Source organism: Euleptes europaea, chromosome 1, assembly GCF_029931775.1.
Source record: "Euleptes europaea isolate rEulEur1 chromosome 1, rEulEur1.hap1, whole genome shotgun sequence".
In the NCBI taxonomy this organism is placed as follows: domain Eukaryota; kingdom Metazoa; phylum Chordata; class Lepidosauria; order Squamata; family Sphaerodactylidae; genus Euleptes; species Euleptes europaea.
The window spans coordinates 31,598,955-31,705,119 of NC_079312.1; the positions used below are offsets into that span (position 1 = coordinate 31,598,955).

At 43.5% G+C, this 106,165-nt stretch overlaps 4 protein-coding genes across 4 annotated transcripts; all 4 read left to right on the forward strand.

The window, feature by feature from the left end:
• Positions 1-13,257: 13,257 nt before the first annotated feature.
• Positions 13,258-29,009, forward strand: LOC130488229 (monoacylglycerol lipase ABHD6-like). The gene is made up of 8 exons (XM_056861865.1): positions 13,258-13,367; positions 15,231-15,387; positions 17,826-17,939; positions 20,618-20,750; positions 22,246-22,403; positions 24,855-24,909; positions 27,538-27,638; positions 28,836-29,009. The coding sequence occupies exons 1-8, from the start codon at positions 13,258-13,260 to the stop codon at positions 29,007-29,009; spliced, it is 1,002 nt and encodes a 333-aa protein (XP_056717843.1).
• A 26,611-nt stretch (positions 29,010-55,620) lies between these two features.
• LOC130474957 (monoacylglycerol lipase ABHD6-like) lies at positions 55,621-77,753 on the forward strand. Its single transcript, XM_056846650.1, has 8 exons — positions 55,621-55,730; positions 61,125-61,281; positions 66,020-66,133; positions 68,912-69,044; positions 71,236-71,387; positions 74,004-74,058; positions 74,560-74,660; positions 77,550-77,753. The coding sequence occupies exons 1-8, from the start codon at positions 55,621-55,623 to the stop codon at positions 77,751-77,753; spliced, it is 1,026 nt and encodes a 341-aa protein (XP_056702628.1).
• A 10,339-nt stretch (positions 77,754-88,092) lies between these two features.
• RPP14 (ribonuclease P/MRP subunit p14) lies at positions 88,093-94,243 on the forward strand. The gene is made up of 5 exons (XM_056863754.1): positions 88,093-88,200; positions 88,323-88,407; positions 89,788-89,864; positions 90,967-91,045; positions 94,156-94,243. The coding sequence occupies exons 1-5, from the start codon at positions 88,103-88,105 to the stop codon at positions 94,210-94,212; spliced, it is 396 nt and encodes a 131-aa protein (XP_056719732.1). The 5' UTR covers positions 88,093-88,102; the 3' UTR covers positions 94,213-94,243.
• Positions 94,244-94,263: 20 nt separating this feature from the next.
• On the forward strand, positions 94,264-94,790 carry HTD2 (hydroxyacyl-thioester dehydratase type 2). Its single transcript, XM_056863765.1, has one exon. It carries the CDS (start codon positions 94,264-94,266, stop codon positions 94,786-94,788), a length of 525 nt encoding a protein of 174 aa, XP_056719743.1. The 3' UTR covers positions 94,789-94,790.
• The last annotated feature ends 11,375 nt before the right edge of the window (positions 94,791-106,165 follow it).

The window sequence follows — 106,165 nt, forward strand, 5'->3', positions numbered from 1 at the left end:
GAAATTTACTGGTATTCATATTCGACTTACTCTGGGTTTACGGGAAAAAAAAATTTGGGCCCAATAAACCAGAACCCGAAATTTACTATGGTTTTTTTTAAAATGATAAATGGATGTCTAAATAAAGAAACACATGCAACTATTTAAAAAATCATAAGGGGAGAGACATGACTAATTTAGATACAAGAGTTCAGATTCTAGTATATAATTTGGTTTTTACATCACAAAATTGGCTGGAAACCATCTTCCAGCAGGAAATCCCCCCCCCCCATGTTTAATGCAATCTAATTGTTCTGAACTGCTACTCACAAAAAGAATTCTTGGGTGGCTTGGGTAAAGATCATGAACAGCTTGGTTGACAAACGTCCAATCTCTTTGTTTAGTTGAACCCACTTGCTTTATGATTTTATTAGCATAGTACCCACATTCTCTTTTTCATTTATTGATTAATGAACAATTTATATACTGCCTTTCCTTGTGGCTCAAAGCTGCTTACCAATCATAATTAGGAACATCACAATGAAAAGCAACAGACTAAAACTCCAAAATAACCCCCTCCCCTGATTTCCCTTGGTAAAACGTTTATTTCCCATTTTAACATTTTAAAGTTTCTATAACTAGGGTTACTAACCTCCAGGTACTAGCTGGAGATCTCCTGCTGTTACAATCGATCTCCAGCCAAGAGAGATCCAGGATTCCCTCTGCTCCTCCTCACATATTTAAAGAAACACAAAATTAAGGAACGGGGAAAGGTGAAATAAGCCCCACTGACCGCAGAGGGACTTATTACTCTTTCTTTGTTCCCTTTTAGAATGGCAATCCAGGGGGAGGGGATATATACACATATATACCTAGAAAACCCCCCCTGTGGCCCTGTGTTTTTATCTGCCATGCTGAATTCTGCCAGTTGCAAAGAGTAACAGATGTACATTGTGCAGATAAAAACAGTATTGCAAGAAAGCATGACTCTATGCACCTTCCAGGCTGTCTTTTCCCCTTCACACCTTTGAGTGACTAGAAATGCTCATATGCGCTTAGTGGATAAGCACAGTTCCTACACATAGCCTCTCCTTCAATTTCTCTCTTCCGGCTAACATTCAGTCTTACCTGAGGTGGATGGTTCTGGAGCAGTCCCTGTGGTCACCTTAACCTGCTTTCAGATTTTTTGTTACCTGCATGCTGAAGTTGGGAGGAGGAGATTACAAACAAGTTATTCAAGTGCGAGGAGAAATAATAATGTGCCTCCCACACCTTGACGTCTTTTGAAATGAAGGACTGGTTTATTTTATTTTATTCAATTTATACCCCACCCTTTCCCAACCAGTTCAGGCTCAGGGCGGCATGATAGGTACTGACTTGATGGGTACTGACTTGTCTACTGCTGCTGCCCTGAAGCCACTAGGCTACAACCACTAGGCTACAACCAAACCCAAATATAAGCCGAACAAAATAGGCTGGTTTTTACTCTGTCATAAGAGTGTAAGATAAGTCTTGCTGGGTCAATCCAAAGCTTGTCTGCCCCAGCATCTTGTTTCCACACACCACTGAGACAGCAAGGTGGACTTCCTCTGAATGTGGAGGATCCACTTAAGTACTTTGATTTAATAGTTCTTGATAGCCTTTTCTCCTTCTCTGTGAATGTATTGAGACAGCAAGGGAAGAAGTCTGCTGCAGTACAAGACAGCTCTGTGTGTTGAGTCAGTGGGGGAAAAGTCATGGTGAATGATAAAGGGGACTGGATGGAACTGCTATGCTCTTGTGCTCCTGACTCTGTGAAACTACTAGATAAGCACCCCAGTACAATCGGGGCTCAGTCTTTTATGCTTGTTAAGGCGGCTGGGCCGCAGCTGTAATAAAATTGTTTTCTTGACTAACGGTCTCGGGTCTCTCTCCTCCATGAACCTCCGTTTTCCCCCAACACTACCAACCAGATGCCTCTGGAAAGCCAAAGATGCCTTCTATTGTTGGATTCTTGCAATTGGTGTTCATGGAGGTTCTGTTTCACCATCGTGCTTAATATCCATTTATGGGCTTTTCATCCAGGAATTTGTCCAGCCCTTTTTAAAGCCACCATCTGTGCAGGTGGCCATCACTACACCTTGTGTAATTATGCATTTTGTGAAGTAGTAATTGGAAGAAGAAGAAGAAGAAGAAGAAGAAGAAGAAGAAGAAGAAGAAGAAGAAGAAGAAGAAGAAGAGTTGGTTTTTATATGCCGACTTTCTCAAACCGGTTTACAATCACCTTCTTCTTCTTCTCTAACAACCAAGCTTAAATGGCCTGTGTGAAATGGCAAAATTTATTTGCAAACGATCATTAAAGTGCATTGAATGTGGATTGAAAGTGCATTATTCGGTATGTGTGAAAGTGACCTCAGTATCTTGCTTCCTGAAATTCCAAGTTGTATATTAAAGGCATTAAAGGTAAACAACCCAAAGGGACCTTGATAATAACCATGTCCCAGATATTTACCGGGGCTCGTCCTTTTAAATAACAGAGGCTATTCTTTCTTTGTTGTTCTGCCAAACCCAGGCAAACATAGGAGTGTTCACTCCCATGTGTTCTATTCCCTAATGTTGCTTATCATTTGTCAATCAATAGATGACCAATATTGATATTGCTGCTTGATTGTACCTTTCTACTTTGGAACTTCTTAAGCTTATTTTAAAATGCATTTATTTGCTTCATTTATAGCCTACCTTTCCCACTGAGACTTACAAAATATATTTTAAAAATTCTATCCAATAGTCTCTATATCAATAGCAAAGTAAGGGGAAGAAAAGGATAGAAACGCTGGCTGTATCTTCATACTTATCACTGCAGTTCTTCAAAACCAAGAGAGCTTAAATGGACTCCGCTTTGCCAGTTCTATTTCTTGGCTAGATGTTAAAAACAACTGATGTCTTTTGCAGACCAAGAACACCCAATGTTTGTGTCAAGATCAGAAGATGGATACAAGACATCTTTGCTAGAGGTCCTGGGAAGCAGCTGTCAATCATGGGAGAGGGAGCAGAGCTACCTGCACTAAGAGTTAATGGCCCTGGATCCTCATATCTGCGAGACTGTCTCTCTCCCTATGCTCCACCACGACAGCTTCATACAACTGAGCAAGGCCTTCTGCAGCTGCCAACCTGCAAATGGGCAAAATCAATAACTACCTGTACACGTGCCTGCCTTCTCTAGCCATTTATGCAGGGCTGTTTCCCTGCAGTCACCCCTGCTGACTGCTTCGGGGCTTCCTTTTGACTATGCACGCCTTTCCTGACCATCAAAGGTCGCCTCATGCTCCCTGCACATTACCGTGTGTTTTGCCCATGTTTTCGGCATTTTGTGGCTAAAACAGCATCCAGAAAACATGGGCAAAATGTGTGGAAATGTGCAGGGAGAACAAGGTGACCTCTGACGGTCGGGAAAGGCATGCATAATCAAAAGGAAGTCCTGAAGCAGTCGGTGGGGGTGACCGCGAGGGAAATATCCCTGCATAAATGGCTAGGGAAGGCACGTGTACAGGCAGTTGTTGATGTTGCCATTTGCAGGTTGGCTTCTGTTGTGGCCCCTGCCTTGTGGAATGGCCTGCCTGAGAAGGTCAGGAAGGCTCCTGCTCTCCTGACCTTCTGCAAACTATACAAAACTGAAGTATTCAAGAGGGATTTCTGCACAGGAAATGAGGTAAAGGTAAATGTCCCCTGTGCAAGCACCGGGTCATTCCTGACCCACGGGGTGATGTCACATCCCGACGTTTACTAGGCAGACTTTGTTTACGGGTGGTTTGCCAGTGCCTTCCCCAGTCATCTTCCCTTTACCCCCAACAAGCTGGGTACTCATTTTACCGACCTCGGAAGGATGGAAGGCTGAGTCAACCTTGAGCCGGCTACCTGAAACCGACTTCCGTCGGGATTGAACTCAGGTCGTGAGCAGAGCTTTGGACTGCAGTACTGAGCTTACCACTCTGCGCCACGGGGCTCCTGGCAATGGGGTAGCACTGTACAAAAAACTTCACAAAGTCACCAGGATAGATTTCTGGGGACTGTGATCTGTACTATTGTATAGTTTGCTGTGGGTTGGATCATGTTGTGTAATTTTGCATTATTTAATATGTCATGTTAACACTTATGGTTTGCTTTAATTCTTTTTTTAGACTTCTGGTTGGTTCTACAACCTAAATCCTATTTCATTGTTTGTTGAATAGCCAATCTTGTTGATCGTATTCACTCAGTCTATGTAATCCTCCTGGAGTCCCAGTGAGAAAGGTGGATTATAAATAAATAATGGAAACAAATCTATATATGACTTTCTTTTGGACATTCAAAGATGGATGTTTCAAGTCTTGTTTTACCTAAAGTTCATGGCTTACCTAAAATGCATAAAGATATTTTCTCTGTACCTGGAAGACTTATTATATCTCGCTGTGGATCAATTTTGGAGCCATTAGCTATGTATTTGGTTTACTTCTTGGTTTACTTCCCCTCTGTTGGGTTCTGCTGTCATGGTCAAACTACAGGACTTCAGCATGGTAGGGAGCCAGCACTAAAAGTTGTCGGGCCTCTCCCTGTCCTCGGGGATCTTTGGTCAGCCAGGTCCAGACCCCCTTGTTCTGTTCAATCTGGGGAAGATGCCAGGCTCAACGGGGTGTGTGTGTGTGTGTCCTGTATGTGCCCCTCACTTACCGCTGCTTAAAGACTGCCAGTGAGGGGGAGCTCACCACCTCCCTGGGAAGCTGATTTTACTGTTCAACCCTTACTGTAAACATTTTTTTCCTAGGCTGGGAAGACTCCAGACTCCTCTTATAGGGTTGCCAACCTCCAGATGGTGTCTGGAGATCTCCCGCTATTACAACTGACCTCCAGGTGATAGAAATCAGTTCTCCTGGAGAAAATGGCCACTTTGGCAATTGGACTCTATGGCATTGAAGACCCTCTCTCTTCAAACCCCATCCTTTTCATATTCTACCCCCAAAATCTCCAGGTATTTCCCAACCGAGAGCTGGCAACTCTTCTTGTGAAACATTTCCTGGCCTTGTAAAATTCAGATCACCAATTAAGTGAGACAAACAGTACTAGCTCTGACTATCTTCTAGCCCTGCCTTTATGCAAACTTAAGTACAACAAGGCTGAGCCAAACATTTACCTGTACCAGCTGTTGCGAAACCCATCAACCAAGCCAGCAATGGAGAAAGACCAGCCAGCACAGGTCATGAATGCCATGGCCATGCCCGTAGGGTTGCCAACCTCCAGGTACTAGCTGGAAATCTCCTGCTAATACAACTGGAAAAGATAGTCAAGCTAGGAGAAGTTGAGGGCAGCAGGAAGAGAGGAAGACCCAACAAGAGATGGATGGACTCAATAAAGGAAGCCACAGCCCTCAATTTGCAAGATCTGAGCAAGGCTGTCAAAGATAGGACATTTTGGAGGACATTGATTCATAGGGTTGCCATGGGGCATTTTTCACGGTAGATTTTGCTTCTGTTTTGCCACGGACTAAAAAAAACACGATTTAAATGTTTTTTTCATGGCCGCGATTTATCCTTGTCAATCTTGATGTAGTTTTGGTTTTTCATGGGAACAAAGCACACTGTATTTGACAACGGTTTGGTCTGTCCCTTTTGCAGGAGGCCTCCCCTTCCAACAGGCTCATTGTTTCTGCCTGCCCCCAGCTCCGCCCCAACTCCGCCCAGCAGATTACCTCGTGTGGTTCACCAGCCCCAGTGCAAAAAACAAGCACCAGTCCCTCTGGTCTCCTCCATTTTTCGTCCACCCTCGCTCTGTTCTGCTTTTGGAACAGTCAGATTCCAAATTGGGGGGGGGGGCAAGGCAGCGCTTTCTTCAAACCTTCCCTCTATTTTCTAGAGGTGTGGAACCCATTGGCCTTTAATGATAGACAGGATTGGGAGGGGGGCAGGGAATCCATGTGCCCAGAGAAGTGTTTAGCTGAAAGTGGGAATGGCGGGGGGGGGGGAGAGGAAAGAAGGCCCCTGGCTTGCGCGCCAGCCGTGATCCGGCCACATTGCATTGTGAGAGACAGGAGGGCTCCTAGCTTGCGCGCCAGCCCCGATCCAGCCAGTGTGCATGGCAGGGGGGGGGAAGAGGAAAGAAGGCCCCTGGTTTGCGCGCCAGCCATGATCCGGCCACATTGCATGGTGAGAGACAGGAGGGCTCCTAGCTTGCGCGCCAGCCCCAATCCAGCCAGTGTGCATGGTGGGGGAGGAGAGGAAAGAAGGCCCCTGGATTGCGCGCCGGCCATGATCTGGCCACAGTGCATCGAGAGAGAGGAGGGAGATAAGAGCAGGCTGGCCGCCCCTCTTCAGAAGAGTGATGGGAGGGAGTTTTGCCTTGGGTTTTCCGCTCTCAGGATGCACATTTTTCCCATCCGATTTCTCAAAAATCCCCCCTCCCCTCTGGGGCAGAGGGGCCAACGGCCCCTTCCCTTGAACATCCCCCCCACGGGTCCAGCTGCCCTAGACTGAGCTGCCACCACCACCACCACCAGCAGCGAGCGAGGAGCACATGGCGTGGCCCCGCCGGTCTCCCCCTGGAGCCGTCCGTCCAACATCCCCCTGGGCTTGGAGGTGTGGGCCCAGCTCCAAGGCCCATACCGGGAGAGGGGCGGGGAAGGCGTGCGGGGACGGAGGGAGAGAAGTGCCAGGATTCTAGGCAGACAGGCAGGCAGCAAAAGGGGCAGTATTCTTGTCCGAGCGCGAAACTCCCCCAGCCAATCACTGTTCTTGGGGGAGGAGAAAGGAGACATCCCGGGGAGCGAAGCAAACATTTTTTCATGGACATCCGAACAACAAAACACGCGTCCACAGGAAAGATCGTCTCAAAAGTGGTTTGGATTGCCTCTCTTTTAATGCGGCTTATTTTGCTCAGTGGGGGAAAACACGGATCTGCAGTGAATAACCAAAATTTGACTCTGACGCAAATCAGCGTCGAAACAGCAGCAAATCTCTGTGGGGTATTCTTCATGGATATTTGCTGCTGTTTCGACGCTGTTTTGCGTCGGAGGCAAATTTTGGTTATTCACTGCAGAGCCGTGTTTTCCCCCACTGAGCAAAATAAGCCAGTTTAAAAGAGAGGCAATCCAAACCACTTCTGAGCTGTACTTTCCAGTAAAAGAGCATTTTGTTGCTCGGATGCCCATGAAGAAATGTTTGCTTCGCTCCCCGGGACGTCTCCTTTCTCCTCCCACAAGAACGGTGATTGGCTGGGGGAGTTGCCACTCTAACAGCATCACACCGGCAGGAGGGAGACCCAAAGCAGACTGGCTGCCCCTTTTCAGAAGGGTGATGGGAGTTTTGGCTTGGATTTGCCGCTCTCATGGTCCCCCCCCCTCACACACACATAGGATCACACCAGCTGGAGGGAGACCCAGAGCAGACTGGCTGCCCCTCTTCAGAAGGGTGACGGGAGTTTTGGCTTGGATTTGCCGCTCTCAGGATGCCCCTCCCCAGCACACACACACATAGGATCGCACCAGCAGGAAGGAGACCCAAAGCAGACTGGCTGCCCCTCTTCAGAAGGGTGATGGGGGTTTTGGCTTGGATTTGCCGCTCTCAGGATGCCCCTCCCCAACACACACACACACATAGGATCGCACTGGCTGGAGGGAGACCCAGAGCAGACTGGCTGCCCCTCTTCAGAAGGGTGACGGGAGTTTTGGCTTGGATTTGCCGCTCTCAGGATGCCCCTCCCCAGCACACACACACATAGGATCGCACCAGCAGGAAGGAGACCCAAAGCAGACTGGCTGCCCCTCTTCAGAAGGGTGATGGGGGTTTTGGCTTGGATTTGCCGCTCTCAGGATGCCCCTCCCCAACACACACACACACATAGGATCGCACTGGCTGGAGGGAGACCCAGAGCAGACTGGCTGCCCCTCTTCAGAAGGGTGACGGGAGTTTTGGCTTGGATTTGCTGCTCTCAGGATGCCCCCCCCAAAACACACACACATAGGATCATGGGAAGAGTGGGCGGGATTAGGCGGATTTGGAGCGGTGAGTCATGAGCGGCAGCAGACGTAAGCAGCGCAGAGAAGTGCGCTGTTTCTCCCGTGAAAAATTGGGATGGGGGGAGAATCTGCACTGCCATGAAAAAGCTATTTAAATCAGTTTATTATTTGCTCCGATTCGAAACCGAAGCACAATCCACCGTGAAGAATACCCCCGTGAAAAATACCCCCATGAGTCGGAAGTGACTTGATAGCACTTAACACACACACACATTAAGCCCTGGTGGGTACATGGTTTTAAATTTGTTAATGAACAAAACAAAATTCAGCAATTTTACACTAGATTCTTTCTTTGGAGTTCCTTTGTAAGAGGACAGTAAGCGTACATCAGTAGATGAGAAGTCATTTAATCACAACAATCCTGGCCGGCAACTCCATGAGAGAACTTCTTCCTTTCATAAAAGGAAGAGATGCATTGTAATCATATTTTAAATGTCTAAAATGTTTCAGCCCTGTCCTAATTATACCTAATAATCACAATGTTGTGAAGTGTAATCAGCAGGTAGTAATTTTGCTTTGGTGGAGAAATTAGCTCCAGCCATAGAAATAGCAGTTGTTATTTCAATGATGCTAGGGCAGTTGATAAAGTTTGACCAGCCTTAGCAGATCTTTGGTACATATATAGGCTCACCAGTTGCTTGTATGAATGAAAGTAAGTGATACCACTCATAGAAGAGCAACAGGTACAGGTAAGCAGTTTTGAGTTCCTTTTAAACTGAGTGGAGAACTGATAATGTTTTAAAGCATCTGAAGTAGGTGCTAGTCCTTGAAAGTTTTTGTTAAAATAAAAATTAGTTATTCTAAGACATTATAAGACTCACAGCTCATTCCTGAGCTTTTGGAAGCCGGGGACGGGCTGCTGCTGCTGTATGAAGTGGAGATCTATCAAACTCATAAAGACTCTTGTGGAGATAAGGACAGATCTGTTTCCACCTGAGGGCAAACAACTAGACAACATGCCAAATTTTGTGAAATTATGAATGAAGGGAGGTGTCTTACATTTTTAAAACTATCAGAAAAAAAACCATTACAATACAGTGGTTTCAGTATTTCCAGCTGCAAAACATTATGAACTCTAAAATGGCTTTGAACCAGCTTCAGGGAAATCTAATGTATTGTGAGAGGTTATGAAAGGTTTGCTATCTGTGATCTATTTAAATCTAATGCAAGACATGTTTGCTCCTGACTTTGACTATTTTAACAATAAATGGCAAAAGATAGTTGGAAACGTAACTGTTAAGTAATTGTAAAACTTCTTTTTCTCAAAGTTTGCTTCTTCAATTTGTAACACTTTGAAAGATAACTACTATTAGGTCCTTTACCAGTGATACTTAACTCCCCAAAGACTGAATCAAATATATAATATGATTAAATTTTTATGCTGGAAATGTGACTTGCAAAAAGCTGATTTTATGCACACTTGGTGGAGTTGTATTGTGGTAAATAGTGTTTGGATTAAAGTTTTCAGAGGAATACATTGGATGTTTGGGATCTGGCTGATAGAAATCATAGAAATAATAGGAACATAGAGTTGGAAGTGACCTCTAGGATCATCTATTCCTGTGCAATGCAGGAAATTCACAACTACCTCCCCCCTCCCACACTCTCAGTGACCCCTACTCTATGCCCAGAAGATAGCAAAAAAATAACCCTCCAGGATCCCTAGCCAGTTTGGCCTGGAGGAAAATTGTTTCCTGACCCCAAAGTCAGCAATCCACAAGGGGGGGGCAGTGAATAGGAGCCGGCGTGACCCCTGCCCCGGCATTAGTGCCACTTGTGCTGGCTAAACTGGCACTAACACTGGTGCAGCATCACTTACGTTGGCTCCAGTGAGCAGCGTGGCAGCACGAGCCACAGGCGCCAGTGCAGCCTCGCCAGCAGTTTCCCCAGGGCAAGGGCTCACATTGGCGCCAAAGGAGGTATTCCTGGGGCAGGGCTGAATTTAGTCTGCTCCCTGAGCCCTTTTGCTCCAAAAACACCCCCTTTTGCTGGTGTGGACTTGCGCCTGCAAGAAGGGAGGTGCAGGCCTGTGGAACTGTATGGAGCAGTTCCACAGGGTTTTCACTAAAATTACATCTTCTGTTTGCTGTACCCAGCTGTGGAGGGACTGGGGAGGGACTGTGGCTCAGTGGTAGAACCTCTGCTTGGCAAGCAGAAGGTCTCAGGTTCAATCCCCAGCATCTCCAGTTAAAGGGACTGGGAAAGTAGGTGATGTGAAAGACCTCTGCCTGAGACGCTGGAGAGCCACTGCCGGTCTGAGTAGACAATACTGACTGTGATGGACCAAGGGTCTGATTCAGTATAAGGCAGCTTCATGTAATTCATGTCAAACTGATCAGGAGGTGGCCCGGCTGCACCGCCCCCAGGCACGCCTCTACTACCCCCCACTCAGGATTGCACTTGATGGACTGTTGGTCTGATTGAGTATAAGGCAGCTTCATGTCTGTTCATGTGTGTAGCTTGTTTCTCTCACCCAGCTGTTACTCCCTCCCTTTGCCATACTGATGGGAGTGGGCAGTCAATTAAGCAGGTAGGAGAGGGGAGAGCAGACCAAACAGATGGATAAGAGAAAGAAGACTGGATAAGAGTGTGGAAGGACAAAACCAAGGCTCAAAAGAGGAAACAGGAAGACCAAGCTAGTGGGTGAGTAAAAGCCAGAATGAGAGAGGGAAGTAGGCTTGCCAGCTCCAGGCTGGAAAAATACCTGGATATTGTGGGGTGGAGCCTGATGATGGGGGGTTTGGGGAGGGAAAGGACTTCAATGGATATAATGCCATATAGCCCACCTACCAAAGTGGCCATTTTCTCCAGGTGAACTGATTTCTGACACCTGGAGATCAGTTGTAATCCCAGGAGAGCTCCAGCCGCTAGGACTGTGCACCATTTTTTCAGGTATTTTTTGGGTTTGGGTTTATTAAAGCTAGAAATTTTTGAAAATCCAAAACAACTGAAAATAAAGGAATCAGCTTTTCTGAATAATCGAAAATTTCCGGGTTTAATAAATCTGAACCCCAAAAATACGCGGAGCAGAGCTGAACGTTGGGCTTGGTGGAGCCCGGCGGTCAGTTCTGCATCGCCCTGCAACCTCCAAAGTCCACGAGGCTGCCCAACGGTTAGATCATGGCAGGCAGCAGGGGACAGCGAACTGCACGCTGGGCTCCAGCCCAGTGCTTATGTTGCCGCCCGCTGCTGAATGAGAACATATGAGTTCTAAGTGTGGAAGAGAACCAGCCAGAGTGCGGTCGAATTCTTCACACTGTCCATCAATGTTCTTTGAAGAAGTAATATTGTCAAAACAGGTGAATACTGGATCCTTGTAGTGAGGAAATAAGATGGACTTGGTACTTTATGTGTACACAAAACAGTGAACCATGGACTCTACGTGAGCAACACGGAGAATCAAGTTACAACTGGAGTTCTAGAAGGACATTACTTGTATAGAGTCCTGCTTGATATTGTTATTGTTTATGTGTTTTGTGTTTGATTTAGTCTTGTGAATACAAGTTTTGGCATTTATTAGTGTGTTAGCCTGGACTGCTGTTCAATTTTGTATACCCTCGTATTATAGCTTCCCCCCTTCTTTGATGGGTATATAATTTGGCAATTGTGGCAACAGAAGACATGTCAATTAGGGTTTTCAGGTCCAGCCCAGCAATCAGCAGAAGATTGGGGGGATGGGGGCATGGGGACCAACCATCGGTGACAGTATGATATTGCTTCCCGGAAAATCTGGAAGTGACATTATGCCTCTTTTAGGAATTGCTGGAAACTCTATGGAAATCGAGTTTTCAATGATTCCTAGGTCGTTAAAGCATGGCTATGATGTCCTTGGCATCTCCCTCTCATGTCTCACACTTTTTAATTCCAAGATCAAAAAAAAGAATGCATGGTGAACTCTGCCCTGCATCAATCCCACAAATGATCAGGGAGGGATGTTCCCATGTGTAGCGCTGTGAGTTAGATGGGGAGTGGTCACCATTTTCATCACCACTTTTTAATTGGCTGAAGCTGGTTATGAGTTGACCTCGCTCCGAGTGTTGTTTTTTTTTCTATATATATTTTTATACCAGCATGCCGATATACCATTTCATCAAAAAAAAATCCCCTTTTTTCTGCAAGCATGGTTTCCTCCCCACACCCCCATTCAGATCTGTCTTTACCGGCTTTTGCAACAACAAAAAAGCTGCCTGGCATCATGACTCTCTTAGTGTGCAGCAAGGTGGCATGGTGGGCGCTGGTGCCGCTGGGCACTGAAAGAGCTCTGAGCGCATGGGGGGGGAGGCTTCCAGCAGGCTGCCACATTGTTATCAGTGGGGACGGTGGGGGGGAGCCCTACTCTCATTCCTTCCCGCATTGTGTGCCCCTTTCGCATTAGCAGCTGCTGCAGCAGAGGTGTGTGTGTGTATATAGGGGAGCAATGGCAAACCTCCAACTCGCAGCGCTCCACTTCTTGTTTCTGCAGTGTTTTCTCAAAACTGAAGTGCCGCCCGCCCACCACTTCGATTCGTTGCTATGCCGACATTCCAACATACCGTAAAAAAAAAAAAACTATTAAAAATATAGACCAAAGGCACACTTGGCGGATGTCCAGGCAATTCCAGCCCATGGTGGACATGCTCCCAAAGTCACCCAGGAGGGAAATTTGAGGAGGAGTGGGCGGGGGGAAGTCGAATGGAGGAGTGTTGATAAGCAGGGAAATCGACCCGCGTGCAGAGAAACATACGAGCAATCGCTAGCAATTGCCGCGAAACAGTAATTACTTTCGCTACAAAACTGGGATGGGAGAACCAGGGGAAGTTTCACTACCGAAGTAGGTTGGTCCCACAGGCGGGAGATGAACAGGCATTACAACAGAGATTCGCTACATTCGCAGGAGAATCGCAAGACAAAACAGCCATGCGTTAACGACCAGAGAGAACTCTGACATCACGTCTAGGTTTTCCTGGAAGTCCTCTCTAGGAATCATCCATTTCTGACAATTTCGAGAGAGGTGTGATGTTACTTCTGATGAGAAAGCAGGAGTCACTGACAAGAGTTTTCATTTTTCTCTCTCTCCGGTTGGCTGGCAATGTTTGCCAATCGGCATATGGCAACCCTACTTTGAGTTTGTAAACCTTTATAGTCCTGCATGCATCTTCTTCTTTGCAATCCTCAGAGTTCTCCTTCATCCAGTTCATCATGGCCTGATTTGTGCGTACGTTTTGTTTTTGCTTTTATGACTATAGGACAGCCAGGAAAGAACTTAAGGAGCAAGCATGGGCTGCCTTTTGCTTGAACTGCTGCTGACACTCACAGGCATTTCATTGATTATTTTCTTCACAATTTATTTTCTGTGGCCTTCAGCACTGGTTAGGTTTGCCATATGGTAAGTGATCATCTAGGATAGTATCTGGGAAATTTTTCAGGCCTTGTTGATGGGCTGAAAGCTCCTTCATAAAATAGTGCTACAAATATATGATTATTGTTCCATGGGCACAATTGTGGGCCAGGCTACCATTTTGATCTCTATAGCTATGAAGCCTTTGCTTCTAGTGATGCTAGTTCCTGGAGAACAATATGGCACCTGGGATTACAGAACAAATAACAAAGAATTTTGGAGGTAAATTATGACAAGGCTGAAGGCTGAAACTGAAAATGTGACGATGTTTGTTGGGAAGGCTGATGTCTTGGAATAGATTGATTTACCAACCTGGGATGGGGTTTGGTTCTCTTTAGCCTGTGATTCTAAGAGCTTAGGTGTGCATCTCTTTGTTATTAGTAAAGCAGGCTGGATCAGTTGCAAGGAGTGACTTTTTTAATCTTTTCCCAGTCAATAGCTTGTCCTTTCTCCTGGATCCAGCTTACCTGGTTGGTCACACTGATACATGCTTGAATAGCCTCTAGACTAGATATTCTAAATATGGCTTCTTGAAGGAAAACTTGGAAGCTTTTTTTAAAAAAATAATAAAGGTTTATTTTTAAACACGAAAAACAAACATATAAAAATAAATAAAAACAATCAAATTATTACATTATTATGGAGCTTACTTTGAAATTACATTTCAATTATGAACTTCTTTGAATTACACTTCTTTAAATTACACTTTGAATTACATACCTGATAATATATTTATTCTTACATGTATTGACTAAATCTTTATATTCTGTTTTTATTTAATTCTGTTCTTAATTTGCTATATCATTTTTTAAAAATTCAATTTTTCCTCAAATTCTGAAATGTATCTATTATATATAAGAGATGTTAGTTTTGTCATAGTTGTATATTCTGTTAGTTTATTCATCTATTCAGTCGGATCTTACGTGGAGGGTCAGGGCCACATTCGCCTTGGCTTTAAGTAGGGAGTGGTCAGACCATGGTGTAGGGCGAATCTCCAGCCCTGAAACCAAACCTTCCCTCAAAGGTTCAGTACAAAAGATTAAGTTCAGGGTGTTACCTCTTTCTTCTCACAATTTGAGAGAGACCCAAGGCAGTGAAAGAAGCTAAAAAATCTTGGGCTGCTCCTGATGAGGTATTGTTGGCATGAATGTTGAAGTCCCCCAGAAGGACCAGTCTAGGAATCTCCACCACCACATCCAACAATACCTCTGCCAACTTATAGAGGGTGCCCACTGGGAAAATAGGTGGCTGGTAGGCAAGCAGAATGCCTAATCTTTCTCTCTCTCTTCAGTGGTGCATGTGTGGAGGGGACTTTTCCACTTTTTATGCTGCTTTTTCACCCGATCAAGGTCCCCAAGGTGGCAAACATAAAAACATTAGAACAATTATAAACAACATTTAAACCTATAACCACTACATCAAGAGCTAGCTTGGTGTAGTGGTTAAGAGCGGTAGTTTGGAGCAGTGGAGTCTGATCTGGAGAACCGGGTTTGATTCCTCACTCCTCCACATGAGCAGCAGACACTAATCTGGTGAACTGGATGTGTTTCTCTACTCCTCCACATGAAGCCAGCTGGGTGACCCTGGGCCAGTCACACTCTCTCAGCCCCACCTACCTCAAAGGGAGTCTGTTGTGGGGAGGGGGAGGGAAGGTGATTGTAAGCCGGTTTGATTCTACCTGAAGTGGTAGATAATAAAAAACATAAAATAAGAACATATAAACAACACCAGAACCAGAGAGGAGAACCAATAAACCATTATTGGGGGTAGGTTATAAACACTAGAGAAGTACGGTAAGCAAAAAATGATGGCCCTGATGAAATCTTGTCCATCTATCTTGTCCCCTTTTAGGTATGGTCGAAAGATAAATGGGTTGCAAGTGAGATATGCTGAGCATAATGGCTATAGGTTCTGTTACTTGACCCATGGGAAGCCTGGCCTTCAGCCTTCCATACTGATGCTTCATGGGCTCACACTCAACAAAGACATGTGGTTATTCACCCTCATGGTATGTTTAAACTTTTTTGGGGGGAGGCAGATAATGCTGTTGTTACTGAGGAACATTGCTGAGGTGCCAATGGGCAAGGGAAGATTCACTGAGGCAGCTAGCCAGATCTCTTTTCTCCACTTGCTTTCTCTACTATGTTAAGGACCTGCATTCAGAGGTGTTCAGAGCTGAAAGCATTCTGCTTTGCTAAAGAAACACATTTTTAACCTTCATGATGCACATTAGAAATTGGAAATGTGTAGGTAGCTATATCTGATGATGCTTCAGCAACCAACATGTAGTACTTCTAGCAGCTGAAGGGGGCATCAGTTCCTGTGCTTACTTAGGTATTATTTCTTGACCTTTGCCTTGTTGCTCATCTGTAGAGTTAGCAACCTCCAGTTACTAGCTGGAGATCTCCTGCTATTACAACAGATCTGCAGCCGATAGAGATCAGTTCAACTGGAGAAAATGGCCGCTTTGGCAATTGAACTCTATGGCATTGAAGTCCCTCCCCTCCCCAAACCCCACCCTCCTCAGGCTCCATCCTAAAAACATCCCACCAGTGGTGAAGAGGGACCTAGCAACCCTACTCATCCGCTCCTATGGCTTTGCACTTCCCTTTTCTTCAGCAACTACATCATGAAAGGTTACCAGAAAGTACTCACAGACACAGGATTACATTAGAAGTGAAATGTAAACTTTGATTATATAATTACAGTGGAGAGAGGGGTGGGAGAGAGAGAGAGATCATAGGATTGCCAACCTCCAGGTTGTAGTGTAATATCCTAATTACTTATAGCATTCAATCAAGTAATTCAAGACAGAGGTTAACAATTAAGCAGGTCTTTTATTGATCAATAAAAGAGCAGAGCGCACGTGGAAGAAACTCTTCAAAAGTCAGAGCAAAGAACAAAGAAAACAGCAAGTTTTATAGGTAGTTAAACAGACAGCACTAATGATAATTACGTCTAAGACTTGAGCCACTGACCACATAGAACGTATAAGCAAGTATTTGCATATCCTATAAGAATCCTGTGAAGGTGTCACCTTAGCTGGTAATGAAGATCTGCATCCCTTTACATTCTAGGATGACATTAGTGGTCTCATCAATCACTAGCCTGTTAGCTTGTTAGCGAGGCTGCCTGTACCATCCAAGACACAGAGAAATAATGATCTCACTTGCAGCTGACTGCAAACAGTTGCAGGTCAAGCTGACCCATTTCCTTACAGTAGGAAATGTCTCTTGACCAAAGAATATATTTACCCATAATGCATAGTGATTCTAGACTTGTATCTAAGAATATATATGTATGTGTGTCTTATACTATGTGAATATGCATATACATAAAAGAATATATGTTTTCCCTTAAACTAAATTAATAAGGCACTACAGTAGCTGATGACCTCCCAGAAATACAACTGATATCCAGGCAAGGGAGATCAATTCCCCTGGATGAGATGGCAGATTTGGAGGGCAGACTCTATGGAATTATATCCCTGCTGACATCCTGCCCTCCCCAAATTCCACCTTTCCCAGGCTCCACCTCCAAATCTCCATGAGACAGAGTTGGCAATCCTAGATCATATTCTTAATAATATATGCTTCCTGATTATCTTCTCACAACAGGGTCTGAACCTTGAAAATGTCCTTCCAAATATGAACTTCATTTTTCTAAAATAACTTTAACGTTCTTTTGATTTTGAGAGGGAAATTATTATTTTGAGAGGGAAATTATTGGGTTTTTTTTAGTTGCATCAGATTTGCATGGGAACCAGTGCAGTGTAGTAGTTAGAATGTTGGATTAGGATCTAGGAAACCCAGGTTTGAATCCCCACTCTTCCATGGAAGATTGCTGGGTGGACTTAGGGTAGTCATGTACTCTCAGTCTAACCTACCTCACAGGATTGTTGTGAGGATAAAATGGAGGAGAGGAAAATGATGCGAGCAGCTTTCGGTTCTCATTGGGGAGAAAGGCAGGGTACAAATAAAGTAAATAAATAAAAAATAAACAGCCCCCGTGGAAATGTACCAGTTTATAGGTATGTTCAACCCCCCACCCAAAGTTAAGAAATCTTATTCGTGAAGATCACTAAGCCTGTAACAGCGCAAAAAATCACATTCAAAATTAATAAATGAAAAACCAAACTATAGGTAGAGGTAGGATTGCCAACCTCCAGGTAGTAGCTGGAGATCTCCTGCTATTACAACTGATCTCCAGCCGACAGAGATCAGTTCGCCTGGAGAAAATGGCCACTTTGGCAATTGGACTCTATGGTGTTGAAGTCCCTCCCCTCCCCAAACCCCACCCTCCTCAGGCTCCACCCCCAAAACCTCCTGCTGGTAGCGAAGAGGGACTTGGCAACCCTAGGTTCTAAAAAGGTCATGATAATGAGGTTATGTATAATCTGTGCTTTCACTTCTTAAAACGCTAATCTCTGGTGTTTTTTCCTTTAAGCTTTTTCCTAAGGACATCCATGTGATCGCTGTTGATATGCCTGGCCATGGGGATACCACTTGCTTGCCAGGAGATAGCTATACCATTGTTTATCAAGTTGAAAGGTTACACCAGGTAAGGCCTTTCTCTAGATCAGTCATCCCCAACATGGTGTTCATGGGGACTTTGGCGCCAACTGAAGGGTTTGTTGCTACCCATTCGCTCCCCCCCCCAAAGCATCTCTTCCCCACAACAAATAGCTATTTGTGACTTTCCTCCACCTCATTTTTAGGGTTGCCAGCCTCCAGGTACTAGCTGGAGATCTCCTGCTATTACAACTGATCTCCAGCCGATAGAGATCAGTTCACCTGAAGAAAATGGCCGCTTTGGCAATTGGACTCGATGGCATTGAATTCCCCCCATCCCCTCTGCAAACCCCGCCCTCCTCAGGCTCCACCCCAAAAAACCTCCCGCTGGTGGCGAAGAGGGACCTGGCAATTTTTCTTACTCATTGTAGAAGAAGGTGTTTCCGAAGAGTCCAAGAGGGCACATTGCCTTTGTGTCCGCAGAGAATGTGCATTCAGAAACAGCTGTCCCCATCAAAAGATGACGCTTGGCTGGGATCTCCCAACATTTTATGGTTGGTCCCGATATCCTGTGGAAGCCATTTTGTGATTGGGCCTGATCCCCACTGCTGCCATTTTCTGGTGGCACCTACTTCCCGTTCTCAAAGTTCCACAAGCGCCCACAGGCACAACAAAATTGGGGACTTCTGCTCTAGAGGTATTCAGATGTTTTCAAAGTAGATTCTAGTAAGAATGCTTGCTTTTTGGCCAGAGATTTTGGCAGGTCAGCTAAAGGTTGAAATTATTATAGCTGTCGTTGCATGAACCCACATAAATAGGCTGCTTAGGGGAACTCTGCTATCCATCACTGCAATTGCTTTTCAGCACCTGCTTTTATGGCAGCCACTATGGCAGAAGAAGCTGTTTGTAGACCCAAGTGAGGTTAATAACTATTTCCCAGTAGCAATTATTCCATGTAGGCCAGGTACTTGAATGAATGGTGGCTGGACATCTCCAGAGTATTTGGACCCAGCTGAATTTGGATTAATACCCAGTTTAAAAACAGAAGTTGCCTTGGCTACTTCATAAATAACTGGTGCTAGTGATATGCATAGGGTTGGAGTTACCCAAATTAGATTGTCTTCCCTTTTTGTTGGGGGAATGAGCTGGGAAGACTATATTTTGCAAGAGGCAGAGGTAACCAGGACATTTAACCCTTTGTATACAGAGATCAAATTCCAGTGGAAAACTCTTAATAAAGAGATTTGTTTTAACAATTAATTGGTTTTTATTGCAAAAATAACTTTTTAAATACACACACAGCAAAACACACACAAAACCTGATACATACAAGAACTAGGAAAATAAATGTATGAGGGGGTGGACACAAGGATTGGAAGTTCCCTGGGAGAAATTATATTTACCTGATCAGAGGAGCGAGGTCCAGAATGGCAGCTGCAAGAAGGGAAGGAGGAGGAGAACTGCACACAAGTGCAGGGCTCATGTTTTGGATCCAAAACACCAGCAATTTGCTATGGCAAATGGTGATATATTTATATCCATGAGGGGAGCTGGAGGTAAGGTCTCACTATGGTTGGCAATGACTGGTGATGGCTGGTCACTGCCAGTAACAAAGGCTTGATTGCTCTAGATTGGATTAGGAGTGGAAAGGAGAATAGAACTAGGAGGTATCAGAAACAATGTCTAGGTACTTCAGACCTAAGCATCTGAGCATTGGGCTATAGAATTGGAAATGAAGGGAGCTCTGGAAAGAGTATAGCAGGGTGAGTCAGAGGGCTTGGCTAGCAACTTGATGAGATTAGTGGTTTCCATCCTGTTTCTCTGAATGGAATTCTGTACCTGAGGAGATTTGAGGTGTGTCTTATCTGCTGCAGGAGAGCTAAAGAAATGCTAAAGAGGTTTGTCTTTTGTCCCTTTGTCTGCAAGGAACACCAGATGTTCTTCCAGGGGAAGCAGGGTAAAACAAGTCTGGACTTAGCCTAGTTGGCTTCTGGAGCATGGCACAAACAAGATGGATGCCAGGAGACCCCTGTTTGTCTCTGGCCATACAGCAGTATTCCATCCCTGCACACTAGCTCCAGTCCTGAACACCTTGTAGGGCATCCCAGGGTAGTCAAGGGCTATTAGCATACATCAACATTGGAGTCCCTTTTGATTCTCCTGGCCTGCTGAGCAGCTTGTAATATAATCAAACAAGGTATCCTTTTGGACTGATTAGCTGAGATTAATATTGTGGACATTGCACTCTGGTGGTTTATTTCTTATCTGGCTGATTTTTTCCTGTAGATGGTCCTGGGGGGTGCAGATGATTGGTTCCATGGATATTAATATTATTATAAGTAAAGAAAAAAGATAGCCTAAGGTTCAATCACCACATTAAAATTCTTTTCAGTGTCCCTCTTTGGGTGTTAAAATTGCAACATTTTGTCCAGGTGAGACCCATCCTGAGAAAATTCTAGTGTGAATAAGTCTCCGGTATGCCTCATTGCCCATTCACCTCCTCCTTACATGCCTATCTCAGGTATGCAGAGACAAGGTCTTTCCTTGTTTATTGTTTTCATGTAATGTTATAGCCCCACACTCTGAAGCAAGATGGTTTATGCCCTGCTTGTAGATGTTCTGGGAGCGTCTGACTGGCTATTTTTGAAGCAGGATGCCAGATAAGATGGACTTGTTGTCTGTTGCACAAGGTTCTTACGTTCCCTTTGTTCATGCTGCTTATTTCAGTTTGTCGAGTGCATTGGTTTGAACAGAAAGCCTTTTCACTTGGTTGGCATCTCCATGGGTGGACTGTTTGCTGGGGTTTATGCTGCCAACTATCCATCTGAAATCTTCTGCCTGTCTCTCCTTTGTCCAGTCGGTGAGTGTCCAAGTTCACTTAATTAAAGGGGAGACCTAAAGCCAGCCCCTGCCATTGCTGGTTTGGCACTTGAAAAGGCACAGTGGGTGAGGTGGACGAGAACTGCTGTGACTCTGGATTGGGACCTCGCAGCAATTTTTGAAAAACTACAACCGCTTCTAAATTGGCGTCGGTGGCCACCAGGTGGACCCATGGATACCGTCATGTTTAGTTGTGCCCTCATAAGAACATAAGAAAGGTCATGCTGGATCAGGATCCATCAAGTCCAGCAGTCTCTTCACACAGTGGCCAACCAGGTGCCTCCAGGAAGCCCACAAACAAGATGACTGCAGCAGCATTATCCTGCCTGTCTTCCACAGCACGTCATATAATGGGCTTGCTCATCTGATCCTGGAGAGAATAGGAATGCATCATGACTAGTATCCATTTTTACTAGTAGCCTCAGAATGTAGTGGCCAGGATATTTGGTCCAGTCTACAGACTACAGGAACAGAGGCATTCTGTTTATAATATATGAGAAAAGAGATTATTTTGATGAAGTCATCATTTTATTGAATTCACTGATGTATTACAATTCATATCTCATCTTCACAATTTCACTAATGAAAGAAGAGGAAGGAAGTCCCAAGGCATGCAACCCCCTTAGACAGAGCCAGGCATTCAGACATTATTTTATTTTATTTATGTCATTTATGAGAGCCCCGTTTCTTGCTGAGACTCAAGGTGGAACACACAATTGAAAAAATTGATTATAAAATTGGAGAACACTGCAGTAAAACTGCCTAAATCATTCACAGCCATGAAAACTACAACTCTATTCACACATCCATCATCCATCCAAAGTATAATCTCCATTTCATTAGCTATGGCTCTCCTTCCCCTTTTCTTGACATATTTCTGGTTATCAGCATTTTCGTAACAAGGTAAAGGTCCCCTGTGCAAGCACTGGGTCATTCCTGACCCTTGGGGTGACGTCACATCCCGACTAGGCAGACTTTGTTTGTGGGGAGGTTTGCCAGTGCCTTCCCCAGTCATCTTCCCTTTACCCCCAGCAAGCTGGGTACTCATTTTACCGACCTCGGAAAGATGGAAGGCTGAGTCAACCTTGAGCCAGCAATCTGAAACCAACTTCCGTCGGGATCGAACTCAGGTCGTGAGCAGAGCTTGGACTGCCATACTGCAGCTTACCACTCTGCGCCACGGGGCTCTTATCATAACAAGGTTGCTAAGCCTTAAAATCATGAGATAAACAGAAGTCAAGCCGGTGAGCTTTTCTGGAAAAAGTTAATGCTGTGTTGGCAAAAAGCTCCAACTACTCTGTGTTTGGGTTGTTACACAGCTGTTAAGTTAAAGGAAGCCTTTCAGGGATAATTTAGCAGCCATTAATAACTCTTCCCTTTTGCCACATCTAGTCTCTGACATCTGCAAAACTCTGCCCTGCTTTATAACTGCAGCGGTGCGCCTTCTCAACTGTGCATTTTCTCCTAATCCTTAGGCATAAGAAGTCCAAGAGAAACTGAGGTCATGAAGCGCCTGAAGAAGCAGTGTAAAAACCGTTCCACTGACAACATTTGTTTCATTCCTTTGAATGTTGAACAAGGAGAAGCCTTGCTCAGACATGGTCTGTATAATCACATCAAGCTACCAAAACAGGTGAAAAAGTGAAAAAGTGCCACTGAAAACTCAGATGGGGAAGAATGTAATGTTCTTGCCAAAGTAATTCTTGTGCTCAAATCGCATAGTAAAATCACAAGCATCAAATGGACATGAAGTTACTATGATCTCTTGTTTTGATATTGTATGTCAATATAGAAAGTGTTTACAGTTCTTCTCTGCGTTTACCTCTTGGATCTTCAAGATAATTTCCACTAACAGAAGGAGAGGTGATTGTTGCTGATTCTCCCCATCCCAAAGAACAAAATCTGTTAGCAGGCAACATATGAAACCACACTGTAGTCACATGAACACACATGAAGCTGCCTTATACTGAATCAGACCCTTGGTCCATCAAAGTCAATATTGTCTACTCAGATCAGCAGCGGCTCTCCAGGCTGAGGTCTTTCACATCACCTACTTGCCTAGTCCCTTTAACTGGAGATGCCGAGGACTGAACCTGGGACTTTCTGCATGCCAAGCAGATGCTCTACCACTGAGCCACGGCCCCTCCCCATCTTTTTTGAAGATGTTGTGATGGGTTTTTAACAGTATTGATATTGGTTGAGTTTTTATTTATTTTATTATTAAGGTGACTTGTGTGCCACCTACTTCAATGTTCACACAATACAGCAAAGAACTTCTATAAGAACAGCTTAATAGTTCTATAGCTCAGCCCTTAGGCTAGAGACAATCGGAACCATAAAAAGACATCTGAATTCTCAATTCAGGCTGCACTCGTCTTGCTTGTGCATTTTAACACCAAAAATCAGATTTTCACATATTTATCATAACAAGCCCCCTCTGATGACCTTTTGCCTCTCTATTAGAGAATGAACCAATACAACTGCCATAGAACAACCCCACTGAAGAAGATAACAGTGGTTACCCAGACCTCGTTGCTGGTGGGAAGGGGTTCACGATATGGCCCATTTTCAAGGACTCCACCCTACTACCCTGTTCTCTGCCATTTGAGCCTCGAGGTCCTTGCAAGGGCAGCAAGGCCCTCTGGACCTTGTTGGATTTTGCCCTATTGATACTGGTTGCAAAGGGGACCCATGACAGTTCAAGCTTCAGGGTCCCAAAAATGTAGGTCTGCCATTGGCTCTGCATATAGATGGAAAGAGACAGGGAGATAAAATACACCCTTGTCTGATACCTTTGCCATTTGGAAAGCATTCTGTTTCTCCATTTTCTGTTCTAGCAGTAGCCTCTTGTCCAGAGTACAGATTGTGCATCAATCAGATGTGGTGGCATACCCATTTCGTTTAAAACAATAGATTTTCATGGTCTACACAGTCAAAAGCTTTGCTGCAATCTATGAAACACACACTGACTTCTTTCTGAAATTTGCTTGTGTGCTCCAGTAACTATCGTACATTTGCAATATGATCTCTAGTGCCTCTTCCTTTTCTGAATCCAGCTTTAAAAGCTGGCATTTCTTATTCCATATATAGAAACAGTCTTTGTTGTAAGATTTTGAGCAGCACTTTACTCACATGAGAAATTAATGGAATGGTCCAATAGTTGCTGCAGTCTTTGACATATCTTTTTTTGGGAATTGGAATGTAATTGGAGCATTTCCAGTCTGTGGGCCATTGTTTAGTTTTCCATATTTGTTGGCAAATTCTTGTTAAGATTTTGATGAACTTTGTTTCTGCAGCTTAGAATAGCCCTATTGATATCCCATTTACTCCTGGTGATTGGTTTCTCCCAATTGTTCTCAGTATAGCTTTCACTTCACTTTGTAAAACTACAGGTTTTACTTACAAAGACTTTTCTTTTATAAGGAATCTGTCAACCTTTCTTCTGTGTATTGTCCCCACATTTTCTTTATTTTGTCCTGTTCAGTTAATGTATTTCCTTGTTGATCTTTCAGCAAGCCAAACTGTGCTTTAAATTTCCCTTTGATTTCTTGGATCTGGTGGAACACACACTCTTCTCAGGTTCCCTGAATGAAGGGAAAAGACTGCTTGCTCAGCTCTGAGAACAAACAGGAGTCTTGTGAAAGCTCAAAAGCCAATCAAGATTTTTATTCCAGCAAAACCTTTTGTAGACTAAAACCCACTTTTTCTGATACATTGAGTGGATCCTCACTATGCAGCTGTTTTATGTATTAAGTGACTGCATAGTAAAGATCCATTCAGTGGGCTCTAGTCTATGAATGTTTTAATAGGAATAATAATAATAATAATAATAATAATAATAATAATAATAATAATAATAATAATGGTTAGATTTTAAAGGGCCAGAAGACTCCTGCTTATTTTTGCTTTAACAGATTAAACATGGTTACCCTTCTAGAACTCTGAACAAACAAAAGAGACAGTGTACCACTCAAGCTCAATAGCATCCCATACCAGTTCCTGATTAGAAATGTTATGCATGCTATGACCACCTAACTATCTTGCAGTTTCTGTGACCTGAAACAGATTCTCCTTTTTCTCATAGGTCAAGAAGGGAATTCTGGATATGCGGCTGCCAAACAACAACTTTTTCTATAAATGTAAGTGCAACAGCAAGAATGATGAGCCCACAAAGCTCTTCACCCTAGGAGGAATTGCTGAGTGTATGAGTTTGGGTTTACCTGTTGTGGAGTGTGCCATCCTGTTACAATCCATCTCTGTAAGTCTCTTTGATTCCCTGCACCCACGCTCAAAATATCATAGGATTTTTTTCTACACTGAGCAATATACTCAAAAAATGGTCTTTTATGCATGGCTGTTTCACTCGCAGTCACCACTCCAACGACTTTGGGTCTTTGTTCTTATAATGCATGCTGTTTCCGGCCGTCAGAGGTCACCTCGCTCTCCCTCTGCCTTTTTCCGCATTTTGTCCATGTTTTCAAATTTGAGACAAAACAGGTCTCTGAAAACATGGGCAAATGCGGGGACGACGACGACGAGGCTACCTCTGACGGTTGGAAACAGCATGCATAATCAACAAAAAGATCCAAAGTCATCGGAGGGGTGATGGTGAGTGAAACAGCCATGCATAAAAGACCAACCTCTTTCTCTCTCTCTCTCTTTTTTTTAAAATGGAAGTGGTTACAAATGGAAAAGACCATTAAAAAACAACAACACTTTGTTGGTGCTGCTGCCGCCACCAGTCTGAACCTCGCTATGGCCCTTCTGTTAAACCCAGAAGAAAGCCTCCAAATTTCCCTTCCCTTTAAGGATCCTTTTACCTATTAGAAGGAGGCACCACTGCTTTCCTGACATCCTCATCAATTTCTCTATTCCTCGTCCCCTTCTCAGGCTTACCTGCCCATCTAATAGCAAACAGTACCCCTCACCCACTAGGAAAGAGGCAACTCCAACTAGTCTTAACAAGCTTGGAAGAAGAATGTGCGCACAGGCCAGACAGCAACAAACAGACAACCTATCTGAAAACACAACCGAGTAACAGGGTAGTTCTCAGGAAAGCACAGCTATTAAGCAGGATCTTAATATATGTTGATATACGTCAGCAGCGGCATCACCGTGGGGCTTCTGCGTGGTTGTGCGACCTGACAAGCCAGATGGATGTTTACAAAGTGACCCTCTGCCAAGGGCACAAAGACATGGCTATCTCGGCATGTATGGGGAGCCTATAAAAGTCTTGCACTTTTATTTATTTTATTTATTTATTCCTCATATTTATAGCCCGCCGTCATTCCCAGCAAGCCGGGCTCAGAGCGGGTTACAACAATGCATAATAAAACATGTAACTGATAAACAAGATGGCATCCAATACTAATAAATAGCTACCAATAGAAAAACCTGGCCAGGCGGTGAGCCCCCATAAACCAGTTGGGGGAAAGGTGGGGAGGCCGGCAAATGATGACAAGGGGGGGGGGATAAACTTGCGGCTCCCCTCAGTTGTAGGCCTGGCAGAACAGTTCCGTTTTACAGGCCCTGAGAAACTCATTTAGGTCCTTCAGGGCCCTAATGTCTCTAGGGAGACTGGTCCACCAGGCCGGGGCCAAGGCCAAAAAAGCCCTGGCCCTCGTAGAGGACAGCTGCACACTCCACAGGCTGGGAATCACTTAGAACAGGAAGAGGACTGGCAGACAGAACTATTTACATTTCACAATTATAAATTAATTTCAAAAAAACAAGTACAAAGTACAAAATACAGTACAAATCCATCAATTTGAGTTTTACTTTTCTCCCTAATTTAAAATTGAACATCTTCGCGGAAACCTTTGAAAGGCGGACTTTAAGAGCTATTGCACAAAACCCAGCCGTGGCTAATGCAATCTGTTCTCCCCCCGCCTTTTCCAAAAGTGTCTGCAGTATTGCTGATTCTGTGAGCTCCCTGGGGCCCTTTAGCGAGGGGAGGATGTGCTTGCAACGCGCTTCTTCGTACCAAGGACATCTTAATAACACATGAGCCACTGTTTCCATTTCTCCAGTTTCACACGGGCAAAGTCTTCCACTAGTCGGAATCCTTTTAAAACGCCCCTCTACCATTGCTGAGGGGAGAGCTTGAAAGCGGGTCAGTGTAAAGGCTCTCCTTAAACCTGGACGGTCTAACTGACACAGGTATGATGCTAGAGCCACTTTATACTTATTGTTAGCTGAGATCCTATATTCCGGGCATTTTCCCAGATCGTTCTGTCGTTCTTTATCCCAGATTCTTTGTTTTATGAACATTTTGGCTTGGTCATGGTCCATTTTCTGCACAGCGTTTGAGTCTATCCCCGGGCTATCCAATTTCCTATAAATCGCCTGGAGCCAGGAGGATCTAAAGTTACCTTGCAATATCAAAGGGGTCAGGCCCTGTGGATTGGTGGTCAACTTAAGCCACAGAATACAGGAAGAGGACTCAAGAAGTGCAAGATTCCCCCAGAGAGGTCACTTACAGCTGGAAAGGAAGGAGGGAGCTGAACCTGGGCACTCCTTGCCAGAAAATGCATTGATTTATGTATTACATGGGATGAGTCAGGATTGACTGTCCCCATAAGCCATGAAAGAGGAGGCAGGAGCCAAGTGATGGGCTGGGCTGAGTGTGGTTCTTGTTTCTCAGACAGAGTGGGACTCCGTGGGAGAAGGTGGGCTTTCCTATGGTGCCTTCTGGTTTTGAGCTTGATGGATATGAAAAGGAATGCCAGAATCAGCCATATGCCTGTTTTTTTCTCCTAACTGGAAAGACTTCTTTGACATGTTCAATGATGAGTCCCTGTATAGCCTTCAGGACAACATGAGCAAGATCAAAGCTCCAACGCAGATCATCTGGGGGGAAAATGACCAGGTAAGTACAGTTTGAATATCTATATTTCTATCTTTGGGGATGACCCAAATTGGGGAAGTATTTAGTTCCAGTAGCAGGTTTTGAAAAAGTTCTATTTAATTTATTCTAATATATGAATGTATGAGTGAGTGTGTTAGTTGCAGAACCAAGGGTAAATGCATAATATGCAAAACGCAAAGAATATCCACTTGTCCTAATGACATTTTGATCTAGGCATTTTTCACCAGAGGTTTTGCATTTAAATCCTTATTCTAGTTCTTGTAGGCTGGGATCTTAAGGGCTGCTAACGACTCATTCCTTTCAACCTTTAAACTCTGGACACGCTTTATGGACTTCTTCCACATGGTGACGTTGTCCATGAAGCAGTTGTTGCCCCTCTCAAATGCAGAGGCAATTGCAGTTGCAAGAGAATATCCACATGGCAATTCCCTCCATATTTTCTTTGCCTCAGCCTCCTGTGGCGGCCGCCCTTCCCCATTATCTAGTAATTGCTGATTTTTAAAAAGCCTGAACAAAATCTCTTTGATGGATTGGGGAGGGGGGTTGAAATGGGGAGAGCAAAAAGCCATGGGGAAAGCAAAAAGATGCCAGTGTGCATGTGTGTGGGTGAAACCTTCACAAATGTGCACCTTCAAGTCCAGAAAGCATACAAAGACTACGGTCTTTCAGAAAAGATCATAGGAAACCAGGATGGGGAAAAATAAAACCAAAGCAGGGGGAAACCCGGAAAGTGGGTGATAAGGAGACAACATAGGTCTTTTATGCATGGGTACTTTGACTCACGTTGGACTGACTCAGTTGATCTTTGGAGTTATGCGTGAGGTTTCCATCCCTCAGAGTTGACCTCGCGCCCACCCCGCACTCTCTCCAGGTCTTCTCATTGCTCTTTCAATGCGATTCTTAGTTCTTCTCCAAGATCAACCTGGGTCAAATTGTCGCCATTACTGTGCACAAGCCAAAGTGCAGTCTCTCTACCAATGCCCCCACACCCCCTGTTCTCGTGTTTCCTCCTCCCACTCCTCCTCCAGCCAGCCTACAGCCACCCCCTCCATGAAGCCCCAGGAAGCCATTGATACTGGAGAGAGTAAGTGTGAATGCTCCAAAAAATACCCACTCCGGCTTCAATGCCAAACTGAAGCAAAACCTCCATGTAGAAGCAATCATGGATATGGTATATTTTTATTCTTTTCTATACAGGTACTGGATCCATCTGGAGCAGAAGTTTTAGCTGCAGGCATTCCTCATGCCCAAGTACATATGCTGGAGAAATGTGGGCATGGCATAACGTTAGATTCCCCCAAGAAATCTGCAGCGCTCCTGCTGGACTTCCATGCTTCAGTTTCTTATGTCAAGAATAACAAGCTGGCATAAACTAAAAATTAAGCAGTAGATTATATTCCTCCATTTGATCTTGAAACTTTGGGTATAAAAGCACTCGCTTCTTTCTTTCTTTCTGACCATGAGAGCTGATGTTACAGGAGATATATTCATCTTCAGTCACACAGGACTCCTTTTTGAGATCAAAGGAAGTCATTATTTTTGGAACAATCTGACTTATTATACAAATCAATGATAGGTGAATATTTCATTTACTCTCTAAGAATATTTTCCTGAAGGCTTCCTGTTTTTAGTCCTGCAGGTTATCACAAGGCTTGTCAATATTTCTGAACAGCCCAGTTTCTAATGTGTACCCCACACCTGTGATTTTCAAATTGTATTCAGAAGTTTTGAGCCTGCTTGAAAACCACCTGCTTGAAAAGGTGGACATTGGGTTGCCAACGTCCAGGTGGGATAATAACAATAGAAAACCTGTGCCGTATATAACGTCGTTGTGGAAATTAGCAGCACGAAAGGCTCCAAATAAAATCCAACTGGAATTACATCACAAAACTTATATTGAAATAAAGCATTACATCATGCTAAATGAAACAAAATCAAGCATTACATCATGCAAAAATGAGAAAATTACAAACATGTGCGGCTCAGACAATAACCCACAGTGCAACAAGCTAATGAAGTGGGGCGGGGCAAATCCTCCTACTGTCTGGGATGGTCAAGTCGCAAGTCCAAGGAGACCAACAGTTAAGAAGGACGGTGAGAGTTCATGAAGAGGAGAGGAGAGGAGAACGCGTGGCTAGTCGCTGGTGCGCGTTTCAAAAGGCTTTCTTCAGCTCCAATAGAAAGGCAACGTCAGCTTTTAAGTCCATTTGGTAATAAGCTGGTTGTCAAAAAGACCGTCAACTGTGAAGTGCAAGGTATTACAATGTCACTTATAAAATACATACAATACTGAAGTCCATGTGGATGCTATAATTCAAAAGGAAACTTACCAAAATGCGTCTTAATGAAACTCAATAGCGCATTGTACAAGGATCCGCGGTGGGGAGCTGACAGGAAGGGAGTTCTTATATAGCTGCCAGTGTAGCTTCTTAAAGAGACATTACCCCGTATGCAACAAAGCAACCCCGGAATAAAAATGCATTTGAAACGCGCACCAGCGACTAGCCACGCGTTCTCCTCTCCTCTCCTCTTCATGAACTCTCACCGTCCTTCTTAACTGTTGGTCTCCTTGGACTTGCGACTTGACCATCCCAGACAGTAGGAGGATTTGCCCCGCCCCACTTCATTAGCTTGTTGCACTGTGGGTTATTGTCTGAGCCGCACATGTTTGTAATTTTCTCATTTTTGCATGATGTAATGCTTGATTTTGTTTCATTTAGCATGATGTAATGCTTTATTTCAATATAAGTTTTGTGATGTAATTCCAGTTGGATTTTATTTGGAGCCTTTCGTGCTGCTAACGTCCAGGTGGGGGCTGGAGATCTCCTGGAAATACAACTAGGGTTGCCAAACTCTAGGTAGTGGAAGGAAAGATAGACACCACTGTACTAGCATCAAGTAGATTAGGAATTCAGTACAGGAGCGAACAAAGAGGTAACAAAGTGCAAATTATTTAATGATGATGCTAACACACTAATCCAATCACACTTATGTATAAAGCTAACACACACTAGCAACAATAGGTGAAACCTACAACATAACAGGAAAAATCCCATTCAGGAAAGTTAAAAAAAAATTGTCTTGTAAAATCTCCAATGGAGTATATAGATGGTTGTCACGTTGTTATAAATATATTCTTGTGTAGAAGAAGCAGAGTTTCCAATACGGATACGGCCGTTTCAAATTCTTCTATGAAAATTCTTCCTCAGTCCTTCCTATATTTTAAAATTTACATTAATACAAAAATTATAAACCCTGCATATAAAATACAGTCATACAATTTCCATCGTTTACATGCCTAGACATACATGGAATTCTTCTTACATTTTTACACCAGGTAGGTTACATACTGCTTCCCACAAAGGGTAAGAGATCCAAAGTGTAGCCATACAAGTCTAATGCATTCACATTTGCTAAATAGCTAACCGGTGTGGGTATTCAGGATGCTAACCGTATACATCTGCAGCAACACGGCTGTAAGGACTATCTCTCTTAAAGGGACCTGCTACATAATTACAAAAATGGAGAAAAATCATTTTCTAAATTCAAGCCGTTAGTGGTGATGGTGTTCAGTAAATGAATAAAGAATGATTCTTTCTGTCTCAAAAGTTTTTCATTGTCTCGTCTGTCATATTTGTTGTTTTGATTTAGCTTCCAAATAACAAAGAAGCGTAAATTGTCTTCACTATTCCGAAATTGAAGGAAGTGTTCAGAAATGACACGTGTTCTTATTCTGGACCTATGTTCCAATATACGTGTTTTTATTGGTCTAATACTGGAACCAACATAAATTTTCCCGCATGGACATAATAAGCAATAAAAGCAAAATTTCGTTTCACAATTAGTGAAGGCCCGCAATGGAAAATTAAACTCTGAATCTGTTCTTTTGAATTCCTTAACCTCTAGAGAAAAATTGCATGCTAAGCATTTATGACATTTAAAATGTCCCTTTGTAGTTCATTTTTCCTTGTCCCTTAAAATATCCGAATGTACTAATTTATCTTTAATAGAAGCAGTTTTTCTGTACCCAATCTTGGGTAAATCTTTGCATGCTGGAATGTCCCCAAGTAAATGCCAATGTCTCTTTATAATTTGAGTAATCTGCCCCGAAAGATGCGTATGCTGAAGAGCAAAGGTTAGGGATTGATGATTTTGCTTAGTGGTCTTTTTATACAATAATTCCTGCCGGTCTTTGATATCTGCCCTCTCTTTGGCTGCAGAAATAACTCTAGTCGGGTAGATAGAGATAGAGATTAGTTCACCTGGAGAAAATGGCTGCTTTGGCAATTGGACTCTGTGGCATTGAAGTCCCTCCCCTTCCCAAACCCCGCCCTCCTCAGGCTCCAGCCCAAAAATCCCCAGGTATTTCCCAACCTAGAGCTGGCAACCCTAAATACAACTGATTTCCATATGACAGATATCTGTCCCCCTAGAGAAAATGGATGCTTTGGAGGGTGGACTCTATGGCATTATACCCAGGCTCCTCCCCAAAATCTCCAGGAATGTCCCAACCCAAAGATGACAGCCCAGTGGACAACCTTGGTCTAACTACTTGTTATACTTTCCCATGTCCTGTCCTTGGATCAAACTGACAGATGAGGTCTGGGCATTCAAACCCAACCCCAGGCATGTGGGTACTTGTTTGGATCAGGACTGTGGCATGTAGAGAAAGGGGTTTAAGCTTCTCCCTACACCCTTTTCCCAACCTGAAATGGGTCCAGGGGACTTTGCCCCACTAGGGGAAACTTAACATGTAGTGATGGGCTTCATATGTACTGTAGTAAGTTTCCTCAGTGAGGCAAGTAGTGGCTCCTGGGACCATTTCATGCTGGGAAAATGGTGTGTGGAGGAAGGCTGCAGCCCCCTTTCCATAGCCCCATATTCTCTGCGATGATGAAGAAGAGTTGGTTTTTATATGCCAACTCTCTACCACTTAAGGGAGAATCAAACCGGCTTACAATCACCTTCCCTTCCCCTCCCCACAACAGACACCCTGTGAGGTAGGTGGGGCTGAGAGAGCTCTCTTAGAGCTGCGACTAGCCCAAGGTCACCCAGATGGCTTCAGGTGTAGGAGTGGGGAAACAAATCCAGTTCACCAGGTTAGCCTCCGCTGCTCATGTGGAGGAGTCGGGAATCAAACCCGGTTCTCCGGATCAGAGTCCACCACTCCAAACCACCGCTTTTAACCACTACACCATGCTAGCTCTTAACCACTACACCACGCTGGTTGACTGGTGGTCCTGGAGCAGATGTTTGAGATTTATTCAAAAGCTCTGCTGTGGCTAATCTGCAGGGTGAGAGCTGAATGGCCTGTGTAGGAGGCTGAAGTTGATTCCTGGTTGTCTTTGCTGATTTATCCAATGCTCGTATGTAGGGCTGTTGGGAAAAAAATTCAGTATAGTTTGGATTCGGCCAAATTCGGCCTGTCTGGATTCAGGATATGCCGAAGTCCGAACTCCCCCACTTCGGGTCTGGGCAATTTGGCGCGAATTCAAAGTTCAGGGAAAAAATTCGGCCGAATAAAGCCATTAAAAACACAACCGCGCCTTTCTGCGGCTCCGGGGGGGATTTTTGGGGGTAGAGGTCCCAAACTTTCAGCGGAGCTTCAAAGGACCCTTCTTGCAAGACCCCCCAAGTTTTGTAAAGATTGGGTTAGGGGGGCTGAGATATGGGCCCCGAAAGCGGTCCCCCCACCCTTAATGTGCCTCTCTGAGCAGAGCTTGCCACCCACGCACAAAGCTCCCAGCCCCGACAAACAGCTGAGCTGCGGGGAGCAAGGGCGGGGCAGGTGCGAAGAAGTTTGCAAAGCAACACAACTGCAAAGCAACACAACTGCAAAGCAACACAACCATGCAAAGCAATACGTTTGCAACCATGCAAAGCAACACCTGACACCTGGGAGTTTGCAAACCATGGAAAGGGACAGAGGCAGCTAGCTATGCATAATGAGCAGGAGGGGGTGGAATTTCCCCTTTTGCATTGGACTCGAGTCGGGACCAGGAAAATGCATTCTTTAAGTCACCATTTGAAAACCAGTTTTGAGCAAGCATCAAAATAGAGACTCAAGGGGGCACACACACACCAGGCAGAACGGGTGAAAGCCCCCTTTGGCTTCCCCCCACCCACCCACCCACAGAAACTGCTCCCTCCCCACACACACACAGACTCTGCTTTCCCCCCACACACACACACACAGGAGAAAAATTATAGATTAAAGCCCCCAAAGGGGTCTTACTGTGGCTGTCTTCTGTTCCATCAGGAGGGGCTGGGAGGAATGGGTAATCCAATACGATTCTATTTAAGCACGGGAGGTTTTGCCTTGGATTTGCTGCTCTGGAGATGCATACAGGATTGGGTGATCCATTCATCCCAATAGGGAAAAGGGGAAAGCCCATATCTCGGGACCCCCTGACCCAATGTTTACAAAACTTGGGGGGTCTCTTAAGAAGCTAAAGCTCTGCTGAAAGTTTGGGGTCTCTACCCCCAAAATTGCACCCCCTGCAGCCACGGAAAGGAGCGAATGTGCACACTCACCCCCCACGAGGATTTCTTTCTTTCTCTCCCCGGCCGGGCAGTGCAGCAACTGATTCCTCCAGTACTCAATCCTGACTGATTGGCCAGAAGACCCAGCTTGGCCACCGATTGGCCGGGGGAGAATGCTGCTTACTGACGGTTATGCTGCTGCGCCCTGAATTTGCCAAATTTATTCGTGAACTCCCAAACTCGCTGAATTCGGCTCCCCCGTTTTCCCGCCATTTTTTAGTTTGGTTCGTCATGAACTAAAAACCGCCGAATCAGGGGAAATTCAGCTGTTTTTCAGTTCGGGCCGAACCGAATTGACAGCCCTACTCATATGCATAAACAGCCTGAAGAAGGAAATAAAGTTGGCACACCTGGCACCCAAAATATGCTTAGGGTTACTTCAAATCTGTACCTGAGTTCTAGGGCAGTGGTCGGCAAACCACAGCTCGAGAGCCGCATGAGGCTCTTTGGCACCTTGAGTGCGGCTCTTGAGTGCAGGCTCCCGAGCCACTCCGCTCCTGCCCCGGTGCAGGGCAGTTTCTCACCTCTCCGCCCGGCTGGGCGCCTCACCGTGCCTGGGCTCCTCCCGCTCCCGGGCTGCATGTGGTGGGAGGCTCTGGAGCCCTCTCGCCTGCTCCCCGTGTGTTCCAGCGGAGTGCGGGTCTGGCGGAAGGCCGCAGCGCTCGCCCATCGACTGGGCCTCGTCCCGAGCTCCACCAGATCTTCAGCGCCGCATGGCGGAGGCGGGCGGCGGGGCTTCCCTTGTGTGTGCGCGCTGTCCCAGCTGCGGCCCCCACCCCCTCCCTCCCGTGAAGCTGCTAGGCACGTTTGCCCGGCAGGAAGCGCCGTCCGTGTGCTCGGGGACTCAGGGTACTTCCCCAGGCGCCCCCGCCCTGGGGGCGGGGGCGCGGAGCGGCGATCACCCACTCCCCTTTGCTGAGCTCCCGGCTGGACGAGACCGAGGCCCCCTCCCTGCCCTTCTCGCCCGTCTCTCTCTCTCCCCCCCTCCTCCAGCCCCCGCCCCTCCTCCAGCCCCTCTGCCTCATTCAGGGCCGGGCAAAGCTCGCGGCGGCGAAAGGAGAGTCCGGGGAAGGGAGCCGTGAGCGTGCCTCTCTCTCTCTGCCCGAGCTGGCCCTGCTGCCTCCCTCTCACCCTCCTTCCTTCCCTCCCTCCCCGGCAGTGGCTGCAGAAGTAGCGGCTGCGCCGGGGAGCGTCGCCAAAGAGCTGCCCAGGCTAGGCAGGCGAGGAGCCGGGGCCAAAGGGGGCAGCCGAGCAGTGGCTGGGCGAAGAAGGGGGCAAAGGAGAGAGGAACATGCGCGGGCGGGGGGCAGTGGCGCGAGAGAGCCGAAAGGGGGACTTGCGGTGGCAGGATGTGCACAGCCCGTCCGCTGCCAAAGGCTGGGCAGAGGTCTCCCCTCTGCTCGCGGTGTCAATGCATTGCATTGACTCAAGAATTGTGAGAACCAGAAAGCCGCTATCTGGTTCTCACAATTCTTGAGTCAATACTTGTGTGTTAAAAAGGAAGCAGGACATAATGAGAACCATTTCAAAGGTACCATACCTTTTTATTTTTCCATGTTCTGAACAAGGTTACTGCCATGCAGTTTGCATAGCTTGAACTTGCCGTTCAATGGCTATGAGGTGTGGGGACACTGAAGGAAACAAGAGGTTAGCCAGGGTCAGATTAAGACATGCTGGATTAAGATATCCATGACATGTCAAAGTTAAAATGCTCCATAGCGTTATCCCCCCAAATGGTAATTTTGTCTTTTTAGTCATTTTTTTTTGTATTTAGAGGCCCTCAAAATCTGCCATCCCAAACTATAGCTCACTTAATTTACATGTAAATCTGATGAAATCAAAAAATGGAGCCCAAGGGTACTACACAAAGCCTTCTGTGGATTATATGTGTATGTTTACTGCATGCATGTATTCCAGGTTCAGATCAAAATAGGTGCATAAACACTCTGTACATACACACCGTGTAGCACAAAGCTGCTTCTAAAAATGGCACCCTCACGTTGACTCCAATGCCTCTGCCCCATAACAAGTAGGACTGTTTCCCCTTTATTTTCCATGTTTCCCTAACCCCTGAATCGCGGGGGCATGTTGCACCAGAATAAAAGACTCAGGCGCTTATGGATACCTTACTTACAATTTAATTTTTATCGATAAATAAGATCATTATTAAGTATGATATCAAGTTTTATTCAGTGTACCTATAGTTTTATTAAGACTTAAAACTTTAATTAAAGTTTATTAAGTTAATAAACAGTGTACCTACCTATATAGTTTAAGTTTAAGAAATTTGGCCTCAAAAGAAATCTCAGTTGTACTGTTGATTTTTGGCTCTGTTGACTAATGAGTTTGCCGACCACTGTTCTAGGGAGACTGTCCCCTGGACAACAGCCTGGCATTATCTCTAGTCTAAAGCTTTTTTTGTTGTTGGAAACTTTAATGTATGAAATCCCAGGCAGCACACAGGCATGAGAAACTATGGCTTTTTATACACAGCCATGTCTAATGTTTTCCTGTGTGTTGTTCTTGTACACTGAGGGTTTACAGAAGGGGGATTAGAGAATTTCTTCTGATGCATTTGCTCCAAAGAGGAAAAGGTGTATTGCTTTTCAGGTACAAAGTGATAAGAATGGCTGAAGTGTGGTGCATTTCTTCAAGCTTGGAAAAAGAACAAGTTATTGTAGCTACTGTAATTTCTTTAACTGTACTAGAAAAGTACAAATGGCAGGATGTGGCAATAGGAGATGTTCCAAGAGTTCTTTAACAACAAACCTTTATGAAATCTTTTTTACCTTAACTGGGTGTTCCATGAAGTAGATGGACTATTAAACTGAAACCATAAGCTATACATCATTGTAATTGCTACTAAAATTCATTGTGATCTTTGCAATGCTAGTTCTCTTCCCATCTAGCCCCAGTGATGATAAGAACTTCTATATGTTAATTGAAACAAACCATTCTTCAAAGGCTTTGGGTTGCTTGCTATGCATACCCAGTGCTGGCAGACTCATCCATCCTTATTTGAAAATAATAGCTGTATTTTGGGAAGCAACTCTTTTCCTTTTGGCCCTCTCTCCTAATTTCCTACCTATGCTCTGCCATTTTCAGTGCACTCCTGAGGCTGGGGACTGAATCGCCTTAGGAGGTGACGTGACCCCTACACTGGCATCTGTGCCACTTGCGCCAGCCCCTTTGGATGGCTGCGGCGGCACGGCCCTTGGATGCCGGCTCGACCTCCCGCTGGTGTCCTGCCAGAGCAAGTCCTCATGCCAGCGTCCCGGGAAGCGTTTCAAGGGACGGAGCTGCCAGTAGGCAACTTCCTAAACTCTTTCAGTCCAAGAACACCCCCTTAAACAACAGCAGTGTCGTCGTTTGTGGGCTTCCTAGAGGCACCTGGCTGGTCACTGTGTGAACAGACTGCTGGACTTGATGGGCCTTGGTCTAATCCAGCAGCGCTTTTCTTATGTTCTTATGTTCAGTGCTGCACCAGCATCGCTGTGTTCAATGGGGCTTCCCCCCTTTTCACTTTCCCCCCCTCTGCTGCAGTGGCCAAACTTCTTTGGAGGCGCCACGGTCACGCCATCCCCGGCTGCTGCAGCTCTCAGGAATGGGCTGTTAGTGAACCTTTACTTTTTAATATTCCAGGGCTGCAGTCTTAACACCTACTTGGGAGTAACCCCATTGAATTAAATTGGACTGACATCTGAGCAGACCAGCTTATTTATATATATATAATGTTGTATTACAATAATACAACATTAAAAAAACAACCTTCTTAACAAACAAACATTGACCAATACTTATGAAACCTATAAAACATATAACTTTCTAAATAAACACTGTCTTTATGAACCACCACCAACACAATCTAAACTTTTAAGCATGTTCTCCATCCTGGATATAGTGGGATTCCATATTCTATCCAATTCCTCTATGTTTTTGTTATTTTGATAGTAAGTTAATTCAATCAACACATAGATCTCTCTTACTTTGTCAAACCACCTATTTAAGCTTGGAGAGTTTGCTCCTTTCCAGTATCTGGCAAAATTTATCCTTGCTAATGTTACCATATGGAAAAATACATCAAGAAGTTTCTTATTCATAGTTGGTAAACAGTTTAACAAGATTATTTCTGGATTTGTGGATACTTCTATTTCCAGATCTTTAGATATTATGTTTATCATATTTTCCCAATAAACTGTAGCTCTAGTACATACCTACCACATATGGTAAAAATCTGCCTTATCCCTCTTACAAAACCAACATTTATTTGCGGCTTCCTTTAAGTTTGACATTTTCTGTATACTGATAGGGGAGAGATGCCACATATATACAATTTTATATAGATTCTCTCTGCTAGATAAACTTATTGTGAAATTTAAACCTTTCGTGTATATAAATTCCCATTTGTCATCATCCAACACGTAGCCGACATGTATATTCACCACTGAATATAGAAATAAAGGTTCCTGAGTACTGAATAAAGAGCTATTGATTAATCGTACTGTCAAGGAAAAGTTAGAAGAAGATTTAAAATAGTATTTTATGATAAATAATTAATTGGAGTGTTCTGCATTAAGTATATGGGATGCAGCTAAAGCACATTTTAGAGGGCTGGCGATAAGTACATCAGCATATTTAAAGAAAATAAAATGTGGTACGGAGAAGTTGTATACAAAAAATTGAGGAGTTACAAAACCAACATAAAAAAACCAAAATAATGAAACTTTATCAGAAATAAAAAAGAGAGATTGAAATTAATACAAATGGATACAAATGCTAAGCAATTAATAAGCAATTGCTTTTTACAAAACAAAAATATTTTGAGAATGGCGATAAAGCCGGAAAGTTATTAGCCAACAAGGTAAGGAAAGTCAAAGCTAAACAAACACGAACCAACATCAAATTAAGTGATGGTAGTATGTGTTATGACACTAAAAAGATTATAAGGATTATCAAGATCTGTACAAATCTGAACAGCCCAACAAAGAAGATATAGGTGATTTTTTAAAAATATTTAAATTCTCAAATTATCAAATGAAGATAGTTAATAGATAAAGATATAAGTTTTGAAAAACTTGAGGATGCAATCAAAAAGTTAAAAATCAATAAAACTCCTGGCCCAGATGGTTTTATTTCATAATTTTATAAAGAGTTTTGCTAGATAATTAATCCCCCCTTGCTAAATGCAATAAATGATATTTTCAAGAAAGGAAGATTCCCTGAATCATGGTCTGAGAGCACTATGTTGTAGGCACAAAGGATTATAGATATATATGGTTTGAATATATGGATAATGGTTGCTATGAAATATATATATGTTAAATGCTATGCATAATAGTCAAAAGGATTTTACTATGATTAGGTCATACTGCTTAAGAAACAGATTACATTCATTATAATAATGCTATAGCTAATTTAAGACTGGGAGAAATGCCATGTCCTTCAAGGAAAATAAACACCCACTACTTCCTGGAACGTTGCCTATACGGAAGTAATGAATCATCACTACCTAAAATAGAATAGAGCAGCCTTGCTGAACATCATTGACCTGTCATCTTATTGTTAAATAATATGAATAATACAGAATATAATCTTATGTTTATAGTTAAACATCTTTAGAGATATGTTCAAAGTTTATAAAATTATAGCTGAAGAATAGGAAGGGTCTTGATTTCAGATATGATGCCTGGGGGCTAAAATAAACATAGATTAAAGTTCCCTTAAAAATAGTATTTAAGGGGGCTGTAAGAAAGGCTCATTGGAAGTTTAGTAAGTAGACTTCCCAGTGGTAGGTTGGGTGTGATGGAAATCTTATGATCTGTGTTCTGTGTAAATATCTAAAAGCTAGCACTGTTTGAGTTTGAATACTTTTTGCACAATATGAAATTGCCTGCTTATGTGATGTGCTTTTGATGAAAATGTTTGCTTCACATTGCTGTACATAAGCTTGCTATCAAATGCAAATGTTATACTATGCATTTCACTGATTGTATTCTGTCATTGCCTATCACTCTCTATATACTTTGAAATATTACATTGAATTGCATTGCTTTAATATTTCTGTTATACTCAATTCTCCACACCGTACCCCAAGCCCAAAACTGCCCCTGTTGTCCCTCTGACTGGTCTCCCCATCCCTATGCAGGGCCTCATGGCTGCTGTTAATGAAATTCTCTCCATCCTTGATCTCATGAAGGGTAGCAATCCAATCCTCCAAGTTCTGAACCTTTCCCTCTATGAGCCCTATCAGCTTACACCTTTGACATACTGGGTATGTGGTCCTTCCTCAACCCCAAACTGGGGGATACGGTGATGGTAACCTTCCTCCGTCCACAGAGTCCCAGTGTAGACAATGGCCAGATGTGTTCATGTGTTCAACTTCATAATAAATAACAAGAATGCTTTGCTTATCTAGGCTGCCAGGCTGACATGAGAAACACGAGACTGACCTAAGGCTTTCCCCTGCACTGTCATTAAATCAGCTGAATTACATCATGTGCAACTATTTAGAGTGGTTTGGAATCCATTCGTGCTAAGTCAGGCTTCCTGGCTGAAAGTAACTTGGGAGATATCTGTGATGATTAGCAGATACAATTAAATCGGTGCCTTTAACCCTGTGGTTCATGCTCCAATGTCTTCCCTGGGATAGAGGTCAGGCTGACTGGCCTGTAGTTTTGGATTGATCTCTATGGTACAAACTTTTGTTATGAAGGCCACCCCTAAAAATTAGATCCCTGCCTGCCTGGCTAGATAAATCATGCCAGGATAAACTGGGAACTTCTCTTGACAAGACTGTAAATTCTCCCTTGATGGAGTTTTGGCAAAAGGTTTGGCCATTTTTCTTTCTTTCTTTCTTTCTTTCTTTCTTTCTTTCTTTCATTCATTCATTCATTCATTCATTCATTTTATTTATTTTCTATAAGGGAATACAGGAAAAAAGGAGGGAAACCAAAAAAGGTAAATTTGACATTTTATTGGTTAGTTCCATGCCCCCCCCAAATCAATTCTCATCCCACAATAAAATCTCTTATGTAAATTTCAAACTCAGCTACAGAATTCATTACTCAAATATATGGTGACCTGAAATTATAACATTATTAAGATAACATTATTAGTGCATCTAAATCTATTTAATAAAAATACTGTGATCAAATCTATAGAGCTGTCTTTCAAATCTTATTTATTCCCACTCCTAATCTCACATTTCATACTTGGTTATCTCCTACATATCTGTCAAACAATAATTGCCATCTCTGCTTATAGACATCAATAGGCTTTCTACGAAGAAAATGTGTTAATCTCGACATAGTTGCGAACTCATGCTGTTTTGTAACCCATTCTATCAGTTGTGGAGTATTCTTGGTTTTCCAGTGCTTTCCAAGCAGGATTCTCGCCACTGAAGTCGCATATTGAAAAAGTTCTTTATTGATGGCTTTTATCTGAGTAGGAACCATCCCAAGCAGCATATATTTGGCATTCAGTTCAAATTTTACTGGAAGCATGCCTTGTATTTCTTTATGTATCAAGTTCCAATATTTCTGGGCCTTTTTACAAGTCTGCCATTGATGAAGAAAAGTTTCTTCTTTTTCTGAACACTTCCAACAATTAGCTTGGCTAGATTTATACATCCTTTGTAAGTCCTTTGGTGTGAAGTACCATCTGTAAAATATCTTGTACCAATTTTCTCCTATAGCCTGTGACGATGAAAATTTTATGTCTGTTGCCCACATTTTCTCCGAAGTTTGCATAGGAATCTCCAAAATTCTGCATCCATTTGATCATGCATGTCTTCACTTGTTCTGTAGCCGTTTCAGAAGATAATAGTAATTGATAATTTTTTGATAACATATGCATTGTCAAGAGACACTAGCATATCCTCAGCTCTATTCCAGGCTGCCAAAAAAACCCCCAAGATTTGGATTAAAAAGAACCACTTCTGTGAGGGATAGGTTAATAAAATCTGATTATTCCAATCCCACAGGACAGAGTGGTACATTACTTAAGGGGCATTTTAGATGCGAGCATTGTTCAGCATGCAAATTCTGTCTACCAGTCAAAAGTTTTACCAACCCCCACACTGGCTTCAAGTTTACTTTAGAGCAGTACAGTACTTGTAGTTCTAAAAATGTTGTAAATGTTATCATGTGTTCCTGCCAGAAGCTGTATATTAGCAGCACCTTTGCTAAAACACCTTTTGGAGAAGGGACACACTGAGGAAGATGTATTGTTCTTTGCTATTTGGCAAAATAAGCAACATCCCTTTCACAGAATTGATGTACAAAAATTACTTCTACAACAGGAAGCCAGGTACATACATTTGTTTCAGACTTTACAACCCTTGGGGTTGAATATGGATTTGGACCTGAGTTGTTTTCTATAGCTATAGGGTAGTACCAAACTATATTGGTGGTTATTTTAATGCTGACTTAATGTTACTACTATTACACACTAAACCCCTTTAATTGGCTACACCTGCCAATGCAGGTTAATAAACTGTGCACTATGACTCTTTGATAGGAAGCCTACGCCGAGAACGATGCAGTAGAAATGGACTCCTGAGGAGTAAGAAATAACACATTGGATATATTGTATGTATTCTCTGTATTCTTCATTGTTTCTAATTTCTTTATTGTATGGGTTGGCACATTAATAATTAGGATAGAAGTAACTGTACAGGAATTCTATTTAGGTGACTTTTTGGATCCAAGTAACTGAAGAAGCTGGAAGTGCAAACGGAACCTAATTATTATCTGGAAAGCCCATCTTCTTGATCCACTTTGAGCCGTTGATCTCTAGAGATACTTGGATTATCATACTTACCTGGCCCACTTGGCACTTTGAACCTAATATATCACTTGGTTCTTTAAAGATACAGACTTTTTTATTTACCTGTTGAACCTTGTTAACTTACCTGTTGAACACTCGGGTTTGCCTTTACCTCTGTTGGAAGGTAGGGTTCTGTGCAATTGCTTATAAAATATTGTATGAATACTTTAGTTTCTATACATTACTGTCATGTTTGATAGAAATTCGTAGTGAACATAGCATATAATATTACAATAGCCGAGTGTTGTATTTTTTGGTTATAGTTACAGTTTGAACAACACTGATTTTGCTTGTTTTGGAGACAAATACAATAGCATCTTTTACTCACCAACCCAGGCCCAGTACTTCTTCCGGCTTCATTGTTCCGGTATCTGTATTACCTGTAGTTGCAACATCTGAACATGTAGCTTCAACTAGTTACAGTGAATCAGATATACCTTCAGGGATAAATGACTTGGTTTCTGAAGCACATCCTATAAATGAACCTACACAAGAAAATGAAAGATCAACTGCTGGAATCTTCCAATATCCATTACGAGCAAATCTCAAACAGTTTTTTTGCTGAACATCCATTTTAGCCACTTGATGATCTGCCGTTTGATGCTCGCTTGTATGAGAGGAAAATTATGAATGACTCAGTCCCAAGAAAATGGCTAACATATAAGAAAGAAAATAGGTGCTTATATTGTTCATAATGCTTGGCCTTTGAGGCTCCCAACACTTGTAATCCATCACCCTTTATACATGGCTTTAGTGACTACAGGTGTATTAGCCAGATCTTGGCTTTACACGAATCAACAACATGTCAAAAATGTTCAGCAATTTATCAGTGTGGTTAATGATGGTATCTTATATAATTTTTTTTGCATCTTCACTAATTAAAAAGAAAGTAGAAGTGTTGAAGCAGAGGAGTATTGTCATGAGGATTATGGACATCATAAAGATGTTAGGCAAGCAAGCACTTCCTTTTCGAGGTCCAGAGAAATAAATTGGCCTAATGATAATGGATAATGAGGTTCTGAATCATGGCAAATTATTAGCCATAGTGCAGTTGATGGCAAAATATGACCCTATTATGGCAGCTCACGTTTCTGCAGTACAAAACAAGTCTACCCAAAGAATCAAATGATTAGAGCAAAAAGGAAAGGCTCAAAGTAATGGCTGTGGTGGACTTGTTACATACCTGAGTAAAACAACTATTAACAAGTTAATCCAAATTATGAAGAATATGATACAAGAAAGAATTAGTCATGAAGTTTCTCAAGCAAAATATTATTCTGTTAAAGTTGATTCAATGCAAGATAATTCATCCATCAATCAGTTTAGAATTATTATTCGGTATGTGCTTAAAGGTGTTATCTGTGGGTGACTACTTTCAGTTGTGCCAAGTAATGATGGTACAGGACAGGGACTTTTTGTTCTATTGACTGAAACATTACAGCATCTTAAAATTGATCCCCAAAATGTTTATCTGATAGTACAGATAGAGCTGCAAGCTACCGTGGCCAGTATAATGGTTTGCAAAGTAAAATTACTGATGTGGCTGATCAACATGTTCATATATGGTGCTATGCCCATGTCTTGAATTTGGTGATAACTGAAAAAACAAAATGTTTTGTGCCTGCAGTTTCTTTTTTCAATTTGCTCCAGAATTTAGCAAATGTTGTGAAAACGTCATACAAGAGAATGGCTGTATGGATAGAAGCTGCTGGAAAACATCTAGGACAAGAAAAAATAAAATGATAAAATGATATGAAAGTGTGAGACAAGAGAGGGATCAACCAGGGACATACTTAAAGGTAAATGTGCAAGCACCAGGTCATTACTGACCCACTACCCAAAATTCAGCCCGTTTTGATTCGGGAAATGCTGAAGTCCAAACTCCCCCAATTCGGATCCGTGGAATTCGGCACGCAATTCGAAGTTCGGGGAAAAATCCGGCCATTTAAAGCCATTAAAAACACATTTGTGCCTTTCTGCGGCTTCGGGGGGCATTTTTGGAGGTAGAGGTCCCCAAATTTCAGTGTAGCCTGAGGGGACCCTTCTTAAGAACCCCCAAGTTTTGTAAAGATTGGGTCAGGGGGTCCCGAGATATGGGGCCCAGAAGGGGTTCCCCCCCCCCAATCGCCAATTGGAATAAAGGCATTAAAAACACATTTGCACCTTTCTGCGGCTCTGGGAGGGATGTTTGGAGGTAGAGGTCCCAAAATTTCACTGTAGCTTCAGGGGACCCTTCTTGCAAGAACCCCCAAGTTTTGTGAAGACTGGGTCAGGGCCCCCCGGGTTATGGGGCTCAGAAGGGGTCCCCCATCTGCCCATTGGAATAAAGCCATTAAAAGGGATGTACTAAAACGAATGACAAGTCAGCCCATTGGAAGCAATGGGGGAGGCTGCCCAGCCCATTGAAAATAATGGGAGAGGGGAATGTCAGTTGACTTGCATTGACTCCACTGAAATACATTACAGGGGATGTACTAAAATGAATGACAGGCTAGCCCATTCGAAACAACAGGAGTGGCTGCACAGCCCATTGGAAACAGTAGGAACCAGCCAGAGAGAGACTCACTGACCCACAGTTAACTCCACATGAAGTTGGCAACCGGTGAAAACAGTAGAAAGCACAGTCCCACACAGAGGCAATCAAGCCCACCCCCCAGCAGAACAGGTAAACACCCCCCTTTGGCTTCCCCCCTCACACACACACACACACACACACACACACACACACACACACACAGAATCTCCCCCCCCCCACATACACACACAGAGGAAAAAAATTATAGAGAATTACAGAGAAAAGCCCCCAAATGGGTCTTACTGTGGATGTCTTCTTCTCTTCTATCAGGAGCAGGGAATGGAAGTCAGGACTCAGGAGTAATCCAATACGATTCTAGCAGACTCACACACACATACTCTCTGGCACAGGAGGTTTTGCCTTGGATTTGCCACTCTGTAGATGCACATTAAGGATTGCCTGCTCCCATTCATTCCAATGGGTGGATGGGGGGACCTCATAACTCAGGATTAATTGCCTTGTAGTCAGACCCCCGGGCCGGGGTAATGGTATGGCCCAACTGCCGAGGCAACCAGACCCCCAGGCCGGGGTAATGGTACGGTCCAACTGCCGAGGCAACCAGACCCCCAGGCCGGGGTAATGGTATGGCCCAACGTGAATGTGTTTTTAAAGGCTGTAATGGGCAGATGAGTGGGGGGACCCCTTCCAGGCCCCATAACTCGGGACCCCCTGCCCCAATCATCACCAAACTTGGGGGTTCTTGCAAGAAGGGTCACCTCAAGCTACGCTGAAAGTTTGGGGCCTCTACTTCCAAAAATGCCCCCCTGAAGTTGTGGGAAAGGTGTGAATGTGTTTTTAATGCCTTTATTCCAATTGGCGATTATTTGGGGGGACCCCTTCTGGGCCCCATATCTCAGGACCCCCTGACCCAATCCTTACAAAACTAGGGGGTTCTTGCAAGAAGGGTCCTCTCAAGCTACGCTGAAATTTTGGGACCTCTACCTCCAAACATGCCCCCCCGGAGCCTCAGAAAGGCGCAAATGTGTTTTTAATGGCTGCTAGTTGCTAGCCGAATGCTGCTAGTTGCTTAGTAACTGAAGGTTATGCTGATGATTCGGAGCTCCCGAATTTGCTGAATTTACTCAGCGATTGCCCCGAACTCGCCGAATTCGGCTCGTTGTTTTCCTGCCTTTTTAAAATTCGGTTCCATCCGAACTAGAAACCACCAAATCGGGGGAAATTTGGCTGTATTTCGGTTCGGGACGAACCGAATCAACAGCCCTACTACCCATGCATAAAATGCCTTTTACCAATTGTTTAAGATATCTGCCGAGGCAGTCATTCTCAGGAGGTCACAATGTACTGCATGTACTAACTTATGTCAGGATAATCAACACTGTCATTTCTAATGGCCAGACTTGCCTGTTTGGTAAGGACAACAGTTCCCATGAAGGTTAAGGTCTGTGCTCTCAGTTCATGATACCCAGCACTGACAGCTCCCATCTTTTGTCTGAGGACACTTACAGTCTACTTACTGATAGGACCTTGAGTAATACACAATAGTCAAGTAACTCTGCAGCAAGTAACTGATAAAAGTATTGATGGATGTAATTTGAGTTTACTTTTTTGGCATTATATATTACCGCTTACTTCAGACGTTTGTTAAATAGTATACTTATTTTATTACTTACCAGGACGAGAACATTTTAAAAAAATAGATATGTATGTTAATGATATTTTTCCAGAGGTAAATTATCATTAAATTATTAGAATTGATTTATCGGAAGGGGACTTGTTTCAGGCTTATTATGATCTAGGAGACTTCATCAGCAATTTGTTTAAAGTAATTTTTGATCTAATTTCCTAAAAATGAAATGACAATGTTGCAGTGCTGCCGTCCTGAAAATCATAAGCTGCGGTCTAGAGAGGCTTGCACATGTATTCCATGTGTGGTCATATTTCATAACCTGGCAAATTGTCCTGACAGGTTACTAGATTTGTTACTGTAGATATGGTGCTGCAATCATTGTTCAGCTACTCAACAAAAACAGATGTGCAGGTGGTATGAAACCTTTGTTGGCTTTGGAAATTACTGAAGGCCTCTGGAATGAACAGATAACACTTCCAATCAAGAATAGAGGTACAATTATCACTTCGTAGGAACAGCAATTAGATTATTAATTGGAGAGCACAAGCTCAGTCAATGATCAATATAAACCACTCATTAAAGTGGTTTACCAAGTCATATATATAGTCAAACCAGTTGCCTATGTGCAGGACTGTAAGTGGCACCACTCAAAGAAGAACAAATACAGGTAAGTAATTTTCAAGTTCTTTTAAAAATACAAATTCAATGTATTATTAATTTTATTTCATTTCATCCTTGCTTTTCTTTCCAACGGGGACCCTAAGAGGCTTACATCGTTCTCCTCTTCTCCATTTTATCTTCAAAATAACCTTGTGAGGAAGGTGTAATGGACATCTTAGGTTCCACCTTTCCCTAACAGTGACCAATGGGAGCTGACGGTATGTTAAGCCTTTTATGCATGGGTTGGATCTCCCTGGTTGGACCTGGGTTCATTGCACATTAATGTAACCTGATTTGGAGGAAACTGTATGCATTGGCTTGAATGATCAGGGATGAAACTATGTGCTAATCGAGCCACGAATACAGAAAAGCAGTCTCCCAAGCTCAAATCAAGTCCCACCCTTTTAAATGCTGCTCTGTAATTGGCTTACTTCACAGTACTTACCTTGAGAAAAGATTTCCTTCCCCCCAAACCCAGTTGCTGCATAAAAAAGCATTTAAGAACAAAAAACAAAAAAGGAGCAATCTGAAAGAAGGGGGGGGGAATCCAAGCCTCGTTTTTAAAAAGTCTTTCTTTTGCTCAGAAAGAGCTCTGAGGTAGCAGGAATCACTTGAATCCCTGCCTCTTTACACATTGCTTCATGATTGGCTGTGAGAGAAGCCAATCATTTGTGTTTCCCCCTAACGGAGTATGCACACTCTGTGACTGGAATGAGCCAGGATCAATGGTTTAATTTGGGCCAGAAGAGGAATGGGAAAAGTCAGGTTTGTTTTGCGTCAAAGCAGCATTGAGCTTCCAAGGAATGAGATAGCGTGCATACTGAAAAGTTTGATCCTGGCTGAAACAGGGAATAAAGGAGGTTAAAGGCTGATTATGCATGGTCGCTTTAACCTCCTTTATTACCTGTTTCAGCCAGGATCAAATTCTTCAGCATGCTCGCTATCCCATTCCTTGGAAGCTCAACGCTGTTTCAACGCAAAACGAACCTGGCTTTTTCCATTCCTCTTCTGGCCCGAATTAAACTGTTCATCCTGGCTCATTCTGGAGTCACAAAGCGTGCATACTGTGTTCTCGAGTTGAGCTTCTCCCCGCCATCACGCCCCACCCTTTTCCAAACCCCCTCTTCAAAGCAGCATGAAGGGGAAACACAAGATTTGCCTCTCTCACAGCCAATCATGAAGCAGTGTATAAAGAGGCAGGGATTCAAGTGCTTCCTGCTCTTTCTGAGCAAAATAAAGGCTTTTTTAAAACAAGGCTTGGATTTCTCCCCCCCCCACTTCCTTCAGATTGCTTGTTTTTTTGTTCTTCAAATGCTTTTTTATGCGGCAGTTGGGTTTGGGGGGAAGGAGAACTTCTCTCACAATGTAAGCCAATTACAGAGCAGCATTTAAAGGAGTGGGACTTGATTTGAACTTGGGAGACTGCTTTTCTGTATTCATGGTTCGATTAGCACACAGTTTCGTCCCTGATCATTCAAGCGAATGCATAGAGTTTCCCCCAACCCGGGTTACTTTAATGTGCAATGAACCCAGGTCCAAGCAGGGAGATCCAGCCCAGGCATAAAAGACCAAACTGACCATGCATAAATGACCTTAGTGAGTGACAGCTGGAACACAGGAGTTAGCGGCAGTTAAGGGAGTTAAGACGGCAGTTGAGAAGTGAGAGAAAAGAGCCTAAGTGCAGCCTAAGTGCAGCTGAGGCGAAAAGCAGTTTAAAGCTAAATGAAAAGAAAATTCAATTTGTAACAAAATATCCCAAAGGCTGGAATAGGGAAATAGTTAAAAAGTTCTAGGGGAAAGAAGCATTGTAACGTTTACCTTACTTTCTTTAGTGTTATGTTCAAACCATGAAAAAAAAGTTAACTCCTTGTTTGTTTAACACACACACACACACACACACACACACACACAAGTTAATATCTCGGTCTATATGCATTATAGGATATGAATAAATGGTGGCATCGTGTGAATGGAATAGCGTTTGAGCCCCAACCCCAACAACTCTGCGGAGTATTTGAGTGAGGGCCTTGTTATTAAGGAAGGGCTGGGCTACCCTGTCTGCTGATGTCTCTGTGAGTGAGAGACAACCTGAGAGGTGAAATGGCTCTCTAGAGATTTTGAAAGAGTCGAGAAGGGTAGTGACTGTGACAGCCTGTAACACTGAACCTGAGAGAGAGAGAGAGAGAGAGAGAGAGAGAGAGAGAGAAGTGTAGAGGGCCGTAGACACTCTGGGTGCTTTCATATATGCCGAATAATGCACTTTCAATCCACTTTCAATGCACTTTGCAGCTGGATTTTACTGTACGAACCAGCAAAATCCACTTGCAAACGATCGTTAAAGTGCTTTGAAAGTGAATTGAAAGTGGTTTATTCAATATGTGTGAAAGCACCCTGAGTGGAGAAGGGTCTCCTAGGCCCTACTCTGACACACTAACCACTACACCATGATACTCTATACTACAATATCTTAATGACATTCAAAGACACAAATAGAACAAATCAGGTAACTATCGAAGTTAGCAGGTACAAAACAAATATTAAAAGAATCAATTGTGAAACCAATATAAAATATCACTAGAATTATGATTTTTTAATGAGACCCGTGCCCTTCAAAGGGAGCTTCACAATACACTTGTTAATGGGTTGGATCCAAAGATGCCTGTTGACTCAAAGAGGAAGGAGTCTTTCCATGAACAGAAGACTCTTAAGTCAAAGACTCCTTCCACAAGTACCTTTCAATGCAACCTATGTTCCTTTTCAACTGGCTTTAGACCTGGCTTTGTGACAGAGACTGCATCAAGTGGATAATATCTTCTTAGAGTGAGATAAGGTCAATATATCTCAGTTGATTTTGCCTGACTTCTCCAGTCCATTCCCGCTGACATGGTAGACCACTCAGTTTCATTGGAAATCTATACTGTGGGTTTTAGAGGTATTGTGTCAAAGTGGTGCCAGATGTCTTTATCTGGGTGAACCCAGAGAGTCATTGGTCCTTTATGCATGGGTACTTTCACTCATGTTCACTCCTGGTCTGACTGGGTTGTTCTTCGGAGTTACGCATGAGTTTTCCGCCCATTAGAAATGATCTCACACCCAGCCCTTGCAAATCCCAGGTCTTCCCGTTGCTCTTAAATCCCGATTCTTCGATCTGTCCTGAGATCAGCCCAGATGAAATCTCAGTGCATAATCCAAAGCATGGGACACGGAAGCTTGGGGGGGGTGACGTTTCTCTCACAGCACCACAGCCAATTACACAGCGGCATTTCAAGTGGCTTTCTGCTTTCTCGGAGCAGACTCACACAAGTCTTAAGGATTTCTTAAGGATTTTAAAAGAACACTTGGGTTTCTCCCCCACCCCCATTCCTTTTAGAGAGCTCCATTTTTTTCTTCCCAAAATGCTTTTAAACATGGCACTTGGGTTTCCGCTGGGGTGGGGGAATGGGACGTTTCTCTCACAGTAACCACTACAGCCAATTACAAAGCAGCGTGTTCAGGAGCAAAGAGACGTTTCCAGATTTAAGCTTGGTGACTTTGCTGGTGCACAGCAATTTTTGGATTCACTACAGAAATGTTTGGGTGGAGCGAGCATCGAACCCCAGGTAAAACTCCCATACATTGTGAAAAGGTCAGTGATGTGTGTTATGTATGCATGTGTGTGTGTGATTGAATCAAGGAGAAAGCTCCGTGTAATTGTTGGAAATACAATGTCTAGTGCACAAAGATTGATTAAAGAAAGGAAGATCAGCAGGGGGCAGCAAGTGTGAGAGTTGGATAGATAGAAAGGTTGTGATCCTTCTCCCTTCTCTTCCTGTGTTCTTGTTTGTTCCCATAATGCACCCCTACTCTTCCTTCTAGTTACAGTGAAAGAGAGGAGCAACAGGCCGCATGTTGCCCTGTTAGTTATGGACCCTAGTTAGAAATAAGCCTGTCTCTCAGTCGTTTACCAAGTTTGTGATTTCTGAATAAACTCACTTTGTTTAGTCCTTAATCAGACTTAGGATCATTCTTAAGAAAAACTCCATTTCCTTCATGGTAGCAGAGGATGGTTGTGGATTGATCTCTGAGTAAAGGAAAGGGCTCACGAGAGGCAAGATGGCCGCCTACAATAATCAGCATGCTGCTGTGATAGAAAGACTGAATGAACAGAACTACTTAATCTGGAAAGCCCGTATGCAGACTCACCTCGTGGAGCTGGGAAACTGGAGTGCGATAAAGGATCCAAGACCAGCAGATGCCGAGGTATAAAAGCAACGCAAGTGGGACGAGCATAATGACAAAGCAAAAGGAGTCCTGTTCAAAGGTTTGGAAGACAGGGACATTTTGAGGGTGATTCATTTTGATAAAGCTAAAGAAATCTGGGAAGAAGTTCAGAAACTTTATACAGATACCTCTCTGAAAAGTAGAATATTTTTGCAAAGAAAGTTATTCTCCATCAGAATGAGAAATGATCAGAGCTTGAGTGCACATTTGGACAATTTTCTGAATTTAGTGCAGCAGCTCCGCTCAGCTGGAAAAGACTTTCTTGATGAGGATTTGATAATACTGTTGTTGATAAGTCTGCGCCCAGAGTATGAAAATTTTATAAACCAAGTTGAAACTAAGAAAGACTTAACCTTGAATCAAGCAATAAGTATGCTGGAAGAGTATAATAGATATAAGGAGTTTAAGAACTCAGACATGGGGTGTGAACTGAAGGATTGTGAAAATGCAATGAGTGCTGTAAAATTTAAAAAGAAAACTGAAATCATATGCCATCAGTGTGGAAAGTGTGGACATATTAAAAGAAATTGTCCTTTCTTTAAACAAGGAAATCATTTCTCCAAGAAAGAAGAAAAGGGGAATTTCTCATATGAGAAATCAAAACCTCCAAAGAAATGTTTTGTGCTGGCAGAGAAAGAATCCAGTAATCAAGTATGGCATATAGATTCTGCATGTACTGCACACATGACAGGAAACAAAAACTTCTTTGAAATATTAAAGGAAGAAAAAAGGGAGGTACTGCATGTTGCTGATGGCAGGACTGTAGAAATAGCAGGTATTGGGTCAGGGACTTTGAGATGCAAACTTCCAAATGAAGAAATTCAAGAAATCCTAATAACAAAGTGTTTTTATGCGCCAGCCCTAAAGTCTAACCTGATTTCTGTGAGTGTTCTTACTGAAAAAGGCATGAATGTGTCTTTTGGAAAAGAATGTGTTATTGAAAAGGACAAAGAAATAATTGCAATAGCTAAGAAAAGAGATGGACTATATGTACTGGAAACATGCGAGCAAGTAGCAAGCTTTGCCAATGGAAAGTTGCAAGCACAGAGATTGTTCATTAATTTGGCATCGACGTTTTGATCATCGTGATGCAAACGCAATAAACCAGCTGCAAAGCAATGACTTAACAAAAGGGATGAAACTTACAAAATGTGCTTTTGAAGAAAAATGTGTACTCTTCATTAAAAACAAGGCAACACGACCAAGTTTCAAGGGCAAAAGAACTGAGAAAAATGAAGCAAGAAAACCACTAGACTTGGTTCATAGTGACATGTGGCCCAATGAAAATTGCGACACCTAGTGGCAACAGATATATTCTCACCTTCATGGATGAATACTCCAATTACTTGATCAGAGAGAAAAGTCAAGTGTTTGAAAAGTTTAAAATGTATGTGGCACTGGTTAGTAAAAGATACCAGAGAAAACCACTAGTACTACGCACTGACAATGGAGGTGAATACGTAGGACATGAAATGAAGAACTACATGTCTGAGCAGGGGATCCAGCATCAAGTCACAGTGCCTTTCACTCCAGAGATGAATGCTGTGGCAGAGAGAAAGAATCGCTCTCTCACTGAAATGAGCAGATGCATGCTTTTTGAAGCAAGACTACCTGAGAAATTTTGGGGAGAAGCAATAAATACTGCTACCTATTTGCAAAATAGACTGCCTACCAAAGGTGCAAGCAGTACCCCTTTTGAACTATGGTTCGGATACAAACCCAATGTCAATCACATTAAGGTTTTTGGATCAAATGCCTACAGCTATGCTCCTAAAGAAAAGAGGTCCAAAATGGATCTGAGAGCAGAAGAAGGAATTGTTGTGGGATATGCACAAGGAAATAGAGGATACCGGGTCCTCAATCCAAAGACTGAAACAATAAAAACTTGCCATGCTGTTTATGTTGATGAAAGAAAGAAAGAAAGAAAGAAAGAAAGAAAGAAAGAAAGAAAGAAAGAAAGAAAGAAAGATGTGAGTCACCAAGCACTGACAAAGGAAGATGAAGAACAGCACCTACAAACAACAAAATTCTACATTATGGACCACGAACCTGACACAAATGAAGAACCAGAAGGGGCCACAGAGCCCGAAGGGGCTACAGAAGCCGAAGAGTCAAGCATCAGGCAGGCAGGCAGAACAACCAAAGGGATTCCACCAAACAGACTTTCCTATTTGGCTAGAACAGAGACTGTATCTGAGCCTTCCACATGGGAAGACATAATAAGAAATATGCAAGAGGAAGGGCTTGTCGAGTTGAAATATTGCTGCACAGAGAAAATGATTGCAGATATACTTACAAAGCCTCTCCCAAAAGACAAGTTTAAAGGTCTATGCCAGAACCTCAATCTTGTAGACTTTGTACGCTAGACCTTGAGAAGGGGTGTTGGAAATACAATGTCTAGTGCACAAAGATTGATTAAAGAAAGGAAGATCAGCGGGGGGCAGCAAGTGTGAGAGTTGGATAGATAGAAAGGTTGTGATCCTTCTCCCTTCTCTTCCTGTGTTCTTGTTTGTTCCCATAATGCACCCCTACTCTTCCTTCTAGTTACAGTGAAATAGAGGAGCAACAGGCCGCATGTTGCCCTGTTAGTTATGGACCCTAGTTAGAAATAAGCCTGACTCTCAGTCGTTTACCAAGTCGTTTATGTAAACAAGGCACTTAGCCCTTGCCCTGTGCTGCCATTTTGAACTCATTTTTATAGGAGGAAATATTATGCCAAAATTTTCTTAGATCAAGTGTATAATTGAGAGTTAATGATATGATGCTGATTCCTAGAGTATAATCACAGATTGAGAAGTGTCTGCAATTTGGAATTTCTGTAGCACTGTGAATTTCCAGTGGGTTATGGGAACACTTTTGGCAGGTCCCTGGAATTGCTCCATATTTTAATAAAGTATTAGTCATGCGTCCATCTGAAGAGCAACTCAGAAAAGTTATACAGAGAAGGGATCGTTCAGGTATAGGAATCAAGGAAGAGAAATGTCAGCATGGAGCACCTGCATCATTTCCCTGGGATATCAGACCGATGCATCTGGCATCCACCTAAAGTGAAGTCGAAGCAAGGGCAGTACATAATGCTCCGCTATCAAAATGCAGATGAGATTACCGAGTGTTTCTAGAAAAACTGTCCCCCCTCCACATCTTCTTGAATGATAAAGGAACAACAACACACAACCCATTCATTACTGGCTGAATAAAGGTGTCCAGCGACAGTGGACGTACCAGCATGTGCCCCTGCCATTGTTCATTATAAGTATAAGCCAGTGGCTATGTGTGATGCCTTGGTGTTTGGTAGTGATGCTGTCATTAGTTATACTCTGATGACACCAGTGCATCTATTTTTTATAAGAGAAAAATGCCCAGACTGATAAAGAAGAATTGGCTTTCACTGAAGAAATTTATCAATAGTTTGTAAACCTGTTATATTACATGCATCTTCTTTTCTTTAATACTGCGTGTCCCCCTCGCTCCAATTCACCATTGTCTGTGTTTTTACTATACATAGGCGGGAAAGAACTTAACAAGCAAACATGGACTCCATGCTGCTCAACATACCTCTGACATTCATAGGCATCTTATTGATTACTTTTCTCATAATCTACTTCCTGTGGCCTGAAGCACTGATTAGGTTTGGGCTGTGGTAAGTTGTATATATCTAGGAATATATCTGGGAAGGTTTCTGAGCCATATGGTTAACAGGCATGTTTATAAACAAGAATTATGTATATGTTGTGAATACATGCTTTTTATCCTATCTGTAATCCTGGGCTGTACTAGAACGATGGAATTTGGTTATTCTATCACTATGAACTCTTGGTGATGCCAGCTTCTGGAGAGCACCATGGTTCCTGGGGATGCAGAACAAAGTAATCATAAACTCTTGATTGTAAATTATAAGTCCTAAGTCATCATATTTAGCAAACATCATCTAGATATAAATAATCTAGGCAGGGACAAGATATTTAACAAATTTTAAACACATGGAAGTCATGTTCAATAAACAAGCATTGCAGATGTTCCATTTGATGAGAAAAGACAGAGGTTGTTTATGTATGGGTACTTTCACTCACATTTGCCCCCCGGTCAGTCTCAGTTGTTCCTTGTAGTTATGCATGAGTTTTTCATCCATTAGAGATGACCTTGCTGCCAGCCCTCACATATCCCAGGACTTCCCATTCCTCTATTAACCCAATTCTTCCATCTCCCCTGAACTCAGCCCAGGTGAAATCCCCATGCATAAGGCAAAGTGTGGACACAAGCTTGGTTTCTCTCACAGAAAGAACTACAGCCAATTACAAAGCAGCTTGTCAAGAGGTGGGGATTCAAATGCTTCCTGTTTCCTGGGAGTTCTTTCTGAGCAGAAGAAAGAACTCCCAGGAAGCAGGAAGCATTTTAAAAGCAGAAGAAAGGCTTTTAAAAACAAGGCTTGGATTCCCCCCCCCCTTCCTTTCAGGTAGCTTTGTTTTTTGTGTTTGTTCTTAAAATGCTTGTTCTTAAAAGTTTGTTCTTTTTATGTGGCAATTGGGTTGGGGGGGTGCTTTTCTCTCATAGTAAGCACTACAAAATAAGCCAATTAAAAAGCTGCATTTCAAGGGGAGGGGACTTGATTTGAGCTTGGAGACTGCTGGTGCATAGATTCCCAACAGGAAAGTGAGCAATGAACCTCAGGTAAAACTCCCATGCATAAACAACCAGAGTTTCAGTGATTTGAACTCTCGAGAAGTTGCCCATTTTTGGTTCTTCAAACACATCCTTGGGCCTTCTTGCTGCAACGCTTCCTACTAAATCCAGCACTGCTTCCATACTGAGCCTGTCATTTGGTGGGTATCAATTTCACCTCATTTGCCTGTCATTTGTAATTAGGTTGTGAATGTGGAAACTTTTTAAATTATCATTTACCCTTGGAAGTTCTTGCAACATTTGACATGAGGCTCAGAAGCGGATTGTTAAGGACAAGGGGAACCCGCAAGGACTGATGTCAGATGGGAAATCCATGCTTCTTCCTCTCTTGTTCTCCGTTTGCCAGGAGGACAGCTGGTGGAGCCAGGCTTGGAATTGAAAATGTACAGGACACCCTTTCAGGTCCAAGCCTCCTCTGATTGCTATCTAACTATGGCTTGTGGCAGGGAGACTTAGGTCTGAAATCCCATCATACCTTCTTCTCTGTATCTTCCACACTGGTCCACACTTTCAATGCCACTCTTCATCCTCCATCACATCATCACCAACATTACCATCATTGCATCCCCTCCCATTACCTCCTCCTCCCATCACCACCACTTGCCCCTTTCCATCATCAACGTGGCCACCGACTTAGGCCTGTTTAGCTTGGAAAGAAGGTGGTTAAGGGGAGACATGATAGAGGTCTATAAAATTACGCATGGTTTCGAGAGAGTGGATATAATACTAGAACATGGGGTCATCTGTCGAAGCTGGAGGGTGACAGATTCAAAACTGATAAAAGGAAGTATTTTTTCACACAACACATACTGGTAGTTAAATTGTGGAACTCCCTGCCCCAGGATGTGGTGATGGCTGCCAACTTGGAAGGCTTTAAGAGGGGAGTGGACATATTTATGGAGGGAAAGGGTATTCATGGCTATTAGTTTAAATGGATACTAGTCATGCTGCATACCTATTCTGTCTAATATCAGAGGAGCATGCCTATTATATTAGGTGCTGTGGGACACAGGCAGGATGGTGCTGCTGCAGTTGTCTTGTTTGGGGGCTTCCTAGAGGCACCTGGTTGGCCACTGTGTGAACAGACTGCTGGACTTGATGGGCCTTGGCCTGATCCAGCAGGGCCTTTCTTATTTTCTTATGACTCTGCCTCCCATTGCTACTGCCTCTTATCATCACCATCTTTACAACCCCTCTTCCTCCCGCCCCACCACGTCTTCTTCTCTTGATATTGCCTTGCTCTCTCCTCCCAGCCCCATGCCCTTCTCCTTGGCTGCTCCTTCGTTTTTGTTTTTTCTTAAGTGCTTGGTTATGCCATTCATGATTTCATGAGATGTTGGCTGGCATTTATTTTTAAGTCACAATGTATGCATCCATGTATATACTGGTTCTCCAGTTTTTGGAGTTCGTAACGCCTCCCATTTTTATTTACTTTTTGGATTTTCCTGCAAACCTGGGGTTTTCCTAGGATTTTAGAAGCATCCCCCTTTCTGTCCTTGGCCTCATTATTTGGATTTTATGATAGGCACTCTAAAGCCAGGTTTAGCATTCAATATATTATTTTGTTTGCAATCATAAGAACATATTCCTGAGAGTAAGCTCTAGGCTAGCTCCAGGCTAGCCTGATATCGTCAGATCTCAAAAGTTAAGCAGGGTTGGCCCTGGTTAGAATTTGGATGGGAGATCACCAAGGAATACCAGGGTTGCTGTGCAGAGGAAGGCACTGGCAAACCACCTCTGAATGTCTCTTGCCTTGAAAACTTTACAGGGTCGCCATAAGTCAGCTGTGACTTGATGGCTCACACATACACACACATTAGTATGGTGGCTCATTATCTTATTTTGTGCTAATCTGGATGCCCCAGGCTGGCCCGATCTTGTCAGATCTCAGAAGCTAAGCAGGATCAGCCCTGGTTAGTACTTGGATGGGAGACCACCAAGGAATACCAGGGTTGCTCTGCAGAGGAAGGTAATGGCAAACTACCTGTGTTAAAATATTGTCGAAGGCTTTCACGGTCAGAGTTCATTGGTTCTTGTAGGTTATCCGGGCTGTGTAACCGTGGGCTTGGAATTTTCTTTCCTGACGTTTCGCCAGCAACTGTGGCAGGCATCTTCAGAGTAGTAACACTGAAGGACAGTGTCTCTCAGTGTCAAGGGTGTAGGAAGAGTAATATATAGTCAGAAAGGGTTGGGTTTGAGCTGAGTATTGTCCTGCAAAAGTATTGTCCGGTAAGTATCAAGATAATGTGCTAATGAGGGTATGGTATGTTAATATGGAACCATTTCATCAGCAAAATCAGTCCGTTAAGACTCAATCCAAAGGATATATTAATCAGTTTTGATGTTGTATCCCTCTTTACCAAGGTTCCAGTAAAAGACACAATCTCATTGATTAACCAGATTTTTCCAGAAGATATAACAGCCTTATTTCACCATTGTTTGACAACAAGTTATTTCCTATGGGATCAAGAATTTTATGAACAGATTGATGGAGTAGCTATGGGAAGTCCACTCAGTCCAGTAATAGCAAACTTTTACATGGAATATTTTGAAAAGACAGCATTAGAATCAGCACCTTACAAACCTACAGTCTGGTTCAGGTTCGTAGATGATACATTTACCATTTGGAGCCATGGTGAAGAAAAATTAATGGACTTTCTAAACCATCTTAATAATATCCATCCAAACATTCAGTTTACCATGGAAAAGGAAATTGAGGGTAAACTCCCATTTCTTGATACCCTTGTCATCCGTAAATCAAACCTTCAGTTAGGTCACAAGGTCTACCGGAAACCAACTCACACAGATCGCTACTTACACAAAAACTCCAACCACCACCCCCGACAGAAAAGAGGAATAATCAAAACATTAATGGACCGTGCAAGACGGATCTGTGAACCACAGTTTCTCAAGGAAGAAACTAATCATCTAAATCACGCACTGCTAGCAAACGGCTACTCCAAGAATGAAATCAGAAGGGCCATTAAACCAAACAAAAATCAGAAAACTCAAGAAAAACAGTCTCCCATAGGAAAGGTATTCTTGCCATTTATTAAAGGAGTCACTGATAGGATGGAGAAACTTTTGAAAAAACATAACCTACAAACAGTGTTTAAACCCACCAAGAAAATACAACAAATGCTACGATCAGCAAAAGACAAAAGAGACCCCCTCACCTCTGCAGGAGTATATCGTATACCTTGCAGCTGTGGAGAAGTTTACATCGGGACCACAAAACGCAGCATACAAACAAGGATAAAAGAACATGAAAGATACTGCAGACTTGGCCAACCTGAGAAATCAGCAGTGGCTGAACATGGACTGACACAAACAGGACACAGGGTCTTATTCCAAGACACTGAAAGACTGGACAATTCTACCAACTATTTTGTCAGATTGCACAGAGAAGCCATTGAAATTCATAAACATCAGCACAACTTTAACAGAAAAGAGGAGAATTTAAGAATGAATAAGGCTTGGCTTCCTGCCCTGAAAAACCTCCAGACAAAGACAACATTCAACAATAGCCATACAGATTAGTTGTGGATAACACACATTAACAGATCACTTCAGGATACATGGTTCCATATTAACATACCATACCCTCATTAGCACATTATCTTGATACTTACCGGACAATACTTTTGCAGGACAATACTCAGCTCAAACCCAACCCTTTCTGACTATATATTACTCTTCCTACACCCTTGACACTGAGAGACACTGTCCTTCAGTGTTACTACTCTGAAGATGCCTGCCACAGTTGCTGGCGAAACGTCAGGAAAGAAAATTCCAAGCCCACGGTTACACAGCCCGGATAACCTACAAGAACCTACCTGTGTTAGTCTGTTGCCTTGAAAACCCTGCTGGGTTGCCATTAGGTTGGCTGTGACTTGATGGCACTTTACACACACACACACACACACCTGCTTAGGAAAGAATGTTCAATTTAACTTAGAAATTAGGTCTAACTCTTAGTTTTTTCTGTGATGCCATAACCATTCCCAAGAGAATATGTACCAAGTTTTAATCCCATTCTCTAAGATTGGCTTTTATGAGATTATGTTTCCATACTCTACCATCTGTGTTTCTTGATGATAAATGCTTACCCTCCTAAAACAACATTTGCATATAAGTGGGAAGGGAGTATGTTGTACATTATTTATTATACCAACCATTGTTCGATGGCCCAGGAACTAGATAAAATTAGGCCTGAGCTGTAGTTCTACAGGTGGGAGCTGACATGATTACCTAGAAGAGTGCTAAGGTCAAGGTAGCAGTTTATAAATGCTAGAAAAGTAACATAATGATGGTAAAGAATTCTTGTCGGTTTATCTTGTCCTCTTTGTGTTAGGTATTTTCAACAGATAAATGGCTTGCAACTGAGATACGCTGAGCATAATGGCTACAGGTTCTGTTACTACTCCCGAGGGAAGCCTGGCCTTCAGCCCTCCATCCTGATGCTTCATGGGTTTTTATTCAACAAATACTCTTGGTTTTTCATGCTCTACGTAAGTTTCCACGTTTTCAGATGACACCGTTGTTACCAGGCAATGTTGTTGATGTTAGGGTTGCCAACCTCCAGGTGAATTTGTACTTTTTTGTATGTGCCTTGTGGCTGTTTGGTATTTTACTCATCCACGGATCTCTGTCCTGTTTTGTATTGTCTTCATTGTTTAGAATATAGATGGTACTTGCATTCATTCCTTGAGCCTGGTATTGTTCGTTTTTGCCCAACCTCCAGGTGGCGGCTGGAGATCTCCTGCTATTACAAGTGATCTCCAGCTGATCGAGATCAGTTCACCAGGAGAAAATGTCCGCTTTGGCAATTGGACTCTGGCACTGAAGTCCCTCCACTCCCCAAACCATCAGGCTCTGCCCCAAAAACCTCCCGCCGGTGGCGAAGAGGGACTTGGCAACCCTAGTTGATGTGCTAGTGAGTACAGACGGATTCACCTAGGCCTGCTACCTTTACTTGCCCCTCCTTATTACTTTAAGAAGCTCCTCTTCAGTTTCAGCAATAAGCTGCTTCATGAAATAGGGTTGCCAACCTCCAGGTACTAGCTGGAGATCTCCTGCTGTTGCAACTGATCTCCTTTATTTAATATTTTCTCTAACTCAGATTTGTTTTTATTAAATCCAAGCAGATTATCTTTGTTAAATATGTCTCTTAACCTATAACACACAAACCAATCCTTTATATCTAATTCTTCGCTACTTTTTAAAACCCATTTCCCTTCTTTCCAGTCAATAATATTTCTATACATATCTATATCTAAGTTCAACTGTAGTCCCCTTCTCATATAAGCTTCTGTTGGGTTAACCCATCCCAGAGTCCTTTTTTCTAAAATCCTTTTATATTTTTTCCAAATTTGAAATAACCCGGCTCTAATAATATGAATATTAAAATCCCTATTTATCTTTTCCTTCTCATACCACAAATATGCATGCCAGCCGAAGCGGAGATTATAACCTTCTAATTCTAATAATTTAGAATTCTCTAGCATAATCCAAGTCTTTAACCAAACAAAACAGGATGCCTCATAATACATTTTTAAATCTGGCAACCCTAACCCTCCTGTTTCTCTTAATTGAATCAAATTATTGTATGCTATTCTATGTTTTCCTTTACCCCACAAAAAAATTAAAATATCTAGCTGATACAGATCAGTTCCCCTGGAGAAAATGGCCACTTTGGTATTGAAGTCCCTCCCCTCCCCAAACCCCGCCCTCCTCAGGCTCCACCCCAAAAACCTCCCGCCGGTGGCAAAAAGACCTGGCAACCCTATTCATGAAAGGTTATCTGAAATGATTGATAGAGACAAAAGTACTTTAGAAATGAAATTATCATTGTCATTTGAAGTGTGTGAATGTGGAGGTGGGGGGGATCACATTCTTAGTTCTTAACATATTTTGGTTGGTTGTCTTCTTGCCATCAAGTCACTTCTCTGAGTTACAGTGATGCAATGAATTAATGACCTCCAAACTGTCCTATCATTAACAGCCTTGCTCAGGTCTTGCAAAACTGAAGGCCATGGCTTCATTGAGTCAATCCATCTCATGTTGGGTCTTCCACTTTTCCTACCGTTATTGCCTTTTTTCAGTGGATCTTGGGCTTCTGTGACACTTCCTTACACTTGAGGATCTTTTCTAGTTCCTTCATGGCAGCTCTTCTAAGTCTCAGTCCCCTTCTGATTTCTTGGTTGGAGTCTCCCTCTTGGTTGATGAATGAGCCAAAAAACAAAATCTTAAACGATTTCAATTTCTTCATTGTCAGCCTTAGTCATTACTTCTGTTTGCTTGGTACTCAGCTGTAACCCTGCTGTGGCACTTTCTCCTTTAATCTTAATCAGTAGTTGTTTCATGTCTTCACTATTTTCTGCCACTATTGTGGTGTCATCTGCATATCTCAAATTGTTCCTTCCACCAATTTTCACTCCATCTTCATCTAAATCAGCTTTCCTTGTGATGTGTTCTGCATATAGATTTTAACAGGTAGATAATATACATCCTTGTAAGTCTGCCAAAATGAAACCATTCTGTTTCACCATATTCTGTCCTAACAGTAACCTCTTGTCCAGGTTGCACATCAAAAAATCAGATGTGGTACATCCGTTTCTTTCAAAACTATCCATAGCTTTCCATGATTCACACAGTTGAAAGCTTTGCTGTAATCTATAAAACACAAACTGATTTTCTTCTGAAATTCTCTGGTGTGCTCCAGTAACTATCGTAAATTTGCAATATGATCTCTAGTGCTTCTTCCTTTTCTGAACCCAACATGAACATCTGGTATTTCTTGATCAATATATGGTAAGAGTCTTTGACAGTGTGGTGTAGTGGTTAAAAGCGTTGGATTCTAATCTGGAGAACTGGGTTTAATTCCCCACTCCTCCACATGAACAATGGACTCTAATCTGGTGAACCGGGTTGGTTTCCCCACTCCTCCACATGAAGCCTGTTGGGTGACCTTGGGCTAGTCACAGTTCTCTCCAAACTCTCTCTGCCCCACCTATCTCACATGGTGTCTGTTGTGGGGAGGGGAAGGGAAGGCGATTGTAAGCCGCTTTGACATTCCTTAAAGGTAGAGAAAAAGCAGGGTATAAAAACCAACTCTTCTTCTTTGCTGTAAGATTTTGAGTGCCATAATCTTTGACTTTTTTTTCGGAGTTAGAATATAGATCTAGCGTTTTCAGTCTGTGGGCCATTGTTTCATTTCCCATATTTATTGGCATATTCTTGTCAATATTTGTATGGACTTTGTAGCTTGAAATGGTTCTACTGATATCCTGTCTATTCCTGGTGATTTGTTTCTTGCAATTGCTTTGAGTTCAGCTTTTGCTTCACTTTGTAAAATTGCAGGTAGTTCATTAAAATATTTGTCATGGGGCCCTGACAATATTCTTCTTTGAAGGAATCTGTCATCCTTTCATCTCTTCTGTATAGTTTTTCAGTGTATTGTTTCCATCTTTTTCTTTATTTTATCCTGATGAGATAATATATTTCCGTGTTGATTTCTCAGCATCCCTAGCCATGGTTTGAAGTTCCTTTTGATTTCTTGGATCTTGTGGAATAGATCTCTTGTTCTTTCTTTTTTGTCCTGTGCTATTTCTTTGCACTGATTATTATAATAGTTCTCTTTTTCTCTGTGTAAAAGTCACTGAAAAGCTGCATTTAGAATTCTGTTTCTATTTTGGTCACCTTTTCCTTTGGCTGCTCTTCTATCCTTAGCAATTTTTTAAGAGATTCCTCAATCATCCATCAAGGCTTTTACTTTCATTGACTACATGAATAGTCTTCATGCATTCATCCTTAATCATGTCTCTGGTTCTTTTGGTTCACATTCAATTGAACTTAGTAATACAAATCTGTTCTTTGAATTTTCATTAAAAATTATGAATGTTATTTAGATTATACTTTGGCAATATGATAGTTTTTGAGTTTTTCTTCAGCTTCAGTCTAGTTTTTAATATTAACAATTTGTGGTCTGTTTTACAGTCAATTCCTGGTCTTATATTAGCAAGGAGAATAGAGCTTCTCCATCTTCTGCTTCCAATTATGTAATTATTTGATTTCTGTATTGGCCATCAAGTGACATCTATGTATACAGTCATCTATTTGGTTGCCTGAAGCATCTGTTTGCAATGAACAAATTGTTGGTTTCACAAAATTCTCTCTCCTGCTTCATTTCATAATCTTAGTCCAAGTTTTCCAACAATATATGATTCTGCTTTGTTTCAAGAAGGTGCCCTCTTTTCATATGCTTCCTTTTTTCCTGTAATATCTTTGGCACCCTTTAGATTTAGAGTGAGAGCTTAATGCTCCTTTTTATTCCACCAGATTTGCACATATGTAGCCACTCAGCAAAGATCACTATACATGGTTATAGAAAAGGGCAAGAGTCCAGTAGCACCTTAAAGACTAACAAAAATATTTTCTGGTAGGGTATGAGATTCTGGTATCTGAAGAAGTGAGCTGTGGCTCACGAAAGTTCATGCCCTACCAGAAAATATTTTTGTTAGTCTTTAAGGTGCTACTGGACTCTTGCCCTTTTCTACTACTGCCGACAGTCTAACACGGCTACCCACTGTGAATTATATATGGTTATGTGCTCATTATCATGTTAAATAATTCAAATATTTTAAAACAGAGGTGGAGACAGTGGCATGGGTCATAAATTGTACTCAAAGGCCAAAAACGCATGGTCCCTTAATCCACTTTATTCCCCGTTTCAGCCAGGATCAAATTGACCCGGGCTGAGGGAAAACTGTACACATTACCTTGAAAAGCAGGGACGAAACTGTGTGCAAATCCATCCATGTAAACAGAAAATGCGGGAGACTTTCCTGTTTCTGTTTAGCTTGCAACACCCCCGCCTCCGGTGATTGGTCATTTCCTGGGGCAGAAAAGGCCCTCATTGGTCAGTTTGAAATGACCAATCACCATGGGGGCATGGGGGGTGCCAAACTAAGCAGGAACTGTGCATGTCTCCTGCATTTTCTGTTTACATGGATTGATTGGCACAGTTTCATCCCTGCTTTTCAAGGTAATGCATACAGTTCCCCCCCAGCCCGGGTAAATTTGATCCTGGCTGAAACAGGGAATAAAGTGGGTTAAGGGACCATGCGTTTTTGGCCAAAGAGACTTGGCAGTGAGATTGGTATATAAAATCTGAGCTTTCACTTCTTGAATGTAAAAACTTTGCTTGCAGAGAACCTCAAAACCAGCTGTTTTTCCCCCCACTCTAAGTTCCTTCCTAAGGATATCCATGTGATCTGTGTTGACATGCCTGGTCATGGAGGAACCACTTGTTTGCCAGGAGATAGCTACGCTACATATGATCAGGTGAACAGGATACACCAGGTAAGTGCTCTTTCTACATGTACTTGGATGTTTTCCAACCTGAAGACTGGCAAATGAGAGGTTCTTCTAAAAACACACCTTTTGGGGCCAGAGATTTATACAGATCAGCTATGACATGTTTGTAACTTCATAAATGGGGCTGTTAAGAGGAATCCAACTATTAATTTCTGCAGTCACTTGTTGGCCCTTTCCCTTATGGTTGCCCTGGCAGCTCAGGGAAGATTTCAGGCTACCGCTGGAACCAAGTAGATGTAAGTGTTTCAGTTTACCTCTGAGTCCAATGCCCTAATAGTGAAGAAAACCTAATAGTGAAGAAAAAATAGTGGGTGTATTGAATAGCCTTACAACAAGGGATAGGGGGCCCCCAAAATCAAAAAGTTCCTAAAGTAATTTTATGAAAATTGTCTTCTATTTAAAATTGGGCTTCAAAGCCTGAACACGTTTTGAGAAACCCATTTTACTTGTAGAATGCAAAAATAGAAACATAGAACAGTTGAAAACTTATATGACCAACAAACAGAGCCAGAAAAGCTATAAAAAAAATCAGTGGGGGCACAGGGCCTGGGAGCAAAGAGATACATTTTTAAACCCTGGATGGATTCACCAGACCCTTAGGTGATGTAAAACTGCAAACTTTTATCAGCTGTGCATTCAGATAAAATGCAGTAATCCGATTACTCGGGTTGAAATACTTTCTGAACTGCCCTGCTAGCAATCAGTTGCAGATATGTGAATACCTACTACCCCAGGAAGCTGAATTAACATTTTTTTCTGCCAAATTAAACAACCAAAAATGATTAAAGACCAAGCTTTTTTTAAAAAAATGGTGTATCTGACTCATATATACCAGCAGACTGGTATATGGCTCAGGGGTAGAGCATCTCCTTGGCATGAAGAAGGCCCCAGGGTCAATCCTTGGCATCTCCAGTTAAAGGGACTAGGCAAGTAGGTGATGTGAAAGACCTCTGCCTGAGACCCTGGAGAGCCTCTGCCGGTCTGAGTAGACAGTATTGGCTTTGATGGACCAGGGGTCTGATTCAGTAGAAGGCAGCTTCATGTGTTCTTGTGACTGACAAATCAATGCAGAACAGCTTTCCTGGGGGTAAAAGTTCTCATTGTCAAGATCCAATATAATTCCCTTTTAAATATATGAATCTAATTCTTAACCACTTGCTTTTCAAGACACTAAAATCAAACTATTGGGATTGGTGAGTTAATTGTAAAAAATGAAGGGGTTTCCTCATCTTTTCCCTCCAAATAATAGCTCTTCATGAATAACCACTCTATCAAAGCAATTAGAAAATGAGAATGGGGAACCAGTGTCAGTGGATTCATGCTAGAGGAAGGTAACTTTCCTGCCTTCCCCCTCTCGCTGCGACTTCCTTTGCCCCTTGAAGGGGGAATTAACAACAATCACCCTTCTCCACAGAAGGAAAATCTGTTCTGTCAGATCTGCTGCACCAACAGAATAGCCTCATAGGATCCAAGCGAAAAAGTTAACATTGACAAAAAGATCCTGTTCTCCTATTTTAGTCATTGTTTGTGAGGGGGAAGTCTGCAGAGTCCCATATATATGTGTATGCCTCTGAGAAGAATAAAATGTTTTTAAAATAACCTGCAAATTGTGGAATGGGCTCCAATAAATAATTATTCTCTGATATATGGGCTGACCTGAGGAAGGTATGGTTTATTTATCGATTTGAGATAAAATTGAGATACTGTAGTCCTCATCATCATGAACTGAAGAATCCCAGTCACAACTAAGAAAAAGATTCCTCTTTGAAAAACTTCTTCAGGTGTTCCCTGGAAAAACTGTATTATCCCAATCCATAGAAGAAGACACACCAAAACAGCCATAATAAAAAAATAGTGGTGGAACCACCAAAAATACAACAATAAATAGAAATACTCAATTGATCAAATAGGTGTTGGAGTCCCACATGATTTATTCTCATCTGGCTGACTACTACCAGAAGGCTGTGCTAGAGGAGAGCTGATTCACTCTCTGGATATACATTTTATAAATAAATAAATGAGATAACCTAAGGCTAAACCACCACATAAATCTCTTTACATAATTTGGAGTGGATCCAACCATCCTCCAAGGAACTCTTCTCCAGTTTAAGTGGCTCTTCCTTCACCAGATGATCCAGTTAAACTGATAAAAGTTTTCTTAGACTGGAGGAAGCCTTCAGACTTTGCTCAGTGGAGCGGTAGCTTAGGGGTAGAATCCACCCCAACATATTTTGCTGTCTCAGACACTGCAACATTTTCACCAGATGGTATCCAGGACAACTTATCTGGGAACACACACAAATTATTTAGAAAATATATCTGGGTAATCCAGAAAGACATTGTGTTTGATGATAGTAGACGTTTTTGAGGTGTCTAGGAGAATCAACAGGGACATACCCTACTGCCTCTCTTTGGAGAACATTGTCTATCAAAGCAACTAAGGCAGTTTCCGTTCCCAAGCTGGCACTGAAGCTGCATTGAGATGGGTATAGATAACTTGGGAGGCCTGGAATTATCTGGCTACCCCACAAATACCATTCTCAAATATGGAATATTTATAACTAGATGATGGTTGTTAAACTCATTAGGTTCCAGGGACTGCTTTTTCAATCTGAGCAGCAGTTACAGCGATTGCCCACTCATGATCTTTCATACCCCTTCAGACGCCGCATACATCCAAGATCATCCTTTAGGAATAAGCCCAAGTGAGTACTGTAACACGTAGCACACTCTCTCTCACTTCCTTTACGCATCTTATTCTAGTTTGTCGAGTGCACTGGAATGAACAGGCAGCCTTTCCACCTGGTTGGCATCTCCATGGGCGGAATGGTTGCCGGGGTTTACGCTGCTCATTATCCATCTGAGGTCTGCTGTCTGTCCCTCTGTTGTCCAATTGGTGAGTGTTAAAATGCAGTCTTGTCACGGGGAGCTTTGAAATGACTGGTGTTAGAATGAAGAGGCTGGGATTTCTGCTCCAGAATATGGGGGGAAAACATAAGAAGATATCATAAACAGCGGCTACTAGCCAAGATGATTAAGGAGAATCTCCATGTCCAGAGGAGTTGTGTTTAAAGTTGTAACACAAGCACACTCTGACTGCAGGGCTAAGTAACAACATCAGGAGAAAGCCGTCACCTCTATGTCCTGTTTATCAGCCTTCCAGGGCAAAGTGTATAAAACAAGATACTGGGCTGATCTGATCATGCAGGGCACCTCTTATTTATTAACTAATTTCACCACATTTTTATCCATTATTTCCCACGAGTACATCGTTCATTGTTCTCTGTCCATTTTATCCCCTCAAGACCAGCCTCTGTGAGGGGCCATCTGAGAGCATGTGTAGAGCTGCCAACTCTGGGTTGGGAATTTCCTGGAGATTTGTGGGTGGAGCCTGGGGCAGGTGGGGCTTGAGGAGGGAAAGGGCCTCCATGGGTTATAATGCCATAGGATCCCCCCTCCAAAGCAGCCATTTTCTCCAGGGAAATGGATCGCTGTAGCCTGGAGATCAACTGTAATTCCTGGAGATTGGCAACCCTAAATTTGTAGCTGGCTCAAAACCACCCATTAAGCTTCATGGCCAAGTAGGGATTTGAACCTGGGTCTCCCCACATCCTGATCGGATGCTCTGACCACTACACTTCTCATGTTCCTATGCTTGGAATGAGCCGGAAAAAAGATTATTACAAGGAAGCGGCATTTTATTGCACTCATCAGTGCCTTGGAACTTATTGGTCATCTTTACAGTCTCCCCAGTAAGGAATGCAAATTAATGAGGAAAAAGAGTAGTCTAAGGCATGTACTTCCCCTAGACAAAGCCCACTCTTTCTACACTACACATACACACATCTATCCAAGGCATAGTCTCTCATCCACCAGATATACAGGGGTGGACAGAGAAGCTGGGGAAGGGCCATCACAGCCAGCAGCCAGCAATCATCTGTAGGGAGGTCAAAGGGTGGCTCCCACTTGTTCTACAGCAGACAGCATTTTGCTGGCCACTGCTGGAGTCTTGGCCAGCAATCAGCTGGAGGGCAGTGGGGGTCCTGACCACCCTGCCAGCAGCTGCCTGATTCTCAGAAATAACTAGTCAGGAGTCAGCTGTTGGGTGGTGGGGCCCGAAGCCACCACAACTCCAAAGGCAATGGCAGCAAGAGGACACTCCCTCCCTCACCATCGTAACTTGTGGAGTTGTGGTAGCAATAGGAATTTGCTGTGGGGAGGAGGAAGTTTCCCCCATATAGCTCAGCTTCCTGAGTCTGGGGTGATGGCTGGGGGCAACCACCTGTAGGGTGAGGAGCCCTTCTGATTGCCCTACAGCTGACTGACATGGGGCTCTGCTCTGAAGCTGCTGTGGCCATGTCTCCAGAGGCAATGACAGCGAGGGATGGACCCTCAGGCTATGGCCATCAGCTGTAGTGGTAGGGACCCCCTCCCACTCACCCTACAGCTGATTGCTGGCAACTGCCCTGAAGCTGCCCCACCCCATAATTCTGTGAGCCCATCCTTCACTTTTGCTCAGGGTCCCAGAATCACTAAAATTACCCCTACAGCTTTCTCTTTTTTTGGATCTATAATTCAGGTTATCACTTTTCTAGTGTGTTTCCTGAGTTTTTAACATCCCCGCCACGGAGATCACTTTCACACCTGCCAAATAATGCACTTTCAATCCACTTTCAATGCACTTTTCAGCTGGATTTTACTGTGTGAAATGGCAGAATCCATTTGCAAACGATCGTTAAAGTGCATCTAAAGTGGATTGAAAGTGCATTATTCGGCAGGTGTGAAAGCACCCAGAGTCAAGAAAGTGAAGCTTTTTCTAGGAAAAGTTGATCATGTGATGGCACAGTTTTCAACAGTTCTGTTACGTAGTTTGCCATGATGCAATAGAAATGGCTGGAGGCCTTCCAGGGAAAAGTCCATAACCATAAATACTTCTCATCTCCTCCCTGTCGCTGATCTAGTTTCTGTCTCCTTCTGGCATGTCTACAGAGCTCTCGTCTCCTATAACCAAGCGCAGATCTGAATCCTGTCTTCAGCTTTCCTCTGAATCCTTCTAAACTGTGCATTCTGTTCTTTCTAATCCTTAGGCTTGAGGTACCCAAAAGACACTGACATCATGAAGCGTGTGAAAGAGGAAAGAAAAAACCGTGACAACATTTCTCTTGTTCCTTCAAATACACAGGAGGGAACAGAGATGTTCAACGTTTGTTCGTACCACACTCACATGATTCCAAAACAGGTGAAAAAGTGGCATTGTAAACATGGGAAGACTGTGATGCTCTTAAGTTAATACTTGTGTACATGTACATGGGAAGACTGTGATGCTCTTAAGTTAATACTTGTGTTCCTGTTACACTGTAAAGACATAAGGGACACAGACGTAAAGACAATCTTGCTATTATGATAGCCCTTTTCAGACATGACGTTTGACGATGCATATGGTAAGGACATGCTACGCATGTCCCTCATAATATGCACAGATACTGTTTTGTCTGAAAGAGGCAATGCACATATATTCCAGCTTCGGAGCATATGTTCTGGTATTGTGACCTGTGGCTTAAAATAACACGTGTTGCCCCTTTGAGAAAAAATGGTGATCCCATGCATCAGGAGAACTACGTGTACCACATTCTCCTTGTAACACCTGAAATGGGCTGATCACAAACTCTCATTTCCTTTCCATAGCACCAGTCAGTGTGGAAAATGTTCTACACTTCTTTAGTTTTGTGTAATTTTTGAGCTGAACTGAGAGAATCTTGTTGATGTTTGTGCAAAAAATGCTGTGACGGATCATGGATTTAAACCTTGGTTTCTCTCTGCTCTCTTACTAGTGAATCACATCCAGATTTTGGGACACTCCTCTACTCAGTCATTCACATCACATGATTATTAATTTAATTAACCAATCCAGATTAAGAATAATTTACACACAACATCTTTTGTCTCCCCTATGGCCTGTCTCCTGTTTCAGATTTGACGAGTCAAGGAAACTAGCAAGAGAATTTCTGTCTGTTCCAAGGATTGTCCCAGGCACAGTTGAATAATCACAAAATTATTTTGTGGAAAAGCAATGGTTCTTCTCATGAAGAGCCATCCTGTTGGCCATGAAATAGTGTGATGCCCCCACCTCAAGCCTCAAATTGGAAGGGGTGACAAATTGAGGAGGAAATCTTGGCAGCAACTCTGAAAACTAAGTGGAGAGGTTGCCTCTCTTCTATTGGCGGTCAATTCCAGGGAGCAGGTGGCCCTACCAAAAAACTTTCTGTTCCTTCCTGTTATAGTTTTAAACCAATGGCAGGAGGGAACCACCAACAGAAGCTGTGGGTTGGATCTCAACAGGTGGGTGGGTTCTTATGGAGTGGGATAGTCCTTTAAATGTATGGAATCTCAGGCCATGAAAGGTTGTTTCTTAAAGAAATATAAAGTTGGGTGTCATCAGCTTATTGATGATACCCCAATCTGCTTATTGATGATACCCTAATCTGTAGGTACATATGATCTTGTTCAGGAACCACATCTACATAATACATTATTACCTGTGAAAGGTAATGTCAGCCTTTGAGAGGGACAGACTCCATAAACAGATCTCCCATACTCCCATATGCATGATGGCTTCCCTCCTCAAAGAAATTCCAGGAGTACTCAGTGAATCACGGGGCTTCTGAGTCTCTCTCCCTGAAAACGCAGCCTTGTTGCAGTTAATTTGGAGGGGATGGGTCAGCTCTTAAAGGGACTGCTCCCTGTCTGTGCGTGTTCTTTTGCAAAGCTGGGTATTCCTCCCCCCTTTTCTTCAACAGCTCCCTGCCAGGAGCTGCCTTCCAGCCTCTCTTCGGTTGGTGTCTTCCTGCACAATTCATGAAGGTTTCACTCCCTCTTTTGTGCTTCGCTTTGAGGGAAGGGCTGGATGGGAAGGATAGACACATGGGAGGGAGAAGCCAGAATGAGCATGGGGAGAGAAACCCGAAATTAGGGCTACACATGGAAATGGCGGGGATTTGCAGCACACTTGCCTCAAAGCAGAGTTTAAATTCGTTATAAAACAGCATCCTAGGACTGCGGGGAAAGAACAAGGCGGGAGCGAAGTCACTTCTGAAGGTCGGTAAAATCATGAATAATGCAAAGGAAGCGAAGCAGTCCTGCAGGGATTGCGACTAAATACCCCTGCATAAATTGGCTGAGTGAACTGAAGGGAGAGGATTGCTTGCTCAGTCTCTGTGAACAGGCATTAGTGGCCAAAAACGCATGGTCCCTTAACCCACTTTATTCCCCGTTTCAGCCAGGATCAAATTGACCCAGGCTGGGAGAAAACTGTACGCATTACCTTGAAAAGCAGGGACGAAACTCTATGCCAATCCATCCATGTAAACAGAAAATGCAGGAGACATGCACAGTTCCTGTTTAGCTTGCAACACCCCCGCCCCCGGTGACTGGTCATTTCCCGAGGCATGGGAGGCACTCATTGGTCTTTATTCCCTGCCTGAAACGGGGAATAAAGTGGGATAAGGGACCATGCATTTTTGGCCATAGTTAGGTTTGCCGGCTCTGGGTTTGGAAATACCTGAAGATTTTTGGGGCAGAGCCAGAGGAGGGTGGGGTTTGGGTTGGGGAGGGACTTCAATGCTGTAGAGTCCAAGTGCCAAAGTGGCCATTTTCTCCAGGTGAACTGATCTCTATCAGCTGGAGATCAGTTGTAATAGCAGGAGATCTCCAGCTAGTACCTGGAGGTTGGCAACCCTAATTATACTACAATCACAGAGTAGCACCTCATACAGGTTACAGATAAGTAATCTTGTTTTATGCATTCCGTGATCCTGCCTTGCACTTCCTGTGATTAGATTCTTGTTTTTCCTCGTAGATCAAAAAGGGAATTGTTGTTGATTTGCTGCCAGACAACAATTTTTTCAGAAAATGTAAGTACAGTTGCAAGAATGGCATGCGCCTGTATGCAAAGTTGAGAGGGGCTTGTGGACGTTGTGAGGGGTTGCTGAGGTTCTGAGTTCAGGTTCACCCACTTCAGTGAATTCCAGGTTGTCTCATCTCCAGAAACTCGGTCCATTCTTATAATCACTTTCCACAATACCTCTCTGGCGCGCTTCACACATCATCCTGGCATCATAGGAAGTGCTTCAGCGTTGTACATTACAGCACTGCAGATGTGCACATGTGAATAATATAACCACATTGGGAGGGCATATAGTATGTTTGTTTCCCAAATATGTAGCACCAGGAAGGAGGGAGGATCCATACCAGAAGAAAAACTGTATTATTTATTATCTCTCTCAGAAAATCTGCTCAAAGCCATTTACCATGAGAAAACAATACAATAAATCCTAAAAATGACCATCATAAAAGCATATGATTGGCCTTACCCACATAACTGTGTTACTCATACACATTTCTTTATTTTAAAGGCTTCTTAGACATCTTCAATGATGAGTCTTTGTATAGCCTGCAGGAGAACATGAGCAAGATCAGGGCACCAACACAGGTCATCTGGGGAAAGGACGACAAAGTAAGTATACATTTATGTGCCACTGGGGTTGCCAACCTCCAGGTGGTAGCTGGAGATCTCCTGCTATAACAACTGATCTCCAGCCGATAGAGATGTTCCCCTGGAGAAAATTGGACTCTATGGCATAGAAGTCCTTCCCCTCTCCAAACCTCACCCTCCTCAGGCTCCACCCCAAAAACCTCCCGCTGGTGGCAAAGAGAGACCTGGCAACCCTATCCTTCACCTATCTATAGGGATGCAAGGCTTTGCTGTTAGTCCATAGCTCAAGGTCTAAGAAGTACAAATGGGAAAAAAGGTGAAGGTCCCCTGAGCAAGCACCGGGTCATTCCTGACCCATGGGGTGACGTCACATCCTGACGTTTCCAAGGCAGACTTTGTTTGCGGGGTGGTTTGCCAATGCCTTCCCCAGTCATCTTCCCTTTACCCCCAGCAAGCTGGGTACTCATTTGACTGACCTCGGAAGGACGGAAGGCTGAGTCAACCTTGAGCCGGCTACCTGAAACCAACTTCCGTTGGGATCGAACTCAGGTCGTGAGCAGAGCTTTTGACTGCAGTACTGCAGCTTAACACACTGGGCCACGGGGCTCCTCATAAATGGGAACAGTAATATAAAGACTAATGTGTTTTGGGTGGCCTGTCAACTGGGTCCATTCCAGGGTCAGTCAGATGTAGTCACAGTGATCAATGCCTTAGATACATCTAGACTGGACTATTGCAATGCGCTCTACTTGGGGCTACCCTTGAAGAGTGTTTGGTGGCTGCAGCTAGTGCAGAACACTGCGGCTAGACTGCTTGTTGGGGCCAGCAATTATAATTATGGCAATTATACTGGCTACTGATCCACTCCTAAGCCCAGTTCAAGTTGTTGGATTTGAACTTTAAAGCCCAACATGGCTTGGGACCAGGGGTATCTGAAGGACCATCCTGTCTCAGACTTTCCTTCCCAGGAAATAAGATCACAGGGAGAGGTCCTCCTGACTGTCCACCAATGAACGAAGCTTGTCTGGTGGGCACATGAGAGAAGGGCCTTGTTGTGGTGCTTTATCCTCACAACAACCTTGTGAAGTAGGTTAGGCTGAGAGGGTGTAATTGGCCCAAGGTCACCCAACGAGCTTCCATGGCAGAGTGAGGATTCAAACCTGATTTTCCCAGAGCTTAGCCCAATGCTTTAACCACTGTGCCATGCTGGGTCTAGGTCTGCCTGGAAAAATTTGATAAGATTGGAGTTATGTAGAGAGACCGAATGTCCCTATTGGTGGCAGACCCATTATTCTGGAACAACCTCACCCCAGAGATGTGCCTAGCCTCCTCACTAGGGTTGCCAGGTTCTTCTTCACCACCGGCGGGAGGTTTTTGGGGTAGAGGCTGTGGAAAGTGGGGTTTGGTTTGGGGATTTCAATGCTGTAGAGTCCAATTGCCAAAGCGGCCCTTTTCTCCAGGTGAACTGATCTCTCTATCAGCTGGAGATCAGTTGTAATAGCAGGAGATCTCGAGCCACCACCTGGAGGTTGGCAACCCTACTCCTTACTATCAACCTTTAGGAGGCAGTTGCAGACAGTTTTATTTATAATTGCATTTGGTTAAGTCTACTAGCCCTGACCTGGATGGCCCAGTCTAGCATGATCTCATCAGATCTCAGAAGCTAAGCAGGGTCAGCCCTGGTTAGTATTTGGATGGGAGACCACCAAGGAATACCAGGGTTGCTGTGCAGAGGAAGGCACTGGCAAACCACCTCTGTAAGTCTCTTGCCATGAAAACCCCAAAAAGGGGTCGTCATAAGGCGGCTGCGACTTGAAGGTACTTTACACACACACACAAGTCTACTAGCAGTCCTGAGTTGGGATTTTAAATTTTGGTTTGTATGTTTTACTGTATTTTATTTTATGTGTTTTATCTGTTGTAAGCTGCCTTGAGCTCCATAAGGAAGAAAGGCGGCTAATAAATGTTTAAAATAAATAAATAAGTTAGAATGGCAGGCACATTTCCAATGAAACATAATCGACAACTTTATCATAAAAAGTGGTAGAAATTATTTCTCAGTAGTAATTTCTTATGAATCTATATGTTATGGATCAGAATGGGAGGGGGGAACTGTTTTTTCTAAGTGTCTTGGATTGTTTATGTGGAATTTTAAACATACCACACTTGACAAACTATGGGACCCACCTGACTTAGGAAACATGAGCTTTCCCCCCATGTTAACTGTACAGTGTAGTAATATACTACTTTCCCATTGAAAGTCAAGCATTTACATTATGGCTAAATTCACAGAGTGATGGTTTTCTTTTTTAAAAATTAATTAAAATTTTATTAAACTATAACAACAGAAAGAGAGAGAATGAGCAAAAATAAACCAAGTAAGTACAGTGTCAAAAATGTACCCTCGGGTTACTATGCACATAAACATAAAAACACAAGTACGTGCATTGAGTGATCACGATTCCGCTTCTTGGGCGACAGTTTTTCTGTTTTGCTTTCACGCAGCCAAGAAAGCAAAATATGGTTTCTAAGCAAACTGAAAGGGGAAAAGGGTGAGGTTAAAAAAGAAAAGGTAGACCCAAAGGGGAGGGGCCAAATGGAAGAGGGTGTGGTTAGAGGAGAAAGGGGTTGTACCAAAGGGGAAAGGGAGCTGGTTATACTCCATCAACCAGGGCCCTCCAAAACCTGGAACTGGTCTTGATTCGATGTGTTCGTAACACAAAGGATAGGTGTAAAATACACAAACTGCAATGTATTTTGTGAGACTCCTCTTGTCCTGATGAAACTCTGATGTAGGCATGTCTTGATTTCCACACTTTACATCCTTGTAAACAAGTGAGCCCAATGCAGCTGAAACAAAACACAGACATCATACATGGCTATGTTATATTTCAATTCTTTGTTCTACAGATAGTGGATGTATCTGGGGCAGACGTTTTGGCCAAAGGTATTCCTCATACGCAGGTGCATCTGCTGGAGAAATGTGGACACTTCCAACCAACTGATTCCCCCAGGGAATGCACTCAGTTCCTCTTGGACTTCCACACTTTTCATACGAATAATGAAAAACTGGCAAAAATCAAGAACGAAAAAAAGCTAGGCTATTTAATGTGACTTCGAGAAAAAGATTTTTTAAACAATGTAATGGCTTTGTAGATGTCTATAACGATTTGTCAAGGTGGTTGGTTACTTTTGCAAAGTGAGATATTTACGTCCAAGCTGAATTTCTTCTTTCTGTACGCTGCAACCTGTAATTCAGCCAGGTAGATTAATGGAGAATTGTTCCCACAATGCATTATCTAATGATTCGGATACAAGTTCCTACAGACCCATAATTGACACACATTAACAGAGGTTTTATGTACTGAATCCAGTGATCTGCCAGCTGGAAGTGATTGTGGTCACAGATCACTCCCACATTCCTCTATTCCCAGCTAGGCTCTCTGTTGACCCCGGATACAAACAAGATGGTTTTCCCCACGACAAAATGGAGTTTTTGTGACCTCCGTTCCCCCCCCCCCCGTTTGCACCCAGTCTCCTGCCCGAGATCTGCACCTCTATGGAGACCCGCCCGAGTAATCGCTGATCTGATACCAGGTCCCACAAAACAAAGCCGGGAGCTCGGGAAGATCAGCCAGTTAATTCACGCGTTTATTTCCTGTATGCGTTGTCTTAAGTCTTTACCGGTAGTTAACTTCTGTATTGTTTCTTTGTTTCTAAAACCTAATCAACCCCATTGTATTTACCCTATATATGTACCGATATTTCCCCATGCCTGTATTCTAGCCTTAAGTTTCTATGACAGCTGAACTCGCTGTCTTTCTGAATAAAACTTTTAACTCGCTGCAACGTCTGGAGTGAAGTCCCTTTGCAAGAAACACAACGTGTTGCTGAGGCCTGACACTGACCTAAGGAAAATTTATCCCCAGTGTTCTGCTCTGGGATCTGCATCGATAAATAGCCGCAAGGGTCAGGAGGTTGCGGTGGGGAGGGAAAGGGTCAAAACTATTCCCTTCTTCCTCTACCATCAATGCATCATCCTTTCCTTTGTACCACTGAAGAAATTAATTTTGGGACCAATGTCCCTATAGAGAGTTTAGAGGTAAAGAAAGATTATTTTTAGAACAATCTCATTGTTAAAAACAGAATTGTCTAACTATAAGAAGGATGTCCCCCCTCTTTCTATTTCTGGGCCTTTCCATAACCCTGAGGAAGCAGGTAGACCTGCCAAAATATCTAGAACTCCTGTGTTCGGTATATTGGCTTTCAGACTGTTCAACCACAGAGACACTGGGGTTCTTTGAGGTAGGGTTGTGGGGAACAGCGTCACAGGGAGTGGATATTGGGCTAAAAGGGTTGCAAACTCCAGTTTGAGAAATTGCTGGAGATTTGGGGGCAGTGCCCGGGAAGAGTGTAGATTGGGGAAGGGATGTGATGTCACTCTAGGACTTCTGCTTCTCTAGAATCGGCCCTCCAATGCTGCCCTTTCCTCCAGGGGAACTGATCTCTCTAGTCTTGATATCAGTTGTAATTCCTGGAGAACTCCAGGCCCAACCTTGAACTGGTAACTATATCTGGCTATTGCTGGTGAAATGCTTCTACTTTTCATAGAATAAAATCCCTTCAGGTCACTATACCTTTGAGGGAATTAATAAAGATCTGGTTTATATAAACAGATCTGGTATATATAAATAGACATGAGGAAGATGTTAATTGGAGATTAACTGCCATCCTAAGATTAGTTACACCCTTCTGAGTCCACTGAAATTAATGGGCTAGAAGGGTGCAACTCTATTTAGTAAATACTGGAAGGTCCAATGAACTAGTAGATCAGCTATCTGTAGGATTGCCAGCTCCAGGTTGTGAAATACCTGGAGATTTTGGGGACAGAGCCTAAGGAGGGCGGGGTTTGGAGAGGGGAGGACTTTAATGCCATAGAGTCCAATTGCCAAAGCTGCCATTTAGCAACTCCATTTTTCATTTTGCTTGCAATGCCATTTTCTGCCATTAGATAGCTGCAATATATCTCCTTCCCAAACCTTAACGACTCTGACTTTCACCAAAAATCTAGCATTCCACTCTTTCTTAATCCAGTTTTCCAGACTGGGTTTTAGGTTTAAACGAAGCTTTTTCTCCCTGTTTACCAATAACCTGTAATAAAAAAGCTGCAATTTGTCTGAAACTTTATTCCTTGAATGGTGCAAAACACAAAAGAATTGCTACAGACCTCCACTTTTATATGATTGTTTTCTCTCCATTTGATCCAGTGCACTAGGATATAACAATTATATTTCTTTCTTTCACCACGTAATCCTGAAGAGGGCCCCCAAAGTGCCTCAGGAGACACCGTGACCCCTTCAGCAGCATAAGTGCCACTTGTGCCATCCAGATGGACACCTAAACCACTGCAGAGACAAATATGCTGCTGTTGGGGAGCCACGCAACAGCGCAAGCCATGGGCACTGGAGCAGCATCACCGGCAGCATTTTTCCAGCACAAGTGCTGGTGCCAAAGGGGGCATTCCCAGGGCGTTCCTGGGGGCAGAGCTGACTTTAGGCAACTTCTAAAACCCTTTTTGCCCCAGGAATGGCCCCTTTAGCCGGTGTGGACTTGCACCAGTAAAGAGGCAAATATAGTCCCGTGAAATTCTCTGGAGGAGTTTCACGTGGAGTTATAGAGATTACCTTTTTGACTTGTATTTTAGGCCCTGCAAGCCACTCAGGAGGACTTGCATTCATAGGGTCGCCATGAGTCGGAAGCGACTTGACGGCACTTAACACACACACACAGAAGCCGCTCAGGAGGCAGAGCAGTGCCACCACCCCTGGGTGCCCTCCAACTAGGGCTGCTGAAAAAAAAAATTCGGTACAATTCGGATCCGGCAAAATTTGGCCCGATTTGATCCGGGAAATGCCGAAGTCCGAACTCCCCCTCTTCGGTTCCGTGGAATCCGGCGCGATATTTGAGTACAGGGAAAAAATTCGGCCGAATAACCCACCCCCTTCCCTGGGCTCCCGGGAAAGTGGGCGGCTGGCTCTTTGAACTGCTCCACGCTGCCATGGCTGGCAAAGCCCCCCCGCCCGCCCGCTTTCCCAGGAGCCTCACAAACTAACATCCTGTGTATTAATTGCTAAGCTGTACAGCAGATGATTTGGAACACTTTGCACTAGTAGGTTCTAAATCTTAGAATCATAGAGTTGTAAGGGATCACCAGGGTCATCTAGTCCAACCTCCTGCACAATGCAGAAAATTCACAACTACTTCCCCCCACACCCCCAGTAACTCCTACTCCATGTCCAGAAGATGGCCAAGATGCCCTCCCTCTCATCATTTGCCCTGGCAGTGCAGAGCAATTTAAAGACCCACCGCCCGGTTTCCTGGTAGTCCCTGGAAGGGGGGGTCTGTAAACTGCTCCGTGTTGCCTGCCCAGGCAGCGCAGAGCAGTTTAAAGACACCCCCCGCCCGGTTTCCCGAGAGTCCCTGGAAGGGGGCGGGGGTCCTTTAAACTGCTCCGTGCTGCCAGCTCAGGCAGTGTGGAGCAGTTTGAAGACACACCGCCCGCTTTCCCAGGACTCTCGAGAAAGTGGGCGGTGGGTCTTTAAAGCCGAGAAAAGGCAGGTTCGGGGAACACCGAACCTGCCGAATTTATTCGGCGATCGCCCGAACTCACTGAATTCGGCTCGTCGTTTTCCCACCTTTTTTTGAATTCAGTTCGTCCCGAACTGAAAACTGCCGAATCGGGGGAAATTCGGCTGTTTTTTGGTTCAGGACGAACCGAATCGACAGCCCTACCTCCAACTACCCCCGTACAGTAGAAAAGAGCAAGAATCCAGTAGCACCTTAAAGACTAACAAAATTTCAGCTCACAAAAGCTGCCAGAAATTTTCAACTCACGAAAGCTGCCAGACATTTTGTTAGTCTTTAAGGTGCTACTGGACTCTTGCTCTTTTCTATGGCTGCAGGCAGACTAACATGGCTACCCATGGTGATCTACCCCCCTTCAGGATTGCCCTGCCGATCTATTTAGCACATAGGATTTAAAAAACCAAAACACCAACAAAAAATGATTTAAAACAAAAAAGAGAGCTACCAGACTTAACATTAAGAATACATATTACATAGTTTGATGTTTGTATGTATAAATTTTGGAATACTTTTAGTTTCTAAAAATAGTCTAAAATTGGATTGATCCCGAAGGGGAACAACTACAATCTGGTATCACTGCTAAGAAAGGGAAAGAACAGAACTACCCGATAATGTCCTCAAATGTTAACTGATCAAATTAGCATGGGCTTCGCTTGCTGCTGAGATGAATTTGGCAAAAGCCAAAGTAGTCCACCTGACATTTCCAGAGAAAAGATTTAAAAAGGTGAAACACCAGAATGAGCAGGAGGTGTTACAAGGAACAGAGTGATCAGATAAACTCTCAGTCTGCAGTAAAGTTTGCATGAAAAAGAAATGCAATGAATTTTAGGAGACCTGCAGTCCACAAGTTTTGTCCTATGGGGTGAAAAGAACATTTACCAAATAGATCGACAATTGGTAGGGAATTGAAATAGGCCAAGAACACAAAAGCAGTGAAACTGTAAGAAAATATGAGTACTTATTGCCAGAAAAGGTGATGATGGCAGGAGACCCAGGTGAAATGGAAAGCAAATACATTTTAACATTTAACATCAGACGTAAGGTGTGGCCAATCCAATACTTGCGCCAGCTTTTCACCAGGGGTGCAGGCTCTATTAAGTCGTAAAGCAGCAATGCTTGCCCAACAATTTTGGCATCCACTAACTTGCTCTAGGCACCAATAAAAGAATCAGAATGAAGTAGGTCTAATAGGAGAGGATGAAGAATTTATAAAAGTAAAAATAATCTAAAATCCATGGCAGTAAACTAGGCTAGCTGCTTCATACATGAAGAGGCCACAAATCTGGGGTTTCTGAACAAAGCACAAAGAAATTAAAGATTTTATAACTTCCATGTAGGGGCCAAAAGTTTGAATCCATAAACAAACTCCATATAAAAGATAGACTGCAGTTTTCGTTTTGAATATGTGCAAGGCTGAGGGAATATATTGTCTACCGCCTACAACCTATAACTCATCTTCACAATATCCCTCAATAAGGATCTAAATGAAACGGGAGGATGGGAAGCCTAAGAGAAATGTTTCTTCAGTCACTTGATAGCCATCATTAACCTGGGGTGGTCTGTGCCTTCCAGGAGCCTCTCTGTCTACTCCCTTGTATTAGGATCCCTCTTTGCCATCGGCGGGAGGTTTTTGGGGTGGAACCTTAGGAGGGCGGGGTTTGGAGAGGGGAGGGACTTCAATGCCATAGTGTCCAATGGCCAAAGCGGCCATTTTCTCCAGGTGAAGCGATCTCTATCAGCTGGAGATCACTTGTAATAGCAGGAGATCTCCAGAAAGTACCTGGAGGTTGGCAACCTTACCTTGTATGCATGCTCCTGCGAGACAAAAGCTGATGGAGAAAAAGCTTTTGGCAGCATGCCACTGCCCTGTCCCCAGTTTACCGCAGCAAGTTTTGTCTCACAGGAGTAAGCATTGGAAGGAGAGGACAGAGAGATTCCAGGAAGGCACCACCCCAAGCTAACACTGGGCAGGAAGCCTCTGGGGGAAATGTTTCCCTCTTCCTATTGTAAAATGGTAGTAGTGGTGGGATTTGGCTTGCTTCCCAAACTGTCTCTAAATTCTGTGAACAAACTGTTGGATCATCACAAGGATCAGACATGCACCTGGGAGCAGCTTCAGACTCCCTTCCTCCCCAGACCATGTCTGCACAAAGGCCAGTCACTCAGCCAATTGCTGAAAGCATGAGCAGCAAAACACACCCCTCCAAGACACAGTCTTGGTCCCACCAGCTATGACCCACTTTCCTATTTCAAGTTGCCAACTTAAAACTGAGTGGTATTTATTTCCACGTAAACATAGCAGCAGACTGCGGGCCTTGTTTGCTATCCTTCTCCAGGGCAAGATTTAAAAGTTGCCTGATGCGCTACAGCCTTCCTTCCTACACTCTAAGCTGCTGTGGAACTATCCAGCATCTTCAACCCGGCTGCAATGACCAGGCAAAGGGGGGGGGGAGGGAAACTCAGGCAGTAGATTTGAGCCTGAGCCCATTGGCTGGCCCGCACTGACATCCACCCGTGGGCTCTCATAGAATCATAGAGTTGGAAGGGACCACCAGGGTCATCTAGTCCAACCCCCTGCACAATGCAGGAAATTCACAACTACCTCCCCCCCACACCCCCAATGACCCACTACTCCATGCCCAGAAGATGCCTTCCCTCTCATCATCTGCCTAAAGTCATAGAATCAGCATTGCTGACAGATGGCCATCTAACCTCTGCTTAAAAACCTCCTGGGAAGGAGAGTTCACCACCTCCCGAGGAAGCCTGTTCCACTGAGGAACCTCTCTAACTGTTAGAAAGTTCTTCCTAATGTTTAAAATGAAACTCTTTTGATTTAATTTCAACCCGTTGGTTTTGGGGCAACAGAAAACGACTCGGCACCACCCTCTTTATGACAGCCCTTCAAGTACTTGAAGATGGTTATCATATCACCCCTCAGTCTTCTCCTCTCCAGGCTAAACATACCCAGCCAGTGGCGGACCTACATTTTTGGGGCCCTGAAGCTTGAACTGTTATGGGGTCCCCTTCGTAACCAGCAACAACAGGGCAACATCCAGCAAGGTCCAAAGGGCCTTGCTGCCCTTGCAAGGACCTTGAGGCCCAAATGGTGGAGACCACAGTGGTGGGATGGAGTCCTTGAAAATGGGCCATACAGTGATAGAATAAAACTACAGAACTATTAAGCCGTGCATCAACAAAGGATTCAAGGATCCAGCTGCCAAAATGTAGGCTATGAATAGATTCTGGTGAGCTCAATGAGCCCATTCAGCTGGGGGTTCGGGCGCTGCAAGCCCCTGAGAAAATTTTGAAATTTGACCAATTACAGGGGCATTTTCAGGCCATATGAAATGGGTATTAGAGCATATTCTAAAGTCAGTATTAAGTACTTCAACCCATTGGCTTATGATTCTATCGCTAAAAAACTTCGATTTTGTTGAGAAATCCACTCATTAAAAAAAGTTGCTTCAGGGCCCCCCTCTGGGATTAGGGGCCCTGAAGATTAAGCTTCATTAGCTTCACAGTAGATCCGCCTCTGTACCCAGCTCCTTCAACCTTTCCTCATAGGACTTGGTCTCCAGACCCCTCCCCATCTCTAGCTGCCAGTCAGGCACTCCATTACTACTCTTATTACCTCTGCAATGCAGTTTGGGGATGGAAGGGTCCGCGGCATATGAAAAGCTTGTCATACAGGGGATGCACTAAAACGACTGTCCATTGGCTTTAGTTCATCCCCTGCAAGAACCTTGCAAGTTCAGCTGGTGTTGTGTATTTAGGAACATCTGGTGCACAGCAGCATCCTTTTGCATTTTCCTCCTTTTCTGTTGGCTGTTCAAGATCTCCAGCAGGCAAGAAAACACTCACACACACGCTGCAGAAATGGGAGTCCTGCTTAAATTACCCCTCCCGCCCCAATGAACGCGCCTTCTAATTCATTCTGCAAACTCTCTGGCCGTTTGTGCACGGGAGGTTTGGCCTGGGGTTTGCCGCTCTCGAGATGCACATTTCCCCCCATCCAAATTCTCCAAAAATCAAAAACAAGCCCCCCATTGAGAGTTCTGAGAACTCGGATGGGGAAATTGTGCATCTCGAGAGCGGCAAACCCCAGGCCAAACCTCCCGTGCATATGTAACCCTGCCAATGTTGCGGGCTTTAGGACCCAGGGGGGCTCACTGAGCACGGGCAGTTAGGCAGGTTACTGACTGCAACCGCAGCGGCCTCTGCGTCGCTTTTCCATCCAGCTTGGAAAGTCCAAGTTTTACTTGCCGCTAGAGGGCGCTGCCTCTGAGCAGCCCTTGTGGCGGACTCGGGAACTGCCATTGGACAGGAGAGGAACAAGCGCGTTGATTGGCTGGCGTGGTCTGCGGAAGTTCCGCCCGGCCGTTGCCTTTGGCGTGGGGCGGCTTCAGTGCGCACGCGCGGTCCGGGTGTCGTTGCGGCGGTCAAAGTGTTGTGTGTACGTGCGAGTAGGACGCGTGTTATCGCCGGGACGTGTTTTCGTCTCCCTCTTGAAGTTTGGTTGCCAGAGGCAGATTCTGAGCTTGCATGTGGGAAGAATCTCGATTTGGGTGGGTGGGTCCATCGCCTCCCATCGCCTCCCATCCTCACCTTTGGGTTAGTTAATGCGTGTGCCTTAAAACCAAACCAACGCTCATTCAGAAGAAACGAGAGAGAAAGAGGAGGCCGCTCTTGTTTGGAAAAGAAGTAAAATAACGACTCCTCTCTTTCTCTCTCTTCCCCCCCCCCCCAGGTTGCCTAGCAGTGGCATTCTTCGTTTCAGAGGTCTCCAGTAAGGAGGTGTCGATTGCCAGGTTTGTCATTGTTTTTTCTTGCTTTGTTTCCCACCACCCTTAGGGCGGCAGAAATGTGCTTCAACTCTTAGCCGAGCTGTTAATTCACAGTGGGTCGCCGTGTTAGTCTGTCTGCAGTAGTAGAAAAGGGCCAGAGCCCACTAGCCCCTTCAAGACTAACAAAAATATTTTCTGGCAGGGTAGGAGCTTTCCTGAGCCGTGGCTCACGAAAGCTCCTACCCTGCCAGAAAATATTTTTCTACTTTTCTACTGCTGAGCTATTAACATACTGGATGGACTTTGGCAAGCCATTTTAGCCCCTTTAAGACACTGGAATTAAACATACCATGAACCTGCCCCCTCTCCCCCCCCCACACACACTCTAGATATACTCAGTTGGCGTATTGTGTGGAGAAGTGTAGCATGTCTATTTCCCCTGCATGTGTAGCTTTCAGTGTGTGTAAACTGACCAGCTGCTTTTTTTTCAGGTCCTGGTGTACTGAGGTTCATGTGTACTGAGGTGGTATGCACATGGTAACATTGCCTTTCTTGGCACAACATGGAGAGTGGTGATCCAGTTTGGTCTAGTAGTTAATGTTTCTGATTTGGACTGGGGATACAGGTTCCTATCCCCACTCAGCCATGAAGCATCCTGTGTAACTTTGGGCCAGTCCTCTCAGTCTGATGTACTTCGCAGAGTTGTGAGAATAAAATAGAGGAGGATAAAGGTTAGATAAGCTGGATCAGCTACTCTGCATTCACTGGAGGAGAGGTGGGTTAAAATGTGATATGCAGATAGATCCAAAGTTTCTTTGGATTACACAGCGATCTTTCCACTTTCTTCACAACAGGGGACAAAAGTAAAGAGACAACAGGATCTCCCCCAAAAGAAAATTCAGGGAGAAGTGTGACAGTAGAGCAGGAGTTGCTGGGGTGGGGTATTGTATATAAACATCCAGATGAGTTATCCTTTACTGCAATTAAAAGCCTTTTATGTGGGAGTCAGTTTCAGAGGGTACATGAAAGGAGGGAGAGGGAAGGAGGGAGGATCTGGAAGAAGAGCCGCTTAAAAAAGAAAAGGCAAGCTAGGGGGCAAGAGAAAAGGAAACGGGGGCGGGGGGGGGATGAAAAGCCCAAGTCTTAGAAAAAGTCTTCCTTCTAAATGAAAACAGAAATGAAGTGGCACCTTTAAAGCTGACCAAGTTTATTCTAGCATGAACTTCTATGAGCTAGAGGGTGGGGTGGGGGGAACAGAAGTACCTATTGTTCTCGTCATCGTTCTGTTTTCTGTATATGAGGTCACAGTCTCTACCTTTAAGGAGTCTCAAAGTGGCTTACAATCGCCTCCCCCTCCCCACAACAAACACCTTGTTAGGTAGGTGGGGCTGAGAGAGTTCTAAGAGCACTGTGACTAGCCCAAGGTCACCCCACAGGCATCATGTGGAGGAGTGGGGAATTGAACCCGGTTCTCCAGATTAGAATCTGCTGTTCTTAACCATTACACAACCCACACACAGAAACATATATATCTATAGCTAGATATAGATATACATCTGCCTGGCCAATATGTCTGGATAGTTGTGCCATCTTTGGATTTTGTTTTAATTGGGTTTTATTATAAGTTTTAATATTGTTGGTATAATTTTAAATAATGTAACTCGCCATGAGCCGGCTTTGGCCAGGGCGGGCTAGAAATAACAAAAATAAACAAATATATTCACATTTATTCATTTTCAAGGTTACTTTTTAAATAAGTTTATTTTAAACATTTGTGTGATTTTTTTGTACTGTATGAATTATAGACATTTTGGCCTCACTGAGAGAGCCTACTGTTTCCCCCCTCTATATCTATCTGTGTGTAAGTAATCTGGCAGCTGAGGATATACTTAATGTATCTGGATTTCAAAGTGCCACAAGGTGCTTGTTTCATACAATCGGACTGATAGTTCACTGTAACAAGAATTTATGATTATGAATGCAGGCGATGAGTCATAATGGGCCATTTACCTTTTTTAGGTTTTCCTTGCTAGTATGATTGAATCTGGAGATGGCGAGGGCTCCAAGCCTCCTTCCTACGAAAGAATAGTACTTAAGAATGCTTCCGAATACTACTATCTGAAGATCCATTTGTAAGTTCAGACTCCCTGTCTTTCTTATTTCCCTTCCACCTTTGAATAAATTTTTGTCCAGCATGTTTCTTGTATGGCAGCTGGGATATTCTAACAAGGCTTGATACAAAAATAATTTTCAGGGAATTCCAAGAAGTGGGCCTTAGCCTGAATGCTGTCGAATTCAAACAACTTATTATCTCCGCTCTGAAACGGCTGCATGGCGAGGTATGTTGTTAATTGACTTTTGACGACATTTTGACTGTCCTTTGCATTTCTTAAATTATTTACACAAACTGGGCATCTGTGAGGAATTCTCCCCCCCCCCCGGAGGGGTGATATTTCAGGATTCTCTTCCCTATATACCCAGAACCCCCTGTCCAGGATTCCATAAGCTTCCCAGAGCGTGGGCAGGATAATTTCCCTTCCCATCTCCCCACCTTCACTTCCTGTCAACATTAAGCCATTGTAAAACTGTAGGCTTTTATTCTTCTGTTGTATTGAATCATTCTTTTAAATCTGGAACTTTTGTTAAATCTTGTTGTAACTTTTGTTATACTGGTAAAAGACCGCAATAAATGTTATGAACACTTCCTGTCAACATTCTGTGCCTCCTGAAGCATTATTAGCCCTTGTCTGGCTGTTTCTGGGATTGTCCCTACTGCCCCCCCCCCCCCGCTAGTCAATGTATAAAGTTGGCTTTTTCTATGTACCTGGGGAGTCTGCCAAGTGGCCTGTTTTTAAAAATTATTTTCATAATCCGCATGAGCCACCCAGATGTAGCAGTGCTCAGTTAGGCAGTGGGGTGAAGAGTCCCTCGTTTATGTTTAATTGGATCTTCCACACAGGAGATTGGCAGCAGTCCTGCAAAGTTCCATTATTGCTTGCCTCCCTACCCCCATCCCACTCTTTCGTTTTTGTATTATCTGTTAAGTGAGGGATGTGGAGTGTTGGCTGTCCGCAAGTCTTGCAATGGCCCCTTATACTTCAAAATGAGCACCATCTGCTGAATTTACAAATTCTGTGGATGTTTTATAGGGCTGGAAATTATTGATTTATTTTATTGCTGATTTTATTGTATTTATTGTATCCAGTGCGTGGTATGTCATGTTGTGAGCTGCCCTGAACCCCGGCTGCAGCCGGGGAGTGAGGGCAGAGTATAAAACGAAATAAATGCATGTGCCATTACTTCTGGCCCTTTAAGCCTCAGGGGGAGGAGGAGAGAGAGTGAGAACAGAGTGTGAGCATATATTTGCATCTGGCATAGTCTGGTAATGCTCTTTGCCTCAGCTTGGCATTCCTAGTTGTACCTGCCATGTTAAAGGGCTGGGCCTGTGCAGCGATGGCAAGAGAAACACCTGGAGAGATGCAAGGGAGGCTAGCGCATGCCATTTAGGCACACGGGCAGTCCACCTCCCATGAAATAACCCTATCCAGTAAGCTTAAGCTAAACAACAGCCTGGTAATGAAAATGCTGATCTCTCTCCATTCTTATAGAAGACCTTTTAGAAAAGAGAAGACAATTGAACTTGCCAGGCGGGTTTTCTCTTTACTCTTGTGTTGCATGAGTTAAAGCAGTTGCTTACAGGAAATGTCATTGTTGTTTAGGTTGGTGCAGCCCTGCCCGTGGATGTGCTGTCGTATGAAGAAAAAAACTTATTTGCCATACTTCGAGTCCCTATCACGTAAGATGCTCAAAATATATACTCTGACAGGTGCCGAAATAGATTTTTTTCCTTATTGGACTAGAGAAGAAGAGGAGTTGGTTTTTATATGCTGAGTTTCTCTACCTATTTAAGGAGAATCAAACAGGCTTACAATCTCTTTCCCTCCCCCTCCCCACAACAGACACCCTGTGAGGTAGGTGGGGCTGAGTAAGCTCAGAGAACTGTGACTAGCCCAGCTGGCTTCATGTGTAGGAGCAGGGAAACCAACCTGGTTCACCGGATTAGAGTGCTGCTTATGTGGAGGAGTGGGGAGTCAAACCCAGTTCTCCAGATTAGAGTCCACCGCTCTTCAAGATGCCATATACTTGGTTGATGTGGACTATTGTTCTCACTTGGGTGTGTAAGGCCACCTTGTGGTGGTTTAGTGCATGGCTACTCTTTTGGACCTTGTTGGCATGCTGGTCCTAGGAAGGGAGAACTGGGAAAAAAACACCTGGTGTTATTAACTATGTTAACAAACAAGCGCAATTCCTGAGGCAGCTTTCAGACTTCCAACAATCAAACCCTTGGATGGTTCTAGACCTCTTAAAAAGATGGTTGGAAAATAAATTATATCAGGTCAGGATTAACTTCAGCCCCCACAACTAGGCTTGTTGAATTGGTTCTGGCCCTTTGTGTATTGGACTTTTCCTAAACATGAGGCTTTGTATCTTGCCTTTCAGGGACCTCAGGTGTTTCCTGTATGATCACACAATCTTATGTGACCAGACCCTTAGTTTGCCTTCTTTTAAACTTATTTACTTTATTTATACCCTGCTGTTCTCTCCAGTGGGTACCAAAAGCATCCTTCGTTGTTCTCCTTTCCTCCATTTTATCCTCACAACAACCCCGTGAGGTAGGTTAGGCTGAGAGTGATTGGTCCAAGGTCACCCAGTAAGCTTCCATGGCAGAGTGGGGATTCAAACTTGGGTCCCCCAGATCCTAGACTGATACTCTTGACTACTGCACTCTGCTGGCTCTTCATATACTTTGTCTACTTCATACAGTAACCTTCTTTGTTTTTCATGAGAACTTTTGGGTAGAGTTTTCACTTATGTATGCAATTCTGTTGTTTGCTCAGTGGCCTGGTAAAGCTGTGGAGTGCATTGACCCTGCTCGATTCCTACCAGAACAGAAAGTGTGCTTTCAGAGTCACACAGGTAAGACTTAAACTATGCAGTGACATTACTCCAGATCCTGGGGCCACTTAAAAACATAGGTGCCGTACATGGTCCCTACAGTGAATGAGTGTTATTTGCTTGTGGGCAGCTAAGTCTACCCAATTAATGCTGCTTCCATTAAGAAATGGCTAAAATTCACTTTGACCCTTACATTTGTGATTTTGTTATGTTGTTGAAGTCTCAAACCCCTGAATCCTGGTGGGTCATTTGGATATTTTTATTTACGTAATTTGAGTCCGCCTTTCTCACAGGGATTAAAGGCAGATTGCACATGAATGCATGAAACTGCCTTATACTGAATCAGACCCTTGGTCCATCAAAGTCAGTATTGTCTACTCAGACAGCATTTCTCCAAGGTCTCAGGTAGGGGTCTTTCACATCACCTACTTGCCTAGTCCTTTTAACTGGAGATGCCGGGGATTGAACTTGGGACCTTCTGCATGCCAAGCAGATGCTTTACCACTGAGCATCTGTTTGGCATGCAGAAGGTCCCAGGTTCAATCCCCGGCTTCTCCAGTTAAAGGGTCTAGGCAAGTAGGTAATGTGAAAGACCCCTTCCTGAGACCCTGGAGAGGTGCTGCCGGTTTGAGTAGGCAATACTGACTTGGATGGACCAACGGTCTGATTCAGTATAAGGCAGCTTCATGTGTTTATTACACATAGTGAGTCAGTACAACCAACAGAATGGGACGTTCACTAACCAATGCCGTTAGCATATTAGAAGTCTGGAGCCAGCAGAAAGAAACCGAAACATAGCATAAGTATTAACATTAAGTGGTGCAGAAGTAATAGGATCCAACCCACATAATAGGATCCTACTATACACAGCATTATAGCCCACAAGTCCCTATAATTTAATCAAGTAAGTTCGTGAGCCATTTTGTACGGGGCAGCCTTTTTACCTGCGCAGAAAAGCCCTCTTGAAGAGTTCAGTTTTGCATAGTTTGCAAAAGGCCAGGAGAGTGGAAGCTTTCCTTCCCTCCTCAGGCAGGTCGTTCCACAAGGCGGGATAGTGTGTGAATAATTATTAATCAGAATTTTTTTCATGCTGCATGTTTAGTGATGGTTTTGTGTCTCCAGTACACTTGACCTGTGTTAAATATCCTTTTTTTAAGAGGCGATGGTAGTTTCCCTGAGCTCTTTTAAATGGTAGCAATTGGCAGAGACATGTTGGTCTTCCTAAATGTTTATTTATTACATTTTTATCTGCCCCTTTCTCTAAGGAGCTCTGGGCAGCATACATCGGCCTCCCCTCCTTTTACCCTCATGATATCCCTGTAAGGTAACTTAGGCCACAAGAGAGTGGCCCAAGTTCACCCAGTGAGTTTTCATGGCACAGTGGAGGTTTGAGCCTGGGCTTCCCGCATCCTAGCTCAACACTGTACACCAAGCTGATGGTTGGAAAAACAGCACCTCTGTATGTTTGGCAGAGGTGTCCTTTGCTCTTGGATGATGCAACCTTGTTACTTCTGTTCTGGTCACTCATAAATGTCGAGCTCGGTGTGGACTACTTTGCTGCTTGTGGGGCTCAATTCAGATCACGCAAACGAAACCAGAGTGTGACATAACACAAATATGGTTAAATGTCAGACTTGTGTGCTTCTTCCCTCCCATGCTTTATACTGAGATTGAAAAGAGAACACTTGCCCGAACAAAAGATGCCCTTTACTAAGTCGGTTTGGGGAGCACATAGACCCCAAAGTAAGTTAAATCAATTAAAAAAAAAAAAACTTTGGAAGTTTCATTGAGTATTGACACCAGCTGCAAAGAAGAAGAGAGAATTGTATTCTCCTTTGTCAGTGAACGAATAGAATAGCAGTGAGGGCACCAGGGGAAACTTTTTTTAATGGAGTCTTTCCCCCCAGTTCCTCTCTCTCTCTATTCCTTTCTGTTTCTTCTTCAGGGCACTTGAGTTAAAGTGACCCCAGCAATTGTCTGTCTGTGCTACAACTGAAAAAAAAAAAAGTGGAGGGGGCACGAAACACCAATTGGCAGAATTATAGTTGAGGAATACATGGAATATGAAATTGTAGAAGACTGACAACCAAGTCTTATCAACAGTCGTCCGTCCGTCCCCTCTTCTTAGGGTCACTTTGACTTCACTGTCTGGTAAAGGGCCTGCATTGGAACATTATGACCAAGTCGATTTATTGAATGCTTCCATTTTCAATCTTGTGGCGTCTTGCAAGGGATGAAAGGATGGAATGCGTGAGAATGCGTAAACCATTAGCCAGGTTTGTGCTCATCACAAATAAACTCTGATTTGAGCGTGACGTGGATTGAGCCTGGATACATATGTACAAACTGTTCCCCCCCCTTGTATATTCTTGGTTTTGCTCTGCATACAAATTACTATGTCAGCAGGTCACCAGTAACTGATTTTAGTTGAAACCTTCCGCTTCACCAGTGAGCAAAAAAAGGGTCTGTCTTTCTCCTTTCCCCATCACAGTTATTGAAATGCTTCCTTCAGCTTGGCTTTTGAGGCACTAGCTCAAGGGTCCCCCAGCGTGGTGTCCATGGGCGCCATAGTGCCTGCCAACACCTTTTCTGGTACCCACCAAATGTTTTTAGGACGTGGGTGGGGCCAGATAGGGCTTTTGCCTAGCAAAGCTTCTGCTTGACTATTGGAGATTTGATTGGCTGTGCAGATTTTTTTAAAATGTTGCTTTGGCAGCAGCTGCCACCACAGTACAAGGATCTGCGCTGTGTTACTGAGTTCAGCTGTGGCAATCATTTTGTGGCTGGCTCCGCCTCCTGTGGCAGCCATTTTGTTACTGCACCTACCATGCTATGTCAGAATTTCAAACCTGCCTGCAGGCTCTAAAAGGTTGGGGACCTCTGCACTAGCTCCTAGTCTAACAGCGCCATCCTAAGCAGAGCTACACCCTTCATCAAAGTCAATGGGCTTAGAAAAGCATAACTCTTGTTTAGGATTGCACTGTAAGTTTGGTCCTCAAGAAAATTAGTACCCTTTCATTTCATTTGATTCATGTTGCTCAGATTTTGCTGTGTGTAGAAGATACTGGTGTGACTATTAATAACTTCCTTTTTTATATTGCTGTGGCCTTTTTGTTTTCTCCTCTTCCCAGACCTCTCCATTCCTTCTAGCATTAGCTGGGAACAGCAGAGAGCTTGTGCTGGACTGAACACACAGGAAACACAAGTGACAGGATTTGTGAAGAACCGAGCCGTCCACGATGCCGATGGTCCTGTCAAAGTGCAGAATCTTTGGGGCAAGCGTCCATGGAATATTCCCGACAAAGGCAAAAGTCGCCGTGCCGTTCCTCACGCAGCCCTGCATTCTGCGGTTACACCTCCAAGCGGGAGACAAGGCCGAACTAACAAAGGCTTTCACGCAACAAGATGTTCTCACCTTTTCTGACTTAACAGGGGACACAAACCGATTACACTTGGATGAAGAATACGCAAAGGGGACCAGGTTTGGAAGAACGGTGGTACACGGTGTTCTGATCAACGGACTTATCTCTGCTGTACTGGGCACGAAAATGCCAGGCCATGGCTGCATCTTTCTGTCTCAGGAAATTGCTTTTCCAGCCCCTCTATATGTTGGAGAAGAGGTCTTGGCGGCAGCAGAAGTGAAGAGACTGAGGAGAGGGCTTGCATATATTTCAGTGTCATGTACAGTTACCAAAAGTGGCAAGACGGTTATGGAGGGTATGGTTAAAGTTATGGTGCCGGAAGATCAGAACTCCAAGTCCTGACCATGTACCTCCGCAGCAAGAGTCGGTAATAGTTTGCATTTAATTATTCTTGAGGACAGAACTTACTCCCAGTTTTATGCCAATGTGGCTTAAGACTGAAGAAATCCACAAGGCAAAAAAATGATAAATGGATCCTATACTTACCTAGCTGTAATTACGTTATTTTGTGCGGTCTTCGCTCATCTCAAACATTTTTGAAGTCCAGAATCAACTGATATCTAAATTAGTTGGGAATTCAGAAGAGTTAGCAGTAAAATAATGTTTTGGCACTGGCCTCTGGTTCAAAAGGCCAGCTTGAGAAGGACACACCTTTGATTAGTCAGTGTCTTTTGATGAGATACAGTTGGATCTTGAATAGTGTTTCTGCTGGCGCAAGGACTTCTGTCCATGGGGTGTGGTTTTCCTTCCTTCCACAGGAGTCTGAAATACCCCCAGAGATCCTGTTCCTGGGAGACAGGGATCCCCCAAGAACAAGATTTTGGGAAGCATTTTGGGCTGCCACAGAAGAGAGGAGGTGGGGAAAAATCACGCTGTTTGAATGCAAAAGTCTTTGTGCCTACAGGAATACTAATAGGGGTGCAAGCCATACAAGCCTGCAGTTCAGGTAGAAATGACGAATGTAAAGTGGTTGGTTTCAGGAGGGTAGCTGTGTTAGTCTTCAGTAGAAGAGCTGGGTTCGAGTTCAGTAGCACGTTATGTTACGTGAATTAGAGGGGCCTCCTGTTATTATGGGGGGAAATTGGCTATAGAAACTCTCGAATCAATGTGAGAGGTTAGTTCCGGGACTTTTAAGCTAACTTCTACGGGGACGAGCGCATCAGTGGAAAGAATCTCCAATGAGGAAATGTTTAATAAAACCTGTTGCTGTTTTATAAAACAACAATTTTTAAATACACCCACAGTAAGCGGTACAAATACACACAGGACCTATGGGATAGGGGGAAGTTATAGTTACCGATCAGAGGCGGAGGATGTCCAGAGAGGCAGATGCGTGATGGTGAAAAACGACCCAGCGCTTCTTACCAAGAAGGAGCCATACAGTCGCATGGGATGCACGTTTCCAGATCCAGAAAATGGACATAACTTTCCATTGTTAGAGGGGTAATATTTATACCCCAAAGAGGAGTTGGAGGTATGGTTTAGTACCCCCGGCAATGCCTGGCAATAGCCTGTCATTGACAGTGGACAAAAGGTTTGATTGCTTCCTGATCAAATTAATCTTTGAGAGAGAAAGGAATGGCGTTTGGAGAAATGGCTGCTTCCTTGAGCCCAAGCACACTTAAGGAAAAGTAGATGAAGGGAGATGGCTTGGGAGATCTTTTCCCAGGAAACAGTGAGGTGACTCAGAAGGGTTCAGCTGTCCCTAATTTACAACTAAGAAGAGATTAGCTGGACATCTGGCTATGATAAGGGAGTTTTCTGGGCTTATCAACTGCAGGGGAAAATGACTTTAACAAATCTTGATGGACTCAGGATTTTCCATGGTCCTTTGGTGCGCACCTGGCATTAGGCTGGGGGAGCAATTAGACATGCTTGGGTCCTGTTCACCTCACCAGGGTGTGCCAGGGAACCTAGGGCTGGCAGGTGACCCTAACAGTTAGAGGCCAACAAAACTCAGAGTTGAAGTGGTTAAAATGGCTTGAACTGGGCTTATTTACTGTCCACTGATAATGACAGTATATAAGATCAGTCTGAGTGCCAGTGTGGTGTAGTGCTTAGGAGCGGTGGACTCTAATTTGGAGAACCAGGTTTGATTCCCCGCTCCTCCATGTGAAGCCTGCTGGGTGACCTTGGGCTAGTCACAGTTCTCTCCAAAAGCTCTCAGCCCCACCTACCTCACAAGGTGTCTGTTGTGAGGGGAAGGTGATTGTAAGCTGCTTTGAGACTCCTTAAAGGTAGAGAAAAGTGTGGTATACAAACCAACTCTTCTTCATACTGTGCTGGATCAATCGTTCCTCTTACACAGCATTTGGTTAACAGAGTGGCCGGCCAGATGCCTCAGGGAGGTTTGCAAGGAGGGGAGGCTGGCGAGCCCCCCCACCCCGTTCAAGCTCCTGTTAAGCACCAGCATCTGATAATTAAAAGTGTGTTCATCTAACTTCCCCCTTCAGCCATTTATGGCCCTGGTTATTGCCACATCGTGTGGACTAGGTTTATCATGCATTTTGTAAAGTTTTACTTCCTTATCTTAATCCTGTTGACCATTACTATCGGTGCATGACCCTGGCTATTACGTTGGTGAGAGTGTGAATAATTTCCCCTGAACATCCAAAGTAGGTTTTATAAACCTAAGAACTGTGCCCTGTAAGGGGTTTTTATTCCTCTTTTTTATTGCCTTCATCAGAGTATAGAGATGCATTCACACATGGTTGACAACTACCTGGACCAAACAAAGTCCTGTCCCTTTGATACTGCATGGTCCAAGCCTATGCAGTATTTTAATCTAATATTTCTCTGTAACTGCCACCACAAAGATGGGGCACCCAAGTAGTCCTTAAAGTACTGCAAATATAGAATCATAAAGTTGGAAGGGACCACCAGGGTCATCTAGTTCAACCCCCTGCACAATGCAGGAAATCCGAGCTACCTCCCCCTCACACACACACACCCATACTTCATGCCCAGAAGATGGCCACGGTGCCCTCCCTCTCATGATCTGCCTAAGGTCATAGAATTCCCATAGAATATGGGGAGGATCTGTTTAATGGACAATGCTATTTAGGCAGGATGAACTTACTGTGCTTTCCCCTTGCTCATCTGCACAAGAAGCACTTGGCAAGGAAGTGTGTGATTAGGGTTGCCACAGGTCTGGGTATGTCCTGTCCCTCTAATGGAGGCTCAGTGTGTATAGATGGGCAGTTGAAGGTTTTCATGCCATGGAAGTAAATAACACCCCATTAAGTCTCTATCAAAGGGACAAGACTTTTTTTTTGTCTGGTCCAGATAGTCGTCAACCCTGTGTGTGACCTAGCAATCTCAACAGGCTCTTCAGTATAAAATAGGTGCAAAACTGGTTCATTTATCTGCGGTTCTTGGGAAATAAAAGTGAGTTGTGGGTTAACAATAGCAAACTAAAAGATTACCGTACTTAGATGCCTCTTCACTGCTCAGCTTAGGTGGTAATACTGAGGAGGGCTCAAATCTAATCTAATCCAAAAGGCCTTTGTTTCAAGACATTTCACTAGGTCTAAGATAGCTCTTTCCCATCTATGTAACCCTCAAGTAACAGCACCAAAAGAGAGAGCTCCCAGTATGGTGTCACTGGCCACCAAGATCAAGTTAATTCATGCCATCATATTCCCTATTACTATGTTTGGGTATAAAAGCTGGACAATTAAGAAAGCTGATAGGAAGAAAGTAGATTCCTTTGAAATGTGGTGTTGGAGGAGAGTGTTACGGATACTGTGGACTGCAAAAAAAAAAAAATCCGTGGGTTATAGATCAAATCAAACCTGAACTGACCCTGGAAGCTAAGGTGACTAAACTGAGGCTATCATACTTTGGTCACATTATGAGAAGACAAGAGTCACTGGAAAAGACTATCATGCTAGGAAAAGTTGAGGGTGGCAGGAAAAGAGGAAGATCCAACAGGAGATGGATTGACTCAATAAAGGAAGCGACAGTCTCAATTTGCAAGATCAGAGCAAGAATGTCAAAGATAGGACATTTTGGAGGACATTGATTCATAGGGTCGCCATGAGTCGGTGGCACTTAACACACACACGGTAACAAGATCCAGACCACATTCCGTTCTGGACTAATGACAACTGTGAGACCAGAATAACCTCTCTCGGATCTGGTGAAGGGAGCTTTGTTTCTCAAGAGTTTATACCCCCAAAATCTTGTTGGTCTCTAAGGTGCTGTTGGACTTGAATTTAGCTGTTTTACTGCAGACCAACATGGCTCCCTTCTGAAACTATAAATAACATCCTGGGCCAGTGCTGAAAAACCCTCTGGTGGTTTTAATAAACATTAGTACTGAAATTCGGAAACTGGGAATTCCAGGAAGGATAGAATTGCAAAAGTTACTCTTTCTTGGGCTAGTCTGGTCAGCTTCCTCAAAAATATATCAAGTTGATTGAATTTCCATTAAGTTGGCACAGCAGAGAGCGGGAAGAGCGAAGCTCCTGTTTTCTGGGTTACCCGCAATGTAATCCTCAGCGAAGTTGCACCTTTCTAAGACCACTGAAACCAGTGAGCTTAGAATGGGGCAACTCTGATCAGGATAGTATTGCAAGTAGGACAGACTAACTCTGCTAACTCCCAATATACAGGCAACTCTGTGAGTGGAACAGAGTGATGCGTTCATGTCCTGCTTGGTTAAATCGCAAATCCTCTGGTCTTTTAAGGTGTCACTCAAAGCCATGTGAAAGTCCAATATGTGCACTTCTAAGTTGCTTTAATAGCGGCATGAAGGCTACTCACATCTTTTTGCTCCTGAATAGCCTCTTTGATTTCTGTCTTTCTGAAAGTGCGTGAATGAGAGAGAAGGAAAAGGAGCATGTGCTGAAACAAGCGTGCTTCCCATTCCGCAGCTCATGAGAAGGAAGCTTTGTAAAGCATCAGGTCAGTTGATCACTTGTTCACCAGTCATGTGAAAGTGTTGTATAATGTGGAGAAATGTGAAGACTATCCACGTGGTCTACCAATGTCAGAAGCTGGATAAATAATAATAAGAGTTGGTTTTTATATGCCGATTTTCTCTTTTAAGGAGAATGTAACAGAGCTTTGGGTGCCTAATTATTTATCATATGCCACCTCTCCAGGGACCTGCTCAAGATGACTCAGAAAGTGACTACAATGCAATAAAATAATAAAAACAGCCATCTAGGAAATAATAATACAACAAACCATAAACATTCAACAACCTAAAGTGATATTCATCAGACAGGCTAGAAGCAGACCATTAAAAATAGCAAGCAAGAAAGATGGCACTCCTTAGTTAAGAACCTGAGTTTAAAGTGTTCCGGTATGGTGCCTAAAAGACAGTAAACATTAATAAATGTATTGTGGTATAAGCTTTTGTGAACCAGAGCCCACTTAGGATCCCACTTTGTGAGGCAAACAATGCCATCCTAAACAGTTACATTGTTCTAAATCCATGGGTGTAGCTCTGTTTTCAGTGGCACTGTAATACTCTTAGTAATTCATAGCTGCGGTTCTGTAGCAGAAAAATGTGTCCAGAAATGTCTGCCTGACAATTGGTATTTGAAGTTAATAGTCAAGTGCCTTCAAGGGGAAAGTGCATCTAACCAAGCAAAGTAGGCAGAGAATTCATGTGTTGATGGTCCATTGCCATGCAGATAACCTCTGCATCTGCAGCAATGATACATGAAAACAGAATCCTTGGCTTTGTCGATGTAGCATTCAAGTTTGATTGGTTTATTGCCGCAGAAGCACCTATCCTTATTTACCAGGGAGAATCCCTGTCTTTTTACTATCTCCTGCCAAATTACTACATCTATTTTTGCTTGCTGGATTTGCCTTTAAAAGGTTAAGTTGCTTGTGGTGTCATTCTTCAAACTTCAGCTCCCTCTTGGGCACCTCTAAAACTGTATTTTTCAATGGGGGTCATAGTCCTAGTTGTAGCACAACACACATGCAAGCACATGTGAACACTATGGAACCAAGTGCGCGCACTCTGCCATTTCACACACTACATATGCTGAGAATTGTCAAAGTACATCAACCAATTATTTTTAATACATCTATGAAGACAGTATTGGTCACATTATGAGAAGACAACAGTCACTGGAAAAGACAGTCATGCTAGGAAAAGTTGAGGGCAGCAGGAAAAGAGGAAGACCCAACAAGAGATGGATTGACTATAAAGGAAGCCCCAGCCCTCAATTTGCAAGATCTGAGTAAGGCTGTTAGATTGGAAGTTTTGGAGGACATTGATTCATAGGGTCACCATGAGTCGGAAGAGACTTGATGGCACATGATGAAAGAACAAATAATATATTGGCTCTTGAATCAAGAGAGGACAGTCTGTTACGGAGCAGTTGGCTACAGCATAAGATGGGGCCTTCAGCAATGTATAATGGAGAAAGGGCTCAGGCTGAAAAAACGGGGTGTTACAAATGTAGACCTATTTAAAATGCTCTAAATAATTAGATGTAGCAGGCTAAATAGTCCATACTAGCCTGAACTCATCAGAGCTTGGAAGTCAAGCAGGGTTGGCCACGGTCGGTACTGGATGAGAGACAACCAAAGAAGATAGGGGTTGCCATGCTGAGAAAGTCAATGGCAAACCACCTCTGTTCATGTCTTGCCTTGAAAACCTCATGAGGTAGAACTTCGTAGGGCTGCCATGAGTCAGTTGCAACTTGACGGCACTTTGTTATTAATTAAATAGATAATAGTTTTGTCAGTGAAACAGAACAGTGTGCAAACAACATCCTATTTCAGTCTCAGGGTTACCATGTTGGTCTGCAGTAGAGGAGCTTGATTCAAGACCAGTAACATCTTAGAGGCCAGCAAGCTTTTCGGGGTATGAGCTTTTGAAAGCAATGAAGAGACCACTGACTCTTGAAAGCTTATACCCTGAAAATGTTGTTGGTAGAGGCTTTAGCTACTGGTCTCTTCTAGCTCTTCTATTTCCGCCGGTTATGGAAGAGTGATGATTGACTTCCATTTCCAGCCTTATCTCTTTGCGAGCAGACACACGGAGAGTGATATTTTGCCACGGTAATGGAATTTGTAAAGTGGAGGAAGGAGGACTGGAGTGACCTCTCGCTGGCACGAGCTTTTCCTTTTCTCCTTTCCCGCTGACAAGCAAGTACAGCTGGTAAACAGTGTCTTTTGTCGGCTCTGCCTCCGCAACCTGTTGCCGTTGCTAATGGCCTTAGTTAACAGGTAGGGAACACAAGGCTAGAGTTGTTCAGGACCAGGAGGACAGGGAAACATCTTCAAAAATCAGAAAAGGGAGTCTGCCCCCAAGCATAGGTAGTGGCCCCAAATAACACCCTGATGCAAGAAGAGCTGAGGTGTTGTAGGCCCGTAGCCACGGTGGCGCCAAAGCTTGGGGTTGGTGTGAAATCTGTCACAACACTCCCAAGTGTAAATTATCCACATAAAGGATAAAAGGAAGGAGCTGAAGTAAAAAGGTGCAAGCCCTGTCATAATACCTTGCAAGTGCAAATTCTCTATGCCATTGGCTAGAACAGAACTAGCAGTTAGCAGAACTGAAGAGTCCTGATTTTTAAAACAGGGGAGGGAGGGGTAAAATCATGTTGCAGTAAAGCAGAGAGAGAGAATGAATGAGATTAAGTAATGAAGGGGTAAAAAATGGTGTAGCAGTTCCAGACCCTGACCTGGATGGCCCAGGCTAGCCTGATCTCGTCAGATCTCAGAAGCTAAGCAGGGTCAGCCCTGGTTAGTATTTGGATGGGAGACCGCCAAAGAATACCAGGGTTGCTGTGCAGAGGAAGGCTCTGTTAGTCTCTTGCCATGAAACCCCACCCCAAAAAATGGGTTGCCATAAGTCGGCTGCGACTTGACGGCACTTTACACACACACAGCAGTTCCAGAACAGAGCAAAGAAAAAGGCAGAGAACAGGACAGTGTTCCACAATAATCCTGCAGAAGTCTTCTGTTGCTAATATGAGCTGGCCTGAAGGGATTTCCCAGGGGAGGCTTGTGGTGTTTGCTCTGAAGACAGAAAGTTGGGAAAGGATCCTTTACCTGTGGGCAGCTCAGGGATCGTGCTGCTCTTGCTTGACCCTATGCGAGTTCACTTAGAAAAGAATCCTACTCGCAGCCTGATCCTATGCCTTTTATTTATTTCATTTCCTTTATTTATAGTCTGCCTTTCTCACTGAGATTCGAAATGGATTACACAGTGGAAGTCAACGCAGTCAATCAGATGAGACATTTAATAAACAATGCAATAAGACTAGGATTACAGTAATTTGAAACAGCAAAGATTGTTACACGTGATATGTCAAACAATGCAGAAAATAGTACCATATTACAAAGGTAGAAAGCAGTGCAGTAAAACAGGATAATACATATAGCAAGCAGATAATGCATAACATACAGTGATAATTGGTTCTTGTAGGTTATCTGGGCTGTGTAACCGTGGTCTTGGTATTTTCTTTCCTGACGTTTCGCCAGCAACTGTGGCCGGCATCTTCAGAGGAGTAACACTGAAGGACAGGGTCTCTCAGTGTTAACAGTGTTACTCCTCTGAAGATGCCGGCCACAGCTGCTGGCGAAACGTCAGGAAAGAAAATACCAAGACCACGGTTACACAGCCCGGATAACCTACGAGAACCAATGAACTCTGACCGTGAAAGCCTTCGACAATATACAGTGATAAATTCCACAGTCCTATTCCTTTTGTAAAATCTCTTTCCTGAACAATTCCATTATCATATAACACTATTACCTATATAGCTCTATTATAAATAATAGAGTAAACCACGCATTTCCCCCTCCCGCCCAGTAAAATTTTTCTGGCTACGTGCCTGGTGTGTTGTATAAATTCTGGAAAGAAACCACAAGATGAGCTACAGATTTCTTACCCTGCCAACCAAGCACTTTCCCTTTATGTCTTATATTTTATTCTGCTTTTCAGCCTAAATTGGATCATAGGAATCAAAATCTAATACGGATGGCAAAATTCAGTACAGGGAGATTCTCAGGGATTAGCAGCATGTTATGATTGTGCTTATTTTAAATAACTTTTTTTTCTTTTGCAAATACAGCTGCCAGGATTGCTTTGTCAAGGAGAATTCTCAGTGTATGGGGGTGTGTGTGGTTTAACTCTTCCCCTGCCATTTTGTCTTTGGAAAACGCCAACTGAAATCTCCTTTTACCTTCTCTAGGAAAAACCTTTTACCGCAGTAGGATTAAATGCAACTTTATGTATGTGGAAGGGGAGTTTTTTCTAGCAAGAAAATGGCAGGGGAGGAAAGAGTTCAAGTTCCCTTTCCTCCCCCAGGCTATTCTGCTTCTTAATGATGAAACAGTGACAGCTAAATTTGTAAAAGGAAAAAATCATTTAAAATAAACAGACGTTGTGAAGTGTAGTATGGTAGAAGGATGTCTTCTTGCCCTCCCTCTGATATCCTCATTGATGGCAGCTGGAAATTTTCTGTTCAACAGACAAAGGGGTTCCCATCCAACTGCGTTGCTCTCTCATTTGTGTGGGGATGGTTTCTACTCTGAAAAACATGGTATAGTTTATTTTTACCAATTTACACATTTCTAATAAAATAATAAAAGGAAAGAAAATGGGGTGGGGTGGGGTTTACAATCTTAATTTTAACATAAGCAAAGACAGCAAAGGAAAGGGAGAAGCGGGTAGGCTGGGAAGTTAAAATGGCTCTGGAGCAAACCAAGATGAGCAGCCCCCGCAGCATGACAAACCAGCATTACACAATACGTTCTCATGCCTGACTCATTTTCCCGCTCAGCCATGCAGGACCTGTGGGGAACATCATTTTAAACATTGTTGGGAACTAGGCTGGGGGTGGGATATCCCTTGCTGGCAGTGGGCGCTTCCCCGCCACCTAGGATGGCCAGGTCCCTCTTCGCCATTGGCGGGAGGTTTTTGGGGTGGATCCTGAAGTGGGTAGGGTTTGGGGAGGGGAAGGACTTCAATGCCATAGAGTCCAATGGCCAAAGCGGCCATTTTCTCCAGGTGAAGTGATCTATGTCGGCTGGAGTGCAGTTGTAACAGCGGGAGATCTCCAGCCACCACCTGGAGGTTACAAGAACAACAGCCCAAAGGCTCATATACAAAGTAATTACACTTATTACAAGAAATCTTTGCATATTTTTATGTCTGTAATCATCTCAGTTACTTGGAATTAATTTTTTCCGTCCATCTTGGACTACCAAGTATCACCCGGGGGGGGGGGGGACTTTTTTCAGTTGATTGTATTACACACTAGTCATTGTAATCATGATTGTTGATTTTTGCAACTGAGATGATTACAGACATAAAAATCTGGAAAGATTTCTTGTAGTAAGTGTAATTACTTTGTATATGAGCCTTTGTGCTGTTGTTCTTGTAACCTCCAGGTGGTGGCTGGAGATCTTGTAACTACATTAAGTTTCAGCATAGGTTTGCTTGTTTGTATAGACCACCTGGAGGTTGGCAACCCTACTGCCACCTCTCAGCTGGCCAGGTGTGTGGGGCTGGAAATGGCGGGAAATCGGGGAGCATGGCGGTGTCCCAGCATACTGACATCACTTCTCATGTGCCCAGAAGTGATGTCAGTACGTCACCAGGGAACACTGGGCGCACACTGGCATTTGGGCAAAACTCTATAGTTAAACCACATGGTTTTGACCAAATGCCAGAGAGTCTCCAGCCTCCCCAGTGCTGTGCTGATATAATTTCTGGGTGCACAGCTTGTTGCCAGTGATGGCATTACGTCATCGGTGAAGGCCCTCCAACTCTGGCAGGCTGATCAGGAGCCCAGTTTAGCTTGTGGCTGAGGTGTGCAGGGAGGGCAACCTACTGCTCCCCTCCCATGCTGTTTTCCTGAGCTGAAACGGTGTCAGAGGGAGTTATCTCCCTCATTGCCCACAGCAGGGTTGACTCCAGAAAACAGGAGGGGGCAGGATCCACTCCTCCCCCCCACACACCACAGTTGCGAGCCAAATTGGGCTCCTGCTGATTTTTACAATGACATTGCCCTGCAGCGGCTGTGTGGCTGCAGGGAAAGTGACTCGCCAAAAATAAATCGTGGCGTTTGGCCCTCAGGCCAGTGGCATCGGCAATGGGTTCAAAAACAAAACCATTAAAAAACAACAATAAAAACAAAACCATCAAAAGACAACAATACAAACAATGCAGTTCAAAGACAATAATAAAAAAACAGGCCGACGTCATGAAACACAACCGTTCAACCAATGTCCATCACTGGTGCCACTGAACTGAGAGGCCAAATGACACAATGCATTTTTGGCGCGTCACTTTCCCTGCAGCCACACAGCAGCTGCAGGGAAATGTCATTTTAAAAACCAGCAGGAGCCCAATCATTAAGTCATTAAAAGATAATATTAAAAAAGATGCCCATGCCATGAAACACAAGAATTAAAAACAGGCCAATGCCATTAAAACAGCCAGGGCTTAAAATGATGTTAATTAAATGATCCTCAGGCCAGATGCAGACCACAAAATGAGCCCGGCTTGCTGGGAATGGGGGCGGGCTATAAATATGAGGAATAAAGGAAATAAATAAAATAAATTTTAATCTGTTTAAAACATAAAGAGGAATGCTTTAGACTGGTGCCTAAAGGAAAGAAAGGCAGGTGCTAAGCAAGCCTGATAGGGCGAAGGTATTTCAAAGGAGTAATAACAATGGTAAAGTTTGGATAAAATTTAGAATATCTGTGGTGTTATTGTGTACAATGGTTT

Coding starts and splice junctions, on each gene's coding strand:
- LOC130488229 (XM_056861865.1), top strand. CDS start 13,258: ATGGGCTGCCTTTTGCTTGAACTGCTGCTGACACTCACAGGCATTTCA. Junction 24,910..27,537: donor CAACAACTTTTTCTATAAAT/GTAAGTGCAACA, acceptor CTAACTGGAAAG/ACTTCTTTGACATGTTCAAT. Junction 27,639..28,835: donor TCTGGGGGGAAAATGACCAG/GTAAGTACAGTT, acceptor TTTTCTATACAG/GTACTGGATCCATCTGGAGC.
- LOC130474957 (XM_056846650.1), top strand. CDS start 55,621: ATGGACTCCATGCTGCTCAACATACCTCTGACATTCATAGGCATCTTA. Junction 71,388..74,003: donor CTCACATGATTCCAAAACAG/GTGAAAAAGTGG, acceptor TTTTCCTCGTAG/ATCAAAAAGGGAATTGTTGT. Junction 74,661..77,549: donor TCTGGGGAAAGGACGACAAA/GTAAGTATACAT, acceptor TTTGTTCTACAG/ATAGTGGATGTATCTGGGGC.
- RPP14 (XM_056863754.1), top strand. CDS start 88,103: ATGATTGAATCTGGAGATGGCGAGGGCTCCAAGCCTCCTTCCTACGAA. Junction 88,408..89,787: donor TGAAACGGCTGCATGGCGAG/GTATGTTGTTAA, acceptor ATTGTTGTTTAG/GTTGGTGCAGCCCTGCCCGT. Junction 89,865..90,966: donor ATACTTCGAGTCCCTATCAC/GTAAGATGCTCA, acceptor TTGTTTGCTCAG/TGGCCTGGTAAAGCTGTGGA.
- HTD2 (XM_056863765.1), top strand. CDS start 94,264: ATGCCGATGGTCCTGTCAAAGTGCAGAATCTTTGGGGCAAGCGTCCAT.